Raw genomic sequence first — 144,179 nt, 5'->3', positions numbered from 1 at the left:
TAATGTCCTCTGGCAGAGTTCGCGCTATATAAAACCAAACTGCAGAGTCGGTCGAGCACCTCCACCTCTCGCCCTCTGGTCTTTGGTTTACTGTGCTATAGATTAACGAGTGGGGGGTTGCTTAATACAAAGTGCGACCGAAGAAGAGCGGGTCCTGCAGGGGTAGGGGAGCGGCCGAATAACTCAGAGCTGGGGGGTGGAAGGAGGGGAAGCTATGGGAGGAGAAACGGGGACCAGCTGGGACTGTGGAGATGGGCAGGGCCAGCAGTGGGGGGCGGGGCATGCCAGCCGGGTGGTTGAGGAGGGGCGGAGCCAGCAGCGTGGGGGGGCGGGGCTCCGTGGAGTTGTGTGTTGATCCAGGCGCTCTCCACGTGATACATTCAGTGAATGGGAGCTGAAATCCCGCTTAGCGCCGCTCGGCATGAGCCTCCAGCACAGCGCCACCCCAGCCCCCATCCGCGCCATGGCCAGAGCGGACTGGCACTACCAGTTCCGGGTGATCCTCCTGGGGGACGCCACGGCGGGCAAGACGTCGCTGGTGCGGCGGTACACCGAGGACTCCTTCCAGGAGCGGGCGGCCTGCACCCTGGGCGTGGAGTTTTACATCAAGATGCTGACGCTGGCCCCCGGCGTGCGGGTCAAACTGCAGATGTGGGACACTGCGGGGCAGGAGCGCTTCAGGTGAGTGCCACTCTCCCGGCCCGACCACTGTACACTGCAAGCTTTGCTCACACGCACGGCAGAAGCCTTTCAGGCGTCTGAGACTCCAATGCACATTTGCACGGCATTCGTACTGCACGCACGTTCTGGGAAATGCACGTTGCAGGGCAGGGCCATTTTAGGAGAGTGTAATCGTTTGCGCAGTCTCACTGCACTCCTGAGATTGTTTCTTCTGTGCGTGACCACAGTGCACACTTGCGGTGCCTGCAATGCACCCTTGTGGCAGGAGTGCTTTAGGTGTGTTGGCCTCTACTAGGAGCGCGTGGGACTCCAGTGCACCTATATAGTGCACCATTCTGGTGGGTCTGCGCCTTGCAAGAGGGCACGACTGCTTCTCGTCAGCATGTCACTCCTGTGCACGCATGCACCGATAGACGCTCAGAGAGACGTAGCAAACCTGAAAAACAATCATTTGTTGTTGCAACTGGTGGGAACCTCAGAATAAGGCATTTTACTGCCTCTGAGCAGCTGGGGGAGCAGAAATATAGGAGAGAGAATGGGGAGGACGGATGTAGTAACGGGAGGAAGAGCAGGAGGGTTCTTACGAGATAAAGGTGAGAGGTCAGGAGACAGACGGTGTGAGAGAGAGAGAGACATGGGTTAAACAGCCAGCAGAGAGAGGTAACGGGTCTGAAGAGTATATATAGAGTTGGAAAATAAATGGTTGGTAAGTGTGATAGGTGAAAACACACAGAGAGGTGACAGAGACAGCCCAGAGTTCGAGACGGGAAGAGCGGTGAGAGGTTGCAGTAAGGGACATGTGATCGCCAGACAGAGGAGGGAGAGAGCTAAGAGCGACACAAAGAGAGGGATAGGCGTGATGAAGAGACCGCTGGTGATATACATCTGAGTGGCAGAAGGAGGTAGGTGAGAACTTGTTAGAAAGACGCAGCTCAGAATGGACAGGTAAGACAAGTAATAAAGGGGCTGAGAAAGATGGCGCAGACAGGTATTATTGACAGTCTGTTCAGAGAGGAGAGTGGGGGAGACGGTTGAGGGAGGTGATAGATACTATGATGTGAGAGACGGCTCCGAGAGAAGGGAAGATAGGTGTGAGAGGCCCAACACAGAGGCAGATTAGAAAGAGATGTCGGAGAGATGAGTATGAATGCCGTTTTTACACTCATTATCGAAATCACTAGCTACACCCACGTTCGGGTGAGGCAGCTATATAACGTCGGGCACTCCGTTCCCAAAAACAGACTAAAAATGCCTCACTGGCCCTTGTGATGTCCTGCTTTACATACGTGATTCCCCATATAACGGGAGTACGTAAATCCTGCCTTACCCCATGCAAAGGCCACACCCTCCACTCTGCACCTAGAATGATCACTGAGATGGAGAAAATTGTTAGAATCACCCCATCATTAAATCGCTCAACGTGTATCCTCTGAACTCAATTAACCAATGAAACTGAGCGCCTGTTTCACAGGACGCTTGATTAATCTGCATCTCCATCGCTCGCTAAAAACCGACAGTGTCCAGGACAGACAGAACTGTGAGAAGCAGGTCTCTGCTCTCCGTTTTAAAAAGACACCCATCGCGAATTGACCCTTTGCTGAAAATTGACCCACAATATGGAATACCATTCCTGTTCATTTCAGATTAACCCTCACAGTCCATACCTTCAAAGTTAACTCCCCAAGAACGCTTATTTAATTTATAAATTAGACCCACACTTAGCAGCTTACAGTTCACCCCACACTGTTACACAGCTTCCTTCGTGTGGCACTTACACTGCTCACAACCAGAACCTCTGTACCTCATGGCTCACTCACGGCCTTGAGCGTCCCCCCTAAAAAAAAAAAAACATATATCCTTGTGGGCATCAGATAGCCACCTGGCACGTTTTGCTTTCTATTCTGATAGAAGCCTCTCTACTGCCCCCTCCAGGTCCTCTCACGGGGTATCCTGTATTTCCTTCAGCGGCCCTCCTCTCAAATGGAAGTGGCGCTCGCCTAGTTTGTTGATATCACGTGCCTAACTATTCCTTCATTTGTCTTGTCTTTTTTTTTTTTTTTGCAGTGTTGGCAATTCTGTTAGCATCTCTTGAACCATTAAGTCTTCACCTGTCTGCATGCTGGTGGGCCCACCTCCTCGTACGGGAGGGACATTCTCTGTATAACAACTCCTCAGTCGTACATGATGTGTGCCAAAATTTGACTTCACACAGGGGTGATTTTAAAGTTTTAACAAGAATTGTCCTTTCCCCCACATTTATGACCTTGAGGTTAGTGCTATTTTTAAGAGAAAGGAAGTTAGGACAAAATAAAATGTGAACAGTTTAGCCTAAATACATGCAATTGCCCATCTAAATGGACAGTGATGACCTGGGTGGTACCAACGCCCCCTGGAACTTTCCCTGTATCGCAGTCTCATCCCACTGTTGGGATGAGACTTTCTGAATGTGCACCCCAGCACTCTTACTGTTTGACTGGTTATTCCTGTGGGTGCCCACGCCCCTGCATTAAATTAATTTTGAGTCTTGCTGTGACTGATTTCCCTCTCCTGTTGTTTCCTTGGGTGATGAATCGCCAGTTAGCCAAGCCCCCGTCTTGATCCCACATCACAACAGTCCTGTGTATTCTGCCAGTAGTTTAGTCCTGCTAGGATTTGTAGTTTCTTTGGGAAAAGTGAAACGACTTATCTCTGTGCTTGGATCTCTTGGTTGATATAGTGTGCCAACCAGCAGTACATAAAATGCGTACACAGTCATCCATATGCGTAGGTCACAATGCCGCCAAAAGGGGTCAGTGCACTGGAGTCTTGTACCACAAGTGTTCTGGTGTGACTTGTGATGCCCCAGCACATTGACGATAAAGGGGCAACAGAAGCTGCTCCCTCAGGCCTGCCTACCGCACGGCCCGTCCGCGACTGACAATAGTGAAAGCGGAGACGCGGTAGCCTGCTAGCTCACCAGCAAGTCAAGTAAACGGAAAGCAAAGGTGAATTTGGAAGGTGCTGGCCACACCCCATCAAGGCTCTCGGAACCATGTTGCGTGAGCACGCAGTGATAGGTGCAAGCTGGTAGAAGAGGGGCTTTCTCTGTGAATGCGAGAAACTGACCGCGCGCTAAACGCAGCGTCGCACTAGTCCATGGGTACTCACAAACATTTTCTCAGGGGCCACAAAGTTTGGTTTGTGATGTGACCGAGGGCCGCATTGATGCTAGCAGGGTTGCGGCGTCGGCGCAGAGGGTGGTGGGGGGTTTGCAGTATGGTGGTGTAGGAGAAGCAAAGCATATACATCTAGTTGCTGAAATGCATAATGTGAAACCAGGAAACCTGCTATGAATCCTGGCTTCCCCCCTTTACCAAAATGTGTGATCCTAGACAATTCTTTTATTTCACTTTCCCTCCTTTTTCTTTATTAGTGCATATAAGGGAATCTCAAAATACATGACTTCAGGATGTGTGCTGTGCAAGACCTTCTCCTGTGTTTGATTTAATAAATTATCGTAATGTTCATGTGTAATAGGAACCCAGGCCACCCAAAGAGTCAATATTAAAACCAACTTGCCTCTTAGTTCAGCGTTGGCATTGTTTTCAATGGGGGGGAATGAATGTTTCTGGATTTATGTTTGAAAACCATCACTTAAAAAGAAAATGCTTCTCCATGCACTGATATAATCTGATGTACTATGTTGAAACTACTCTGCATGTTAATGATAAACAGTTTTTGATTTTTGAAGAGCCCTTATTATATTTTCACAATTTTAGTGTAGAATGTCTTTAAAAATAAAGGTGTTCCTTCAGGTGCTGGATAACGTAGTTTCTTACTTTCTTTGCCTCCGAATAACATTTAAATAAAGGCTTGCCTTTTATTTAACATATTTTAATCATTATGCAGAGCTGTGTAAACAGAAGTCCAGTCCTGCTGTTGAGCAGGGGGCCGCATGTAAAGGTCAGGAGGGCCGCATGCGGCCCTCGGGCCGTACTTTGAGTATCACTGCACTAGTCGCATCCAAATATGCAGGAACACAGATGCGCAAAAGCAGCAACCACATCAAGTTTGGGTAACGAAAAGGAAACATTTCTTATCTCTGGTGTTGATCAAAGGCCTGGGAACAAAAGAACACTTTTAACCCCCCCACTTTTAACAATTGTTCATTGTTTTTAAAAGGTCTCAGATGGTTTATACTGCTCCTCGGTTTCTAGATTCTTTGCATTATATCTTATGGAGAGCAATTTTGTCAACTTTTTACAGCCCTGACGAAGTCGCGGGGATCAGTTTCTCCTACGATGAAACACGTGTTGGCTGTTTTCTGTTCTGACCAAAGACTAACATTCTGTTCCAAGAATAAATTGGAGTTTTCTAACTTATACGATCTACTTTGATTTGGAAGTTATTTTGGAATTCAGTACACCTGGACTACTGATCTCGTAATTTTAATTCAAGGGTGCCTTGACTTCTGTTGGGTTTGCTGTTGTCTCTTTTGAGATTGTATTGGAGGAGGGGGAAGATTCTCTTGTCAGGAGCACCGTGTTTAAATTGTTGGAATCTATTTACTAGCTTGGTGAATTCTGTGAGCGACTTTTCCCTTGAATTTTCTTCCTATAACTCCAGCCATTATATTAGGAACCTTGCCATGTCACACTGCGCTGGCAGGCCTACCAAATTGACAACAGCAGGGGCTTGTCAACAGAAATATGAAATAGGTCATTTCTAAGGACCCCATAATGCACTACTTCCACATTCAAGCAAAAACAGAAATGGTTGTAAATGCCAGCCCCGCTGTGCTTGGAGCCGTTCTCTTGCAGGTACACAAGAAGGAATGAGGGAACCGCATTGTGTTTGCCTGTAGAGCGTAAACGGTCACAGAGGAAAGATATTCCCGAATTGACTGTGAGGCTCTGGCGATCCAAGAGGAGGTCTAGGCGGAGTTAGTGGAGTTCCGCAATGCGGAACTCCACAAAGTGACCAAAAAACTTTGCAGCGCTACATGGACATTCTGCGTGCTGTGGAGTGCATTAGGTCACGCCGTTTGCGCTGATTTTTAGCTCCAGGTGTTTGCCCTGCACTGAAAAATAAGCGCAGACAGCACCACACACGATGCAAGAAGCCGCTACTTCTTTTCTGCCACTTGAGTATATTTTCTACTTCAGCGGCACCTCTCTTCACGTGAACGGAAGGGTTTGTCAACTCAAGCAGTAGCAACCGTCTGGCTTGAGAAATCTTGCTGAGAGGTGGTCTTAGTAAGATTGTCCTTGCTTGAGATCTCCAACTTATTGTTGTCAAGTGCGAATGAGGGGAAAAAATCCGCTCTGTGGAGTTTTTCAGAACTTTACGCTCTAAGCAGAGTGGGAAAAAGTTTGCAAACTCAGTGAGCGGAGTTCACCGCCCAGCCCTATTCGGGAGGTAGGCGTACCATCGCATCCTCCTCTACCCCTTCAGAGACATTTCATGGTCAAAACTGACTACTAGCTGCTTGTCTTGCTATTCATGGGCAACTCGTAATTTCTCTCACTCTGTACTGAGACGTGGGCCTTCCAGGTACAACTTTGAGGTCGACTACAGACTGATAATTCCTCTGATTACCTCTTTAAACACCCTTCGGGAAGCACCTTAGACACCTTCACACACAAGCTGCAGAACATTTTGTGTGATTCCTCTCACAAGGAGACGGCCTCAGAGCAACCTCGGCAGAGAGGGACTTATGTTTACAGTTGGCAAATAAGGCATCGCTAGAAGTCAATGGGAGCCATTTCTTCAGGGTCACACAGCAAGAGATGGAGATACTTGTCAATCACTGGCAGAGTTATGCAAGGTCAGGAATGAATTGAGCTTGAGGGCAGTGCTGCCATCCAAAGGGGAAACATCATGGTGAGGAGTTTACAGAGCCGTACTTTCTTGTTCACCCAAATGGGACATTAGGGGATCCCACAGGAAACAGACCGGCTGCGGGAGGAAGTGTGGTTCCCTTTGGACAAACTCAGAGTCCATGATTACATCATCCTCTGCCAAGCTGCAGACACGCAGAATCCCACAGCACCGTCATCGTAGGAGGAGAGGGCTCAGGACCTTGAGTAAGGGCGAGTGCTGGCCTCTGCAGACAGCGCCTAGCCCTGATAGGCTGGTGTTCAGAATATCCCACAATCAAAATCGTCAACGAGATTTGAGAATGTCAAAACCAAGCTTAAAAATATCTTTGTAGTGTATAAGCTCCCAGTTTATCTTGAAACAAACAATGGGCAGGATTTCCTTGAATATATGCGTGAGCTGCAGATGCAACATTGTGAAATAGCATCGCACTGGCTACAGGCGATTGACGAGGTGCAGCAGTTCATGCACACCCTAACCAAAACTGCGCGTAGCCACAGAGAGGAGTCCTGTCGCTGAGCGGGCGGTCCACGAATTCGTGCACATGCAGAAACACCTCCTCGCACCACAAAGTGCTTAACGGCAAGTGTGAGGCCTCCCCAGCACTCATTACACACATTAGCGCAGCCGCTGGAATTACCTGGCAGGTGAGGTCCAAATTATGCTACAGGGTTGAGTAAATCATGCAAACACAAACGGCAGATTATGCAGCAAGTTTTGTGGCCGTATAACTTCATATTTTTGCCATTTTTAAACATGCCACTGTCTGGGCATTTAGTTGCACCTCAGTACCTGTTTAACTGCCAGTTATAGCAAGAAGCTACAGAAAGGTGAACAGTCAACATTTTTAAGGGCCTGACACTGTGTTGCAAAACGTCTATGTGTTTTTAGCAACTTTTAAAGCGTGTAAACTAGAAACACGTTTTTGTTCAAATCTGCGGATTATGTGGCAGAGGGTGGATTATGTGGCAAATCTACTAGAATGCGAAATTCGCCACAGCCGCATCAGTGGCCCTGCACATTAGTGATCAAATGTTAGTCAGAGACTGGCACCTGGGCTGAAAATTCAAATTGCCAAATGAATGGATTCCATGGTGGTCGCAGAAACTACGAAGATTATGGTTTCTGCAAAACAAGGCATTGGGATTGTCAGTCAAAATGTGGCCATGTTTAAAAAGTGAATACTCTTAGAAGACAAAGGTAGTAGCTCCATGGTGCCGCTAGGAGACGAGGTCAGTGAGCAATAGAAAGATGATGAGCTCCCGACCCCCGAAAAGTCGAGGGGCACTGCTGACGCAAGTGGGTCTATACCCCAGACATGAGTGGGATCCCACGATGGGGATCAAAATTAGAGGACCAAAATTTAATGAATCCAGAGGACCAGTTATGCGCTTCGGCAAAATCCGAGGCCCCCACTCCCAAGGATGAGCGACTTTGTGCAGCTCTAAGAGATTAATCACTCCTTCGGTATCTTTGTTTTTGTGTGCCTGTTAGGATTGGTGGTGGCTGTCCTGTGCCACCTGGCACTATGTAACGTGTACATGGACATTTGTAACTGCATATACATCACAATACCAATAAAAGGTAATGGTGCAGCAGTACGCCAGAGTCTGAGACCATCAGCGTGTCATGGCGTGAGGTTGTGCTCCTTCTGTATTACCCCGCTATAGTTGAAACCTCAGGACTTAGTGAAAATCGCCCTCGTGCCACAGAAACAGTTGCAGTATACGGCTTTCTTTTTAATACCTTAATACCTCGACAGAGAAACTCTAGAGCCTGTGCGAGCAGTGATCCGATTCAATAGAAACAAATACAGGTACTGCTAATATAAGAAAGTACAAATCCAAGACCACATTAAATGCGTTGTATTTGGTGTGTGTGTTTTTATATTAATTTTTTAAACTTTTTATTTTTAATTCTCCAGGACAAAACACAGCTCCCAGAAATGAAGGCACAATATTTTTCCCGGACGTGTGTCCATGGGTGCAAAGCTGCAGCCTAGTCTTGCGTGGAAAAATCTGTAGTTCTAAATTTGATACAAACTTGAAAGCCCTAAACTCAGAATTGCTCTTAGAATAAAGTGGCCCTGTTGGCACTTTTGAATAGAGACAGAAGACCACATTTGCTAAACATGTTGGGTTGCTCGCATTTGTGTTGTGCACATATCGTCACTGATATGATATTGCAGCACTTTCAGTTGTACAGGTGTGACTATTTCTCTTTCTACAATATTTATTTGGGAACTTGGCTGGCGCTCTTTAGACAGCTCTGACTTTTTAGTAATTTGTAGGTAGACTATGTTCAGCCTGGAAAGAGCTGGTTGTCAGCCGACATATGCTGGTCGGACAGACTTGGTTCAGCTCTGTTGTCCCATTCTCGAAGTGGTACTTGTTTCAGAGTAGAGTTCTCTGATTCCCCTTAACTTTAAATGCAGGTAATATTTCAGCAGATAAAACATTCTTTTCCAATTTTGTGTCCAGCTTTATGTATGTTTGAAGCGGAACTGATTCGCTGCAGTGATGCTGGATGGTAATGTTTCATAGCAAGAAACTTGGAGCGACTACCTTCTAACGCATACATGTAGTCACAGGCTTGCATTGACCAGTGCCAAGATAAACACTTTTTAACGGGCTTAAGCACTTTTGACTTGTTAGGACGCAGCCTGCTGTCTGGTTTGCTAGAGACATCTTGGGGCTAGTCCGAAATCTGACCTAAGAATGCATTCTGCCCATCACTTGCCATTGTCTTTGTAGTTTGTAACTCACTTTTTTTGCTTTCCATTTCCTAGCGTTATTTGTTTTCGGCCATCCAGCTTGAGTTCATACCTTCCCCTGCCCAAACCTTATTTACAATATCCTTCTGAGTGCTCCCTTTCAGCAAACAGGCCTTTAAAACTTGTTCTTATATCGTCACATTTGTGGTGGTGCATTAATAGCCCAAGCTCAAATGTGAGGTGCTGTCTTCCGAGGGCGCTTTTTTACTTTTCTTTCTCTGACTTCAAAGTGAGAGGATTTATGTGACAATATTGCTGGATACTGGGAGTAGGAAGGGGTTTTCTCTAGTACACAACAACATTTAAATTAATGGTACAAGTATTTCAGAATATATCAGAACTAGGAATGCAAATGAAGCACATTTGTTGTTTCTGAAGTGTTTTGGAAACAAATACTTAAATATGATCAGAATAAATCATTACACTAGGTGATGTAATTTCTACACCATTTTGTATTTTTTTTTGTACTGTATAGTTTTATTAGTAAAACTGTGTGCAAATGTAATGGTCATTTCAAAAGAAAATGTGTTGGCAGTGTGCTACCACACCATGAATACTCCAATCTGCGCCACTCCATTTTACTCTGCACCACTCCACATCACTGTACCCTGCTCTGCACCGCACCATTCCACTTTACACCACTGCTCTCAACACCACTTGAGGCTGTGCCTCTCTACTCAACCCTGTATCACTCTACTCTGTGCCAATGCACTCTTCGCTACTCTACAGCACTGCACTCTTTGCCACTACACTCTACGCCACTCCAGTCTAGGCCACACCAATCTACTCTGTACAACTGCACACTACGCCACTGCACTCTTAGCCACTGCATTCTACACCAATCTAATCTACTTTGCACCACTGCACATTACACCACTTTACACCATTATGCTCTATGCCACTCTACACAACTGCACTCTACTCTGCACCACTTCATGCCAATGCACTCTACTCTGAGACAGTCTACCTTCTGCCATTGCACTCTCTGCAACTGTACTCCACTCTATGCCACTGCACTCTGCGCCATTCTACTCTTAACCACTGCACTCTACTTCAATGCACTCAGCTCTGCATGACTGTACTCTACACCACTGCTATCTACTTCACACCACTGCACTGTGACACTCTACTCTGCAACAATGCTCTCTGCCAGTTAACGTTACACCACTCTACTGTGCACTATACCACTGCACTCTACAGCACTATACTCTGCACCACTCTATGCTACTCTACTCTGCACCACTGGGCTCTATGCCACACAACTCTACTCTGCACTCTACGACACTGCACTTAAAGCCACACGACTCTACCCTGCGCCACTGCCTTCTGCATCACTCAACTCAATGCCACTCGACTCTGCACCGCTCTATGCCACTGCACTCTACCGAGCACTGCTGTACTCTGCACTGCTGTACTCTGCGCACTCAGATCTACGCCACTTCATTGTACAGTGCTGCATAGTATGGATTTGTATTCAACGCCACTGTACTCAATGACACTATAATCTGCAACACTCTACACTAGTCCACTCTACCCGATCCAAAGAATGCCACTCTACATGACACCACACTATGCCACTCCAGTACACAACACTCCATGCTACAACACTTTACTCCACTCTTTGTCATTCCATTCTGTCACTCCATGTGACTCTCCTCTAATCCAGAAACTTTTAGCCATGTTGAACAGCAGCCACGCTGCTGTACAACATGGCTAAAACACATTATCAAAGCCAATAGCTATTGCATAGGCGAGACCTTTTGGCTTTGCCAGTGGTTGTTTTTGATTCTATTTAATTTCTGGCGAAGGAGACTAATACATCTATCTGTAACATTCCGATGTCATAGCACTGCCCCCTTTTCCCATGACCATAGACAGTTTATCTCTTAGCAGCGCTAACGGGATCAGTACAGTCATGGAACACCATCGATGGCTGCACTGTGATTGACTGCATTATGTCATTGGTGATGTGGATTAATTATTTTCTTCTTCAGTTTCACAGCAGTAGAATACCTGGGCCATCCTGTGAGAGTATCTTCTTTTCAGGAAGAGGCAGATCTTTGTTTCCTTCCTAAGCTCTAGTTCTAGCTCTAATTTACTTGTAGGGAGGCGTGATCAGCTGGGGCTCCGGTGGAGAGTGGAGGGTTCTGTGTACTTTCAGAACCATATCTGGATGAAGGATAGCCTCTTGCTGTAAATGGTCCGATGGGCAATGCAACCTCTTTATGGGGAATTCTTGCTGGTGTGTTTTTTGATCCTTTGAAGTTTTCAGAGTAGGAAGAGTGTGACCTCCGAGATAGAGACTATTTGTGTTGTCTAGACAAGAACGATATGTCGAGGACGCTAATGTCTTGTGGCTTCTTTCTGAAACCTAGATGACACACACAATGATTTAGAGAATACTCTTGTGAAATGGTTCACTTGAGGGACAAGGGAAAGGCTTGATGTCATGACTATTTTCAGGTGTCTTACTTAAAATATCATCTCTGGCCATGGGTCAAGTTGCATGGGGCCGCTCCATGTTGGGTGGTAATTTTTCCATTTTCTGCTAGTTAGAGTCTTTGACTTGGAGGAGCTAAATTTAAGGTGTTTATTCAGCATCCGTTTGTTGATGGACTAAAGGAAGTGGTCCCGAGTGTAGATCTTCTAGTTTTTCCATTGTTAAGAGATCGGGGTGTCATCGGTGGAGCTGTGGCATGCTGGGTTAAAGGATTTGACATTCTGGAGGGGAGTGGTGAGATGATCTTGTCTTGATGTTCGCCGGGGTCCGTGCTTAAAGGAGCTGACAAACGGGGAGTTAGAGAAAGCTGAGCCTGCCTTACAAGTAGGAGGGGGAAACAGTCCAAGAAGCTTCCTCATAAGCCAAGTTCCTCTCGTCCTATAGTGTTGCATTCCACTGTGCTGTTAGAAATGGGTGGATCCTACAGTTGTAGTGCAGACACCCCATTCCTGTCCACAGTTATTTTCAGGCCATCCCCAATGGATATTGGGAGAATTAATTGCCTCTGGCTTTCACGGATTCTAGCCATGGGGCACATCTCCTACAGCGGTGCAAATTACCCTTGGTTTGTCAATGTTAGTTACTTGTGGTGTTAATGTGTGTGGCTCTGTTTTCCTCAGTTAAAACCCCGTGATGTGCTGTTTTTTCCCCCCTTGCAGGTGCATTACACGGTCCTTCTATCGTAATGCGGTTGGTGTTCTCCTGGTCTTTGATCGGAGCAATCGGGCCACCTTCCTGTCTTTGGACGACTGGTATATGGAAGCCCTGAATGTCCTTTCCGAACGGGCAGTCTTTGTGCTGGTGGGACAGAAAAGCGATCAGGATTCTGGTTATCTGGTGCCTAGTGAGGAGGCTGCAGCCTGGGCTTCTTCTCTGGGCATGACCTACGTCGAAACATCAGCCAAGAGCAACTTTAATGTCGACCACCTATTCCACACCCTTGCCACCAAAATCTATGATGCAGTCACCCACGGGGCTGTAGACCGCGGTATGGTGGTCCCATCTGAAGGCTGGGATGGAGTGAAGGTGGTTTTTAGGGTGCATACCTTCACCCCCAAGAAAGAAAAGACTGCAAACAAATGCCAGTGCTGAGTGGGACAGTGCTGGGACACTTCTATTTAAGACTATTGGGAAAGAAGTGCAGCTCATTATATGCTGTCACCACCTGATGCTATATGAAGAAGTGTAGTGCCAAGAGAGAAAGTTGAAAAGAGTTGGCACTGAACTTTGGTAGCAATAACAGTAAGCAAGGTGTCTAGGAGGACCTCTAACTGTATAAAGGAGAGGGGTAAGCCTGCACAGTCGGGATGATGTTTACACTACAGCATTTTTAAAAACTTATTAATATTTATTTTCCAATTTTATGGATACACAATCCGTGTATTTTATTATAAGTGGGAGGGAGAATCGTTCACTGACGTGCCTGCTGGACCATCTCTAGGACTGGGGTTTCCTTTGAGTGCTACTAGGATGAGGGCCATGAAGGATTGTGGAAGCGCGGTCCCAGTGTGGCTCTTTGGCTCAAGGCGCTGCTGCTGGGATGGTTTGAGCGAAGGGCCTAGCAGTGTCCTATCTAGTGGTCTTGGGAACAGGACAGTGGTGGGGTGGTGCTAATGGAGCCCTCAGCTGGCATAGAATGGGGTTCCCGGGAGAGTGCTCAGTGCTGACACAAGAGGTTGTATGTGTGTCTGGGACATGACAGGGTTGTAGTACCAGGATAGTTGATGTAGATGTGGCAGGTGAGCTTTCTTTTGAAGCCTACACTTTCTATCTTGGGTCTAGTGTATGAATGAAAGTTGCATTGTTTTGAGAAAAAGGAACACAGGGTACAACCTATGTGTGTGGGTGTGCATGCACAAAAGCCTAATTTTCTGTGTGACATTGGTTCAAAGTAAAGCTTCATACCAGTGCGACTGAAGAGTTTGTTCAAACTGTTTGGAACTATGTTGCCCTAGACTTTCATTTTTTTACATCTATGCCTTCTTCAGCCTTACCTGGGACTTGAACCCGACTTTACAGGTCCCGGAGGATGCTCAAACCAATATACTGTGATCTTCTTTTGTTATGTGAACACACTTTTCAGCCTTTGGAGATATCCTGTTTAACAAAACTTGTATATTTGATAATGACTGTATTTTTTATGTGATCTGTGTTGCTCTATCTCATCTGTCCTAAAATGTGAAACAGAAGTACTACAGCAGTTTTTATATTTTAATGATATTATTTTGTATGGTGTGGCGGATCCACTATCTTTCCGAATAAACCTACAGTTTTCACAACTTGTTTGTATTGCGATCAAATCATTTTACTGTCTTTTGAACTGTCTTACTCACACCAGCCCTTTTTTGGGACCATTAACCCGTTTATCCTAAGTGGAGCAGGCGCAATAGTTATTTTGGCTGTAAGCGCACTCACTTTTTTCCTGCGTGCACCAGAGTCCAGGATACCCTTTTTGTAACGCTGACACGAAAATTGCAGTTCATATACACTATTCTAGGATACAAAGTTACGCCACTAGGCATTGTGCGGAAGGTGCAAAGTCCGCAGTGTGCCCACAACCGCTTGTGATCTTGCTTAGGGTACTAGTGAGACCAGTCTTCAGTAATTCCTTCATCCAAAAAAGCTAAGCAGTAACAACTCATCGTTAACTGCATCTTCTCTCTTTTTTAGAAGAAGAAACTGAAGTAAAGGTATTTAGAGAGCACTTTGGTGGAAGCGTTAGCTTCTTCACTGTGTGGGGGAGACTTTCTTTGGCTTGAAGCCAGAATGGGGGAACAACTCCTTTCCTACTAAGCAACCTCCAACTCATGTTGCTCTGTCATGAATCCCACTTACCAGCATACAGCTGCAGTGTTGGGTTATCGGGCTGTACCTGTAAATCTTTGGGTAAAATGTGATGGATGCAACAAATTGGGTAGCCCTTGAATCATCCGTATTTTGGGGAATGGGTGTATTGTGAATTTGACAAAATTGCCACGTTTTTTAGTTGGCGTTTAGGACTGGTGGATCTCTGCAACTCCCCTGGTAAGATTGCATGTTTATTTTTCTCTTTTTCTTTTATATGTGCAGTGTTCTAAAGATAACTTTAAATGTAGGCCAAACCACCTGCAAGTTACCACATCATTTAAGTTAAGGTAGTTCTAGCTTAAGTGACGTGGATTGGGAGCCTGTTAAATCTCTGGAATCATTGAGAGGTCCTGCTAACCAATAAAAATATGTATTTGCTGATTGAATTGAGATTACTAACATTAGGGCAATGATTGTTGTTAGATCTTGAATGCAGTACACCATCCTCAAGAGTCATGGGATGTTGCTTCCAGCATGGGGAGTGGCCCGGTACTGATTTAGTTACCTTTAAGAAGCAAATGCTTGAGTGAAAAGTGGAGGGTGTTTGCTGCATAGCAGCAGAAAGTGAGAATGAGATTGGTATAAGGGTTGAAATAGACATTGAACCGGTTGGGCATCAGAGCCAACCTGAGGATACTCATAAGGGAGTAGCCTGAAGGAGTAGCAGAGGTTTCCTTAGTACAGTGGTTCCCAACATGTGGGCCGGGGACCCCTGGGGGTCTGCGAAGCCTCGTCAGGGGGTCCGCGGCACCTTAAAAAATGTAATAATATTAGGTCCCAGCTATCAGTATTGACTCAGTGGGGGTTCCCCGATTCCAATAATGATTCAGTGGGGGTCCCCGGGCTCCAGTATTGATAAAATGGGGGTCCACAGAAGTGAAAAGGTTGGGAACCAATGCCTTAGTACATCCGAACACAAAGGAAGATAACCAAACATGGGCACAGTGTTATTCCCACCAGTCAAAGGCAGTGAAAAAGACTGAAGAGAGAGCCAGATGCTGCAGAGGACAGATGAAGAGCTATCCACTTTGTCCAAAGTGAGACAGACCATCTATTGATGCTGTCAGAATCTACTATGCAGCAGAAGAGAAAGGGACAAATGGATGATTGGGTTCGCCTTCCAGGTGAAGAGAACCTCTGCAGCAGAGAGTGTCACAGATTTTTAGAAAGTATTGGAGAATAGGTCTTGTCTGCAAGGTTGTTGCTGTCATTTCGAATGGCCACATTCAACAATGGTTGAATTGTTTGAATGGTGGGCAGTAGTGTGTGCACCACATGCATTTTTCAGATCTACTGGCTGTTTTTTAGGGAGAGAAGAGACTCCATGTGTCAATGGGTGCCTTGGTGGGAGTCTATTAACAGCTTTTAGATGGGCTGACTACTTCCAAAGCGTGTGTAATCTAACTGTTGATAGCAGATGCTTTAGTGTTGTTGACGACCCCGATGATACAGAGAGTGAGTAGGTTGCACAGTAGATAGATTGGCGCTAGTAATTTTAAGCCGATTTAGCCATTATCAGGGACCTGAGAAAGGAAAGAGCATTATGGAAGTTCAGTCTTCAAGTAAAAAAGTTGGTGACAATTGGTCCATAGCAAGGGAACGCCATTGGTGTTGGAAATACTGTTTAAGGAGGATAGAATGAGATTCAGTGCATGGGCCCGATCACCACCTGAGAAAGTTTTCATAAAGCATGCATCCAGCAATTTGGAAACATGCGGGCATGCTGTAACTTTTCCACTCTTACACAGAGAGTTTGCTTTGGGATATCTAGCACATGAACCACAAGCCCAACTTCCTAGTTCTGATGGAGACATCATCTGAAAATGCACATGCTACTCTAACTTCTATGTTCACTGTGGTCTGCTCCCTCCCCTTGAAAATATTACTCCAGACCTAGAGCGCATCCCTCTCCTATGTCCTCCTTCCAGAGTTGCAGTAGGTGCACCTTTCCCACCATCACTCTTTCTTCCTCCCATCATGGTTATGCCTATACCTTGATTATGAGTGGGCCAGAAAAGGGTGAGGTATTTATATTTAACACACCAGATTTGACCTGGCAAAGTTTATTGGGGAAAAATTACTGTTGTGTTGATCTCCACAAATCTTAGAATTTCGATCTTTGGGCAAACAGCAGTTAACTTTGGGATCAGAATTGAAACAAATCTGCAGCATGGACCTAACTGGCCACCTAATCTTCTTGTGCCCTCTGGAGACCAGGCAAGATTCCCCAAACTTTTAATCTTTTCCATCCACCACATCAGCCTAAGCCTCAATCAGATATTTTTGTTGTTGACTTGTTATGCAGCCACTCAACCTAAAGCTTAGAGCTTAAGCTCTGCAGTAGAGTCAGAGCTTGCACATCCATCATGGGTCTCAGTACAGGGACACTGACCAAATAGTCCTAATGGTTTCTTACTAAAGCATCAAACGAGGGGTAGACTCGGAAGAGACACTCAAGGCTGGCCTTTAAGGTTCTTGCCAACTGTAATATATGAATGCAAGAAGGCCCCCCTCCTGACCAGTCTCCTTACCTGATTCAGGTGCGCAACGTCAGTCTTCTCCACACAAACCTCAGAAAAGGCAGTGGGAGCTAAAAGCAGAGAGTCAAGGGAAAAATGATGGACAGGAACTACATAAAAGTCAAAACTAATGACAATTCTCAGCAGGGAAGGGGGAGCAGAACCAACAGACGTATAAAAGCTGGCCAATTGGACAGAAAGACAAGAAGGAAGTGACGAGGAGTAAGGAGAGAGGAACACTGACATTGAGGAACAGCAGAAGAAGGGAGAGAGGAATGCTGACACCGCGGAGCAGGAGAAGGAACAGAGGAACGCTGACACTAGCATTACAGCGCAGGAGGAGGAAGGAGAGAAGAACACTAACGTTGAGTAGGAGAAAGTAGGGAAGAGACAAGCAGACACCGTGGAGCAGTAGGAGGCAGCCAAGAAGTGGTTTGAGGCTGAATGGTGAACGTCGCCAGAGACACTGCTTCAACCCGCCACTGCTCAGCAGAGCTGTGGCTTGTGCTGTGAGTGAACGGAGCAGGGTGGGGAGGGGCCTCATCAACAAAGAAGGAAAATCTGTAGTAACAAGCATTTGCAATGCAATAGGTTGAGGCAGAGCTATTGGCAGTGTAAATTCGTCACTGGTCGTTTCCTGCCACATAAATTGGTCAACCCTGCCTCATAATTTCGTCTTCCCTGCCATATAATTCCAGTGTCACATCATTTAACTAAAGCACTTCCATTTACCTTCTTCCTCTCGCTTAAATCATATACAATTATCATATAAACCTTTATCAGAAATAAACTTTTGCCTTTAGAGTGTAAACACCATAACAAAGATATAATTTGGGACAGATTGGAGTGTGAAAGGAAAAAGGGAGTCGGGAGTAAAGATGAAGAAGGCAAGTGGCGGAGTAACAGTGTCATGGGCCCTAGAGTAAGAAAGGGCATGGTTCACTGCAATTTCAGTCGGAAAATACAGCAGTAATTAGAGGTGAGTGAGGTCCAAAGGTCTCTGGGCCCTGGTGCCACTGCACATGTTGCTTCATTGATAACTAGGCCTCAGGAGAGAAAGCGGATGGGGCAGAAAAAGAGAAGCAAAAGGAATACAACAAACAAAAGGAAGAAAGAGAAGGGGTCGCAAAGAAATGAAAGAAGGAAAAGAAAGAACGAGAAAATGAAAACACAACTAAGGGAAGAAATAGAGCAAACGTATGAGGCAGTAAAAAGGGAAGGAAGCTAGCGGATGAAAGATAGAGGAAAAAATAATGAAAAGCCTGAAAAGAAAGAGAAAAATGAACATTAGAGGAAAAAAAAGAGAGAGGTGATGAGAGAAACAAGCAATGAAAGAACCAGGGCATGTATGTACTGACATATTTCCCACAGACACAGAATGGGAAAACCACTTTGGGTCCTGGCAAGTAACTTGTGGCTTTCACATATAGAGGGGGAAAAAGAGGGATTTATAGTAAAACTTATCTTGACAGAGAAAGATAAGGAAAACAAAGAAAGGACGGAAGAAAGATTTTAAAAAGAGAGTGAAAGGACGCAAATTGAGTCAAAGGAAAGAGCAAATGAAAAACCTTCTGGTTAAGGTTGAGGTGCACTGACAGAGTTCTATGTGGGCTGCAGTACTGTAATAGTAACGGTTCAGAAGTGAGGTATACTAATAGAGCTTTCTGTGAAAACTAGTATTGGCGTGCCAGTGTTTCCGACTGTTAACCTGGAGATTCCCTGGTGAAGCTGTGAGTGGGGCCCAGTATAAGAGTGACATTGCCTCTGAACCACGGAAGCGAGGGGAGTGTGTGAGCTTTAGTACAGAGGAGAAATGTTCACTAAATGTTAGAATTGGTGGATTCTGGTGGAGCTGTGGTGGTTCCCATCAACAGTAGTGTTGGATGTTAGACTTGAGGTGCACTGGCTGAGCTGTGTTTTGCTCTTTTGGGTCCAGTATTGGCTTGGCAGTGGGACTGAATATTATAATTGAGCTGCTGTGATGGAACTGTATGTAAGTGGGGTCCCAGTATGGGAAAGGAAATGACCTCACTAGGGTAGAACTGAGGTGCACTGATGGAGCTGCGCCCGAGGTGCCAGTACTGGAGCAGCAGAGTGTACCAACTGCAAGAACTGAGGTGCTCTGGCAGATGCATGTGTTATGTTCCTGGCACTGGCATGGCTGAGGGCTTGGAGTGTGTGACCTGCGGTGCACTGATGGAGCTGCACCTGAGGCCCCAGTACTGGAGCAGCAGAGTGTACTGACTGTGAGAGCTGAGGTGCTCTGGCAGACAGTGTGTGTGGGGTTACTGGCACGGCTGAGGGCTTGACATGTGAACTGAGGTGCACTGATGGAGCTGCGAGTGTGCTCCTGGTATGGAGCCGAAGTGGGCACTGTCTATAAGGATTGTGGAGCCGTGGTAGAGGTGGGTGCCTAGGCTATAAGCAATTACAAGCGATCCTATGCCCTTGCTTTTGCACACAGGTAGGCACATTTGGTAAAGAAAATCCAAGCCAAGGAAGAGTGGGAGCCACGTAGCTGACAAAGGGTACAGAGTGCCAACAAAGACCACATGTGATGAAGATAACAGCCTGATTTATAGTCTTGATAACAGCTAAGCTCAGAGGAAGAATGCTCTGCAAATAAAAATGTAAGCTTCCCTGGACAGGAGCAGGAAAAAAAGATTAGAAAAAAAACGTCCCAACAGACCAGATAAACATGACAGAGTAATTATGCAGTGGTTGGTCCCCGCTCCCACACAGAAGAAGGCAGGACAAAGAGGTATGACTGACCCCTAGCAAACAAGTATTTTTTAATGACACTGAAACTAACAAATGAAATAGCTGGAAGCCCACAGAAGAAGTATAAAAGAGGTCATAAGCTTACACTCAACCTAAAAAGGGGGGGAACATTTTAGCCGCATGTATTGATGGGATAAGATTCCACCAAGGGAAATGCCTGTGAACAAAAGGGGAAACACTTGAGTGACATGTGGTGGTGAATACGGTGTTACAATGGGGAGCACACTGAGAACGCCTCTCAAAGTGTTGGAGCTGATGATGTATAGCCATGATTTTCAGTTTTCTTTTGGTTTAAATTGTACTCCTTTTACTTACCAGAAACTTCACTATATTAATATTAGGCACTTTTTCCCTGCTTTATCCCGACGGCCCTGTGCTGAAAAGAAAACATGGAGAGTTTATTTATATACTGTGATAGTGAACATTTGTAATACATTTTTGGTGCCCAATGACTGATGGTTTCCTTGTTCCGGAGTTGTCTTTCCTAGCATCACACACCACCTATTGGGTGGTTAGTGGTCCTCAATAGATAGGCTCTGTCTTAGTTGTTACGACTCCTAGTTGTTACGACTCCTGGCAAGATCAGTATATTGCCAAAAAGGCCAAAATGTTTATTCCAGAATGCATCACTCCACCTGAGACAGGCCAACCTCTGAATGTGCAAAGACAAAGAAAGGTTCAGAAGCTAATTACTTGGCCTTGTCCCAAGGAATCAATGGTGGTAGTAGTAGCAGCAGTAGTAGGTGTGTAAGTAGGTTTACAGATGTTTCAGCTGTGATGTTTAGGCTGAGTTGTAGCTGTGACCATGAAGAGGCTGCAGTTGGGCTTTAGCTCTAAGAGACTCATTTTATATGAAAAAGTATCCACACTTTTCCTATTTAAGTATTGAAGATAAAGAACAAGTTTGAAAACTGATCATTGATCTATCGAAAGGTACACATATGTCTATCTCTGGTTTCTCTACCACTCAGTACAGATCTCCGCAGCCTACCTCTGACTCACACAACCGGAGCATTTCACAGCAAAGCCTAAGTACAGCTTTAGCTATGGTTGTATTGGTGGCAAGAAATGTGATCAGACCAGACACACTATTAAATCTTTAGATTGGCATGGTATTGTCAAAGCCAATCTGGAATAAGTAGTTTATACAAGTTTGTTCAGGTACCTGGGTGATTTCTGTGTAAGCAGCAGTAAATCATTTTTAGGGTCGAGTGCGCAAGCCTGCTGTAATCTCTCTATGGGCTTGTTCCCATGCCCACCGCATGCCTTCAGTTTCTTTGGTTTGTGGACTTGCCTTTTAAAAATTGCTTGATTTCATTAGTTAAAGGCATGCATACATCATGCCTTTTCCAGTGTTTAGCCCTCCTCAAGCGCACCGGCCAACTACTGAAAACATACGAGGCTCCATGTTTTCAACATGGTTTCTGGACTACTTATGTCTGTTTTCAGTTTGTGTGCTCCTTCACACTTGTGACGTGGCACTTTAAACCAGCTTGCTTATGTAAAACTGTATTACTTTTCAGTTTCAGTTTATGTGGCAGTAAAAGTCCGGTAAGGACTTTACAATGCTAACAGCTTTAAGTCAAGCAAATGCGAGACCCATTGGATTGCAAATGCTTGTTGTTCTTGCGAGTCGTAGGCTTCAGATCCTGAAGATCCTAGTCTCTTCATCTGACAGTCTCTCATTAATTATATGCATTGATTGCCTTGTTTCTTTATGCATATAGTGGTGTAGTTCGCCTGTTATGGCAGTGGCTTCTTTACCCAGGCACAAGGTAGGTGTAAGGAAGCCAATTCGGTGAATATCAACCGTTTGGCTAAAATGAATACCCAGCATTTTTTACAGGCCCATCTCACATCTCCCGTCAAACAAATGATCTTTTAGTTTTTTTTCACACGTCTAAACATTACTCCAGCAGAAGGTAATGTGTTGCATTTATCATTACAGCATATGTTTCCACATTTTTCCATTTCAGTATTTAAAAATTATTATACCCACTTAGCCAATGAGTGTCAAGCTATTACATCGATATAGTTGGGCCCCAAGCTGCTACATCCATGTAGCCAACAAGTATTTCTCTCTTTTGGTTGGCAAATCAGTGAATTGGACGTTTTCAAGGCAATGGCGCTCATCATATTGTTTACAACGTGAAGAGCCTTGGAGAACAAGTAAATAATGTGTTTGAGGACACATTTGAATCAAGATTCAGTCAGTGTAGTTCATAAAGTCCGTAATGCAGCCCACATTTGAATCAACACAGACTGCATTTTTTCATGTCTGCTTTGGTTCTCTTTCACTGCCTCTCTTTTATATGGAGTATTCTGGACACGAGAAGGCCTGGGGTTCCCTCCTGTGAAGATGGTTCTCACCCTGCAAGTTACCATCCACTTCTGTTCGAGAAGAGTCTGGTGGGTTAAGGGCAGCATAGGTGTATGACCTTTTGTGTTGTTGGTTCTTTTGGCCAGACTCTGGATTATATGCAGGCAGTTACATCTGCCATACTACCTCTATCAGGAAAGTGCCCTCTATGAGCCACATACCCATAGTCCAGTCAGGCATCCAGCGGGTGTTGTATATTTTTTTATATCTGCTCTTTTAGTCTCATGTTCATTTACTACGCATTCACTGTATTTCTGTTACATAGAATGTTTGCCCTTGTTAAATGTTATGGGTTCAGGTGCACATTTATTGTTTGTGCTGGTGCAACCCTAACTGATAATTTTGTCCATTGAGTTACTGGGCTCATGCAGCATCATACACCGCTATGCCACATCCCTCTTTCTGTCCTTTATTTGCCTTCCCTCTTTCCTGTCTCCCTTGGTTGTGCCCATAGAACGTCATGAACATTCCAGTTGTCTTTATCTTAGTTCCCAGTAGCGTTTCCTGATAAGGCTTTGTGTGTATTATTTCAGATTTATCCATGTTAATAAATCCCAATTAATCGCTACGCCTTTTAGCCTCTAAAGAAACAGTTTAATTATGGAGATGAGGGAGGAATGCGTTGGCCTCCCAAGTGCTGCCATCTTCGTACAGAGCCTAGCACACACTGTGGCCATCAGTACCTTTGTCCTTTTTAGGTCAAGCCCAAACGTACAACCTCTTGTATACTTTTAAGTATACTTCTTCTGTCGGCTTCCAGCTATTTCATTTGTTAGTTTCTCTCATTTAAAAATCCTTGCTTGCTAGTGGTCACTCATGCCTCTTTGTCCCTCCTTCTGTGTGGGAGCAGAGACCAACTACTGTATAATTACGCTTGGCATGTTTATCTAGTCTGCAGGGGACTTGTTTTTTTTCTCTTTGTTTCCTGCTCTTGTCTAAAGAAGCCTCCCTTTTCATTTGCAGAGCATCTTTGCTCTGAGCTTAGCTCTAAACAAGGCTATAAATCAGGCTGTTATCTTGGTCACATTTGGTCCCTGTGGGCGCTCTGCACCCTCTCTCAGCTGCCTGGCTCCCGCCTTCCCTTGGCTTGGATTTTCTTCACCAGCTCTACCAGAGCTCCCTAATACTTAGAGACGGTGCCCACTTCTGCTCCATAGTGGGATCCCACTTGCATTAGTGCACCTCATTTCACACACTCCCAAGCCCTCAAATGTGCCAGTGCCAGAACCCTACACACGCTGTCTGCCAGAGCACCTCAGGTCTTGCAGTCCGTACTCTCTGCTGCTCCAGTACTGGGACCTCGGGCGCAGCTCCATCAGTGCACCTCAGTTCACACACACCAAGCCCTCAGCCGTGCCAGTGTCAGGAACCCCACACACGCTGTCTGCAAGAGCACCTCAGTTCTTCCAGTCAGTACACTCTGCTGCTCTAGTACTGGGACCTGGGGCGCAGCTCCATCAGTGCACCTCAGTTCACACACACCAAGCCCTCAGCCGTGCCAGTGTCAGGAACCCCACACACGCTGTCTGCAAGAGCACCTCAGTTCTTCCAGTCAGTACACTCTGCTGCTCTAGTACTGGGACCTGGGGCGCAGCTCCATCAGTGCACCTCAGTTCACACACTCCAAGCCCTCAGCCGTGCCAGCGCATGAACCCCACACACGGTGTCTGCCAGAGCACTTCATTTTTTACAGTCCCTACATTTTGCTGCTTCAGTACTGGGACCGCTCCATCAGTTCACCTCAGCTGTCAAAGTCACTTACTTTTTTATACAGGGACCCTGCTCACACACAGTTACATTACAGCAGCTTAATTCTAATATTCAGTCCCACTGCCGAGTCAATACTGGACCCAAAAGAGCAAAACACAGCTCAGCCAGTGCCCCTCAAGTTTAACATCCAATGCCACTCTTGATGGGAACCACCACGGCTCCGCCAGAATCCATCAATTCTAACATTTAGTGCACATATCCTTTCAGTACTAGGGCTCACACACACGGCCTTCAGGACTCCTCACTTCTGTGGTTCAGAGGCAATGCCACTCCTATGCTGGGCCCCACTCTCAGCTTCACCAGGGCACCTCCAGGCTAACACTCTGCAACATTAGCACACCAATACTAGTTTCCACGGATAGCTACATTAACATGCCTCACTTCTGACCTTGTGTGCCCGTTACTATTCCAGTACTTCAGCCCACAACCAACTCGTATTGGTGCCCCTCAACCCTAACCTGCAGCGCCCCATTATTCCAATACCAGGACTTACACAGCGCTCTATTCCTCATTCCTCACCCGCTGCCTTTCTGTTATTACAACACTGGGCAGGGACACAGCTCGGTCTATATCCCCAATCCTGATCTGAAGCGCACCAATATTGCTGTCTTGGGGTTCACATACAACTCTGATACTGCTCCTCCTGTTCTGCAGTGCTTCCTGCTGTTCCACACTGACTTCTGTTTGAGGACGTGGAGGAGCCAATGAAATGTATTCTTAGCTGCCACCTTCCTTTGGGAGGATCTGTTTCACCTATCACTCTGTTCTTTGCTCTACTGTGTTTACTCTCAATGTTTTCTTTCTCCCCACTTTTCTTTTTCCAGCTTTTAAAAAATACACATTGTTTCACTCTTTCTTTCAACTGATTCTTTCTACTCCTTTTCCTTTTTTTATTCTCCCTCTTGCTACCTCCTCTTTCAAACTAAGAAAAACGTGGTTATTTCTTTCCATGTTTCGTTTCTCATTTTCTTCATCACGTTCATTCTTTCACTATTTTTTCTCTCCTCTTCATTCTTTCTTTGTCTTTTATTTGCTCTTTCCTTTGACTCTGTATGCGTCCTGTCACTTTTTTTTTTTTTTACCTTTCTTCCATCCTTTTTCTGGTATTTTTCTTATCTTGATCTGTCAATTCACGTTTTGCTATAAATCCCTCTTTTTTCCCATCTGAATGTGGAAACCACAAATTACTTGTTGGGACTTGAAGTGTCAAAGTGGTTTTCCTATTCTGTGTCTGTGGGAAATGTCAGTACATACAGTCCCTGGCTCTTTCGCTGCATGTTTCTCTCACCATCTCACTTTTTCACTCTAATGTTCATTTTTCTCCTTCTTTTCACACTTCCTTCATTATTTCTCCTCCTTGTCTTTCGTTCACTAGTTTCCTTCCCTTTTTAGGTCTAGCATAGCAGCGCGCAAGCGCTGCTTCTCTGATGTCTTGGTATGTATCTGGGGTTTTAACCACACCCGCTACATGCCCATCACTATCACTCGTTCATGGGCTTGCCTTTCCAAAATCCTTTGTTTTCGTTGGTAACTGCTTTACGTTTGTCCCTCCTTAGGGCGATTTTGCTACCGCCGTGGCCATCGACCCTGTTACATGGATAATTGCACTTTTGCAGACAACTTTGACTGCGAGCAAACTTCTTTTTCCTTTAGTCTCTCTCTTCATTCCCACTGCGGCGCTTTGAATTGGCTCGCTTATGTCAACTGTTTTACTTCTTATTTTCAGTTTGTGTGGCCAGAGTGGAGTTACTCAAAGTCGCCTCCCTCGAAAACCTACCATCGTATGGATGGTGAGCCCTTCCTGCGCACTCCTTGGCCATGTTTCTGCTCGGCATGCATGGCTCACGAGGCTTTGCTTCTAATCCAGAAGGACCTTTTTAAATCAAGTGCACTCTCTGGGTTTGAGTGTTTCAGTGAACGCAGAAGTTATCTTCGTATGCACAGTATCATTGACTCTTAAGCCTTTGGGGTTTTAGTACGTTACAAATATTTTTCAACAGATCATTTGAAATTGTCCACACGTATGTTACCTCTTTTCAGGCGCCATTAATTTAATAACTCGCAGCATAGTGACACCCTGCCAACTCTTACTGCAATTCTTCTGCTCTTGTCCATTTTGGAACCTTGCTGTCATTGTGTATCTGGAAATCCTGGTCTTCTCTTCTCCATCTAAAATGCAGTCAAAGCCACAGCTAATAAGAACCTCTTATTCCATGGATGGCGTTCTCAATATACCTTGTTGCTAGTGGTGCTAATAAAATGCTTGTCTAGTTTGAAAGTGCATTTTACAGCATTGCCTAGGCTCTAAACAAAAGATTTTTAAGACCGTCCCTAAAATTGAGCATTCTTAGAATGAGGAAGCATGCAATGACTACTAGAAAGGCAATGTTAACACTAGAAAATAACTTTGGGTCTGCAGTGACCATGACTTTACAAAGATACCAAAGAAGGTGAGACTTTTCATAATTTTGTGACTGCTCTTAGAAGCCTGTCTACTACATGCTAGTTTGGAACGTTAAGTGATAAAATGCTAAAAGACCAACTCATAGTCAACACCACCAATAGAAGAATACTGGAAAGACTAGGGTTTCTAGTTGACCGCACACTAGAAGAGATCATGAAGACAACAAAAACTTTATAAGCAATCATAAGTCCAAGAGATAAATGAAGACAACACTGAAAAAAATAACAATGATGTCAGTAGTGGAAAAATGAGAAGCAAGAAGTATAAAAATAGAATTGCTTGCTACCGCTGTGGCAATAGCAACCACATAGCATTATTAAAAAATGTCCACCATTCAACCATGAGCATAGGAACTGTGGTAGAGTGGGATAGGCTGCTCCAGGGTGTGTTGTGGTAATAAAAAGTCCCAAAAATAAAGTAGTGATGATATTGGAAGAAGTCCCTGGTGCCAAGACAGTAAGTCCAGCGGCAAGGCTGACAATATGATGCTGGTGGTACAAAATGTGAGTAGCATAAAGAAAGAAAGTTCAGACAAGCCAACTACATGTGTATGTTGCGAGTCCTACAGGAAAACTTTACTGTGGGTCCCCATTCACAATTATTACTAAGGAATGTTTTGAAACTGTCTTGGTGAGCAAAGTGACCATCTGCTTGCAGCTAAAATCAAGGCTATCATCTTTGATGGTTGGCAAATAGACCTCCTACAATATTTGTCCTGCAACACAGTCTTCAATGACCGCACAGCTACAATTAAGATGTGTAAGGTTCCTAAAGGGCTATGTGTTCTTGGATGGAAAAATCTAAGTTGCTCCAAATTACTCTTGATGTCTCTGCTGCTGAACCAGTGTTAGTCATCCTACTGACCCAGGACTGCAGATCTTCCAAGCATTTCCACCAAAGTTCTACAGAAATGTTGGCAAGCTCAAAGGATATGTTCACTGAATAAAGCTCTAAGAAGGAACCCATCCAGTTCAGCAAGTTAAGAGGCATACCTCTTTCTCCGAGGGGTGATATATACATTCGCTAGATGAGCTAAAAAAGCTAAATAGAGGATCTGGATTTTTCCATTTTCATTTTGCATGTTACATATACCAATTTATATATGACCGGCAACAACATCAGTGTTCCCTCACATCCTCCAGCCTTATCTACGGATTATTTCAACTTTCTATGCCAGATATGGACAAAAATAAAAATGTCATGATTCCATTTTGGTTTTCATCAAAAATAAAGGACAGCATTGCATTGTTCTGCATGACGTTTCTTCAAGGTTAGCAACACAAGTTCCGACCTTGTCTCCTGAAAAAAATAAGTTATTCTAACTGCATTTGGAGTACTTGGGGCCCTTAATTTTAGCACACGATTTAGTACTGACATTTTCCCTGTTTAAGGCTATTGAAAGACGGTGCCCCATCTTGATGAATTCCAGCTTACAAAGCTTAGAAGCTGTCTCACCCCCAAAAATATAGAAGTGAAGAATGGATAGTAGCCCTTTTCTCCAGGATCCTTCATGTGACAGAGCAGAGACATGTTGTCTTCACGAGGGTACGTTTCTTGTGTTTGGACTGTCGACCATTTTTGCAATTTTATCTGGGGAAAGAAGTTCAAGTTGCAAATGGACCATAAACATGTCCACATTTTGCACAGATTGACAGACAGCTGTCGTCTACAAGAGTATTGTTTTGAAGCTCTGGAAGGAGAAATCAACCTGCAGTCTTTTTGATCTTGTGTGCCATCCCCGACTGGAAAAAGGCAAGGTGTATAAGGATCTGCATGTGGTGGCACATTAAAGGGATGTTGGCACCCTTCCAACTGGTTACGCAGATGAGCAACTGTGGTGAGTCAAGGATGATAAGCTGGATGTGGTAAATAAATATGTGCTGAGAGGTTGCCCTCCTCTTAAATTCGATAAGGGGTTCTGTACATTCCTTTGCCCAAGTGAGTGCAGAATTAAATGTAGTGAATGGATTTGTCTTTCATAACAATGACCCTTTCGAGTGTGTTTGCTTTTTTTCTTTTTTTTTTGCCACAAGGAACATATGGGAATGCCAGCCCTTAGTGGTTTGTGTAGGATGCATTTCAGATGGTCAAGAATGGATATGTATGATGGTCATTCCAGCCGAGAGAGTCAGGTTTGCTTGTTTAGGAATTACAAATCTGAAGGCTTTATATACACCTGTACAAACAGTTTGCTTGTTGTTGGTCTGAATTTGCCTAGTAAAATTTGGAGTTTAATACTGCCAGACCCTTTCACAAACTTCCCACTTATATGCACTATGCTTTGGTCCTCATTGATTATCATTCTCAATGGCCTGAGGTTATATTTGTTGAGAAAACAACCAATTCAGAATGTTTAGAATTCCTCAAGGAAGTCTCTAGTAAGGAAGATTTCCCTGACACGATTGTTAAGATAATTTAATGAAACTTACTTTAATGATGGGTTTCCTTTGTCTTCATGATATAACCTACTTAAGGGTTAACCTTTACAGCACACAGTGGAATGGGCAGGTTGAACAAAGTAATCATTATCTTAAAGACTGTGTACACCTAGCTTGCCAGGGTCACATTCCTTTTTCCATAGCCATCCATGAGAGGTTTTGGGCTTACAGTGTATCACGCAACAGTGCCCTGCGTACCAGGCCTTCTTCCTGAGAGGGAGACAACCCACTTCTGAAATATGTCTGTGGTGGCTCAAGTGTAAGTTGTGTCACTGCAAATGCCATATTTCAAAACACAACATCCTTGAGGTCAAGAGCCATGTAGAGTTTCAACAGGCTCACACTAAGGAATGCTTTATTAATGCGAAAAGAGTCAAAACGCCCAATTTTGCGGTGGGTAATTATGACAAGAGACGCTGACCAAGGCATATAGGAAAAAAAGGAGTTCAAAATTCTCCTGCCCTTACAGAATTATTCAACTTAGTAAGAAAAGTGTTGTCACTCAGGATGGGAATGTTAAAGTGATTTCCAAATGCATAGAACGTTGTGATAGTGAGCATAAATGTACAGGTGAATTTCATATTAGCCAAGACCCAGTGTTCACCCGCTGAGAAAAGGGTAGCCGACCACCAACAAGCGCCCGAAATTGGAGGTCACAAGTTTTCCGAGAATATTCCTGGAGGTCAGAATGATTTTGAGTTCAATTATTCTATTGCTGGAAGAGAGAACAGGTGTGCAGATATAAACACTCCAGCCTGGAGAATCACCTAGGAATAGGTTTCTTTTTTGTTCTGTTCAGGAGGAAGATATGTTATATCCTATTCCTCTCTCTTCCCTTTGTTCTTCTCCACCCACCTCTCATTTCCCTTCCTCCCTTGGTGGTGCCATATACACCTCACAAACGTTCTAGTTCTCCATTTGTTGATTCCCAATGGCATTTCATGATAGGGCTTCATGTGTGTTGGTTCCTATTTATTCACACTAATAAATCTTGAATGCCTTTAACCTTTAATTTAACATGCACCTTCATAGACTCTGCTGGTATATTGAACTTTCTTCAATATTCTCAGCATGTGTTCCATCATTCTACGAGGGCACTGAGCAGCAAGTTTGACAGAAACAAGAGTCTGACCTGCGAGTCTAACAATTGTCACATGATTGTAATGTTTAATGTTGTCATCAAATTGTGTGATAGGAAGTTTATCACTGTCGGGAAAGCCCGTCAGTTTTTAATTTATACCACTCTCCAGCGCTTTGGGGGAAGGTATTTTGTATATTGGCGATTGAAGACCTCTGTCCGCTGTCTAATTGCTTGCACAATCAATATATTGTAAAGTTTATGGTTTTTATTAACTGTTATAAAATGTTACTTACTTCTTCAGACATTGTTTCTGTTAGCCTACTCCCTACCTTTTTGGGAGTCCATATCCTTCCTAGGTTCCACACACTACCCTCTCTTTCCCATTACCTCAACCACCTTCACAAAGCCAAATACTTTGCTTTTACACAGCTTCTTCACACAAACCCACTGTCTAATCTGAACTTCCACTCCACATCCCCTCACATTCATAACCCACCTGTGATTCATATGCTTCACCATTTTCCTCTGTAATTCTCCCTAATTACGAGAAATAATCACAAATCTAGAACATCTGTTAGGAGAAGACCTTGCAAATCACTACCACGCACACAAATTTGTGTCTGATGTCCTCCCCCCATAATAACTCAAAAGATGTCTTTCCTGTCACTGATTGTGGGGTTGTTACATATTCCAACAATATGTTTTGAAATGCCTTCCTCCAACACAATTTAGCATTCACCGGCATATGAATAGCTTCCTTCGTTATACGATTTATGCATTCTACTGGTCTTTTCCCTTATGGATGATACAACAAGACCCACCTATGTACAGTTCTTGAATCACTTAGAAACATTTAGTTTGTCGCTGACAAATAATGAGCACCATTGTCAGGTATTAATTCCAGAGGAATCCCTTCCCTACAGAAAGCATCTTCCAAACATTTGATTGCAGCATCATTATCCACCTTCCTTATTAGTTACAGCTCAGGCCATTTTAAAAGAGACCGCACCAGAGCATATGACACGCTGTCTGACAAAGTAGCAATGGGACCCATTAAGTTAGTGGCCAATTTACACCATGATCCTAAAACAAATCAACTCTAACAGCTGGGACTTGAAAAGCTTTTGCGGACATGTCACTCCTTCAACAAACATCACAATTATGTACTATTCTCTATTCATTAAACATCTCCACTAAAAATATTGAGGAATTCTACTTCTCATGCATGACCTACCAAAAATGTCACAAACGTGCCTTCTTGATAATTATTTTCTGAAACTTAAAAGATGGGTCTACTTTATCCCAATATCCCACCACACCGTTCTCCAAGGCCAATTCACCTCAGTGTCCTTTCTGAGCTTAACTAGGCATTGATGATTATTGGATTCCTACCACCACCTCCTTTGAAAACACATTCTGTCCATTTGATTGCATATTCCCAATAATATTCCCAATAAATGCATTCTCCCTACTCTTCCTGTAAATCAACATCAATGGGCAGATGCAACGTACAGCCAGTCGCCACTTTGTTCTTAATCAAAATGTACTCAATATTAAATGAAAAAGCTTTCACTTTGCTGCCAGTCTCGCCATTTTGGCTTTACAGATCCTATTCCCACTGGGAGAAAGAACATTAACCAAGGTTTGTGCAAATGATAAGCCTCCCTCCACTTTGTTGTGGCCAGCCAGCTCCAAAATAGTAGTAGCTTCCATCAGCTGACAAAATTCATTTTCTCCCAGTACAAATGCCTTCAAACTTGGACCATTAATATATAGATTTATAGATGGATAACAAGTTTTATTATCAACTGTTGCTATGTCATAGCAGTGAATTACCAGATTTAGCGGCTTCCTATGGATGCCATGCATAACAAATAGAAGTATAGATGGGTAACAGTGAATTACGGAGAATGTTTTTCGTCAAGAGGGTCAGAATGACATGAAATAGACAACAAGAGTATTGTTTGATGTCACTAAAAGTTCCAAGGTGAAACTTATCCCCGTAATTCACTTTTTATGTTATGTATGCACCCTTTTGTTCTGCCCCCAAATCCTCTATCCCTGTTTTCAACTGCTACATTGTGGCAGAGGTGCAATGGGTGATCCATACATAATGTGACCTCTCCTCCCTTTCCCAAATCAAAAAAAGTACTGGACCGCATATCGCCATCCTCCATCACTCTCTGTGGCTTTCCTTTCCTCTCCTTCAGAAGCCTTCCTCCCTGCATTCCAGCGCTGCTCTGACAGGCTTTCGCAAAGCCAAGCCAGAGCAGCCTGGAATCCCTTTATGATGTGGCAACACTGAATAATAAGATCTGTAACCCACCATTGCTACTTCACAGTAGTGAATTATCACATTTAGAATATGACATTCACACTAATGATTCTCCGTTAGAGACATACATAATAGTATAATTACTGATAAGCGTGAAAGGATTTTGTTGACATTGTCCTCAAGAAAATTTTGCATTCTTCTTGAGCAAAGGTCTAAAATGTTCTGTTTTGCTTGCAAGGTCTCTCGCAAATTTTGACTAAAACGCAGCAATCCTAAGAAATTGTCCCTTTTTGTAAAAAAACAATCTCCCCCTGTGCTGCTTTACTCTTCAGAATATCAAAACTATGCACTTCAGGATATTTTAAGGCACAATGTAAAGCAATCACTCTCAAACACCTTCGTAAGTAGAATAATCAAGTTTATTTAAGGGGCAAGTTCTCAGCTAGCAAAACTAAACCACACTAATATATATATATATACATCAGGAGAATAACATGAGAATAATGATAAAGATATAAGCACTCTGTGAATAATTGCAAGAGTAAGTGCATATAATACGAGCACACACAATATACCTCAATGCTCAATAGCATGAAAATGACTGTAAGAGTAAGTGCATATTACGCGCGCACACACACAATATACTTCAATGCTCAATAGCATGAAAATGACTGCAAGAATAAGTACACATTACGCGCGCACACACAATACACTTAATAAATTGAAAAGCTTCACTGAAAAGAGCGTCTGCATCCCTCCGCCGTACACAAAGCTGGGGAACCCAAATCAGCTGACACAGGGAGCCTCTGTTCGGGACAATCAGTCCTCCTGGCGTTGCGTCCAACCCAGGAGAGAGTTCCTAAACCAGCCCATCCAGGCCCCCAACTTTTATAGTATTTACTAACGCCCAGGAGTCTTTTCTAGAAAAAGACCCCCTCCTTTACAAATTGTGCAATCGGCGGTACCTTGTTCACCCTTCGAGACGTCTCCTCAGAACGGGCCAAGTTCCCAGGAGAGGACTCCAAGGTGAAGCTTGCATTCCTCCTTGTGTACAGGCGCATCCCCCTGTTGTTCTAACTGATAGCTCGTGGAATGTAAATAGCGCCCTTCGTACCAGGCAGATGGAGCGAAGTTGAGCAGAAAAACACCCCACCCTTCAGCTTGCCGAAGCTTGTGGAAAAACACAGAACAGTGCCTTACGCACCGAACCAGACTCGACAAAATGGAGTCGTGAACCAAAATGGAAGCGAAGGCCAATGAAAGCAGAGGCCAATGGTCCACACTCTGCACCACTGTTTACCTTGCACGTAGTGCTGCCGCATGCACGTAGTGTATGTAGCAATACACCCCCGCAACACGGCCATCCTTGCACCATGGCACAATGGTGGCTGTGTTGGCGCTAGGCAGCTAATTTAGCACCAGCGCAGGGGGAAACATGAGTACATATTGAGTAATTATGGTGCAGCCCTGCGTTTTGGAAACTATGCAGCTCAGCTGAGCAATTTTCCTTGTAAATGAGTTCTGTCACAATTTTCTCTATTTATCTAATTTCAAGGTAAGGCCATTATTTTCTAAAATAATGAAGACCGCTCCCGGATTATAAACATTGCTCCCCCGATCTTTTCAAATAATAAAATGCTAATATTGGAAGGCAGATACACCCTTCTGATTTCCAAGCAATTTCGGCATCATCCTCTGGCATATGGGTGCCACACTAGCTAATTCATGGGGCATCCTTTTATATTGGAATGAGCCCTTCCAGTGTTATAAAGGCTGTAAGATTTTTTTACTATTCTAGTTCCACCTGCTAACATGTATTAATCAGATCCAAAGTTAAAAACACTGTAACACCAGCTAGACTTGAATTAATCTTGTCTGATTATCCACCCACATGCACGCTACTTTGATCAGTGCACAGCTTTCGTTCGTCATAGGATTTAGAGAAATTTCAACCTAGGACAACCAGTCCTATGATTAAAAGGGTTCAATTAAGCCCTTTGAATATAAGTCCTAAAAGTTTTTAATCTGGCGTTCTAAGTTAGTGGAACATTCCTAATGCGATGCCTGAAAATTATGCCATGTCTAAATCCTACGAAGGTGCCTAAAGTATCACTAAATACATTTTTAAGTCTAGCGTAAGCATTCAACCTTGTGTATACTTATTTAGGTCGAGCATAAGCGTTTGACCTTGTGTATACTTTTTTTTTTAATTAATTTTTTATTTTATTCAACTCTCAGTACATTCCAAACATTGTACCATTAACAGGCTTGCACATATAGGCCAGTCCCCCCTTCCTCCTACATAACAATCCATCACACAAGTAGTCCCCATAACAAACTCAGGAGTTACAGTACATTTGCATCATACCTAAAGACATTGCATTCCCTGTGGTGGTTTAAGTACTTTTCCTTATAACATAGCTTGCACACCATCTATCCCTGAAGGCCCATAGACACATCATGCTGAGTTCTTCAACTTCCTTAATTCGTGTAAGTATCTCCTGCCATGTTTGTATATCTTCCTCAAGATGTTCGTCACTTCTAACCAGTCGTAGGCGTATTTCTTCTGCCATTGCCCATTCCTTGACATCCTTGACCCATCCCTGAACACTGGGACTCTGCGTGTTCATCCAAACAATACCCACCCAATGCTTGGCCAACAATAGAGCTAGCTGCACAAATTTCCATCCCATTTTTTTACCTTTCTGTTTTGTAACATCCCCACTTAATGGGGGTCTGTTCCAGTTGCACCCCCCCCCCCCCCTACAGTTCTTAAAGTTTGGACCATGAAGTCCCAGAATGTTTGTACTATGGGTCAATTCTGACCTCATGTATACTTTTGGTATACTTATGGCTTAAAGCGATTTCATTTGTTGGTTGCAGTGTCCTTTAAAAATTCTTGCTCGCTAGTGGTCAGTTCTGCCTTTTTCTCCCTCAGTAGTGAGCAACTACTGTATTGTTCTACTTTGGTTTCTTAATCTGTTGCTGTGACGGACTACTTTGCCATTTCTTGGTACTCCATTTTCACTATGGGTATTGTAGGCTGGTAGCTGCCTACGTTTTATTGCAGTATTCCTTTCTTCCCACCTCCTCCCATGTCGCTGACATTTGTTTTTGCTTTATTCCAGTTCTGCCCTCACCTCTGGTTCCTAAAATAAGCTTATTTTACAAAAGAAACACCTGGTCGTTTAGCCCACTGCTCACGAAAGCCACAATATGCCCTTTCTGGTATAACCTAGCTAAACCTAGAAGCAATGATGTGAAACTTGCTTAGCCTCCCATTTGGAGCCTCTCCTCCAGGGCCCCTCCCTGCCAGCACTCAGGACATCGCACACAGGTCATTGCTCATCTCCTTTATTGGGGCCATAAATCTCAGTCTGCTCTGCTGTTAACTTCATTAGAGTTTTGTTAAAATGCAAGGCAAGAACACTTGCAAGAATTTATTCTATAAAAATAAAATACTTTTCCAGCCTTATTTTCCATTGTTGCTTCTCAAGGGCTTGTGATTTCAGATGCCAGTAGCACCAGTGACCACCAAAACATGGCAGGAAAAGACGAAATTACGAGACAGGGTTGACCAATTTATGTGGCAAGACAAGTCCAGTTATGAATTTACAATGCCACTAGCTCTTAACTCAAGAAAATGTGAGACCTATTGCATTGCAAATATGGACTTGATTCACATCATTTATCACATGCTCTTCTGCAAAACCTTTAACCAACTCATCATTCTCTAGTAGGCTTCAATTTAATTTCATCTGCTCTTGGTGTGGCCACCCAGATAATTATTCTCCTTTTTTCATTACTTAAACATTCCCATTGATAATTTTCCCTTTAAATGATAAACCTGCCCATAAGTACACTGCAAAATCTAATTCAAGCTCCGTTTACAAAATTACGTGTAGTTCAGCACACAAGTGTAATTTCAGTCAGGAGAATTTCCTTTGTGGTTCACAGTCAAATCCTTTTTGGGGGGAGGGGATGAGGAGGGGTTTGGGAGATCCAAAAGCAGTACTTTTATTTCCACTATAGTTTTTAGCAATAGAACGGCTAACCGATACGCTGAATGATGAACAATCACTCTATTGTAAGTCCTTCTTCTGTTTCCATGACATTCCTGGAACTGAAAAGAGGGACCGATGATCTGCTGTCTCTTGCTGTTCTCGCTCGTCCAGCTCCCTGGAATAAGTGGTGGTGCACCACCGGCACAGACTAGGTACTGGTGTTGTGCTTGGAGAACCTGGTTTACTATTACAACTCCATTACTAGATTATTTGGGAAAAGGGTTTGCAAATCGTGCTGTACTTCCAGCCAAGCACGAGAGTAAAGATACCAGCAGATCAGTGTACATATATTAAATTATTTCCATGTTCAGCAGACTGGGGGCATTAACTGATGTAACACTGGCAGCACTCACGTAGGCCTGATTTAACTCTTTCCCACTTGTTTCTTGTCTAGGTGGCACGACAGTCAGCCCTGCCAGGAGCACCTAAGGCAGCCAACCCAATAGCAGTGCAGGGAGCACCCACCAGTGCTGTGGCATCAATCTGGTGGTCAAACCTACAGCTACCACAACCAGACTCTGTATGCATTTCTCAGCACTCAACTGCTCATCTGTCTGGAAAACAAACCTGGGCAAGCGAAAGCAGGGCAGATCATAACGGCATAAGAAAGATCCTAGCCCCTATCAGTTGTTTACTGTGTCTGTAATCATAACCAACTGTCTGCAAGTGCAGGCAGACCAGTGAGCCTTTTTCTCATTTCAAACAGATGGAGTTAGCAAAACTATTCGTTTTCAGCATTCTTTTTTTTATGTATTTAGATGGAAACAGGAAAAGAAGGACACTTATCTACGATGCCCGGTTGTTGGCAATATTGTCGACTCTCTTACTGTGTGTGGCACATATAGAATGGTCTTATGCATAGTACACCACCAAAAGCAAAGTGAGGAATCTCAAGAAGTGGTAACTACAGACATGAGTCCAGAAGACTATCTCTCAAGGTCATCCAGAACCTTTGACTCGAGGCAAACTCTGCTTTAGAAATAAAAAGTAGCGTCCATTCTTTTATTTTTTTTATTATTATTTTTTTTTACTCTGCAGTCGCACAAGCAGTCCCCTACACTGCACCCCATTTACAAACTGGTGCAATGAGACCATTGCGCCAGTTTATAAAGCCTTGCGCCACATTATACCTGCGCGAGGTATATTGTATGCAATAGGCGTTCTCTTGTTAAAACCCATGCAGAACTGTAGCAGTGAAATTTACAAGATTTCACTGCACCATTCTGTGCCTTCACAGCGTCACTTTTGTAACGCAGCGTCCATTTTTTAATGCCTGCTCAGAGCAGACTTTAAAGTGATGCTGGGCTTTTTTACATTAGTCCCCCTCACACTGCTGGAGTAGCATCATTTTTCTGATGCTTGTCCAGCAATGCGTCGGTTTAGCACCACAGATGTGCCAGAATTTCTGACCCAATTGTGGAAATGTGCACCATGGAGCCATAAATACAAAACTACCATTGCGTTGTTAGGCGGTACAGGGCTGGTTCGAGAAAACGTATGCATCAATTCCTATGCACCAGTTTTGTGTAAATAAGACCCTAAGTGCTTTGTGGTTGGTTCACCACAACAAAAACACACTGGCCACCTGAGACATCTAACATCACTAGGAACAGAAGGAGAATGGCTAATTGCACCGAATGGCTCAAGATGCTTGACATTCTTTTCTCAAGACCATCCTCTCCCACATCTCAGCCATTATAGTGGAACCAGCTGGCACCCCTGTGTGCACTTCCCAATACTGTGAAGGTTGTAGGAAATAGTCTAGCATTGTACTAGGTGGTCCAGATGCAGTGGCTCCTTGCTGGTAAACTTCATCAGGATCCTTGCCACCTGCTCGACATCTACCTTGTCCATAAGAATCCGTTTATGCAATGTATGTTGGCTGTAATGGAGTGCGTGACACCGCTAGGAATCCCCAGGGCCTCACGCAGCACCTGCACCTAGGTGGTGCTTGGGGATGCATTTAGCAGCAGCCTCGACCACTGGCAGGGCTGGCGGGATTCTAAATGCTTTAACTAATCTCTTTATTGTGTTTTACAGCAAGTAGAAAGAAACTTGCAGTACAAAACCAACAAACGTCATCTAGAAGGAGAGAGGGACGGAGAAGGAAAGAAGAAGACCAGAAAGTGAAATAGGAAATTAGAAGTTGGGGGAATGCCAACACATATTCATTACACTTGTCGCACAATACATATTTGTTCTAATACAAGGAGTGCATACACAGCTGAAAATATAAACAGATCGCTATCACATCTGAGGGGGTACACTGATGCAGCACTTAGAGTGTGACTAAGCAGCATGTGGCCTACTACAGGAGCATGCGAAAGGTCTGCACAATGGGGAGGCATGTGATTATGTGTTGTTACTAAACAGTGGCCACTACTGGCTGACAGCCAGGACTATGCCTAGTGATGTACGCTCAAAGGTGAGCTGGTTTGTGAGTGTGTGGGTACTGGAGAATGAGCTGGGGATTTGTGATTATGGAAGTATGCCTGGAAGGGCCCCCATGTGTCCTGGGGCACAGGGGCATCAATTTTCAATAATGTGTGAGTTGTTCCTGGCAGAAAGCCACATTGCAGATCTACGGCCTAGAGGTGGGTACCGGATGGCAGCTTGAGAGCATTGCCACCCTCCTCTCACCTGGTCTCGCTCTGTATAGCAACATGAGGTTGGAAAGGTGGGAGATGGATCCAGTAGTGTAAATAGAGGGCCTGGGCATATAGCTGCATGTCGGGTGCGCCGAGTACCCCCTGGTTCAGCGGAAGAGTGAGTAATTCCCATTTCACCCTTGGTTGCTTGTCAGCCCATATCAGGGTTATCAGGACTGATCGCAGCCGTTGAAAGAATGAAGTGGTCAGAGGAATGGTGACATTGAGGAACAGGTAGAGGAATTTCAGCAAGACAATCATTTTAGCTATAGCTACGCAACCTGCCAGAGACAGGGAAAATCTAGTCCACAAGGCCAAGCTCCGCCTAGGGCCGGGGAAAAAACAGTAGAGGCAGAGCCGAGGAGTTGTGAAAGGAAAACAACCTTGGTCGCAGCAGGAAACAGAGCAGTAGTTGGAGGAAACAAAGGTAAATATTCGCGAGCAATTAGAGCGAAGGACTTGCCGGTATTTTGATTCTCCTCAACAGCCGGTTAAAATGGCGACCGCGCGTTGAGGGGAAAAAAGGTACAATTATGCAGAGCGTGCGGCGCAGAGCGTGAGGCAGCAGTATGGCTGCAAGCCGGCTGAAATGACAATGAACACGCGATATACGAAGCGTGTGAAAACCAAACATATAACCACAAAAGCGTATAAATAAAACTGTGTAAATGAAGGAGAAGGAAATAATACTTATCTTGACTGCAAGCAGCAAGAAAAGAGGGCTGTTCTCAGTCAAGATAGGTATTATTGGGACTGCTCGTTGGTAATTGGTGCATTGTGTTAAACTGCTCTTTGTTTCCCATTGGCTACTGTTGTTTCACCTTATGGGTTCTGTAGTTTTCTTCTTGACTGCAACTGCTGTTTAAAAATAAAGAAAAGAATTAGCATAATACTCGCCTCCGGAACTTTAATAAATTTAAGACTTTCCTTCATAAATTACTAGGAAAATCTACATTTCTGCTAAATATATTGAATTATAGATGGGTAAGAATGAATAACGGGGATGTTTTCATGCAGTTCTGAGTCACATCAACTAAACAACAAGAGTGAAACTCAAGTTGTCTATAATGTCGCTTAAAATCCTAAGGTGAAAGAGATCCCTGCTATTCACATTTTACTCTTCTATACTCTTCTTATCTATGGCCACCAGATTCACTTGCTCACTGCTATGAAGGGGCAGAACAGTAATGGGGGAGCCATATATAGAATGGCATGTCACAATGTCCCAAATGTGAAACAAGCAGTGATAAAGCCAATGGGTCTGGTGTTGGCTGCAAGACTTTTGCCTTTATCAGTTGTTTTTTAACACTTTAAATATGTTTTCAAATACACAAATAAAAAGAGGATAACCAGACTCCAGCATTCAGGGGGAAGAGGCTATTTGAAGAGAGGAGTGCAGAAAAGGAGATAGAAAGAAAAAAGTCAAGAACGCTTGAATTGCAGGAAGGGGAGACAACAGTTACATACTTTTCATTCAATTATGGAGTTGTTTCAAGGTTTCAATGTCTGGGGAAGGATGATAACTAATAGTCCAATCAGGCCCCTTCAGCTCCCTAAATCAGTTTAATTTCTGTTTTGTAATCTCTGGAAGATCCAGATGATTTGTGTAGCCACTCCTTCCTCACCCAGACTAGAGCATGCCTTGTCATTCTCCACCCCCCATCTATTTTTATTATGTGCCTTTCATTCTACTGAATGTGTGCGTTTTATCTGCTAACATTTCTACCAATTTCTCCCTTGAGAAAAAATGCTAAATATGTGTTCACTATTAGGCTAGGGTCACTCTGGCAGCTATCAGTAAATATTTGATTACTTTGAGTGGAAACTGAGCAAAGACGACTTAAAATAAAATAAAGTTCGCTTTAAAAAATAAAACATCCTGCTGGGCACGTTTTTTCAAGTCACAAGCCTTCTATTTGCAGGGCACTAGAAGTGATAACAAAATAATCCTCGATCACATCGGGAGCAGCGGAAGGGCACTAATTAAGTTGAAATCAATTAGTGCTTGATCCCTGTGCCACACTGAGGAACGGAAATTATGCCAGACACGCCTTGACGAATTACGAGGCTGTAAAGAGTGTCAAGCTAACCAACAAACAGTGAGTAGCAGGCGGGCTCCAAGCCCTTTACTGATCACTACAGCGTCTCGCATGAGACACATGCGCAAGCGCATGCACTCGCAGACTCGACCCTAAAAAGCATTCCGCTGCATACATTCCAAGGAGGAAACTGCTTTTCAGCATAGTTGTTAACGTACACCTTCCTGCACAAAAACTATGCTGACCACATCGCAGACACTTGCGTTATGGTGCAATGGTGTCTACGTTGGTAGCATAAATTGTGCCAGAGCAGGGAAAGAGCAGAATAGCACCACTTCTTTGTAGCGCTGCGCTGCTCTTTCCCTGCTCTTTCCGTTTCACACAGCTCAGTGCAGTAGCTTTACTTGCTGCGCTTCACTGCACTGCATGATCTATTTGTATATCTGGGCCCATGACTACAAGGGCAGCTGGAAGGTTGTACATAATGCTTTACAATGTAAATAAAAATGAATGTTCAAGTGTCAGAGGTCTCAGGGCATTTGATGACCAGAATGCACAAATATAGTGACATATGAGATTTTGAATAATTTGCGAGACGGCCTCGTTGGCTTCTGTGGATGCCATTGGTAATCCCTATTTGATGAGAGATAGCTAAAGCCTGGCTACCCTACTAGGCTAAACCACAACAAGCAATATACTTAGTTGGACTCTTGGTCTCTTGCTAGGCTGTTGGTTTTCTCCCCTATTTCATATAAGGATTGTGTTAAAGCTTCCAAATTTTATTACAAGGCATGGAGGCTCATATTAAGCTATCTTCTCTTGCTTTATTTTAAACAGCAGCCAAGATAAAACCACAACTCCCAGCAATCCTACCTGGAGACTACAAAAAAACATCATAAAGGCAAGAACCAATCAGCACACAATATAGGTATAAACGTCTTGACTGAGAGCAACAAGTCCTCTTTTCTTGCTGCTCGTAGTTAACGTAAGAATCACTTTTCTCCGTTTACATTATTATGCGTATGTACAGTGCTTTATGTTTACAGTTTATTTTACTATTATTATATTAGTGTATACCGTTATTATTTAACTTTTGATTAGGAATGTTGTTTTCTTAGAGCTCACTCGTTTTAATGCAACGTTCTAAACGAATGCCGTCTTCTGTCAGCGCGCACTAGTTCAACTGTTGTTCCAACGGCATCGTTATCACCGGCCCCACTGTGATACGACCTCTTCAAGCAGCTGCCAGCTCCCTCCCGACTCAGCTTCGCAATATTTTTCTCTCTCTAGTCAGGCGCTGCCTTGCCTCCATCTGACTCGGAGAGTCTGTACACACCCTGTTTCTTCTGAGGAATACTTCCTGATTCCACTCCACATTGAAGAAAAAATTAACCCTGTCAATTCCGGTAGTTTTTTCTTTCCTCTGAGACAAATTAACACTTTGGTGCTTACCTTCTTTTCAATATATATTTTCAATCAGTTTTTACTGTTTAAACATGGAAACATTTTCTGAAGATGAAGATGAAGAAGCCCAGTTATTTAAAGACAATTTGGATTCCTTTATTAAGGACTCAGTTCAAAAAGCTGTGTCAAATTCTGTGTCAGATTTTGCAAAATCTTTTGATGCTTCTGTAAAAAAATTATTAACCTTAGATACCACGGGTACTGCTTCTAAGAAAACCAAAAAAAGATTGCCTGATAATATTGATATAAATATCGTCTCTCCTTCAAATATTTCTGTCTCTGAGCCTGGTACGTCTGCCAGTTTTAATTTTCCTTTACATATAACTCAATTGGGAGACACTGATGATGATTTGGGTGATTCTGACAAGGATAAGGATGATCCAGACATAATGATCTTGTCAGGGCCTGTGGAGAAGAGGCGTAAAACTTCTCCTTCTGAATTGGGAGAGTCCTCGAAGACTGGCAATGCTAATGAGTCTATTTTAGACTTTTCAGGTCAACCGATGTTTGATCCTGCACTTATCCGCCACCCAAATTCCACTGAGTGGACGCCTTGTGAACATGTTGCCTCTTATGTCTCTAGTAAATTATGGCAACCCCTGGATAAATTGTCACGTAACAGACTCAGATCTCAATGTCCTCGACCGTCTCTAACTAATAACATTTCCTCAACTCCCGTCATTGATCCTAATATGCTGATGTTCTTCACCAAGTTTGGAAAAGACCCCCAAAAAAGGAGAGGTTAGAGCCTGGACTTGTCAGGACAGATTGTTGGATCTTTCGGGTCCTCTCACGAGGATTTTAGACTTGGCTGAGGCAGCCAGAATGGAGGGTACCAAAGTTGACCCTGTAATTTTATCAAATTGGGCTAAAAAAGCAATATGCCTTTTAGGTAATACCAATGCGTCTATGGCGTAGGAGAGACAATAGAGTCTTCTTTTGAAAATTGACCCCAAATTAAGCAATTTAGCTTCCAAGGAAATGAATCAGGATGCCAATGGATTGCTCTTTGGTGAGTCCTTCATTAAGTGGCTCAGTAAATATGTGGCCACTTTTGCATCCATTGACAAGGCACAAACTTCCTTACAGAAAATATTCCACTCACGTGTTTTTGGCAGGGCTGGCAAAGGTAGGAGCCGCTTTGCCAGCTGAGTTGGCCACAAAGGTGCGGTCAATCAGACCAGAGGCTTCTATGGATACCAGCAGGATTTCAAGCCACAATTCTACCACAGAGGAGTCGTTCGTTCAGAGGATTCCAAAATTCAGGTAAGAGATTTGTATTCTGGCCCGGTGTTAGTCGGGGGGTGAACAAGTATGTTTCTACTGTCGCGTGGGCTCTCATTATCCTAAATGAGACTACTGGATTTCTAGGCAGCAGAATCGATAACGGTGTGGAGGACTGAGCCTGACCCACTTGTAAAGAACTGTCACCCTAAATCCGGTTTTTGCTCCGGCTAACTAGCAGTGCCTCATTTCTCCCACGGGGAAGAAATGATTAGGCAGCCGAGCGCATGACCTCTTTGGAACTTCTCAGGGAAGTCTTGGTCACTCAGATCCAAACCAACTCTCTCATTTACAATATGATCTCATATACAAATGACAAAGACAGTATAAGTTTTATATAATGTTTTAATAAAACGACTGTATTTTAGATAATAAGGCATGAGCCGCAATAACCAGAACAATACAACACAGTAGGATTGAAATAGTCACCAGGAGAGTAAAACATAAGAACAAAGCTATCATAGTGCTTAACAGTTTCTACTCTCCCTCTGCTTGTTCTATTTAGAGCACAGCATGTTAAGCTTCTAGCTTGCCTTTCCGAATCACTGGGGAGACATCAGCCCTCATACCTGAGCAAAGGCCTGTGATCTGGTTCAGCATCTGCAACGAGGCAGTCAGCGTCTAGTTGTGGTTCCCTGGTCGGAATCTCCCTCTTGCGTGTATTGGGACAAGGAAGTGATTTTATAACTAACATGTCATCGTGATCACAAAATGTCCCTACGCAGGAATGCCAAATCTAAACTCCTACCACGTCTATCGGCAATGTACCAGACTGTATCCTTGACTGAAGCACAGAGTAAATATGTTATGGAGAACTCCAGTGCTGAAGTAGGCAAAACAGTGTGATATGAATAAAAAAACAACACAGTAGAACTGGCTATTTGAAAAATAACAGTACGAAGCCTAATAAAAAGCATTTGGAGCAAAGTGCACAGAGGCTCTAAGCTGCCAGCAAATGAATAAAACACATCCAGGGCAAAGTGCACAAAGGCCTAAAGCCTGAAGCTAATGCGCAAAGGATACGTAAAACTAACCACACTATACCCTCCCCTTGTCGGTAGCAAGTGGTTCCAATAATATAAAAGTATGCCCCAAATATAAACAATACATAAAACTATATATTTCGACAAGGTCAGAAGACAACAAAGTCATAAATTTAGGAAACATGTGACGATAAAGCCAAATTCAATATAGTGTCAATTTTGCAGGAGAGAAAAAAAAAATATCCAATTGTCAGACAGAAGCAATAGAACGTAGGAGCTCCTCCACTTCAATACAGGGAGTGCAGAATTATTAGGCAAGTTGTATTTTTGAGGATTAATTTTATTATTGAACAACAACCATGTTCTCAATGAACCCAAAAAACTCATTAATATCAAAGCTGAATATTTTTGGAAGTAGTTTTTAGTTTGTTTTTAGTTTTAGCTATGTTAGGGGGATATCTGTGTGTGCAGGTGACTATTACTGTGCATAATTATTAGGCAACTTAACAAAAAAAAATATATACCCATTTCAATTATTTATTATTACCAGTGAAACCAATATAACATCTCAACATTCACAAATATACATTTCTGACATTCAAAAACAAAACAAAAACAAATCAGTGACCAATATAGCCACCTTTCTTTGCAAGGACACTCAAAAGCCTGCCATCCATGGATTCTGTCAGTGTTTTGATCTGTTCACCATCAACATTGCGTGCAGCAGCAACCACAGCCTCCCAGACACTGTTCAGAGCGGTGTACTGTTTTCCCTCCTTGTAAATCTCACATTTGATGATGGACCACAGGTTCTCAATGGGGTTCAGATCAGGTGAACAAGGAGGCCATGTCATTAGATTTCCTTCTTTTATACCCTTTCTTGCCAGCCACGCTGTGGAGTACTTGGACGCGTGTGATGGAGCATTGTCCTGCATGAAAACCATGTTTTTCTTGAAGGATGCAGACTTCTTCCTGTACCACTGCTTGAAGAAGGTGTCTTCCAGGAACTGGCAGTAGGACTGGGAGTTGAGCTTGACTCCATCCTCAACCCGAAAAGGCCCCACAAGCTCATCTTTGATGATACCAGCCCAAACCAGTACTCCACCTCCACTTTGCTGGCGTCTGAGTCGGACTGGAGCTCTCTGCCCTTTACCAATCCAGCCACGGGCCCATCCATCTGGCCCATCAAGACTCACTCTCATTTCATCAGTCCATAAAACCTTAGAAAAATCAGTCTTGAGATATTTCTTTGCCCAGTCTTGACGTTTCAGCTTGTGTGTCTTGTTCAGTGGTGGTCGTCTTTCAGCCTTTCTTACCTTGGCCATGTCTCTGAGTATTGCACACCTTGTGCTTTTGGGCACTCCAGTGATTTTGCAGCTCTGAAATATGGCCAAACTGGTGGCAAGTGGCATCGTGGCAGCTGCACGCTTGACTTTTCTCAGTTCATGGGCAGTTATTTTGCGCCTTGGTTTTTCCACACGCTTCTTGCGACCCTGTTGACTATTTTGAATGAAACGCTTGATTGTTCGATGATCACGCTTCAGAAGCTTTGCAATTTTAAGAGTGCTGCATCCCTCTGCAAGATATCTCACTATTTTTGACTTTTCTGAGCCTGTCAAGTCCTTCTTTTGACCCATTTTGCCAAAGGAAAGGAAGTTGCCTAATAATTATGCACACCTGATATAGGGTGTTGATGTCATTAGACCACACCCCTTCTCATTACAGAGATGCACATCACCTAATATGCTTAATTGGTAGTAGGCTTTCGAGCCTATACAGCTTGGAGTAAGACAACATGCATAAAGAGGATGATGTGGTCAAAATACTCATTTGCCTAATAATTCTGCACTCCCTGTATATGTTAATATCGGAAGATCCACGCCACAAAGTACCATGGAGCAGGTGTGTTCCAAAGCCCCAAAACCATCCAGGGCGGCACCCTGTGCAGGGCCTAGGAAAGAGACAACACCATCTTCCTCCAGGAAGGGAATCTCATAAACCGCCTCACGAAGCAAACGCAACCGTAGTACACAAGTCTGGGAATGAGCCCTAATCAGGAACATCAACAGATCAGTTTCGACCACTGGAGAGCGCTGCAGTGAGAGACAGAAAGCCAGTGCATGTTCAAACGAGCACCAAAGGCACCGAAACACGGGTTGCACACAATCCAAAACTGGTCGGAATGACAGAGACCAGTCACACTCCAAATGTCCCAGGAGAGTTGCTCCAAAATGCTGCATCATGCGTTCACGACACAGCTGCGCTGACGGGAGCAGCAATACAGGATCTCGTCGTGGCGGGACAGCCATTGCGAAAAAATAGCAACAATAGCAAAACTCCAGCCAACAAAGCCAAAGTAATCGGGAAACCCTCCAAAATGCTTCCGAAAATAGAGTGTATAGCCGAAGGTATCAAACCGAATATGGAAGAGAAGATGTGAGCAAAACCAACACCAACGGCTTTGAAAAAATGTGCAATACCAGCAGTGCTGGTATACGTCCCACAAGTTCACCGAAGTGACTCGGAAAGTTAGTATTCAAAAGGGACTGTATCTCCGCTGATGACCTTGCCACCTGAAGTGCGTAGGTCTCGCTAGCAGATGTAAGGGCCACATGCTTTTGAAACAATAAAGCTTTTAGCCGACTCAACTTGTCGAAATTAACCTTGGAAGTAGCAATATGAGGCCAGATGTCCACTACCTCCCGAATTTGAGTGGGGGGAAACAACACATTCCCGCAGCACGTAACGGCCTTGTTGACAACGACAACGTAAACTATTCCGGCACGCATGCCACAGCAGCGTTCGCTGTTAAGAACAATGTAACTGCCATTAGAAAGCACCTGGAAAGTGTTTTTAATAACCGGGACTGGAACTCCCTTCAGATAACAAGCTAAGTTAGCAATCGAAGCGTTACACGCTCCGTGCAAGGACAGCTGTTTACAAACCATGGAATGGCTGACAGAAGCTTCGCATTCGCTACCGCTAAGAAAAACCTCCCTCAAACCATTAATACATCTGTATTGAAAGGGAAGCTCCCACACCTCGTGGATGTAACTGTCTCCCAATAGTTCATATCTACCCACCGGAATGTGCTTCAAACAAGAAGTAAATTGCAGAGTGGAGATAGGCAGATTAATAACCCCATGAATCAACCATTCAGCTGACGGAATCTCAGCAACCGTGAAAGGCAGTTTCTCCAATTTCTCAATATTCAACATGACATACGTCGCTTCCTTTTTAGCCATCAGCTGTTGTTGACGAGTCAAATTAAAGGAGATAAAGATCTCTCTGGCACGAATGTGCTGCCATGGAACGCGACCCGCCTTCAAGGTCTGAAGAGTCCAACCCAGCTGCATGATGGACCGCGTCTGACTCTGCCCATGATATAAAGAAGACATGTCCGATTTAATAATGTCAATAGCAGAGGAAACAAGGCTGTCAATCATGTAAACACGGTCAGAAAGGGTATGCATGCCATTATCAACAACAGACAAAGTCTGCAGCAGATTTTCCTGATCAATCTGCCTCAACCGGGCCGCAGCCTCCTGTTGTGAAAGCTTCCAAATCTCATTATAAACTTCGTATAAAAATCTTTTCTTCCGTGGTACTTTGGGACCTGACAAAAAATCTTGTAAATCAGTATCATTAGACAGTAACGTGAGATGTGACTTAACTGCATCCAGCGTGGATGACTTCAACCATTGCTGACAAAGCGTCCCCACGCTGTATGTAGTTATAATATCAGCATGTTCTGGTGAAATGTAACGAGGGTCTGCCCTACTAGTCCTGAATCCCCCTGAAGAGGTGACAAAACGTTGATGACACTCATTAGTGTCTACAGGCCATAATAACCACCCGCCCGGATGTAACGATGAAGTGTTAAGCGTACCATTCTGGACCCAATGTGTAAATTCACTAAAAGTAGCATTCACATAGTGCTGCCAGTTGTTTAATTTGGAAGGGACAGGTATACTAGGCAAATTCAACTCTCTAATCGTCGCCAAGCCCAAACAGCTAGTCTGTTGTACTGTGTCATTGAGGAAAATCATCTGCACAGGGATAATACATGCTCTAAATAATGTATCCCTGCCTTGCATCTGCCAATTTTTCGTACCCCAAACACTTTTCAAGTCAACAGTCTTAAACCAGTATTCATACCCCTCGACCGAAAGTTTAGATACAAACAAATTTAAATACAGTAATTTAGTATCGGTCAATAAAATTTGCTTATTAGAATACGGCGCAACTTTAAAATAGTAAGACTTAGCATTCCGCTGATCATGCCCAGAAAAATATGCAAATTTATCATAATACGTTTTCGAACTCCCTTGTGGAGGAGTCGAGCAATGTTCCCATTGCACATAATTAAATATGGACTTAGGGCTACTAGCGTTATGAATAAAGTGGTGTCCATAATAGTTGTAGCAAAACATGTCACCATGATTATCTCTAAATTGGTAAGCATCTTCATCGTCGTAGACAGTATAATATTGCAAATCTGTTAGCATAGAATCTACTGTCTTCACATCCCAATCATCAGAAACAATGCCTGGTATAACAATATCATTCATTGATAACTTGAGGACATACGGTATTTGAATCAATTCAGTGGGACCATATATATCAAACATTACTTTATCCCACACAATCCCATCCGGAATCGGTATTGCAGAAATGTTCACATTGGACAAGTCTCTTCGAACCATATGAGACGAAAAATGTGGTTTTAACAGTCTCCACGTGCTCAATGTCAGATCGATCAGGAAGAAAATGACCATGTATTACCAGAAAAAAAGTAACCACAAAAAAATAGTCATTGCAGCCATTAAAATCCACAAATAGTTCCAAGGAAAAACAAAATACGTGCGTTTAAGCCAACACAGCAGCTTACGTGGACCTCGGACCGAAGACATCGAAGATGAGGAGTTGGACACTGCATCATTAGTGTCGTTGAAGCAGCCAGAGGCAGTTCTTGCAAAAGGTGCAACTGTGAACAAAGAAGCAGATGGAGGCTCTCGCCTTGGCACACTATAAACAACATGTTCAGAAACCTCAGTAGAACGTACAGCAACTTGATCAAAAGATTCCAAATTAATCGTCGTCTGTGGAACAATCGCAAGATCATCATCCACCCTCCCCAAGCTCGGAGAGGAAACAGCGTCAGTGTAAATCACCTGCAGCAGGACTTCTTCCCCAGTAGTGAGAGGGATTCCGGAACTACTGGGTGTCCCTCTTGGTCTGCTGTGCAGAATCAGCCACATGTTGTAACTTGACATTATCAATAGAAACAAAGCGATTTCCTTTGGCCCCTTGCAGCGGCGGTAAAATCACAGTTCTTGTGCCGCTAACCCCTAACACAGGGACAGGTGCTCGATAAGAAGGACCAAATTCTTTCTTTACTGCGACCTTTTCACGCACTAGATCCCCAATCCTGGGTATCCAACCAGTAGGAGTTACTGGCTCATCCTTAATTCCTGAGGAGGCAGCACTTGCAGAAGAGTTATCTTCACGGAATTGTTGTAAATCCTGTAAAACAGTGACACGATCATTTATGTCAAAGGGCGTATCCGCCGCCTCCACACCAGGACCATCTAGATCAGGAACATACATTTGTGTTCCAAACAGGCACTCGTATGAAGTACGACCCCCCAGTGACCTTCTAGGCAAGTTATTAAGTGCTCTCGGTACTCCATACAGGTGGGCTAGCCAACCACGACCCGTACCTATAACTCTGGCCGTTAAGGATTGCTTTAAATCACGATTTAAACGCTCCACAACAGAATTTCCCTCGGGATGAAATGGAGACGAGAATTGGAGTTGGACCCCCAACAAAGCCATGGTGTCCCTGAATGCCTTGGAGGCAAAAGCAGGGCCCTGGTCCGATTGAAAAGCCGCAACTGCAAATGTATCGACAAAGATGCGCAAATCTTTAATAACAGTCCGAGCGTCAGCCGAGCTTTGTGGCCATACCCACACAAATCTGGAGCACGAATCTACAGCAACCAATATATATTTGTATACACTATCTGGTGTCAGCGGACCACAATGATCCAAGTACACACACTGTAAAGGTTTATTTGAAATCAGAAGGGGCGTCTGCTGCGGGCGTCTAGTCGACAAAGCTTTAATTTGTTGACAAACGTCACAACAAAGGACATACTGCTTTGTCTCTTTATAGAGACCAGGCCACCAGTAACGAGCCTGTAACAGTGAAATCGTGGCAGCCACACCAGCATGTGCAGATGCCACCCCCTCATGTGCTGCAGAAATTAATCGAGGTCTCTCAATCTTATTGGGTAGTTTACGTACACCAATGCCTGGAATATTAACAACAGCATTTAGCGCACTACTCAAGCAGTAACCATATTTAGAAGGAAATCCTTTAGGAAACGGCGTGCCATCAGCCGTAGCTTTTATGGCAGCCGAAATCTCTGTGTCTGGTTTGGAACTCGAACGAGTCATTACGGCCACAGTGGCGACAGCCACTGCCGACTTTGCGGCTTCATCAGCCAAAGTATTCCCAGCAACGTGTATTCCAACGCGCTGGTGTCCAAGTGTATGCACAACATGGACCTTAGGAAGCGTTTCTTTCAGATCCGCAACCTTACCCCACAACAATTTATGTTTAATGGTGTTGCCTTTAGAATCTCTGAACCCATTCAACTTCCAATAGTGCAGATATTCATTGAAAGACTGAACACAGTAGTAGGAGTTACAGACCAGCAAGGTCAAAGTCGCCGGATCCGTGGGTTCCAACGCTAACAATAGAGCTTTGAGCTCAGCCAGCTGTGCCATGCAATCTCCCAAGGTTTTAGTATAAGTATGTCGGGGGCAGAACACTTCCCCCTCCATATTGCCGCTCACTACCGCACATGCAGCAGAATACTGCTGTTTAGTCCCAACCGCTGGTTGCGCAGAGCCATCGGTATACATGACCACCTGATATTGGTCAATAGGCAATGTGCCAGCAGGGACTGGGTACTCCATTTCATATTGAAGAAATTTTTGAGTCTGCAGTTTAGGGTCAAATATGTAATCTACATCAGTGGCTGTCAAAGACGTAGCCCATTGTATCCATCGCGGGTGTAAAGCTTTCGAATTGGGAACACTCGCTTTTGTAACAGCCTCTAAGGCCGGAATCGGGGAAACGACAATGATGCGTTGGCCCTGGGCAAGCGGTCTTTCTTTAATCAAAGCCATCTGTACTGCAGTGAGTATTTTCTCAGTCTGTGCAAATCGTTGTTCTGCAGCAGAATACAAGTGGGACTTGTATGCAATCGGGACTGTCTCACCCTCATTAAAGGTGACATATGTAAACCCAACAGCCCCAGGTATCACCCTGATGACTAAATGTGTCTTATTGTCCCGTGTGTGTAAGTGTTTAACTGCTAAGAGATCAGTCTGCAACTCTCGCAGTATGTGTGTATGATCAATCGTCCAAAATCTACTCGAAAAATTCAGGCAAATCAGTTCGTATAAGGGTTTTATACGCGTAGCATAATCAGGAATGTAAGTTCTGCCAAAATTCAGAAACCCCAACAATGACTGGAGCTTCCGAACCGTATTAGGAGGCTGCAATAAAGCACATTTCTCCACAAAATGTGACGCTAAGCTCTTGCCCTCACTCGACAGCTCATATCCCAGGAAAATTACGCTGAGGAAGGCAATCTTTGATTTCTTAAAATTAAACTTATAGCCAATATCAGCAAACCCCACAACAATGCGCGATACGCGCCTTAGATGTTGCAGAATCTCATCGTCTGTCAAATATATGTCATCAACATATGATAACGCTTCAGGGTCCAACTCGTGCAGCATTTCAGTCACACGAGCCGAAAACAGTCCTGGGCTATTCTTATACCCCTGAGGCATACGACAAAAACATTTCTGAGAGCCAAAAGCACTGAAACTGGTATAGTCCCGACTTTCGGGCGCTATATTTTGGCAGAAAAATCCATTCAAGATATCTAACGTTGTTTTGTATTTCTTACGCACTATATTGTTCATAAGCGCTGCGCTATGTGAATTCTGTATTGCATATGTGCGTGAATGACTATTCAAATGTCTATAATCCACCACTATCCTATATGAATGGTCCGGTTTAGCAACCGGAAATAAGGGATTATTCATCGGCGAGACACAGGGCTCAATTACACCCTGGTACTCCAATTGTGTAAGAATTTTCCTAACCGATGCCCTTGCCTCAAATTTGATAGGATACTGCGGCTGCGGCTGAGGTTCGCCCTTTATTGGAATTACATGATAAGGTGATTGTCTATCCCACCCCACGTTATTTCTATATAGGGCGGGAGCATGTGCTAGAGCCCACGTTTTACTGTAGGACTCCGCTAGTTCTCTCGGAACAAGTGGTGAGAAGGAAGGTGCAATAATCTCCTCCCCAACAGGACAGTCGCAAACAAAGTCAGGTGGCCAATCCTGTTCGGCCAGCAAAACATCATATGATTTTACCCAAAAGATGGAGTGTACAATGCGGTCAATGTCCCCTTCTAATCGCAGAGTCACTTGATATACTCTATCAGGATCAGAGACTCGCATATCCGCCGTTTCGACTTGTATGAAGTCATCAGTTGCTTTCACCTCCAGATGCTCTAGAAGACTCTGGCGAACTATTGTGACCTCTGCCGCGCTGTCTAACACTGCTAACGCCCATGTCTTGTTCGTCAAGAGAACTCTCCTCTTGAGCGGCATGTCGAACTGAGACTGCTGCCACTTTCTTCTTTTTAAATTGCTGTTTTTGTTGCAGCGGTTTCTCATCTTGTTTAACAGAAACCTCCGCCGAGCGTTGTGAATCCTGTCTTGGTTTCACGTACTCCGTCCTCCGCTCTGACCGCCCACCTCTCTCACTTCTCTTCTCTGAGGAGTCCTGAAAGGAACGAGATTGGCGTGTATCAGTATACTGATATCTATCAGGCGTCTTCAAATTATCCCTATTCCTGAGATTATACCTATTCTGTGGGGTCTCCGGTTGCGGAGACTGTCCCCCATCTTTCTTAGGTGTTTGCTATTTATTTTCCCAGCGCTTTTTAGTACCCTCAGGTTGCTGCTGTTTAGCATTATCTTTATTATTTTTACCCTGTAATTGGGGTTTTTGTGGTCTAGCCCCTAGGCTATCGCGACCAATACTGGAATATGTTTCTGCTATTATTCTCGGAAGTTCCCGCTCCTGATTAATCTGCGGAACGTCCCGAAGACGCATTCGCACTGCTAGTGCTACTGCCTCTCCCTTGAGATTACTCAAAATAATAGAAGAAACCGCGGCAAAATTGCCCATTAACTGCATGCCCAAATCTAAGGCAGGGGCAGCCCCATATTCATCTTGAATTTGTTTAAGCACTTCCGGTAAATTAGCTAATGTCAGTGTACCGTGTGCCGTAGTGTAGAGCGCGGCAAACACCGTGCCCCAGGTATTACAAAGGTCCACCGGAGGAACCATCCCATACGGCAAACACATCATCAATATTCTATGTTTATCCTGAGGTCCCGTATGGGGAAATACTGCTTCCAGCGTATTAATTTTTTGCGCCAGCCAAAATGGAGTCCCCTCACGTTTAGCCGGTACCTTACCCATAACTGAGTGTACAGTGGCCGGATTGTTAACCGGAACCACTGCTTGTGGGTGCGCCGGAGCAGCACGCGCTGCATTAGTATTTAATGCTTGCATTACAAACTGAACCAATCTTCTGTATGTAGTTGCTAAGTCTATATATAAACGACGCCACTGCCAAATTTGCAACCGCAGGATATGGTGTGTAAGTAGCCAATAAGGGCCAGGTCGGAACATCATTACTCAGTGGACCTAACCTCACTTGTGCTACTGTGTGTGGGAGGGCGCCATCAAGCCAATTATGGTGTTCTTGATAAGATAAAGGTATCTCTAAGTATGTGTAAGCCCTGTACTGTCCAGGGACATTCGCAACAGTGTATTCGTGAAAAGTATTTGTACCCCCATCAACTGCTGGAAATACGACCCAAGAATAAAAGAGTTCTGTTCTATAGGCTGCATGGGCGTCCACCACAAAAGTGACCGGACCTCCCTGGACCGTCAGTCCATGTGCTATCAGATGTCCTGTGAGCGGGTGACGCATATTTTTGCTATATTCACTACATTAGGATTCGCCATTCGTTAAAAAAAAATAGCTCTAGGTCAGAGAAGGCACACCAATATTGGGGTTTTTCCTTTCAAAGTTCAAGCTTGAACAACCAACCACTAAGCAATAGGACGTACCTATCCCGTGGTGGTGGATATCCTCAGCCCCACGGACGTCTCCGCGTACGGAACCGAGGAGTCAAAATATATATGAGACCGAGAGAGTCAGTCGGACCTAAATATTAGAGCCAGACCAAACGTTGGCGGCGCCATGTCGCGTGGGCTCTCATTATCCTAAATGAGACTACTGGATTTCTAGGCAGCAGAATCGATAACGGTGTGGGGGACTGATTCTGACCCACTTGTAAAGAACTCTGTCACCCTAAATCCGGTTTTTGCTCCGGCTAACTAGCAGTGCCGCATTTCTCCCACGGGGAAGAAATGATTAGGCAGCCGAGCGCATGACCTCTTTGGAACTTCTCAGGGAAGTCGTGGTCACTCAGATCCAAACCAACTCTCTCATTTACAATATAATCTCATATACAAATGACAAAGACAGTATAAGTTTTATATAATGTTTTAATAAAACGACTGTATTTTAGATAATAAGGCGTGAGCCGCAATAACCAGAACAATACAACACAGTAGGATTGAAATAGTCACCAGGAGAGTAAAACATAAGAACAAAGCTATCATAGTTCCTAACAGTTTCTACTCTCCCTCTGCTTGTTCTATTTAGAGCACAGCATGTTAAGCTTCTAGCTTGCCTTTCCGAATCACTGGGGAGACATCAGCCCTCATACCTGAGCAAAGGCCTGTGATCTGGTTCAGCATCTGCAACGAGGCAGTCAGCGTCTAGTTGTGGTTCCCTGGTCGGAATCTCCCTCTTGCGTGTATTGGGACAAGGAAGTGATTTTATAACTAACATGTCATCGTGATCACAAAATGTCCCTACGCAGGAATGCCAAATCTAAACTCCTACCACGTCTATCGGCAATGTACCAGACTGTATCCTTGACTGAAGCACAGAGTAAATATGTTATGGAGAACTCCAGTGCTGAAGTAGGCAAAACAGTGTGATATGAATAAAAAAACAACACAGTAGAACTGGCTATTTGAAAAATAACAGTACGAAGCCTAATAAAAAGCATTTGGAGCAAAGTGCACAGAGGCTCTAAGCTGCCAGCAAATGAATAAAACACATCCAGGGCAAAGTGCACAAAGGCCTAAAGCCTGAAGCTAATGCGCAAAGGATACGTAAAACTAACCACACTACACTACCAAATTGGCAGATGATAACGTCAGATCCGTGGGTACTACAAACCATTTCAGGCTATTGCATAGAACTTTATTCCAGTCCCATGCAGGAGTATCTTCCAAAACCATTGGTGTTTTCCAAAGTACAGGAAAAGCTTCTCTCTCAAGAGATTCAGCCCCTAATTCAAAAACAGGTGATGGAAATGTGTTCCCCTCATCCTTTAGGGTTTATAAATACTTTGTTTCTAGTTAAAAAAAAAAAAGAACAAAAAATATCGTCCAGTGATAAATCTGAAATTATTCAACAATTTTGTAGTCTACCACCGTTTCAAGATGGAAACCATCTTACATCTCAGGGACTTGTTGTTAGAAAAAGATTGTATGGTTCGTCTAGACCTACAAGACGCGTATCTTTCTATTCCAGTTCATCAGTCTGTCCGAAAGTTCCTTCAGTTCCAATGGAAGGACCAATTTTATCGATTCAAAAGCCTTCCGTTCGGTCTCTCTTCGGCTCCTTGGTGTTTTACCAATGTTCTCAGGCCAGTTGTAACTCATATGAGAGCTCAGGGAGTCAGACTTCTGGCTTATCTATACGATGTCTTAATCCTGCATCAAGACAAAGCTATTCTGATAGAATATCCCTCTTGCAGAGCCTGGGGTTCCTCATAAACAATGAAAAATCGGATCTCAACCCTTCTCGTCAGATTTCTAGGTTTCCTCATCGATTCAGACAAATCCATTCTTCAGCTTCCGCCAAAGAAAATCTCCTATATACAAAAAGAGATTCTTCATGTTTTAAACGAATCAGTAATTACGCTCAAGCTATTAGCGCGCATCATAGGTCTTCTAGCCTCTTCCATTCAAGCTATTTTTCCTGGTCCTCTTCATTACCGGGCTCTTCAGCTTCTCAAAAACCACTACCTTCCCAAGGGTTGAGGTTACAAACACCTAGGGCCATATTTATACTTTTTGACGCAAAACTGCGCTATCGCAGTTTTGCGCCAAAAAGATTAGCGCCGGCTAACGCCATTCTGAAGCGCCATGCGGGCGCCGTATTTATTCAATGGCGTTAGCCGGCGCTAGCAGACCGGCGCTGCCTGGTGTGCGTGGAAAAAAACCACGTACACCAGGCAGCGCCGGCGTTGGGGAAAATGGCGTTAGGGCGTCTTAAAATGGGGCAAGTCAGGTTGACGCAAAAAAATCGCCTCCACCCGATTTGCGCCATTTTTAACGACGCCCAGACGCCATTTACATGACTCCTGTCTTAGTAAAGACAGGAGTCATGCCCCCTTGCCCAATGGCCATGCCCAGGGGACTTATGTCCCCTGGGCATGGTCATTGGGCATTGTGGCATGTAGGGGGGCACAAATCAGGCCCCCCTATGCCAAAAAAAAATATACAAAAAAAAAATAACTATACTTACCTGAACTTACCTGAATGTCCCTGGGATGGGTCCCTCCATCCTTGGGTGTCCTCCTGGGGTGGGCAAGGGTGGCAGGGGGGGTCCCTGGGGGCATGGGAGGGCAGCTGTGGGCTCATTTTGCAGTCATTTTTTTAGACGGGAACGCCTACCTTGCATCTCATTAACGCAAGGAAGGCGTTCACGCAAAAAAATGACGCTCATTCCTCATACTTTGGCGCTAGACGCGTCTAACGCCAAAGTATAAATATGGCGTTAGTTTTGCGCCGAATTTGCGTCGAAAAAAACGTCGCAAATTCGGCGCAAACGGAGTATAAATATGCCCCCTAGTCTCCTTAAATCAGGAATCACTCGTCGAACTCCAGTGGTGGTTAGACCATCTGGAAGCCTGGACCGGAAGGGTGATTTTCCCTACAGCACCAGATCTTGTATTAGAATCCGATGCAAGACAGACTGGCTGGGGCGCAAGATATGGCCAATTCTCAACTGGAGGAGAATGGTCAAAAGAGGAGTTGGCGTTGCACAAAAACTGTTTAGAGATTCTTGAAGGTTCTTTTGCGATCCAAACGTTTGCCAAAGACAAGGTAAGTTGTACTATACTCCTCTGAATGGACAACCTGTCAGAGGTTTGGTACATAAATCATCTCGGATCCAAACCATTAGCCAAATTGGCAAAGAGTCTTTGGGAGTTCTGCCTCCATAATCAGATATCCCTTCAAGCAGAATATCTTCCAGGAAACATGAACATGATAGCAGACTGGTGTTCCAGGTTCCTGCGGGATTCAAGCGACTGGCATCTTCATCCTTCAGTCCTCAAAAATCTTTCTTCCAAATTCAGTCCCTTCTCTATCGATCTTTTTGCCTCTCGCTTGAACACCCAACTCCCACTTTTTTACAGTTGGAGACCAGATCCGCATGCCTTAGCTACCAATGCATTTCTATGAGATTGGTCCTACCAGGCAAATTATGCCTTTCCTCCTTTTATCATGATATCCAGAGTTTTAGCTCCAGTCAAACGCCAAGCTACGAAGGTCTTGTTAATCACCCCATTCCGGCAAGGTCAACTATGTTTCCCGTCAGCTCTAGAATTGTCAACAGACTTCCCAGTTCTACTTCATCAATTTCCTTCCCTTCTTCTGAACCCTGGAGGTGTGCCTCACAACCTAATCCTCGACCAATCGCTATGGCTAGTTGCATGGATGATTTCGGGTCTTCCTGGAGAACCCCAGGAATTTCGCAGGAAGCTGCAAGCTTCATACGACAAGCTTGGGCACCTGGAACGGCCACGTCTTTCAAGTCAGCCTGGGGAGTGTGAAATAGTTGGTGTATGGACAGGGGTGCTGATTCCTTTTCAGCAGATGTAATTTTTTGGCCTCATTAGCCTCTCAAGGCAGAACGTATAGAACAGTTAATATGTATAGGTTAGCAATCTCTGCCGAACATACCAGAATCAACGATAAACTGGTTGGAAAGCATCCTCTGATATGCCGTCTTTTGAAGGGAGTAAGATTTTCTAAACCTCCTCTATCTGGGATGTTAATGTTATTTTACAGTTTTTTTCTAAAAGAACCAGCTAATTCCCTATTGTCGCTCAAATTTCTTTCTACCAAGTTTACTATGCTTCTGTGCCTAGTATCTTTAAAACGCATTTCTGATGTTAAAGCTCTAGACGTCTCCTCTGTACAGTATACTGCTGCAGGTGTTTTCTTTCAGGTTCAAAGAAGAACCAAAACAAATTTAATGTCTGTATTTTACCCATATTTCCCGGACCATTCAAATTTATGTGTGGGAACCTGTTTGAGAGAATACATCTCTAGATCAAAAGATTTGAGAAAGTCAACAGAACCTCAATTCCTGATCTCTTTCAAAAACCCTGTCTAACCCGGTTTCTTCCATCACTCTAGCATGTTGGGTGAAATGGATTATGAATTTGGCGGGTATTGACATTTCTGTGTTTGGGGCACATTCTACTAGAGGTGCTATGGCATCCAAAGGCTTTTGGGCAGGATTGAGTTTAACTGACATTCTCAAATCGGCTGATTGGTCAAACGTTACAACTTTTAGAACTTTTTATTGTAAACCAGTGTCTCATTTAGCCAGTTTGTTAGTTTCTATGCTTTGAGCTAGCATAATATGAGGCTCCGTGTCTTGTAATAAAATGGAGATTTTCTTAGCTTTCAGTGAAAGAAAGTCTTGATTTTATTAAAGACACGAAGGCGAGTATTATCCCTCCACTGTTCATTAATCCTCCCTTTGTTTTATCAGATACAACAGTTACTCCTAACCAGATGTCTTAACAAGGATCTCCTTCCGTGTTTCTCTCCTTCTCCTGGTTCGGCTTCAACTACTCACAAGTTCTCGTTCATGGATGAGCACGAAGACATGGCCATGTTCCCAGATTTCAACGAACAGACATTCAAGATCATCAATTGTTTGAAAAGCTTTTTTGTGTTTTTATTAGCTTTTTCCATTTTGCTGATTATTTTTCCTTTATTTAGAGTTTACTAACTGCTCTAGCAAGAAAAGAGGACTTGTTGCTCTCAGTCAAGACGTTTATACCTATAGTGTGTGCTGATTGGTTCTTGCCTTTATAATGTATTTTTGTAGTCTCCAGCTAGGATTGCTGGGAGTTGTGGTTATATCTTGGCTGCTGTTTAAAATAAAGCAAGAGAAGATAGCTTAATACTTGCCTCTGTGTCTTTAATAAAATCAAGACTTTCTTTCACTGAAACTAAGGCCCGTATTTATACTTTTTTTGCGCCGCATTTGCGTCGTTTTTTGACGCAAAAACGGCGCAAACTTGCAAAATACCATTGTATTTTGTAGGTTTGCGCCGTTTTGCATCAAAAAGCGGCGCAAATGCGGCGCTAAAAAAAGTATAAATACGGGCCTAAGAATCTCCATTGTCTACATGAATGACGACGAGATGCACCAATAAGTAAAATCAATTTAATCTAGTGACTTGGCAACCCTGCCCTCAGCATGTGAACTTGCCTGAACTTTAAAAAGGGGCAGTGACGAGCAAGTAACTGCAGCTCTGGTGCAAGGATTTTCTGGCCTCCCCAGCAAATGTATATTTTTCCTTTGGAGCACTCCTTTTTCTCTAGGAAGCTCAATTCGTAGGACACTTGCTGAAATCTGATACCATCTTATAAGTATTTCTTGGGATGTATCAAGGCTGCTATGTACCATGATGCCTAATGTAGCAGCAACCCTATCTAGTCTGTCTATTTGGGGGTGATGGCTGCACTTCGAATGGTCCTAAGAAGGGTAACACCATGCATTTGCTGAGACTGAAAATATTACAATTTCCATACTAGATTTCCACCATTTTAGCAGGAAGAAAGGCTGAGGACTATTAATATATTGTCACATCAGCAAGGGTGTAGGCAAGATGGCTCAGTTAGTAAATCAGTTACTGCGCATGTCTTTATGACCAGAAAGTAACAAGCTAGAATCTCCACAAGGCCAACAAAATTGTTCATCCATATGTGGTTGACAAATTGAGTACAAAACAATTGAGTAATCAACACATCTGTGCCCGAAACCACTGGGGTTGGGGGGGGGGGGGCATTAGGGCACACAGGAATACTGGGCTCCACCTGTGGTGGTTGAGGACTTGAAAAACTGATATCCTGGGGCCAATCTTTCTATGGCATGGCAACCTGTGCCAAGTACACCCCTGCCGCCTTTGACTCTAGGGGTAGCGAGGGCGAGCAGTCCAAGACATCTTATGGTGGTAGTGTGGGGGTGAGACTAGAGACCTTTTTCTCAAAAATCACACAAGACCCAATAAGCAAATATCCTGCCCACAACGTTTTGAAAAGAGAAGTACTTTAATCATATGAAAACATAATATATAACATAAAGTTGAGGATAGGACTGGTAGAATGGTCACTAAGGAATCTGTAGGACCTACCATACAGTAAAAAAAATTAAACACAGGTTGGGCCCCGTTATGGCTACAATTGGGGAGTTTCACGCAGTCTGTGACTCAGATGTTGCTAAAAGTAGAGTCAGTAGAGGTCCTTCAGCTTCCTTTCTGGTGGCCGCAGGAGTGCGCACCAAGGTGAATCTCCTTGATGACGAATGTGGTCTTTGTGCTCTAGTACCTTCCCTCGGACAGACTGGCCCTTCTGGGCTGCTCCTCTTCTGGCCTTTGTAGCAGGGCTTTTTCTCCTTTGGCAGGTGGCTCTTGCAGGACAAGCCTCTTCCCTTTCTCTTCTCAGTCGGCAGGCAGGTCTCTGGCACACCCACAGCTTCTCCGTTATGATGCACAGATTCAGGCAATGTCCTCTTGCCTCTGGGAGACTGGCTGTCAGTGTTACCAACCCTGGATCACAGCAACTCTTTAATTTCTTTCCGGAGTACCACTGACCCCAGTCAGTGATGCAGTTAGGACCGGAACCAAGTGGGAAGATTCGGGCCCCACCTTTATAGACACTTTTCAGGCAGGGAATTTGGATCCATAGTCTATAGAGTTCTGGAACTGGGTTGGGGTGGTTCCTTTTCAGACGTTTGTCTTCCTTCTGCAGTACAGGCAATTTTGTGTAAAACGATGGCTGACACAGCAGGTAACGATGATGCTGGCTCCAAGCAAAAGTACATATAACATGAGTACAGTGAGTGTAGACCCTACATGTGGCGGTCATCAGCCTTCCTTGCTAGGCCACACTGAAGAAGCCAAAATGCCCAGACACTACCTAGAAGCTTCTCTCGCACTAACGTCTGATGATACACACACATTCCTTGACCAATACTCAAATGGTAGTGCTCAGGAAGGACTAATCAGTAGCTCCTTGGTAAATAGGTCACATTGACTATCTAAAGGTAGCCCCATTGCCATTCCTCCTCACTTCTGTGTCTAGGGCTAAACCCTACAGCTCAGAAATGCAGATAGTACACTTCCACTGTCTGGAAAGGCTCTATCAACGCCCCCATCATGTGCCAGGTCAGAGTCGAAGGCAATCTAAAATGGACCCCACTGGCCTACAGCATACATACACTCAAAATTAACATATAGTACTGCTAGTAGTCGTCATACATACAACACTCAGTCAACACTCAGGCACAGATGTCAGGACAGTGTCTGTTGCTACCACTACTTCTCACTACATGTCCCAGGGACACAGACTCCAGTCCTGTGTGGTCCAAGGGTATTCTTTTGATGTCCCCACCAAAACTCAGATCCAGGCTCTAGGTGTCTGGGTCCTTTCCGTGTCTAGGCTTTAGTGGGCACGCAAGATTTTGTGGGTGCTGGGTACAAAATAAAGTCAGGTTACCAGATTCACTCTCACTTAGGTAAATTGTGGTAAAGATGCATTTCCAACTACCATGTAGGGGACATTACCATCCATAACTTTCTATTTATAGAGTTAGAAATAGATTAAAAACACTTAAATTAAAGTTTTATTTGGATTTGTTTTTTTTCCTCAATAAAAGAGTGTGATGCAGCCTGGCGTTGTTTGCATATGGTGGTGGTGTGTATGACTTCGTTTTTCTCTGAAGCAGGTGTTCAGATGTCACCAGTAACATGGGTTCACCGTTTTGCTTTCCTCCTCCTGACACGTGTTTCACTGCCATCACACTCGCCAGCAATCGTTGCTGCAGTATGTGAAAACATTTTTGGTCTTTTAGGTAAATTATTATTTTGCTGCTCCCTTAACCCGCCACAGCCCATGGAGCCTGAGGCCACATTTAATTCTTGAAGAGGCAATCTGGTCCCGCCTTGCTGGTGGGAACGTAGGTAGATGCTTACTGTTGCCTTAATAAACAATGCTCCAAACCCTTCCTAGCAATGGGTCACTTGCAGGGAACACATTCAGCAGCATCCAGTGTCACAATCCTCTCAAAGACAACACATGATAAATTAAATTAACAACTACAGCTAGACTGGCTTGAAGGGAATCTGTGGACTCCAAAGACACTATAATCATTTTCCTCACATAGATTTCTCAAACAGAGCAATGCTTACACCAAACTCTCAGATGACGCGTTCTCGATTTGATAAAGATATCCAGCTGCGCATCACACCCAACCCAACAACCACCATACACATTACATGAAACATCAACCGCACCACACTACTGATAATCCTACTCCAAAAGAAAACAAACTCAAGCCGGTGACAGAATGCTAGCAACAAGGGCATGAGTGTACCCAACAGTGCTAAGAAGCCCTACTAAAGGACAATACATCTCTGTTCATACCGAGGAGCATTAAGAGAGGGAAGCAAGCCTCAGTCACTAATTCCTGCTCAGTCAGATGTCTCATGGTAGAAGGTGCCCTCTGGGGGAAACATCCTAAACAACACGTCACAAACAACACAGTCGTTTCCCATGCAAGCGGAACAACCCTTGCTGGAACAACGACTGCCTTTTCCTCTGCCTTAACCATGCATGTGCCAAACTGCGCATATGTGTGGTTAAGCCAAAGAAAGAGACAAAGAGCAGTCTAGTGGATCGGGAGAGGACGCGGTGAGGTAAGTGGGGATGGGGCAGAGGGTAGTTTTTAGGGGTGGAGGTGGATTAAGGACGTAGGATGGGTGGTGAGGTTTGGGCTATTTTCTTTTGTTTAGGAGTGGGGAGGTTTGGGGAAGTTTACTTTTAAGGGCTTTGGATGGGTAGGAAGACTGGGTAGTTTATTTTTTAGGGGCGGGTTGGGGTGATTTCTTTTTTAGAGCTTAGGGTGGGGGGACAGGTAGTTTATTTTTTAGGGGCAAGGAAGGGCAGGAGGAGAGGAGGAAGAATCAGGAGAAGATGTAGTGGGGTAAGTGGGGTTGCATTTAGTGCTTAGGGAGGGTGGGATGCGGGGTAGTTTATTTTTTAGGTGTGGGGCAGAGGGGTTGGGGTACTTTTTTTTTTAGGGCTTGATGTGGGTAGGGTTAGTTTATTTTTTAGGTGTGGGGGAAGGTTTTAGGGCTAATGGGTGGAGGGGTGTCAGGTCGTTTAGTTTTATGGGCAGGGGTGGGGTGTCAGGGTAGTTTTTTTAGGGCTTAGGGTGGGTAGGGGTCTGGGTAGTTTCCTTATTAGGGGTGGGGAATGTTTTAGGGCTCAGGGCGGGTGAGGGGCATGGGGCTGTAGTTTCATTTTTAGGGGCGAGGTAGTTTTTTTTTTAGAGGGTAGGGTGGGTGGGAGGGTCGGGTAGTTTAGTTATTAGGGGTGTGGGAAGGTTTTAGAGCTCAGGGCGGGTGGGCGTATTGGGGTAGTTTTGTTTTTAGGGGCAGGGGTGATGGGTTTTTTTTATTTTGTTTTAGTGCTTAGGGAGAGTGGGGGCGGTAGTTTAGTTATTAGGGGTGGGGGATGGTTTTAGGATGGGTGGGGATGTCGGGGTAATTTAGTTTTTAGGAGCAGGGTTGGGGGGTCTGGGTAGTTTTTTTTTTAGGGTTTAGGGTGGGCGGGGGGGGTCAGAGTAGTTTAGTAATCAGGGGTGGGAGAAGGGTTTAGGGCTCAGGGCGGGTGAAAGAACGCATGCTGTTTCCCAATATATCTTTACTAAGCATGCTTTTTACAGCAAAATTTGTTGTAAAGGCATGTGTGCAAAAAAGATGCAGTCGTAGTTCCAACCGCGTTGTTAAGGCATGGTTTTGTCATACAACCACCTCAGGAGCCCAGAGACATTCCTTACATTCAGCCTTTGCAGCTCAGGGTGTGGGCCCTCAACCTTACATCCTAGGGCTTGCCACGTGAACTGAACCGCATTCCATCCTCCCAAGAAAGGCAGGAAGGGTGACCTCAGGCTGTTTGTATATATTGGTCTGGCTCTTTCTGGGAGTAGTGTAGACTCAAAAATAAGAAGTATCCAAAAAAAACACATCTTCAGTGACTTCCACCCAATCTGCTCTTCCCTGCTACCCTTCTTTTGATCTGTATCTTCGATTTCTGGTGAACACGGAATTCATTAATGCTGTCGACTGCGATGGCATGATTGATGTTCAAGAATATGGCATTGAGTGAAGACTGATAAACCGTTTGATGTTTACATTTGCCTCACTCTCCCACTTCCTCCTTTCAGCATCACTGATGTCTCATGGTATGTCTTGTTTTATGCTTTCATCAAGGGCAGGCAAAATGTATGTTATTTTGTGTGTGTGTGTGGTTTTTTTTTTAACTTGAAGAACATCATAAAGTTGCCACTAAAGTAGGTTTTGCAGGAGAAAAACACACAAATCTACCTTTTGGAAGAGGTATCAAACAAGAACATGTTTTGTTAGCAAAATCATCCAAAAAAACAATTTATTTGCAGGAAATTTTGCCTGCAGCTGAAGTGTGAAATTAACAAAACTTCATGAAGTTGATGAGATTTTAATTTTGCTCAGTTCAGTTAGAAGAATTTGACTTTATGACACTCCTGGTCTTTATCCACTCACCTCCATAGCTGCTGCCTAATAACTACTTTTAGGTATTGTGTTTGGTCAGTCCACCACAGGACACAAGTCAGGGGTACACATAGGTAGACGACATCCACCCACTATTTTCACAGGGTGGATACCCCACCCTGCCATGGAGTTGGGCCCACTAAAATATGCTGAATTAGTCATGGTGTAATTTTTAGACACCGGTACAAATTCATAGCCGCCTGCACATTGCCTGCTTTCGTTTTGAGTCGCACTGTGCAGTCGGCGAGGGGGGCTTTGTTATTTCAGATTCCTGCTTTGCCCAAAGCTAAGGCCAAATTTAAGGGGCCATCAGGCCTCCTTTTGTTTGAGGATCCTGGTTGGGAGCTATCTGAACCTCTCATCTAGATGCAAATACAGTGGAGGGGAAACGAGGGCACACAGCTTGTTCAAATCTACTTAAGAGAAGCATGCTTTTGACTTTTGTAAGAAACATGCACACACTGTAAGAATGTCAGATGTGTTCGACTGTCCTAGTGTTTACACAAATAACAATTTATATACCACTATTTTGTTTTATTTCTTTTATAGGCCTACTTATCCCAATGCAGGGTGTCAGAGTCTTTTATATCACATGTACAGAGTATATGTTGACAATAAATCATATAATTTGTAAATCAATGTACAGGATGTATAAAATCATACAGTTAGGAGTTACGTCCTTGATAGCTCACTGTGCTATATTAGAAGTATTACAATTTATGAACTGCAAGTAACAGTAGTATCTCTTTGTTACAAACAGTGACCCACTTACCTATCTGCAACACATAATCTGTCTTCTGCATGTTACGTGATGTGCTTTGCAGGAGACCCATTAATTCTCTATGCTACTTTGGTTCAAAACTGGGACTAGATAAAACACACATCTCTCCAGCAAGTGCATTAACCAGCAGAGTTAACTTAACATTATTAATATTTCCCGAGATGTCCTGGGCACCTGGGCACATAAAGATCTCTGCAAAAGGTGCATTACTTCTAAAATATTTTAAAATGCGGATTTTGCAATCAATTAAGCAAAACAGATTTATTTCCACGTTTCTCCTTGTTACCAGTTTGTGGCAGATTTCTTAACAAATAACTGTATAAATGGAGGCCCAGATTTTGGGTTGAGTTTGCATCGCTTTTTGTTGGCACAACTCTGATGCAAAATCTAATTTTGTTCAAGACTTGTGCCCTGATCAACCACAATGCGTACAGTAACACAGAGTACCAAATCATTATGCATTTGTAGTCGTAAATTGCATTTATACCATGTACTCACAGTAACATGGACACACACACAGCATGTTAACCCACCGATCATTGCTATCATCTCGGTTTACCTTAATGAACTCACAGCGGAGTGCATAAACCTCTATAACAACAACAAAGTGCAAATGACCGAAACCAAAAAAGAAGCTGATACTTTGTGGTGAAAACACATAGTTCCAGGCTTCCTCTGTAACCCGAGGCCTGCCAAGATGGGGAAGCAGCAGTGCGTGGGTAGGGCGTGCTCGCATTGACCTTATTTTCAGTCAGAAGCTCGAGGCCTACCGTCCGCCCTGACCCAGTTGAGGCAGCGAGGCGTTCACGAAATGAGGAAACGTTGTACATTAACTCGGCTATAAATTCTTCCTGCCGGTGCTTTCCGGGCTGGGCCGCGGTTTTGAAAATCTTGGTGTCTTTTTTTTGCTTCTATAAAAAATATAGAGCGTGTTTTTCTTTTGGGGAAGCGGGGGAGAGGGAATGGGTACGGCCTGCTTGACGTCAGGTTGCCGATAAACAATGGTCTGGGTTTCTTCCACACCTCCTGTGGTTTCCATAAACATCTTTAGGTGGGTGCAGACGGCTGGGGCAGGCGCGGAGTTCGCTGCTGGGCTGCGCGGGGGAGGCCTGCCCAGACTTGGGCCCAGCGCCTCGACTCCTTGGGCCATTCGGATGCAGGCTCTTGCAGGCCCCAACTAGCTTCCTAGGATCGCTCCAATTTGGATCCAAAATTCCTGTCGAGGAGACGCCACACTGTTGCTCGGGTGTCGTCTACGTTTCATGCCGTTTACTCGACCTGGCGCCGCCGGAAATTAAGATTTTGTTATTTTATCACTGAGTTTCGAATCTTGAGGCCTTCGCTGCCAAGAGGAGCTTCCTCCAGACCGGTCTCACGCTGCCCTCCATGGATTCCTTATGGCACTATCAGTTCCGGATCGTTCTGTTGGGGGACTCCACAGTGGGCAAGTCCTCGCTCCTCAAGCGCTATACCGAGGGGGTCTTCCTGGACATCATCAACCAGACGGTGGGAGTGGACTTTTATGTCCAGTTTGTGGAGGTGGAGCCGGGCCGCCGGGTCAAGCTGCAGTTCTGGGACACGGCTGGGCAGGAGAGGTTCAGGTGTGTACGTTGGTAACGCAACCGATGTGTAGCGCCCAACTTTGATTTCACGCTATTTTATATAATGCAAAGTGCAGACAGCTGTGTTTCACTGCTTACTGTCTTGGTATTGCCCCACTCAGTGGCAATCATTTTGTCAAACTAGCAAGGTCTGTCGGTTCTGTTTGCCCCAACAGGCTACACACAGATATTTGCAGCATACACTTAACCTACTGAGTTATTTTGCCAGGCTAATGCTTAACTGTAAAGTGACATTGGAAGAGGCAAATCGCCTTACTTGGAAACCGGGAGGTTTTCGAACGTTTGACAGATATGCAAACTATTTGCGTCAGGTTTACTTTACTTTTTTTAACACAAACCCGGCGCAGGGTTTTGTGGGATTTCACAAAACAACGTAAATTGCAAGTTGGCCTCAGGTAACCCAAAGTAGCGCAGAAATGCACAATTCTCTGCCTTGCATTACTTTGTATCAAGGGGTGTTCCATGTGTTCCTGTGCAACCGCCCATGGCTTTTGTAGCAAATCCCTGTCTAGGAAGAATTGAGGACAGGGATTTGTAGCCAAATCCTGCTCCTTCTTAATGCAGGCATAATGAGAATAAATGTTTCAGTTTCTCCTCGTTTTTCCCACTTTTCATGTGTGCAGCATTGTACATAGTGATGTAACAAAGGCCCCTGTGGTGTGGGGGGTCCCGAGCTCCAGGGAGACCCCTCAGCACAGTAAACTGTGCAGGGGCGGCAGACACCTGGCCTGACAGCTCCCTACTGGGTAGGGTAGGGGCCCTCTCCCTGTGCTTTGCAGAGGGCCCCCCTCATGTTTTGTTACACCACTGATTGTACGGCACACCTATAAAGCGAGAAACACCTTAAAGCATAGTTTTTGCACTGGAAGGGACCCCTTCCAGCATAAAACCTACGCTTCTCACAACACAGACACGCTTGCACTATGGTGCAAGGGTGACTGCGTTGGTGCATGGCAGTCAAAAGTGCACCAGCACAGAGAGAGAGAAGAAAAGCACCAAATCTTACTAAATATGTATGGCTCTGTTCTGCTGTGTCCCTTCAATGCAACGCAGGGCACCAACTTTACTCGCTGCGCTGCTATGCTTTAGTTCTCTGTAGGTGTTTATAAGGCCGCTCCGGCGCTGTGAGCGTCAGAAAAGCAGCAGCTGTGTCTGACATGTAACTGATTTTTCCCCCAACACTACGGAGCTTTCAGAGGCAATTACTTATTCCATTATCTTTTAGCGTAATAAGCCAACTGAAAGCCACGTCAGAGGACTCGGGCTAAGATTGGAAAAGGGGAACAGAGGGGACAAGCTAGCACCATTGACTGCTGCCGCTGGACCAGCCTTCACCGATCTATTGGCGACATGTGACTGACTGACTCTTCCCCTCTCCAACAAGCTCGCCCACTCGGGTGAGCCCTGTTAAGACACTTGTCTGTCCCTGACGTGACTAACTGTCGAATCTATGGATGTGGCCAGCTCTTTCCCACTCCTGTGGGCCTTTGGGAACCATTAGCCTAGTGGGAAACTATCAATAGCCCCAGCAGTCTCCTTTTTGACAGCACCCACCAGTTTCAGAGATTTTACCCCATTGGTTATATACAAGTCACTTCATTTTTGTGACTAGCGCCTTTGATGATATGGCGCTAGTACTTCCCAGAACGCCACCAGACCCTGGCGGGAGTAGCAGGGGTATGGTGCAAGGGAGTAGCCGGAAAATTAAAATACCCCCACTTCAAAGCTCTCCTGGTACCAAGCAAACAAAGCAACTCATCAAACCCCCCCCAGAAGAGCTTGCTTGTCTCTTCCTTCCCAGAATCTGTCCATTCATCCTTTTATCCTTCCATCCACCTGCTGATATCCACAATTTCATCTTTAAATTCTGTCAGCCATTCATTCTTTCATTTATCATTCAGTTTTTCACCATGCCATCCATCTGCTTGTCCATATCCAAACCTATCTATTCATCTCCAAACCTAGCCATTCTTTCACTAATCCATTCTTTCATCCACCCTTTCATCCATTTATCCTCTTTTCATTCAGCCATCCATTAATTCATTCACCCATCCATCCTTTCAATTATTCACCCACCCTTTCACTCCATCTATCCACTCATTCACTCATCCATCCACCCATCCTACCTCTCACTCATCCACCTTCCCTTTCACTCAGCCATCTCTCCTTTCACTCACTCATTCACTCAGCCATCCATCCTTTCACTCATCTATCTATCTATCTATCTATCTATCTATCTATCTATCTATCTATCTATCTATCCTTTCACTCAGCCATCCATTCTTTTACTCATCTGACCTTACATCCATCTTTTCACTCATTTACCCATCCATCCAGTCACTCACCCACCCTTTCACTCATCCACCCATCCATCTTTATCTGTCCAGTTGCAGACAGAAGAGGTCCACCAAGAACTCCACCCCACTGTATCTTCTAAAATCAGGGTTCATAATGCTCCAGCATCCACCCTTTCACTCATACATCCATTCGCTTATCCCCCTAGCCACGCTTTCAGTTCATCAATCTATTCAACCTTTCATTCAACCCATCCACCCTTTCTCATCTTCAATCACCCTTTCACTCATCCATTTATTCACCCTTTCATCCATCCACCCTCCCTTTCATTCATCCACCCATTCTTTCACTTATCCATCCATGTACCCTTTCACTCATTCGTTCAGTCTTTCATCCATCCTTTCACTCACTCATTCATCCATCCATCCATCTACCCACCTATTCACTCACTTAACCAACCAACTATCCTCCGTTTCATGTTATTTATGAGCCTTTGTCTGCCGAGTTGCAGACAGAAGTGGCCCATTTAGAACTCCACTCCTGCTATAGTTGCTAAAGTGGGTGGTTCCTCATGCTGCTGGTATGGTGTACATTGGCAGACAGGGCCTCAGTCATGGTGCTGTCCTGGGGCCCTCCCTACTATGCCTCAGTCTGCTGGGCCAAGTACACCTGCTCACATTTGACTCTCTGTGTAGCAAGGGAGAGCAGTCAAGGGCTTCTCAGGAAGGTAGTGTGGGGAACTTGAATTCAGAACTCAACAGTCAACCAATGGACACAATGACATATTGACCAGCCTAGTGCTTAGATATTAGGTAAAAACACCCTCACAGCAAAACATAATACTAATACACTCAATACGGTTTTCATGTACAGGGTTGGAGTCTTATTTCCGACCTTCAGGGAGACGCTACACATTTTTGGTGCCCTCTCCCTGCTATTGGTGTTTCCCAATGTCTACAGCTTTCGCTCTATAGCTTGTGCATATGCATTGATTAGACACAGGTGCAGTTCACTTACAATACCACAATGTCAAAATACACAAATTAGTTAAAATAGCATTCATCAATTCAAGTACACCAGGAAGTCCTAAGTTTGTATGGCAGAGTGCTCCAAGTCTCTCATTCCAAATACAGTTAGGCCTCAAGTGTACCTGTTTTACTGTATATGCAGTTCAAATAGTGTGGGTGGGTACACTCAATGTATCTGCTCCTGAAGCGGCAGCTCTTCCAGCTACAGGGGGCTGTGTTGGTGACCTCACTTGGAACTCAGCTGCTGGGCAGATTGAGCACAGCAGGCCTACCAGTACTTGTCTTCAGCAGTTGTGGTCTCCCAGGCTGCATTCAGATGGCTGGTTGAACAGAGTGAGCAGCTTCCAGGCTGGCCATAGGTGGGCGTGTCCCTTTGACAGTTATGGCATCTGTGCCGATCATTGGTCCCACATTGGCGGTGACAATGGGACTCTGATGTCTGCAGCAATGGAACAACTCTCTTGGACACAAGGCCAAATGGCAAATTATATGATGATGCATGACATTTTAAAGTCTCAACGTACTTCACAGCATGAACCACTCTAGCTAACCAGGCAGCCCCTTCACAAAATATGTCACCTCTGGGAGACTGGTTGTCATGCAGACACCAGCCCCGGCCACACATGTATACTGCAGAGCTCTAACTTTTCAAGTCAAGAATTTGGAACTGGTAAAAGTATTGTGTTTGTGATTTTGATCCCACTTTTGAACTTATGTACCAGACAGGGGACATAGATCCACCGTCTAAGGTTTCAGAACCAGCTTAAGTTGCTCCTCAGACTTTGTGCAAGGTGTTGGCTCTGACAACAAGTAAAAGTGATTCTTGCTCCAAGCAGGGGTATTCCACAACAAGGGCACACTTAAGTGTGTGCGATCTCTGCACCTGGTTGTCATCAGCCTTTCTGAAGCAGTAATCAGGTATAGACAGAAGGGCAGTTCTTTCAAGGACCTCATTGGATCTGCAAGTGTAGCCCTCTCTCCATCTTCCCTAACTCCAGTGTCCGGATCTCACTCTGCTAAATACAGGAAAGTAGTCAGTACACTTTCACTGCCTGGGGGAGCAGTATCCACCTTCTAACTCGGTCTAGGCTAAACCAGGGGTTGGCCAAAGTGGATCTCACTGGCTCCAGTAGTTACACTCTCACCACAATGTAGGTACTACCATACATGTGCTGCACACTCACTGCACATACACATGCTCAACACACACAGAATTTTAGTGCAATGTCTGGGCTTCACATCGAAGTAAAACTTTACACAAGAGGGTTCAATGGACTGCACTCTTTTCTGACAAGGGACACTCCAGTCCTAACAAAAACACACTTTGTATAAAAGCAGGTATGTAGAACCTCTCATTGCAGACAGCCAAAAACATTTGCAGGGTTGACACTGTACCACCCTTATGCCCTTTACATGCTGCTGGGTCTAGTGGAAGGAGGAGTGACAACTAGAAAAGTGAAACAGTTTTTAGTGTCGAGCCTGCGTATCGCTTGCAAGACGCTGTAGTAATTAGAAAAGGGCTCGGAGCCCCGCCCATGTCACGCCAGTGTCTTTCATTTGTTCATGGGCTTGCCTTTTAAAATCTGCTTGCTTTCATTAGTGGAAGGCATGCATACGTCATGGCTTTTCCTGTGGTTAGCCCTCTTCTAGTGCAGCGACCAAGTACTGAAAACATACAAGACTCGCTGTTTTCCGTCCAGTTTGTGGACTACTTTTTTGCTTTTTTCGCAGCGCGATCTCGCTTGTTTAGCAGCGCGATCGCGCTCTGTTTTTTTTTCCATTTAATGAGGCATGAAAGTCCGGTTGGGAATTTACAACTGCTAATAGCTCTAACTCGGAGAAATGCGAGACTCGTTGCATTGCAAATGCTTGTTTCTTTCTGTGCTTGGTGAGGCCTTCATGACCTCTAAGACCAGTAGCCAATATAGTTCCGGAGGTATGATACCAAAGGGCAGTAGACGTCTATGGAGGACAAGAGGCTGCTTTCAGCTGGGAACGGACCGAGGGCTCCTTCGTCCACCCTGAGCTTGCATTACACGATTTTCTTACAGATACACACGTGATTTACTACAGCAGAGAATTAATGTTGCTGGTTATTTTGCTAGACTCTGAAATATTTAAATATATCAAGAGTTATCAGCATAAGATACGGCTTTCTAGCCACTTTATCCAGAAAACAGTTCTGTACAGAAAAGCATTTGGACGCATTTTAAAACATTCTAGATATCTTCGGGGTGGGTATTCTCACCCCGCCCCTTCTTGTGCCACATGTAGAGGGGTCAACTAGCTGCCTTGGTGCAACGGGGTCAGCTGTTTAGCTTGCGGGTGAGATGAACCAACCCACCCCCACTCCTACGGGACTGGACCGCCGATGCTCATGACCTGTAGCTCATTTGTCCTTCACTAGGCTGTTGAGCAACGCCATGTCATGGGTTTATGCTGTGACTTTGTTCACATGTTTTAACTTTATCTGTGAACTTTCCGTCTCCCTTTTTCATTTGCTTTTACATCTAGTAAAACGCGTTTGAACTTGAACTTTGCTTCAAAAACGTGTGCGCTTCCCATCCCCCTCCTATAAGTAAATAAAAATAAATGCAATCACATTTTCCACCTACATTGCACGGTGTGTAGAGCTGCACCTTGATGGTGGCATGTGCCGCTCTCCGTGCGCCGTATACATTATGCGAATCCACACATATAGCTGACTCCTGATTTTATAGAATGTATTCCCTCCCCATACTTTTTCGTTAAATGAGACTCTGGGAATCTGGACTCTTATTGTATCGAATACACCGTGACCACTAGGGGGTAGGTTTACTACAATATACGGCAATGAAGCCTATCAGCCAAAGGGAGAGGATCTACTGTGTTCCACTGCTTCACAAACACACACGCCATGTACGCCCCGCCCCTTGACGCAAAGGTATGTGCCTGGTGTCTAGCATAGGTTTTGTACTAGAAGAATATCCTTGCATTACAAAACTTATACCTAGACTATTTTTTTTATATATTTCACACACAGGTGAATGCTGTACAGCGTAGCATAAACATATTTCTGCAACTCTGTGACTGCCAGAAGGAGGCAATTTTAGTAAGAGGACATTGAGTCAAAAAAATGGGTACTTGCGCCGGAAAATTCAAGTGCCACCCATGTAACACCCCGTGACGCAAGGTTGTGCATTGCAGCGCAAAGCACTATTTGCTCTAAGGAGACTTTTCCAGCGCAAAAAAAGTTTTGCTCTGGAAAGAAAATACTCCTTAAAGACTTTGGGGCACATTTGGGTCCCGATGCTCCACTTTTCTTGCGTCCCACTTGCCCCCCCCTTAACGACACTATGGTTGCACCTTATTATGCGCACCATGGAGGTTGTTAACAAAACAGTGTCAACATTTTTGACTGTTGTGGCGCTTTGCTGCAATAGCACCAAAAATGTTGGCGCTAGTGTAGCAAAGCACAGGGAGGCCCATGGATTAATATGGGTGCGTTACTTTAACGCCTGTCATGAGCACCATTTTTTCAGACCTCCATGCGTGGGAGCCCCCCCCTTGCATACATTATACCTGGCGCAGGCATAATGTGCTACAAGGGATTGCAAAGTGGCACAATGCATGCATTGCATCCCTTTGTAAATATGGCTCAGGGGAATGGCCACCTTAACGCCGCCTTAGCGTCATAGAAATGACGCAAAGGCAGCTTCATGGCAGGGCTTGTAAATATGCCACTTCGTGATACATTGTGGCAGTGTGCAGCCTTGATAAGTCTACCCCTATAAAAGTAATAAGAGTGTGAAACATCAGAGATGCGGTGCTGCTCATCACATGACTTAGTGATAACCAATGTCACAAACCTGTTATTACAAATTTAATGTGGCCACATCTTAAATGGAAAAAGTGCACTCTATCTCTTGTCACTTCGTGAAGAAATTTGTCAATATGTTGGATTTCTCACTACCCTAAATTTAGGTCCCGTATTATAAGGGGGGATCCTGAAAGTGAAGAGAACACCCATAAACCCAGTAGCCTCCAGGTAGTCACAAACATTTTCAGGTAGTTTTTCAACCTGAAAATGGTTGTAAAACAACTGCTATTAAGTGGCTTCTAGTAGGAAATCGAGGGGACATTCCCATATTCCATTATGGGACAGAGGAGGATAATGACTCCTACAAAGGTAAACAAGCATTGGCAAGGCCAGTAGGTTTCGCCTTTGAGACTACTGGCTCTGTCATTGCCTTTTGTTCATGCTGTACAGACAGAATGGGTATGGCAGACTTTGGCAGTGATTTGTAGCCATGCTGGATAGCAGCATGGCTGCTGTTCAGCATGCCTTAAAATAATGATAGAAAGCATCTTAATGCTTTTTAAAATTAGTTTTAGCCACACTACAAAGCATCTGCACTCCTGTACAGTATGGCTACAAAACGTTACCAAAGCCAATAGGCCTCATAGGCTAGACTTAATTGGTTTTGCCAATGTGTGTGGTATATGTCTGTGCTGCTTGGGAGACTAGGGTGTTGGAGTGAAACCTGGTATGGATAACATGTTGTGGCTTAAGAGGAGGGTGGGCATGTGCGGTTGGAACATATTGTATTTCCCACATCCCGTTGTAATGGGAAATTTACAGACAAATGGAATGTCGGGCACAATACTTGATCTGGAGAAGTTAAACGTTTACTGGACATGCTGGATGAAAAAATAAGGGAGGTTCAAACTCATACTTATGACATGGATTTGGTTGGCAACTGTACCTGTTCTCTACAAGCTCCCCAGTTTTCCATTCAAAACATTATGCACTACTTAATTAAGAAAATGCACTCCCTATGGCCTTGTTACGTGCTCAGGTGCTAAAACTTTTAAATGGCTGTGCTAGTCAACTACCAGTCTAAAACAAATAACTGTGGTAGAACATTGTAATACTTTTAACCAGGCTGTGTTCGCAGAGCTCGCTATCCGTCTTATGAGTCAATATACAAAACAACACGTTCTGTTCTCTGGGAGTCGAGCATTTGGAGGGAAGAGGCGGGGGCATGTGGAGCAAAAACACTTGTACATCTGCACTTTATGACGAGTCTGAGGAACCATACGATTGGGTAGGGTGGGACAAGAAGTATGCCTGGGCACCAGAATAAAAGTGGCCACTACAGTCAAATCAGATGGCTAAAAAGTGGTGCACATGTGTAAATCACAGCGGCTTTGAATTTTTAAAGACAAACAATATATGTGTTTTGCAAGGCGTGAGAGGCTGCATGCGTGTGTGCCCCTTGCAGACAATGTTGTTTGAAATATAAGGCAAACAAATAGTAAAACAAAAAAAACAGCAGACCAAAAAACAGACCAAAGATGTTGCAGAGCATTTCCTGCATGTGGCATATGTGGAAAGGCAGGAGGCAGAGAGCAAACAATGGAGGCTGCCCTCCAATATTTGTCTCTCTGCCTCCTGGGGTAGGGGATATGCGGTCTGGTCATTAGATGGTGCACTTTGGCCTGGAGGTCATAGATAACCTAGCCACAGAAAGAGCACCTGAGAAACGTACGTGGTCTGGTTAAAGGATGTTGTTAGAGTGCTTCCACACTGAGTCATGTGTGACCTTGTGCTTTTTCAGTGATAACAAAAAAGGTCTCCCCCATTCACACATAATGTATAGCCTGTGGGAATAGTAGCGCCCTGACCCAAGTAAAACTAAACATGCAGAGCTGGCATGTCAGCCTGCACGAGCAGCTTGCCTGCTCGAGTTCGACTGCCAACACCATGTGCAGGCAGAGTCCACTCACTGCCAGAGCACAGGTCACTCAGCCCTAAGGCAGGTCCTCCTATAGCCCAGGAGGCAGGGTGCACTGTGTTATGGGTGTGGCCATATATGCACAAGCATATATGGCCCTGTGGCAGCATTTTAAACTTAATGCTACTGGAAGTGACTGGCAGTCCATAGGATGACATGGGTTGGCACATGGGCAGTCCCTAGATGTCCAGCTCCATAATGGCCCGGCTGATTCCCCCCATGTTTGGTATCAAACACTGGTCCTTTTAACTCTGAGCACAATTCCAGTACCCAGGATTAACTATCAGGTATCCTGGTGGTATCCTAATAAAAATCCCACCAAGATACCAGCTTTCCCCTGCCTTGGCGTGCTCTCCTGAGCCATTTGCTGCCAAGACAAGAGTCTGCCCTCCTGCTGGACGTACTAACACTTCCCCCAGGACAGAGACAAAGGACCTGGGCAGGAAGGAGGTCACACCTCCTCCCTCCCAGGAAGGCTAGTGTTTACAGTAATCAAGGTGGTGAGCCTCAAAGGCTTCACTGCCTTTGATGTGTAATCTCTTGTCCTCCACTCAAGGACAAAGCCCTTCCCACCCTGACCACACCAGCAGGCTGGAAAATTAGCTGTGCATGAGGCATACACCCACCACAAAGGCTAGCCACACCTTTAAGGCGGGCTAAAGGGTCTGTACAGCTGAAGAAGGCCACTGTCCCCCACCCCTTTAACACCCCTAAACCAGGATGCAAGTGGCTCCCCTGGCACCAGATCCTCAGTTCTGACTTTGAAATGAAGAAGAGGCACAAAGAAGATGACATCACTGACAACAGGACTTTGGACTCCTCTGCAGCACATAGAGAGGACTGTGTGATTGATGAGTGCCTATGGTGAAAACTCGTTGCTCCCAGCAAGAGGGACTCCAGTGGACACCATAAACCTAAAGCGGATTCCCCTGACTGTTGGTACCTTTCACCTGCAACCTGCAGAAGAAAGGTTGTGCTGCATCCCCAGAAGTGCAACTCGTTGGGCCCCTCATGAGTGAACACAAAGGAAATTGGTGACCTGCACCCTAAGAGTGGTAGTGAGGATCTCGCTGAGTTTTGAGCCACTACCACCTTCCTGACGACCTCCAGCCGTCAAAGTAACCGTGGACTACGTTTGCCACTGTTAAGGTTTGTTTGTCACCAGCCCGGTAATCGACTGCTTCTTGGACAACACCGACTCCAGCGCAGTTCCCTAACATAGTGACCGATGTCAGCAATGACCCCACTCCTGTGAATCTGTATCTTGATGAAGGCGACTTTGAGAGGAGCAACAAAGCATCTTTGGCAACACCAGCCCCCGTGATTGACAGCTGCAAGGCCACCTCTGCTCCCGGAGCTGCTGGGTTCCAGCTGTGGAATCGAGGTCCTGGGACCCCAAAGGCCTCTACTTTCCAAGGGTTGAGTGTGGGTCCACCTCAAAGTTGGCTTTTGCAAGTGTTGCATTTAGACAGCACCCGCAGATCCTGTCAGTAACAAGGACAGCCAGAGCACCTCTGCACCCAGAATCCCTGGGTAAAGTAACTAGGAACTGACTGTTGAGTCTTGGTCTAGGGACCTGCAAGACCGTAACGCCAATTGGTTTCCCCAGAGCTCACCCTACAAGTGACCGGTTGCCCAGTAAGGGGCAGATTTATGAAAAGTGGTGCTGCACTGAGTGCAGTGGCACTTTCCCTGCTCCCCTTAGCACCCCCCTACCACCACCATGTGTGTGCCATATTTAAAATACAGTGCACCATGGCTCAGGGTAGGGGGGGCAATAGTGTTATTTTTCATGACTCTATTGATGTACTCTGCTGGAGTAGCACCAAAATATTGGCGCTACTCCTGCTGAGTACATAGGGGCCCATTCTAAAGAATGGAATCCCCTTTTTAACGCCTGCTCTTGAGCAGGCATTAAAAGTGATTTTCTTGCGCCATTTTTCCTGCTCCCCTAACAGGGAATGCCCCCTTTGCATACATTATGCCTGGCGCAGGCATAATGTAGTGCAAAGAGTTACACAGTGACGCAATGTATCGATTGCGCCACTCTGTAAATATGGCGCAGGGATTTTGGCCTTGTTGGGCTACATTAACGTCAAAATAAATTATGTTAATTGTGGCGCCAGGGGCCTATAAATATGCCCCTAAGATTTTTCCCTTGACTTGAATAGGAGTTGGTTGACCATTAAAAGTACTCAATTTTTCAATGCTTTAAAAATTCATAGCTCAGATTTTGTGTAAGATAAAAAGTTCATTTTGGTGTATAAATTGAGATAAAAATCGACTTTATTTTTCTAACTTGGTGTCAGATTTCTTTCGAGTTATGCCATTTACTTATCATGCATATGGTTGTTGTGAAATGCTTTACACGTGTTCCTCTACGTAGCCGGACTGCTCTTTGCCACTCTACCAGGACTGATCTACGGTTTGCTAGTGTGAACCTGAGGTCCACTTCTGGGTATTGTGCTAGCATTACATGGTAAGACTCTCCAGTCATACCACATAATACTGCCACTTTGCTACAGTATTTATGTTAGAATAGGGGCACTGCCAGGCATTTCAAAGGAGGAGCCTTGATGATGTGTAAAGATGTGCTCAGCATGCACGTCTTCAGCATGATGAACTGAGAGACTGCCTTATAATGCTTTTAAACTGAGGCAAATACTGAAATAAAAACTCATTTTTAGCAAGAAGGAAAGGGATCTGAAATATAGCATTTCTATGTTTCACAGCGCTGTAACGGGGGTGCTGTTATCATAGAAGTAACGCAAACTATTCTATATTGTTTTAATAATAGCGTTGATTCATGTTAAGGCGGCTGGTTAAATGCTGCATGCTAGCTTTACGTTGCTAATCCAGTGACAGAACTTGTTGAGGTGGGCAGCATACCTTTCGTCATTTTATGCTGATCAATCACACCATAAAGTTAAAGAGTGAGACTCCAGGACCGGAACGTCACTATCAGACCCTATAACGGGATCATACAGTCATTCCATGGTCTCAATTGACAGTGCACAGCCATCTTTGAGATGTCTGATCACCTCTTAAAGCCAAAGGCAGACGCTGCTATGAACAAGAGAGTAAAAACAAAATCAATTTGATGGACATGGGTAGGGAGGTAGTCTCATTTTCATCAGCATCTAATATTGCCACCACATTGAAAATGTGTGCTGATTTCAAACTATGTGGAGTGCATATTGAAAGTGGTAAACTCAAAGTATTTAGTAGCATGCCCTCCCCATGGCTAACCAACCACACGTTCATGAGCAGTTCTTCTGAGCTGGGCAAAATAGGCTTCGACAACCATCCCTCCCAGACTTTCAGCTGCAGTATCACGTCTCATTGCTTTTTATTTTTGGCAGACAAAAAATCATCCTAATTCCTGGTGGTTCTCTAGCAATCAGAAATCACGTAGCGTCACTAACGCAGACGCTTATAAACATACGTGTGCTCCACTAACCAGGGAACAAACAGTCAAAAAAAGATGTGGCTCAGCAGCGCGGCTGCTGTGTAACACCATTTAAAGTAAATAAAAACAGAGTACTATAACGCGGCCAAAACTTACCATGTTATAGCCTTGGTAATAGGCGAGCGCACAGCGCTCTGTCCCATTCTGTAATCTTTCTTTGGGCTTCCAACCACGCCCATGTCACGTCAGTCACTTACATTGGTTCTTGGGCTTGCCTTTTAAAATCCACTTGTTTTCATTTGTGAAAGGCCTGCATACCTCATGCCTTTTCCAGTGTTTAGCCCACCTACACAGCATCAGTGTACTACTAAAAACATACAAGGCTTGATGTTTTTAGCATGGTGTCTGGACTACTTTATCTGTTTATTTTCCATGCAGCGCAATCGCGCTGCATTTTACATGGTGCAATCGCGATGCGTTTTTTTTTCTTTATTCTTTACAACGCTAATAGCTCTAAGTCGAGCAAATGCTTAGACCCGCTGCATTGAAAATGCTTGTTTTTTATTAACAAAAGAGAGTGGAGAAGAGGGCGATGGCGATATCAAAACAAGGGGTAGCAGGGAGAGGCAACAGTGAAGTGCAAGTGGGTGTAAGGGACAGGGAGAAGAGGAAGCAATGAGGAAGTGGGAATGGGTGGAATGGACCAGGGTTGGAAGGGACAGAGAGGCCTGAAAACACACGAACTCTTATGTAGCGCTAGTGTGAAAACAGAAAAAAAAAGTACCTGTGGAAGTGGATGGCCAGTGGAAGAACACTGGCCACAGACAGGAAACTGTACTTTGTCCAAGCTACAAGGAACACCAGAAGAACATAAGTGGAAGACCGGAAGAACTGAAGAGAAAGGGAAAGAAGAAGGAGCTGTCCAACTAGAAGCAAGGAAAAGAGAGTGACATCGGAGCCAACCAATGGTGAGTATAGGTAAGTAATGGGTGGGCTTTAAGTCCGTTTTTAGTCTTTTTTTTTTTTTCCAAAGAGATTTCGTAAGCACAGCGCAAGTGCTGTGCAGGTGAAGCCTAAAAATAAAGCACTGGTATGCACATACTAAAAGAGAGCATAAATTAGGAGCAAAAAAAGACAAGGCCAAATGCTAGAGTGTAGCATATTACTTTGTCTTTTAGAAATAATGCCACATTTTAAAAAGCTACCTCTTTGCATGGAAATTTCAGTTTTTCCATTTTTGTGTGTGTGTGAATTAAAATATTTCATAATTTCTGTATCTGTTTGATGTGAACTTGTTTCTTTATTTTGGTGTATTGTATTAAGGTTAAAATCATAGAAATAGTTCAGGCAAGGGATGCAGGTTCCAGTAGTGATTCAGAGGGGAGTGTAGGGGCGGGGTTTACAGTAGCCAAACTTTTTAAAACCGCTGGCATAGAGTTCTGGCGATGGCCTTCGCTGGCCCTAAGCCTGGTGGTGCCCACGGCTGTCGCTAAGCCTATGGATGTCATTTAGGGTCGTCAGGGGTTGCAGCTGCGACCTCTGGCATGCCCCTTGGGAACCCTGGCACTGCATGTGCGACCCCTGGCCTCAGAGGTGGTAAAATCAGTGCCAGGAATAATGGGGCCCTAATCTCCTTGTTTTGTTCAATGCTTTTATTACAGTAATAGCGAATAATAATATTCACTATTAGTATAATAAAAATGTAGTCTAATTAGCGGGAATGCAAACTTTCCTGGTAGCTGAAGAAACATATGTTTTTAGATGTATGTTGTGTGCATGTGTGCGCGCGTGAGAGCGCATTTATGTGAAAAAGAGTGTTTGTATGTGTGATCATGTATGTATGAGTACGCAGGTGTGAGTGACTGAACGTGAAAGTCAAATGGTGTGTGATGTCACTTCCGCTACCCATGGCCTTTTTGTGAATTGACATTCATGGTTAAGTCTGGAGGAGACCATGGCTGGTCCTAACCCTGGTAGTCCCTGTGTTTTGTTCTAAACCTGGTGGTGCCCATGGCTGGTGCTAAGCTTGCATTGTTTACATTTCAGAAGGCAGTTCAGTTGAAGGCCCTGGCGTTGTGGACAAGATGACACAGTTGGACTGTGATATTAATACCTGTACATGTACAGAGAATGATCTTAAGAGAATATGGGATTCCTATCTGTGTGCCGATTACATGGTCTTAGACATCCGCACCTCACATTTCCCTCACTGATGACATGTTGTAATCACCATTCTTACCTGTTTTCCTAAAAGACACTGCCCTACAAACCAGGTGACATCGGCATGCCATTACCAGTGCATAGAGAAAGACTCCAAATAAGTGGAGTAGTCATTCAGATAACTTGGTTGGTTCGTGCACAAGCCACATACATGTGTATTTCAGTGACGGCTGGCAACTCTGAGGGAGGTGGGGTGGGCAAATGGATGGGGGGGGTGGGAGCATTCACAAGCGATAGATGCATGGGGCCTATGAAATAAAATAAAAAATAACATACCTTACTCGCTGCAGCCTCCACAACGACACGTCCTCCTGCTCCGGTCCTCTTCTGCACTCCTCGAGGCTCCAGTCAACTCCCTTAACCAATCCTGGTGCTACCCTCATGCTGTTAGCCAGCATGAGAGCAGTGCCGGGATTGGATAGAGCAGGCTCTCTCAGTGCTGAGGCCTGTGCTTTCTCTAACCCAGCTGTCTAAGACATCTGGGTTAGATAGATTTAAAATGCGCATGTCTGGCTGGCCATCACAAGATGGCCAGCCAAAGAGTCATGCGCGGTTTAAACTTAAAGTGCCCTGCCCATCACTGCTCTCTGCTGCTGCCAGTCAGCAGCGGCCTCTCCCTTTCCCGACACTGCTCGGGACAGGGTTATTGAAAAATAAAATGATAAAAAATGAACTTTATTACCATTTTATTTTTCATCTCTGTGGGCAATTTAGTTAGTAGTGCGACGCTCAGTCGTCTAACCAGAGCGCCCATGCTGTATTTCACCTGAAGGCCACAGGCTGGCATCATGGGAGGGCCAATTAAACCGTTTTCCTTCCAAGAGCAATAATTTAGTGTCTTTAAGTTTGGTAATAAAAAAAAACTTTTATCGAAGTAAAAATAAAAAATAAATAAAAAACACAATTTAGTTCTTTATTTTGGACTTGTAAACTCTGTAGAAATTATGTTTTGTCAGAATGATGTTTTGTTAGAAAGATATTTGTAACTACATTGCAACATCATGTGAATTTTCTTTCTATAAAGACATCATTTTATGATCATCGTGAAAAATGTCTTAATGAGGAAAACATTTAAAATAATATAACTTTTTTCACCTGGAATGGCTAAATGATTTTGTAGAATTAAATAAAACTTTTAGTTCAACGGAGCACACCTACCAAAGTTGCTGTGCTGCGTTGCATCAAAGATTTAGTGAAAACATAAGCTATGGTGCTGTGGTTCTCTTCCCCCAGTGCTGGCACACTTTGGGATTGCCATGTGCCAAACCACACATCCTTGAACAATAGCGTAGTGTGTGTGTGTGTGCACCCTATCAAGCATACGTTTTGTACTGGGTGCGACCATTCTAGGGAAAAATAGACTATGCTTTTATTTAATTATTTTTCCCGCTTTGAGTGTGCTGTAGATTGTAGCACACATTGCAAGCTGGAAAAATTTGAAAAGTTTGAAAACATTCTCCACTGTTACGTTCTAGAGCTTGGAGGTACTTTGCTATACTTTAGACAACTTTCCAATGCAAATCATGATTTGTGCAGGAATATAAATGGCACAACACTTTGCGCTTACCCGGTGCAAAATGTTATTAAATCTGGGATGAAGATTTGGGCTCACAACAATTATTTGTTGGCTGAAGCCCACCAGATGGTTCAAGGTATCTGGTTGTGAAAGACCTATTGGTGGCTTACCAAGAACTTACATTGCTTACTCTGTTTGAGTTTGTTTCTTATTTGATGGATTTCGTTGTTTATCTTGTGTTTGTCCGTCCTCTGGAGCGTAGCCTCATTACAGCTCTCTTGACTGGCTGACTTGTATCGTTCCACCGCTCACTTTAAAGTGACTATTTTTTTCTATTTGGTAAAGCGCTCTATCAGAGTGCACGCGTTTTCCAGCTGTTTCCTCCCACCGCCACAAATATCTGCCCCTGTGCTCTGTGTTTACTCTCTCTTGCTCCTTCTCTGGCTGCTTGCTCTCCAATCTACTTCTCCCCTCCACGCTGCCGTCTCCCTCAAGTGCTTCTCCCCCGCACCGTGTTGCCCTGTGCTTCGTGCCCCCATCCATTCCACATTGCTTTGCCCATCACGCTTCATCCACCAGCTTCTCTATCACTCCCTACCTCTGCCGCTCTTTTATTTTTCTAATATATATATTTTAAATATATTTTGTATTCGAGGGCCAGACAGCAAACTGTGCTGGCCCTCCACAATAGCGCTTTTGTGTACTAACAATTTCGTTTATTTTTTATTGACTGGTGTAAGTGGTGCTTGCCATCATGGATCGGTAAGTAAAAAGTAAAATGTGACTTCAGCGTCATTTTGTAGGCGTGCCCACACTCGATGGTGCATGTGCACCCGCAGAATGACGAGGCTGCCAGTTGCCACGTCCTCATGCCTTTTTTCCAATACTAAACGGCAGTGAGAAGAAACATTGCTTTGGCCGATTCAGCATCACCAAAAAACATTGGCAAAGTCAGATCAGTAGGCCCTAAAAGCGATACCTGTTGGCTTTGGTAATGATTATATTGTACACAGACAGTGCTGCTTCCTAGTGTTTTGAGTGACAGAGGTTACTATCTAATTTGATGATTTTGAAAGGCTGTGTGGTCTCCTCCGAGATATCAACTTGTGACTTGCGAGATGCTAACATATTTGCACAGCAGTCACATTAACCCACTGTGCTCGTCCGCTAATTTTATTTGCAAATGAAGCAACAGCTGTCAGCAGGGTCATCTTCTTTATATAGACCAGTGTCAGTATGTACAATATCTGATGTTTCCTTCTCTGTTCTTTCTGTTTGCACCAGGTCTGTGACTCGTTCATACTACCGGAATTCCGCAGGCGGCCTATTGATGTTTGACCTCACCAATCGAAAGTCCCTGGAGAGCACCCGGGAGTGGCATCGGGAGGTCAGTGAGCGAGTTCAACCCTTCAGCCCCATCTTCATCCTCGTGGGGCATAAAAGTGACCTTGTGGCCGAGCGACAGGTGCAGCGTGAGGAGGCTGAAAAGATGGCGAGTTCGCTGGGCCTCAAGTACCTGGAAACCTCAGCCAAGACCAACAGCAATGTGGAGGCAGCCTTCGAACTTCTGACTCGTGAGATATACCAGGCTGTGCAAAATGGGCAGATGGTACCCCAAGAGGACTGGGATGGTGTGAAGAGCAGGGTGGCCATAGCAACGGTCGCACCAAATTCCCTATCCTTGGCAAAGGAGGAGGAGAAGAAGCGCAAATGCCAATGTTGGTGAAAAAGCAAAGAGGGACAACCAAGAACCACTGTGCATATAGTGCCCGGACTACTGGTATACTGCGACTCAAAGGGAAGCCCTAGCGACAGGCGTCACCAAATGCTCTTTCCATGCCAAAGAAAAAGAAAATGGAAGGGCCAATGCTGGTGAAAACACAAGGGTGGCCACTCCCAATGAGCATGTTCTGACCCCAGGCACTGAGATGGTGCGAACAGCAGGTCTGTTCTTGTGGCAACAACGAATATCCTCTTCTGAGAATAAAGGCAGAGAAATCGAAGAACCAGTGTAGCTGAAAAACCGTCAGCACTGGCCAACGCTCAGTAGGCAGAGCGGATGTGTACAGCTCAGCTTTGCTGCCATGTCCGCAGCGAGTGGTAGATTGAAGAAAGTACCCAGACATTCATATTCTTAAGCTAGGAGGGCAGGATGGTAACGATGGGATGAAATTGGTAAACCAGTATTACAGTGGATTTATTGATTGATCTGTCCCAACACTGCAGGGGGCACCAATAAGAAAGTACTAAATGGAGCAAGGGAGGGGTCACCACAGCATTACAATGGGAGGCTTAAGGAGGCCCCCCAAACACTGCAGTGGTGGGATTGGGTGGGTATCCCGACAAAAAATAAGTGGTTCTTCCAACACCGCTACAAAGAGCTACCAGCCAAACATCATGGTAGCAGGAACTAGAAGAGACAGAAGAGAACATATTAATGTTATAGTGATAGGGCTGCCTTGGGAGGCAGGAGCTTATGGAAGAACGACACAGTTGGTGGGGCTACACCACGTACAAGAGGATGCACGGTTGGGCTAGCACTCCGAAACGCCGCCAAGGTGAAACTCTGCTCAAAGTCTACTTCTTAGCTTGCGGGCATGGCCAGTGTGTTAGGACTGAAGAGTTACACATGGTGGACTCCGCTTTATGCTCAAATTTGTTTACGAACCGATGTTCTTCCTCCTGCTTCCTACAGTAAACTGACCCCTCAAGAACAATAAACGTTAAATGGCTACATGAGCTAAAAACTTTTCTATGTGCCCAGCAGATTCCCATGTCCTCTCGAGGCTCTCCATATGGCTGGCGGGGGGGGGGGGGGGTGTGTGTGTGTGTGTGTGTGTGTGTGTGTGTGTGTGTGTGTGTTTTGATGGGGGTTTAGCTCGGCTTACATTCTTCCTCATCTAGTTTGGTATTTGTCTCTCCTTTGACTCAAATCCAGGACATCCTTTGAAGAAACTGAATATGCCACTAATGCTGTACTCAGTCACATAGAGCGATCAGCGTTCTGGGTGTGTGTGCAAGAGAGTGTAGGGTGTGTACCTATGGTACTGAAATGCTGTGAGAATGACAATGTTTTCAGGTATTCTTTAAGGAAAGTTAGCCATGTTAAAGTACTGAAATGCCACTGAAGTGTGTGGTTTGATCCAAAACAATTTACATGTTGGTGTGTATTCTGAATTTGGTGTAACACTGTTACAGCTTGTGAGCTCTTACGTGGTCACCGCGTGAGAGCGAGGAGAGGGGGGCGACTATGTCCAGCGAGACAAAATCTCACTGCACACCGAGCAGATTAGGCTAGGACCTATACGGTCGAGGAACAGCATGTCAGCAGCACACAATAAGTATAACGTGCCCGCTAACATATGTTGCAACGTAACTGCAAACCACAGTAGAGTTCAGTGACCATGTAGAAGAAAGAAGCAGAAAGTATTGTGTCGATGTACTTGCTATTATAGACGCCTTAAAAAAATAACACTTTTTATGAAAGAACTCTTCGGCCGGCTGATATATAGAACAAATATGGACTCCGCACTGTGAAAATAAATACACCAACGTGCAGTTTGGGACTCGTTCCAGATGCATTTCTAGTTTACTGTAAGGCACTTTCTAAACCAGCTGTGGTTTTTAACGTGTGGTAACCCGCAAATAGATTATTGTGTTCTTTTAGTGAACTCCAGCACTATACTAGATAAATGTCCCATAAATACCGTACGGGCCAATGAAAAGGAGTTCTCGTGGGGAAAAAAGTTACATTAAAAACAACTGAAAAGCTGACAACCCCTTTCTTCGTTTAACCCGCACTTGTAATTTTGATCAGTGGTCTCCCTTTCACACTATCTGCGGTCTCGGACACTGGCACTGTGGTGTTACAAGGTGCAACACAACTGTAATAACATTACACATTCTGGATTTCTTTCCTCCTCCACCCCTCCATTACTCCAGTCAATCTAACTAACAAACTCTCATATCCGCAACTCAAATTAACTCATAATAATACTAAAACTGTACTCCTTATTTAAATTATACTAATCCATCACTAATTCTTGTTGGGTACCGGCGTAGCGTGCTACTCATCGAAAAGCGCTTCGACGCCTCGTCAGGGGTAGTAAGCGCTATATAAATACAATTACAATTACACTGGAGTAAATATGTACCTTTCTTACTACATGGATTGTTATTTTACTGAGTATTTATATATCAAAGGGTTTCTAATTTACCTGTCTTCTTGATACTTTGGTGAACACAGAAAAAGAAAATGAATAGAGATTTTACGCATTCATTACAGACTCATATTTACTATATTACTACACCACCACCGACCGCTGCTCAGCGTAAGCATTTATGGCAGCAAGCCATACTTGCAGGTCAATATGGTACATGGAGCTCAAAAGATTTTTAACAGCGTGTAAATTGATAGAACCTACTGCATCGTAGGAATACAAACTATGTTAATTTATGGGATTTATAATACCCCTGCACTGAAGTTCGAATAGTGAAAGTACTGGAGTGAAACTGATGGTTTTGTTAACTTACGCTTTTGTGGTGTAAGCATGGCACTTGGGTGGTTTCAAACTCACATGAGCTGTCAGATATGTTGGGAGCTTGGGGGGTTCAAGAAGTGCTAGTGCTTATAACCAGGACGTGTGTGGTTACATTTGTGGACTACCTACGTTGAATACAGCCCTTTTGCCAACTGGTGGCGTCACCATCCTCTCCATTGAGAAGTTACAGCTAACATTCGACTGGTTGTCATAATTTCTCTCTCTCTTACTGCACTCAGGCAGTATAACTTCCCACCTTTTCACTCTCTGCTGTGTGGCCTGAAGTGTAGCGCTTCTCCTCCCCACCATTTTTTAAAAATCTTTGATTCACTTCTTGCGAGTCTCATCTGCTCTTTTTGTGTTAAACATATGTCCACCGCGCAGACAACACTCGATTGTCATGTAATTTAGTAATGATTTCTATATATCTACAGACAAGTACCCTGGATGTAGCTCCTTGGGTAGCTCCATCTCCCTCAACTCAAATGGAGACAAAAATCAAGGTCCTTATTTCTGATGTACCTTCCTCCATTTGGTCTTCCAGCTGGCAGCCCTTTAAACTAGACCAAGTTCCTACTTCAGCTAAGTCAATAGTTACCTCCTCCTGTTTCTTCTTTATTAGCATGTTTGGCAAAGTCCTATCAATGTTTCCTCTGGAGTATAGCAGATGTGTAACTTCAACAATCATGATATCTTGCATAGACTACTACAGAGCTACTGGAATCATGACATTTTGTGGTATTGGTATCTTTTGCATTAATTATGGATTTGACACAATCCATCAACCTTTGCATAATTAACAGAATTTTAACAAAAATGAAATGTTTCTACCCCAAACATATCAAAAGTTACAAAAAATGCCCTAACGTGTTACTGCTCATTGGCATGGCAAAAGCAACCTTAACACATTGAGGCCCAGATTTATACTGTGTTTGCGCCAAAATTGCGTCAATTGTTTTCCGCAAATTCGGCGCAAACCTAACTCCATATTTATACTTTGGCACTAGACCCGTCTAGCGCCAAAGTTATCAGGGTTAAAGTCATTTTTTGCTTGTGGGAAACTATCTTGCGTAAATGAGATGCAACTTAGGCGTTCCCGTGCAAAAAAATAAGAATATGGCATTAACGCCATATTTATCCCCCCGAGCTAAAATCAGGCATGAGGGGAAGGAGGCATTAAATAATTGTGCTCCACAGGTGCCCTTCCCTAGCCCCACGGACACCCACACCAGAGGGATGCCGGTGGATATGGGAGGGGTGGGGTGGGGGGGGGGGGGGGAGAGGGGTGACCCCCATCCCAGGTCAGACAGGTAAGTTCAGGTGAGTATTTCAACATTTATTTTCAAGTGCAATGGGGGGCCTAACTTGGGCCTCCTCCTACATGTCCCTGGGCCATGCAACCATGCCCAGGGGAAATATGTCCCCTGGACATGGCCATTGGGGTGGTGGGCATGACTCCTGTCTTTACTAAGGCAGGAGTCATGTCCATGGGGGTTGTGCGTCAAAGGATGACGCTAGTCTTGTTAGAGGCATTTTATGTCTCTTACCAGACTAGTGTCATCCTTTGATGCACCAACCTCCTGTTCCCCTTCGCCTCCCCCACCCGGCTAGCTTCCTTTTTCACAACGCTAGCCGGGCCTTACCCCCAGCTACTGTCATACCATACACATGACACCTGGCTGGCGTCTTGGGATGGTGCTAGCCGGCGAGATACCTTTTCACGCAAAACTGCATTAGCACAGTTTTGCATGAAAAAGTATAAATCAGGGCCTGATTGTGAGTAGCACAGAGAAGTTCAGTGGCTGAAAGTAGGACTAATTCAGTACTATGATGTGGTCTACATCTGGCTTGACAGGCATCTAAACGATCCGCTGATTTGGTAAAGGCCGAGATTTGTTAATTCACCTCGTTCTCAAGGATTTTAGGAGGGAGAGTAAGAAGTGGAACAGATCTATAGTTGGTAAGTATACAGGAATCAGTTGTGGAATTTTTAAAGAAATGGCACAGTAAGTGCTTACTTCCAAGTCATTGGAACCAAAGCTGAAGAGAAAGAGACTTTTCGAACACACACGTTTAACACCCTTTCAGAATGTGCTTGACACTAGGGGCCTGATTTATGAAAAGTTTGTGCCACCTTAGTGTCATTTTTTGACGTAAAATTGGCGCAAATGTACAAAATATAATTGTATTTTGTAAGTTTGCACTACTTTTGCGTCAAAAAATGACACAAAGTTGGCGCAAAATTTTCATAAATCAGGTCCTAGGAGATTTGAGCAGTGACAGCTAATCTAGCCCAAAAAAGGCTGAAAGGCAGACAGAGAACCTTTAATTGATCCCACAACAAAGCCTTCTGAGGCCAAGGAAAGTGCCAATTGCAACACATCAGATAAATGTGCTTTAGGTGATCAACTTTCTCCTCGGAGCACCAAGAACAAAACAGGGCCAACATCTAGAGTAAACAGTTTTATTAGAGAGGTGATAAGCTAACTGCCGCCTGCAGAGGTGGAAAGCATAAATCTAAGGAACTGAGGGCCAGATGTACAAAGCTTTTTTTCTGTGTGCAAATGGCCCCATTGAGCAAAGAAAAAAGCATTTTAGGATCTACAAAAGGTATTTTGCGATTCAGTGATCTATTTACCGAATCGCAAAATAGGTTTGCGAGTCACAATTAAGAAGGGGTGTGCCAAGGGTATCCCTTCCTAATTGCGAGTCACAGTGGTATGTATGATTGTTTTGTGACTGTGAACCCGGTCGCAAAACAATTGCAGCTAACACCAATTTCAAATTGGTGCTAACCCATTCGCATACTGGAAGGGGTCCCCAGGGGACCCGTTCCCCTTTGCGAATAGGGGTCCAAACATTTTTTCAGAGCAGGCAGCAGTTCCCATGGACCACTGCCTACTCACAAAAAATGAGTCTGAAACGTTTAATTTTTACTTTTGAAATGCAGCCCGTTTTCTTTGAGGAAAATGGGCTGTATTAAAAAAAACAAAAACAGCTTTATTTAAAAAGCAGTCACAGACATGGCAGTCTGCCGACCCCAGCAGGCCACCATCCCTTTGAGTGCGGCCATTCCCAGTGGGTCGCATATTGCGATCTGCCTCATGAATATTGATGAGGTAGACCCCTTGTGACCCATTTGGGAATCGCTGACAGTGTCTGAAACACTGTTGTGCAGCATGCCCAAAAGATGGATGACTATCAGGGACAGACGCAGAGCTCCCTCCTAAAATATCAGGATCATATCCTGAGTGCGCCATATCCACTGGGGAGGTAGAAGGCCTTGAGAGAGGCAGTTTCCATGTATGCCCAATGAAGAGGAGATATGGGAGGAAAGGAAGTGTGAGTTGGGAAAGATGATTAAAAAAAAAAAACAAGTTGAAGAGCTGGAAGATTTTGGTCTAACACAAGCTGGAACAATCCCACTCTCAGAAAACAGTTGTTGAGATATGAGAATACCGAGATTCCTGGCCTGCATAGATGTGAGAAATTGTCTGTCCCATTCGTACGTGATGATTAATTGCTGGCATAGCAAATGAAAGGACACTATCCATCCTACAAGCTGCACGTGCTCCCTCAAGACTGAGGTATCGCCTTTGTGCGGGGGAGGGGAAAAAAAGAGGACTGCTGCAGTCAAAGATTTTTGGAGCAGCACACCCTCTGTATCTGTGAAAACACTTGTTAGGTTGCTGCACTGGCTGCGAGGGACGATGCCACCAAAAGGGGAGCCTTGAGAATATCTCCTGAACTTGCAGTACTGTGTATGAAACTAGCAAGCAGAGGAAGTCACCCTCAAGGATAGAGACATAGGCCAACCCTGTTTGTGTCAGACTTCCTGCCAAAGTAGCAAGTACCAGTAAAAGGCATGTCCTTAAGGTTGGGTTGGACGCAACTTGAAAACCGAGGAAACACACCCACACATTGCTTCACATTGCTGAATAGGAACCCTTGGATCGTGCCACGAAATCCACCATATCCAGGCTTGAGTGGAGGATCCATTTGCCCGTGTCTTGCCCATTGCACAGAGTCTGCAAAATGGCCACATAAGAAGTCTGGGAGGTTCAGAACAATCATTTGTGCTACTTCCCACAGAGCACGCGAGTAACAGTCGAAAAGGTAAACGGTATCCATGGGGCAAGGGGGCAGGCTCCATTAAAAGACTACCTTGTTACCCTCTGCCTCAGTCCTTTTGGACTCCCTGTCTATAGTAGGCAGAAACAGAGAGCATCCCAGTTGTATTCCGAGGAAAAGGAAGCTTGAACCAAGAGACTCTAAGGAAAGGCGTGAGCTTTCAAAACACGTCGGGTTCCCAGGAGCCAGTGGCAACAGGTGACATGGTGGTTCAATGCAGGAGCAGAAGCTGGTTTTCTTCAGGTGACCAAAATCTGACCCATCAGCGCTATATAGAAGGAAAGCTATGGCTCCACTGCAAAGGATGCCTCTTGCAGGATTTCTGTGAGCAAAAGGTAATTCCCAGCCTTGCATAGGTCAGCCGTGAATGAGACAACTTCCTCTGTGGCAGGGGTATTTATGAACACTCCAAGGCCACTTAAGGATAGGTATCCTAGCCACTGGCACTCTGCAGGACTAAAAAATCTCCTTTGTCTATGCCCATAGTGGGAAGAACGTTACTTGTCTAGCTGCTGTGAACACCAAACAATACTGAGTATATGAATACGATCTAAATCACAGCCAAAGAGTCTGTGACATCTTAAGCAATTCTTACCTGGATGCAAAGGCATGTAGGAGGATTATCCCTCCAGCAAATCCTGTGTCTTACGTCTGGTTCGGACTCAAATGGCTTTCGTCTTCTGAAAGTCTGTCCCATTCTGTAAAAGTCAGCACAAGTGCACCTAGCAAAGTCTATGGCCCAGGACGAGGTTCACATGGCGCTGCAAAGGCATAATGAGGAGCCTGAGACGAGAAATCTGGTGTCTGGAATAAGTCCACCAGAAGAAACCTAGTCAGAGGCTCTGACAGCTTCTTGGTGCCTTTAGGAGCAGCACATGAGCCGGGGTGGATTGGAAGAGGGCAGCAAAGCCTGGGTGAAGGTTGTCAGCGCCTGGAGCCGCAAACTCCACAGTAGAGGTATCTGGGACCCGGAATCAGGGTCAAATCAGATTCTAGTGCTTCCTTCATAATTTCTGACTGGAACTAAAAAAGGCATGACCTAATATTTAGCATTAGCATATCATATGTTGAATCAGTGCATTTGTTTTTATTACAGAAAAGTTAACTTTGGCATTTCAACATGTACTCGCATCGAGATGTTTTCCTACTAATCACAGAATTCAACATAATCAAGAAATAAGTGTGCGAAGAGATTCTACTGTATATGGATATAAGTGAGAATCGTGTGACGGAGGAGGACTGAGTAGAACTTGTGAACCTGTTTCTAAAAACTGGTGGAGTGATGTAGCTGGATTACATTAAGTGTCAAACAAACATTCTATGACGGCTGTAGCCCTACGGGAAATCAACAGCGGATGGAATAGTGAGTGGGTCACTAATTCCCCAACACTGCATTCACCTTCTCCCACTATTAAAGGACTGGAGTCCCCTCAAAGTAAGGGCCAATGGTATACATGTGCAGGCTTCCCAGGGAGGCAGCTGCGGCTGAGGGCAGGAATTTAGTTTGAGACCCAGAACTTCAAAGTCAGTAGATGGGCTAGCATGTAGCACTAGCAGCAGTGAAAGTAATGCCTACTTGTAGGAAGCTGGCCTGGTGTGTGGTGGGTATGTATGGTGCTTACACCTTATACCAGGAACAGGGTTCCCCGATTAGTGAAGTGTAGGCAGTGTCTAGAAGCCAGGCCCTCTAGAGGTAGCTGTGGATGAGCAGCCAAGGCTTATCTAGGAGACCTGCAAAGCTCATGCAATACCACTGTAGTCACACAGACACATGAAAGAAAGCACTCAGTGTTCCAAAAAATAAAGGTACTTTATTTTAGTGACCCAGTTACCAGAAATACTAGATAGGCAATACCCCAACAGGAGGTAAGTAAACACACTAAATGTGTACACTAGTAATCAGAAATAAACAACTAGCAATAGAAAACAGTGCAATAGCAATAGTGACCCTAGGGAGAGCCCAAACCATATACTAAAAAAATGGAATGCGAATGCAGGACCCCCACTTAGGCAAGTGGGATGCATAGAGGGGAGCTGGAGGAACTAGGGAACCCCAAAGGTAAGTACCACAGTGTCCCCCAGCGACCATGAAGAAAGGAGGAAGTTACTGGATTTGCCCCAAACTACCCAAAAGGACGAAAAGGAAGCTAATGCAACACCCGGACATGACTGCAATAAACCAGCAGTGGAAAAGAGGAAGACCTGTGGAAGAAGGGGACCAAGTCCAGAAGTCGCAGGAGTGTCCGGGGGTGGCAGAAGCCTTCCCCCACCGTCTGTGGTTGCAGGAGTTGGTCGATGGTAGGACGAACACAGTCTGCAATGCAGCCGTGGAGCCGGAGAACAGTTCCTGGAGGATGCAGTCGACGTACCACGCCAGAGAGGTGATTGCAGTCAGTGGTGTGGAAAAGCCACCAACCAGCCTTGGCAAAGGCAGAAGTCACGGTGAAGCAAAGTGGAGCTGCAGGGGACCAGCAGGGTGAGTCCTAAAGGGGCTTTCAGCAAGGAGAGAGTCAACAGAAGAAAAGGCAGCCCCCACAGGAGACCCACTAGAAGAGGAACCAGGAATCGCAGAGGAGCCCACGCAGCACAACTGGAGAAGGGTCCCACGCTGTAGAAGCAAGCAAGCAGAGGGCATCCGTCGCAGGAAGGAGTGCTGAGGGCAGGGGCTGCACAGAGCCTGAAGATCCCTTGGAGGAGGTGCCGACAAGCCTTGGTAGCTGCAAGAGACGGGATGCACAGGGGTACTGTCCTGCGTGGGAAGGCAAGGGCTTACCTCCACCAAAGGTGGACAGCTGGCAGAGAGGACCAAGAGGACTACTCCATATTACCACCCGTGATGCGGGCTCCCCCAGCTCAGGATGAGAAGAGATCAACGTAGGCGGTCATCATTGCAGTTGGTGCCTGCGGATGCAGCGGAGTGTCTCCTTCACTTCAAGGGAGATTCCTTCTTCCTCGTGCAGGCTGAAGACTTGCCATCCTCAGAGGGTACACAGCTGGGAAATGTTGCAGAAGCTGGAAGGAGCTCTGGAAACAATGTTGAAGCAAAGTCTTTGTCATGGATGCAGATTGTCGGTTGCTGGAGGGTCCAGTTCCAGTGGCAAGGAGTCAAAGTAGAACTTGCAGAGGAGTCCTGCTGGAATCTTGCAAGCCGAATCTGAGGACCCAACCCAGAGGAAGATCCTAAATAGTCCTGAAAGGGGGATTGGTCACCTAACTAGGTGACCACTTATAAGGAGGGGGCTCTGACGTCACCTGCCTGACCTGGCCACTCAGATGCTCCCAGAGGCCTCTGCCCAACTTGAGTTCAAGATGGCATAATCAAGGGACCTTCTGGAGGAGCTCTGGGCACCACTGCTGGGGTGATGATGGACAGGGAGTGGTCACTCCCCTTTCCATTGGCCAGTTTCGCACCAGAGCAGGGACTGGGGAGTCTGAACCAGTGTAGACTGGTTTATGCACAGAGGGCACCAAATGTCCCCTTCAAAGCATACCAGTGGCTTGGGAAGGCTACCCCTCCCAAGCCTTGTAACACCTATTTCCAAAGGGAGAGGGTGTTACCCCATTTCCCAAAGGAAATCCTTTGTTCTGCCTTACTTGGCTTGAGCTAATCAAGCAGCAGGAGGGCAGAAACCTGTCTGAGGGGTGGGCAGCAGCTTGGACTACCCGGAAAACCCCAGAAGGCTGGGAAGAGCCATTCTGGGGTCCTCTAAGGAGTCCCCAGAGTGCATAGAATCATACTTCCAATGCTGGCAGCTCTATTGGGGTATGATTCTGACATGTTTGATACCAAACATGCCTAGGTTTGGAGTTACCACTATGTAGCTGGAGATAGGTAGTGACCTATGTCCTATACACATGTAAAATGGGGTTCCCGCACTCACAAAGTCCAGGAAAATGGAACTGGAGTTCGTGTGGGCACCTCTGCAAGTGCAGGGGTGCCCTCATATACAGGTACTCGTACCCTGCCCTCTGGGCTAGGCGGGCCGACCACAGGGGTAACTTACAGTGACTTGGTGCAGTGACCTGTAGTGAAAAGGTGCATGCACCTTTTCATGCAGGCTGCAATGGCATGCCTGCAGACACATTTCACATGGGCTCTCCATGGGTGCCATGATACATGCAGCAGCCCATGGGAATCCCCTGGTAACCCAATGCACTGGGTACCATATACTAGGGACTTACATGGGGGCACCAGTATGCCAAATGTGGGGTGTATTAAAAGAGAGAGAGCATAATCACTGGGGTCCTGGTTAGCAGGATCCCAGTGAACATAGTCAAGCACACTGACAACAGGCAGAAACTGGGTGTAACCATGCCAAGAAAGAGTGTACTTTCCTATACTACTCATTTGTGAATGTTCACTATGTTTAACATTGGTGCACATCTCATATGCAACCAACTGTAACTGCACTGATTCAGTTAGACAGAGCCCCCATAGTGAGGGATTGGTCCACTTACTCAATCCTCAAGGTACATTAAGTCAGAACTTCCCCTCAGAACAACCTCTTAGATCAGTGACCCATTCAATCCCCTCTCCCACTACAAGTTGGAGAAATCCACTAAAGAAACAAAGCCACCAGGTGGAACGCACAGTTTTGGGTTTGCATTTCTACTCATTCTTAATCAATGACTCATTTTCCAGAGCATAGACCAATTGTGTAAGAATGTAATTTTCCTTTTGAACAAGAAACATTCTACAATGCTGAAACAAAATAAACTGGACTATCTATTCTAGAAGACCTACAATGAGTCTGAACTATGCGTTCTGGACTTCTGTGTCCCAAATGGACATATATTGTTAGAGAAGGAATAGTTTCTTACCTGTAGCTCCAATTCTCTTGTAGGTGAATTTCCATTGAAGTGTTAAACACTGAATAGTCGTGCCCATGTGCAGGGTTCCGTGAGCACTTTTTCACAATATATCTCCTTTGGGAAGGCCAGCAGAGTCACTTAAGAAAGAAGCAATATCATGCAGCCTATATGAATAGGCTAGAGTGGCCCTATTCTTCATCGTGTAGTTAAAAAAGGGACCAGGAGAACTGTATATGCAAATACATTCATGATGTTTCCTTAAAACACAAACGGATGATTGACGGAATGCTGAAACCTTTCAAACACCTCAGTCACAGATCTGGGTTAAACCCATTGTTCTTTTGTTCATCGTACATCAAACATCCTAGGACTGGTTTCGGTGTAGCACCCCCTCATCAGCCAGACTAACTTGAATGCAGTGGCCCAGTGCACAAGGGACCCAGGTCTGGGCATACCCTGGCCACTTAGGGCGACTTTAGCAATTCAAAGAATGATGGACGGGGTGCTGAAACTTGTCAAACAATCACCCCCTGTCTGTTCTTTTTGCATTTGTTGTCTTAGGTAGGAAGGGCACCCCCAGACGTGGGATCTGTGCTCACTATGCCAACAGATTCAAGCTAGCCAGCTGATGAAGGGCGATACCCCAAACCCAGTCCCAGGGTGCTTGTTTCTGGTCGATGAAGGGCATGGCCTGGCAGCTCAGGCTGGATTGTTCCCATGGGGAGCAGGGTCAAGATTGATTTACATATGGCTGAGTCCAAACCGGAACAGTGTGGCGAGAAAAAAAAAATGATGGATTAAACTCAGATCTCTGACTGGGGGTGAATGTTTGATTTGTTCTACATTCCATCCATCATCTGTGCTTTATGCGTTTGTCACCTTAAGTGGGAAGGGTATGCCCAGGCGTGGATCCCGTGCTCAATTTGCCACCAGATTCAAGCTAGCCTGGCTGATCAGGGATGATATCCAGAAACTAGTCCCAGGAAGCTTATTTCTTGTCCAGGAAGGACCTGGCCTGGCAGTTCGGGCTGGACTGTTCACATGAGGGATAGGGTCAAGACTGATTTGCAAATGGCTGGGTCCAAACTTGGGTGGCATTGTGAGCAAAACGATGGATTACACCCAGATCTGTGACTGGGTGAGTGTTTGCATTGTTCAGCACTCCATCTATCATCCTTTTGTGTTGCTAGACTTCGGACTGCAGCACCTTCAGATGGTGATTGGATGGTTTTAGTGGTACAATCGGAGGAGGACGTTTGAACCTGAGACAGTATCCATGCCAGACAAACTGTACCCAGACGTCTTTTGCTATTTCTTGCCACTCTGACAGAAAGTGTGTAATACTTCCCCCCTACCGGAGTGAGTAACGGAAGAGGGGGAAGGAAATATTCAGGGGTTTGCACCTGCTGTAGGCTTTCCTGCTTCATCTGGCTATTGCGAGGCTCTTCCTCTAGGCCGCCTTTGTTTCTGCATATGGGGTCTTTGCTGTTGTTGCTGTCGCCCTCAATACCAGAGAGGGCTTTGAACCCTCAGAGCAGTATCGCCTCTGGTAAGGCTTAAATGATTTTCGCTGTTCCTTGGGCTTTTCTAGGCCAACCAGCTCAACGGTGTCCATTTTGGATTTCATCCGAGCCATTTTGTCATCTTTTTGGCTGCCAAAGAGGGTAGAACCTGAAACTGGCAGATTGATAATCTGTTGTTGTGACTCTAGTTTCAGAGATGTGAGAAGGAGTCAAGCATGTATACACAGGGCCCTTCCCTGGCAATATTCACCTATCGCTAGTAGAGGAACCGGCAGCTGGACTTATTATCTGGTTTGAGACCATCAAACCCTTCCAGTAAATCCTCTTGTTTGTCCCTGAGCAGATCTTCAGCAAACCAAAGGACAGATTTCCACAATGCCCTATTGTTTCCGCTGAGAAGGGCAGCTGCACTTGCTGCTTTCGTGGAAGTTGCAGCAGTGCCACATGCTTTGGGGCCCACAGAATGCAACTTCTTGCTCTATTTATCTGGTCGCACCGAAGAGGCAGGAATAGTTGCATGGTGTTTCTTTGCTGCCAGTATGCTACGGAGTCTGGTGGAGGGTCTGAATAGAGGAATAGCGGATCCTGCTCAGGAGGTCTGTACTTCCTTTGCAGCCTCAACAGAGCAGACTTGGTTGAGGCCGGCACCAAAAAGACTTCCATTGTCAGTCCAGGAGACCTGGTACAAAAGGAAGGAGTGGTGTGGATGCTGTGTGTTGGTGAATCGTCTAAAATATCAATGATGTTCAAGGTGTAGGTACTAACATTTGGATATTTAATTTTGACGCTCCTTTTATTAAGACCTCTTGAAAGGCGGTAATATCCTCCACTGGGGACACTATAAGTGGTGGAGAGTCTGTAAAGGTAGGCAAATAGCACCCTGTAGAAGTGGAGGACATGTACCTGGAATGATGTTAAGATCGTGATCATGACCTTGTCCTGTGTGACGGACGACGATAGTGAGATCGCCTTGACGATGAATGCTGTGATCTATGGCGCGTCCTGTAATGTGATCTTGGTCTTGGACAAGGTGGTTCCGTAGAAGATGTTGGCACCGGTGGAACTGGTGGTGAAGGGAGCAGAGGATGTGGTGATGGTGGTGGAGGCAGCAGATGTGGAGGAGCTGGTGGTGAAGGAGAGTCTGTGAAGCCTATAGGTGAAGATTGAGAGTATATCCTAGAATACTCAGATCCTGAAGAAGAAATGTGTTTCCTCTTCCTTTGATGTCAGTAAGCTCCTTGACGTCGACCTCCTGTGACATCGCTACACTGATCTGCTCCTTGATGTTGAACTTTGTTGCCTCCTCGATGTCAAGCCTTTGTGTCTCGACGTCGACCTACTCCTGGACGTTGATCTCTGCCTATGTGTCGACTGCGTGTGAGACTTCGACGCCAACTTACCCTGCCTCTACATTGATCTCCTTCTATTTCTTGACACCGGTCCAGCCCTTGACGGCGAGCAAGCCAGTGCCGTAAACCTTGTCTCGAAGTCAATGCCCTCGACGTCCACGGTGAATGACGTAGTATTTGGGCTCAACTTCTTTTTCGATCTTCTACAGGTAGATGATACAGCCCTAGTAAAGGACTGTCCCCACTCTGAAGTCCCACCTTCAGACTGTGTCTGCTGCCTGCGCTATTCTTCTGCACCATGAAGGCGTATCTTCTACCTTTCCCTCAGGGTTTGTCTGGAAAACGTCCTGCAGTAATGACTATCTTCAGGAACATGACTTGCTGAAAGACCAATAATCCATACCTCATTGGGGGGTGGGGGTCAGTTTTGGCTCTCTTTCTTCCACAGGCAGGGGATTTGTCAAATAAAAATGGCATTTTTAATGACAAAATACCACTAATTCCTATCAGAAAATTGCAGTAAATGCACAGGAGAGATGAAAAACATCAAATAAAGTGGTTGTCACAAAAATTCACAGGTGAATTTTGAAGAGAAAAAATCTGAAAAGGCGGAGTTCAGGGCTCCAAGATCCTGTCAGGAGCCAAAAAAAAAAAACTGAAGCAACTGTTACCTGCTAAGCAGGACTGGATGCTGGTGGTCCCTAGGTTCTTAGAGGAACAGCCTCTATTTTTAACTCTTATAATGGCAGCCTATGGGGCTACACTATCCTGCTCTCCTTCATCTCTATACTCTATTAAAAAGGGGTTTGCGAAAGTGATTTATGCTGTTTTACAGAAACTTCATGAGTTTAAATACATATACAGTTCTCCTGGCCTTTTTTTTAAACTACAAGAAGAATACGGCCACTGTAGCCTATTCCTATAGGCTGCATAATATTTTTCTTAAGTGGCTCTGCAGGCCTTCCCAAAGAAAGGCAAACATCTAGACTCAAGGAGATATATTGTGAAAAAGTGCTCCAGGTCATCTAGACTTCAGAAGATATAATGTGAAAAAGTTCTCTGGGGTTCCCCACACGTGGGCGTGACTATTCAGTGCTCATGACTTTCAATGGAGATTCCCTAGGAGAGAACAATACTACTGCTCTTTTGTCACTGGAAAGGATTATCTGTAACATATAATGCATTTTAACATAATACAAGTGTCACCACAGTCAATGAATAAATTAAGGGTGTGAAAACAGAGATACCAATAATCATTTACACTAAATTCAGATGTAAGAGAAAAGTTGCCATTATTAGGTTACTTACCCATGCCTTTAGTAATCGGAAAAGTGCAAACATGTATAAAATTCCTAGAGACTGTTGGTAGAGGATTTTTAGCAGTACATTCTCTTTATTTCTTGTACATTTTGGAGTAATTATGCAATATTTACTTACGATGCAGGTAGTCTAATGAAAACATGTAATGTTATCAGAACATATGTAAATCTCTGAATATAGAGGGGGTAAAAAGGTTGGACGTGTTTTAGGATGATCTGGTCGAAATAAGTATACTCCTTCCTGCTCAACACTACCAGTTCTGAGTTGCCTCCTTTAGACCTGAGAGAACCACTGGTTATTTACAAATAATATGGCAAAATTATTCAACCATCTATTCAGAAGGTAATGTGCTTCCACCCACACCTAGAAGACAAGCTTCCTCCCAGCATCCCCCAACCCTTGTCCACATAGTAGAACCCTTCACACTTACTCTGCAATGTAGGCAGTTCCGTTTAGTGGGCACAGACTTATAATACTCGGTCACTTGCAAGAATAGTCTGTGTTATTCCAACACAGAATTAAATGGTCTCAAAGTACTTTCTGAACCCTGGTGAAGTAGAGTTATTTCCTACTTGAACCAGATTGCCTTATTAGGTTGATGAATGTAAAGGAATGGACAATGAAAGACTTCGTCTTTTTAAGGAAATGGACTGGATCAGTGAGTAATGCACTTTTCTAATACAAGGGCTATCCATTTGTTAAGCGCTCCCAGTTTTTAACAACTGAGAGAACAGAGGTCGAAAGAGTATGTGGTTTGTCATGTATCTCACAACTTAGGGAAAGGTTTCATAACAAAATGTACTGCTACTGCACAACAAATAGGCAGTACGTTTGATCCACCAGGCAGAAAAGGATTACACAAAGTAAATGCTGTCTTTCTTGCCGTGTGAGAATAAGGTCGGATGAGAGTTTATATATGCTCACCTGCCTACTTCCACGAGATGCCCCACAGAAGAGCCAGGCGGACATTTCTCAGATGGAAGGTGTTGGGCCCCCACGATGTGAATTAATCTCCCACAGAGTGGAGGCCTTTGCAGCCCCTCCATGGACTGTTCACTGCAGCGCATGTCGGGAAATTTCAGTCTCATTTTACCACAGGAGGCGCCTCACTTGTTGTCCATAATGAAACCCCCAAGTTAAAGTAATAGGTTCTTTATCTAAATTTAGAAGTTATAGTGTAAAAATAATTGAAAAATTCAAAATTCTGTAACGCTCAATGCTCTGAATTACCCAGGAGCATCCATAAGTACATATATAAATCACTAAAGCAGTACACTGAACACAGCTACAGTTCCTTTGGTAACAGGGAGTCAACATTTACGGGGATACATTAGTCTTAAAAAAGGCAGCCAGCCTCTGGCTTAATAACTTTTTTTTTTTTAATCATGAAAAACAAATCCAAGTCGTATTTATATAAACACCGACAATACAAAGTCTGAGGGAGGAGGTGGAAGGGGAGAAGTGGTGGGGGGAGGAGTGGGGACCAAAAAAAACCCTCTAACTGTCACATCAAATACTCTCACCACACAAGACCACGCGCCGTGGTCCCCAATGGGCAATCGCCTAAAGAGAATAATCCAGTTGCAGTGTCTCGCATAAGAGTCTTCATCTCTGAATTGCATTTCCTCATTTCCGGAACGGAGGAGGCATACAGTGTTCTTTTGGCAGATCTGCTCCGAGTATCATGAAGTGTATTGCTGTTGCGGCTGTCAAAACTGTATGCTTTTCTGCAAAGCATCAATCAAAAAAAGAAGATCCTTTTGATGCCGCCAAGGTTTTTGCGCCGGAGTCAGATATCGCAAACTGCACTGTGAATGTCTCTCCCAGTCATTCCTATGCCTCATTTCTTTGTCGTTTTGCGAATCAAAGCCATTCTCTGAAATTAAAAGGAGAAAGGAATGGTTAGGTACAGTGCAGATTCTTCTAGAGCAGACTCACTCGGTGAAGTGAAATTTCGGCGTCAACCCAACAAGCAACAGGGCACAGAGAGGTACAGCTGGGAAGGCTTATGGATACAGGAAGTCTGAACAAACCGGTTTCAGATGGAGAACAGTTTTATGGACACCACGGGGGCCCCTCTCTACGCTCCTGTAATGTCACTCAGCAAAATATCACTATTATATAGTCACCGACAAGAACTATTGCTAGTGGATATTCCTAGCTCCATACACTGATTAGTAATACAATACTGAGGATGCCCTTAAAATGGAATGGATACAAGTGCATCTGATGAACAGTGTTCCAAAAAGTTATATTAATATATTCGTTCTGGCGCCATGTTGTCTTAAAGCTACATCTGAATGCTGATGCAGTTGCTTAGACATTGTCTTTATTTCATGCAGTGATGCACTGGATAGAGAATACCAATGCCTTGGGATGCACTTTACTCCACGGTGATAGAATGAAATAACAGATAGGATTTTTTTAAATCTAACCATTAATATAGGATTTTAAAAAATCTAACCACTAATAAAGGATGTGCAGCTCGCTATATATGAAACGGGTGGCCTGTTGCCCCAGCCACTTCTTTCATAAAGGGCTTGACCTCGCACATCATTCAACTAGGAGCGGCTCCTTTGCAATGGCGAAGGAGCGTTGCCATCCTGGCTAAGCCAGGAGCTGAAAGATAAAACAATATTTCTTTATCATTTTATCTTTCAGTTGCTGGTTCAGCCAGCAGCATGTGCATGGAGGGGGCAGGGCTGGGCCACGGGAGGGGACACAAAGGAGGGGGAGGAGAGAGTGCACCTAAGTGCGCATGTGTGTTTGGCCTGCCGTCTCAGGCCGGCCAAACACACATGCGCACTTAGGTTTCTCCAACCTGCCGTGTTGAACAGTCGGCTGGAGAAACTGCAAAGACCCCAGGGCACAGACTGCCACTCAGACCAGCCCTGATGCTGCTTTTATGCTAGGTTTAGCATGAGAGCAGCACCAGGATTGCTTGGGAGCCTGTGCTGGTGTCCTAGGGAATGCTGGAGACATCAGAAGAAGAGGATTGAGGCGGCAGGTGGCAACAGAGACGGGAATAAGTTAAAAAAAATATATAATTATGCCCCTCTTCTAGCAATGAAGGGCTGGGCCTTTCTGCATAATGTATACACTTACGTCCATGAACAGCTGAGCCCTACCCACGTTGTTCTTTATCTAGGGTCTAGACAACCATGATTCTTCAACGGGTTGGTCACTAGGTACCCCGCAGATTGTCTTTCAGAAGCTCTCTGTTGGTCGCTCGAGTTCAGGAGTTTTTCAGCTTACTTTAAATCTGATGTCGGTTAATAGAACAGGAGCAACATGCAACCCCCATTTTAGTTAAATAAAAATCGCCCTACATTTTAAGAAGCTGGTCAAGTACCTTGGATTAAACAAGCTGTTTAAAAAAATCTCTGAAAAAGATCGCAAATAAAATATATCTTCCATAAATTTATAATCTTCTAACCATGAGTCTAAATCAGAGATTTATTTCATTAAAGTAAAACGCTGTAAAATATTTGAAAGCCAAACAACAACAGCCAAAGATGCATTACTGAGAATACCGCTGCATTAAAATTTATTTCAGTAAAAAAACACTTTTCTGTATACTATTTTTTATTTCTTTCACTTGTGTTTTCATTTTCTTTTAGTTTTCTATTTCTTGCTATCCTTTCTGTATCTGTACTCTCTTGTTCTTTTCTTTCTTTCCCTCCTTTATGTCTGTTCATTGTGCGCCTAGTCCTTTATCACTTTATTTCCTTCTTCTCTCATGCATTCCTTTCCCCTTCTTTGCGTCTCTCCTCACCTTTTTTATTCTCTCATTTCTTTGTCTCCATCTCACCTTAATTTCTTCTTCCATTTTCTCCTTTATTCTTTGTTGCCTTTCCTACTTCTTAACTTTATGTCTCCTTTCCTTCATTCCTTATTTACTTTCCTTACCTTCTTCCCTTTCTTCTATCTTTCTCACTTTTGTTCAGTCCTATCATTCCTTTTTTTCCAATCATTTTTTTCCTTCTTTCCTTTATTCATATTTTCCTTCTTTCCTTTACATGTCTACTTCATTTCTTTGTTCCTTTCCCTTTGTTGCCTTCGTTATTTCTATTTTCCGCACCTTTCTCTACTTTAATTTTTTCATTCTTACCTTTTCTATCCTTCCTTCCACCCTCTCATTCAGTCCTTTGTCCCCGTGCCTTCCTTTCTTCTGTCCTCGCTTCTTCCTTTTCTTGCTTCCATTCTAACACTTTTTCCTTCTTTCTCTCCTTTTTCCATCCTCTCCTTTCGGTAAAAGTACTTTATTTGCTACAGAAATCTCTCCATTTGTTAATGTGCGTGTCCATCCCAGTCTCACTGGTACTCATGGGCAAGGGACGGCTGCAGAGATGTGTTTGCTTGCTGAGTGCTAGCTAGCCTGAATTTCCCTACTGCTAAAGGTCCTAGTTAAGGGTGCAAGGTATACGCTTATATCTAACTGATATAATTGAATGAATTTCTGCACGTTGAGAAGTACAAAGTCATTTTCTCCCACAGAAACCTTTTGGACTAGCCTTGACAATACCACAAGACACCAGTTTCTGGACATCAACTAACGGACTTTAGGGGAGTTCGTTAGATTAGGAAAGTCTTTCGGGAACTAGTTCTTCTAATGAGAGCAATGTGATTTGCTGTAGTGCCTAACCACGAAACCACAAATACCAGAGAGACGGTCACCTCTCAGAGGCGATTCATGAGCAAGAGTAAAGGGACAAAAACTGTACTCGGGGGCCGCACAGACAAGCCTGTCTTGATACAGCTTATGTAGCATTAAAGCGGAACGGGGGCTCAGCATTGAAGTCTCCTCGGCTTTATGTATCCTTAATTAATCTATCAATTAGACAGTAGCTCTGGGTAGTTTTCACTGATCAGAAGTAACGCTCACTTTTGTTAATGTTGGAGACCTCTTATCTAGACAGAAAAGTAAATGACTTGTGACCCCCACCACACTCCTTATGTAAAAAGGTGCGCTTTATGATAATCACACATAACGTGAAAGTCAAAGGCCGTTCTAGACTAATACTAAGCATCCTTATCTCTACAAAGAACTGAGTACCCGACATCAGCCACCCAACTGTCCATTGAGCCTTCCACGTCATGCAGACGTGTCCAGGAAGAAATGTGCCTCACCACGTCATGCACCCCTCTGTCCACAAAAAGCTGGCCCCCCTACATCACAGTCTCCTCTCCTGAAGAGAACATGGGCATCACACGTCATGCACCTTTATATATGACAAAGCGGTCATCACACGGCATGCACCTCTCTATCCATGAAGAGCTATGCTTCATGATGCACACCTCCATTAATGAGAGCAGGGATTCACTCACATGGCGCTCCATGAACAGCATGGCCTCACACATCATGCACCCACTGGTGCATGAAGAGTTAGGCACTGCATGTCATGTACTGCAGGCCTACGAAGAATGAAGCATTGAGCTTAGCCCTGGTTCCCACTTTACTTCAGCAAGGCACAGCCTTTGACACACTGAAAAACCAGTTGACTTTAACCAGGTAAGCCATCAAAGCCTTTGGTGGAAAGGGGACCGACCTGTTATGAACACTTTTTCTGAACAGCATCATCTTTCCTACATGAAGATCTGAATCACTAGAGCTAGTAGACGCCCCCTTCCTAAAAGAGCAAATCACTACTCTAAAGGGCAGCAGCAGCCAAGGCTATTGACACTGCTCTGGGGCCCCTGCAAATTCCAGAAAAGAGCAATTTAGCAAGCCTTTGGATTAGGATAACCAACCTACATCCCTCCGCTGGTACCCACTTGATGGCAATTTAGGTGTGCTTTACACCATTCCAAATACTAAAAGGTGTCCACTGCAGAGACTAGCTAGTCTCCACAACAACCATGATTTATCCCTTGGATAAACGGAACACGTTTTTGTTGCACAGCTCTGAGATGGACTGACACAGTAACACATTGAGGTTGCTAGAGTAAAATGAGTACAACGGCATTAATCTTTTTATGTCGCTGGTTTTGCTGTATTTAAGACAGGGTGTCTGGTTACCAGTGGCATAACAACAACTAGTTTGTGTGCAGTTGTTCATACCACACTTATGTCGTTTCCAATTGTGCAAACACCAGATGTTACTATTATCCTCTTATGGTACTCAAATCAACTAGCTAAGGGAGGATGGATGGTGTAGTCTGTCTTGCTGATATTCAACTTTGTGACTTGCTGATCACCGCGTTGTTCGAGCAGTAAACGCTTGGCTCAGGGAGCCATCTTTCTTGATAGAATCAGAGAAAAGCAGCTAGGAATGGGCAAGCATGGGCACACAGAGTTTGCTTGACAAGAGGATTGACTTTTTCATACTTTTCAGAGATCAGTCTCTGTAATCTCTGGAAAGCAACACCAGAGGACAAGTATGCAGAGTCCAGAGCTTTGTAGTGTAGTATGCAAAGTAATTGCCAAGTACCAGCTCTTTTGGCATAGACAACCATAGTAGCATTTTGCATCGGGATCTCCACTAACGTCATCGGGAATGTAGCTCAGCATATATTAAGTAGGCAGATGAACTATCTTCTGGTCATCAGGATATGCAGCTTGAATTTGTTTTGACTCCTAAATAACAGTTGATGCAGTTACACAAAACTGGTGTTATGGCATCTTTCTGGCACTACTAGTGGCTGTTCTAGCCATGGTGGTTTGACTCATCTGCCAATACTTAGCTCGAAAGACCAGAGTACACCGAATTGCAGGATTGCTTGTGGAAAAGTTCCAGCATCTTTGTGCGAGTTTGAATGTACATTCATGTTAGGAAATACGCAAAGATTCCGGCGACTTCAATAATTTGCTGTTCCACTGACAATGTTAATGCATTTGGCATTTACACATCATACTTCCACAAATGGGTTCTTGCAGCATTCTGTAACCTTGTCAAAAACCGATTGTAGCGCTCAAGTTCATAGTATGACAATGCAAGTTTGATGTGTGATGTAAAGAGGCTCAAATTCTAGCATCACCTGGCATTGAAATCATATCTAACTTACTACTGGAGTGGCCCTAACCAAAGATGAGGATTTGTTTAGACGCAACCAAATTAAATTGTATGTGTGTGATTGCACATTACCTTCCAGTTACTCCAAATCCAGCTTCAAGCTGCCTGGTGGGTTGCTACATCAAAATTGTAACCCTAACAAAGGGCTGTCACTTATCTGACAAGAAGGAGAAACGTGGGACCCTGTAGTAGGCAAGAGTTGGTTGGATTCAGAATTAGGTCACTTTACCCATCTTAGATCCAAGAGTGCTGAAGGTAAGTCGCAAATTCTCTCAGTTTCACCCACCAGTTCTGTTAAGCAACAGATTGATTATAAATGGTTTAATACTCTAAAGAGATGGTATTATGTAAATGGACCAAATATCAAACAAAATCCTCTACATGTCCTTCACGGGGGATCTGTCACCTCAGCACCAAAACCCTGAAGTGTTCTCACTGGATATTAGACTGACAAGCATCTAGTGTAAGATGCTCACCCAATGGGCTGTGATAAGGTTTTTTTTTTTTTTCGTAAACAGTTTGAGGAGGATACTGGATGTTCAATATTGGCTAATAGATAGCGGTGTAAATCATCAACAACGGCATTCCAAAAATGTGACAGACATGATACAAGCCAGATTTACTAAGTTCGGAAAAGAAACAGATGAAAACTAGTCAATGATGAATTTTGTAATCGGAGGAGGCATAATAATTATAATTGCTACAGCACAATCTACCACGTGTCTGTCTCTATGTGTAAACTATTACACAAATCAATGGTACTCATTTTAATCAAACTCAGAAAGTAGACAGGTGGAGTGGACCCACTAGAATTTGAACTTGAGATCTTCAGGTTCAAACAGATTTCTACATTTAGCACATTAGAACACAATCTGTCTTACTGACTGACTGCAAATAATGCCACGAATGTGGAACTAAAAGGCAGGGATCTGGCAGGCAGGCGGTGAGGCTCAGGTTCCGAAATAGTTCCTCTGCTTCTCTTGGGGATGACTGGACCAAAGTTGGAAATGCATCTTTCAGTCTCTGCCAAAAAAGGATTGGGTGCAGCCCACTAACAAGTATTCTACCACAGTGCTTGTTCCTGCTTTGCTGGGCCAAAATAACACGTACTATTGCAATACGGTGTGGCGGGGCATGGGAAAGGCACCAAGTTATATAAGAGCTTTGACAGAGTAATCGGAGTCAGTAATAATTGATAGCTCTTTGGTCTTAACATTTTTCCTGTTTGTACTGTAGCCTTAGGTGAGATCTCCCACAGAATCTCCGATGATTTTTGTTTAAGGTATATTTTCTTGGGCTTTGAAAGAACATAGCCACAGCTTTTAGCTCCTGCGCATTTTTCTTGAGCGTTGTCTTAATGAAGCAAGCTGATCAGTTGTTTTGAGCAGGAATTCATGGAAAGGGGCTACACGAACATGTCTTTCTCATGTGGCTAGATGTAGCGATGTCTGGACTGGTACTTTTAACACTCTAAACAAATGTCTTGTCTATTGGTTGTTGCGATTCTCCTACCCACAACATTATTAGAAGAATGTGGAATGAGATGTAGTTGTAGTCTGGCTAAGCAAAAGCTGGGACGCACCAGATAAGCAACACACTTGCCTGCTGGGTCATTCAATAAGTGACCAGGAGGCCTCATCACTGTGTCCATCTAGCCTTCCTAAAATATTCCAACCAGACATACTTTAAAATGTATGTGCCCCATCAGAGGTTCCTTATGAGCTCATGCTCCCATATAGAGGACTATGTAAAGTAATTCTGTGGGATGGGTGTCTTCCCTGTAGAAGCCAGCAGTTTTATGTTAACCTCTACAAACCTCTCTCTTCATCACAACTAGCACTGACCAATTTTCACACAACTTTTGTTAAGGGTCTCAGCTTCTTCCCAGTTAACCTGAGGACATGATTTCAAAAACTGAATTAAGTTAAAAACCAGGCCCTTCGCCTCCAACCTTGTTTTATAATTTGGCGTTTAATGGTATGGTCGGATGTACTGCCAGGATAACGTTGTGATCACAGTGTGCTCTACAAAGTAATACATCAAATCAAGGCTTTAATGAAGAGCTGCAACTCACATGCCACTGACTTCTGTCAACTTTACCGTTCCCATTATAATCTTTTAATAATCCACCATGGTGAAAAACGGTTGTTCAATTGTAATAGGCACAGAATTATGCATGCACCCCTCACCCCCTCTGCCTCGTTATTATCAACGTATGCTGCTGGGTTATTGGGTGCAAGCCAACACTATGAAGAGTAAAGGACACTGACAAATGATGCAACTTATGTAAATGGCACTTTGTTTGAATACATTAGGGTACCTCCTTAAAATGTCTACACTTTTAATTGACTGAATAGGTCTTTTATAGGGGAACAATATGGACGAGATCGATCTTGTGGCAATTTCTGATGACTAAGAGTTCAAGTAAAAGCTCATTTGTTTTATTCTCTCCTGTTGAAAGTGTCTTTTCCCACCCCCACAATATGACCCTGTTCTCAGTTTAGTATATCACACCTATATTATAACACAAAGACTTCGAGGGTTTGGGAGGATGTAGGTTTATTACTTTTCACCTCTTATTTGAAAACCTCTTTAGTACCAAATCCTCGCACCGTCCTTTGATTAAGCATTGTCAGTGACCAGTACCAACTTCTTCTTTTTTACATATGCAAACAGATTACAACCGCAATGTCCAATGCTCTCTGCAAGCACTGGTCCATTTGTTTCCTGAGAGCCACTGACTGCAGTGAGAGAAGATGATTAGAGCTCAAAGAACTGGGACTCTCTGGCCCTGTCAAGTTAATATGGGTTTTTGAATTCTATCCAGTGTTTCTCAGGATGGTCAGAAAGCACTGTCAATAGTGTAAATACTTGCAAACTAACCTCAGAAAAAAACAACACATAGAAGGACCAAAAATATAAATACATAAACAAACAAAATAAGATGCACTTCAATGTTGCTTTGCTCATCCACCTGTCATTGGGCTCAAACAAACCCTGTCTCCTTAGTGCCACAACCTTTTCAGACAAGGCCTCACCTGCTTGTGAGCTTCTGTTGTGCAAGCTTTCTTGTAAGGTCTGATTTCTTCTGTTCCGAAGCCTGGGATCCACATGTTCCACTGTCGCTCTACCATGTACAACAAAAGATTTAAAAAAAACAAACAAAAAAAAAAAACAATATGAAGTCATGCCCCACTAATGTGATAAATAAAACAGATGCACAAGCAAAGGAGATTACAAGATTTAGGGAAGGAGAGAAAAAAAGACAGAAAGAAAACAACTGACAATAACGCAATAAGTGTGAGAATAGGTCGCATGCAGAAAAATATTATTTGGCAAGAAAAATCACTAAAATCTACAATTTCTACAGGGAAAAAGTCCACAGATTTTTTTGCGCATTCATCCCCATTAATGGATATTCTTACAATAATGTACGCTACACAGTGGCATAGCAGGAGTGCTAAAAGCCCTAATGCAGTCAAGAAATCCTATGGAGGTCATAGATTACTTCTTCTTCCTCCTCCACTTCTTTCCCTTCTTCTGTTCTTTATTTATCGCTTGGTCCTTCTACCACTCTTTCGAGTCCTCTTTGTCCCCTTCCCATCTTTTTTTCTTGACCTTTTTTGTCATTGTCGTGCTTAATTTCTTTACACCCATTCTTATTCTATATTTTCCTTCTTTCTTTTCAACCACTCTTATTTCATTTCTTTGGTCACTCCTTTTAATCCATTCCTCATTCTTCCTTTATGTCCGTTTTTTAATGTCTTTCTAACAAAGAAACTTGGTTTTACACCCCCTTCCTTCTCATGTTCTTACAGTTTAGAAGCCCTTCATCCTTCCCGCCAGTCCTTATTTGTTTCAGATTTCTTTCTTACGCAGACACTAGGTTTTATAACCATGTTACAGCAATTACTGAAACTAAGAGCTCCTGATTCACACCCAAATTCCAAACATATCAAAATCCAACACAAACCTTTCAGGAAATGTTCATTTGAACAAGTGGGATTAACATGGGTTTCAAAAGCCTATTCTTTGGTGGGAGTGTTTGTATAAATCTGAAAAGCTGTATTCCAAGGTGAGCATTGACAACGGGTGCGAGCTCTGATACCCTTTACAGAAATGGATTAGATGAAAAAAGGCAACATTTACTTAAACATTGCCCCACCGTCCTGTATACCTCACGCCACATCAGAAATATGAAACACAGCAGCACAATTTATAATTGAACAGAAAGTTGACATTAACACTTCACACTCAGCAGGGTGCAAGAACACAAAAGTAGGCACAGCCAAAGATTCAGCCACTGGGGGAAGCTCAGGGGAGGGTGGGCCCCGCTGATCCGCTACGACCCCACCACCCTCCACGCCCTCAACCCAGGACGCTCCAACACCTGCTTCCAAGCTCACCCCAAAAGCACCCATGGACCCTTCGCCTGCAACTCCTGCAAACACATCTTCCACCACGCTACTACCACGACCACAAGCCCACGCGCCATCAACCACCTCAAGTGCATCCTAGTCAACCCTCGCTCCGTCCACAAACACGCCGTCGAACTCTGGGACCTCCTGGATTCCACAGCACCGGACGTCGCCTTCATCACGGAGACCTGGATGAACGCCTCCTCTGCGCCAGACATCGCCACCGCCATCCCCGAAGGCTACAAGATCTCCAGGAAAGACCGCACCAACCAAGCAGGAGGAGGTATCGCCATCGTCTTCAAAGACTCCATCAGCGTCACCACCTCCACCAAAGACACCCCTCTCGCCGCTGAACACCTGCATTTTCAGATTCGCACCGACCCGAGGACCACCCTCAGAGGATCCCTCGTCTACCGTCCTCCCGGACCACGCGCCCCTTTCAGCGACGCCATCGCCGACTTCATCTCCCCGCACGCCCTCGCCTCACCGGACTACATCCTCCTAGGCGACCTCAACTTCCATCTGGAACAAAACAACGACCCCAACACCACCACCCTGCTCGACAACCTCACACAACCTCGGCCTCAAACAACTGGTGAACACCGCCACCCACATCGCCGGACACACGCTCGACCCTATCTTCTCCGCCAGCAAACACGTCTTCTTCAGCCACACCTCCGCCCTACACTGGACCGACCACAGCTGCGTCCACTTCACATTCCGACGCGAGACCCGCCACCTCCGCACTCAACCCATCCCTCATCGACAGTGGAACAAGATCCCTGAAGAGCAACTCTTCTCCGCACTAGCCGCCAACCAACCCACCCTCACCATCGACCCCAACGACGCAGCCCTCAAACTCACAAACTGGATCTCCAACTGCGCAGACAACCTTGCTCCCCTCAAACGTACACATCGACAGACCAACACCAAAAAACCTCTCTGGTTCTCTGACACCCTCAAAGAATCAAAGAAAACTTGTCGCGCCCTTGAGAAAGCCTGGCGCAAGGACCACACCGCTGACAACATGAACGCCCTCAAGAACGCTACCCGCGAACACCACCACCTGATCCGCGCTGCCAAAAGGAACTTCTTCACCGACAGACTGGACAAAAACAGCCACAACAGCAGAGAACTCTTCAGCATCGTCAAGGAGTTCTCCAACCCCAGCGCCAACGCCGTCACGCCCTCACAGGATCTGTGCGAATCCCTCGCCACTTTCTTCCATCGCAAGATCAGCGACCTCCACGACAGCTTCGGACACCAGACCCAACCAAACACCACCGAACCCGCACCCCCGGCCATCACCCTCAACAACTGGACCCACATCAACACGGAAGAAACCAAATCCATCATGAACTCTATCCACTTCGGCGCCCCTTCGGACCCTTGCCCGCACTTCATCTTTAACAAAGCCGACGACATCATCGCCCCGCACCTCCAGACCGTCATCAACTCTTCTTTTTCTTCTGCTACCTTCCCCGAATGCTGGAAACACGCCGAAGTCAACGCCCTACTAAAGAAACCTACGGCTGACCCGAGCGACCTGAAAAACTTCCGCCCCATCTCTCTTCTGCCTTTCCCAGCCAAAGTAATAGAGAAGACCGTCAACAAACAGCTGACCACCTTCCTGGAAGACAACAACCTGCTCGACCCCTCACAAACCGGATTCCGAACCAACCACAGCACTGAAACCGCCCTCATCTCAGTCACAGACGACATCAGAACCCTGATGGACAACGGTGAAACAGTCGCCCTCATTCTCCTCGACTACTCGGCTGCCTTTGACACCGTCTGTCACCGCACCCTAATCACCCGCCTCCGCTCCACCGGGATCCAAGGCCAGGCCCTGGACTGGATCGCCTCCTTCCTCGCAAACCGTTCACAAAGAGTTTACCTCCCTCCGTTTCGCTCAGAACCCACCTAGACCATCTGCGGCGTACCTCAAGGCTCATCACTCAGCCCGACACTCTTCAATGTCTACATGAGCCCCCTCGCCAACATCGTACGCAAGCACGACATCATTATCACCTCCTACGCCGACGACACCCAACTTATACTCTCCCTCACCAAGGACCCCGCCAGCGCCAAGACCAACCTACAAGAGGATATGAAGGACGTCGCAGATTGGATGAGGCTCAGCCGCCTAAAGCTGAACTCTGAAAAAACGGAAGTCCTCATCCTCGGCAACACCCCGTCCGCCTGGGACGACTCCTGGTGGCCCACGGCCTTCGGCACCGCACCGACCCCCACAGACCACGCCCGCAACCTCGGCTTCATCTTGGACCCTCTTCTCACCATGACTAAGCAAGTCAACGCCGTGTCCTCCGCCTGCTTCCTCACCCTCCGCATGCTCTGTAAGATCTTCCGCTGGATCCCCGCCGACACCAGAAAAACCGTGACCCACGCCCTCGTCACGAGCCGCCTGGACTACGGCAACACCCTCTACGCCGGGACCACAGCCAAACTCCAAAATCGCCTGCAACGCATTCAAAACGAATCGGCCCGCCTCATCCTAGACGTACCCCGCAGCAGTCACATCTCCGCACACCTGAGACACCTGCATTGGCTCCCAGTCAGCAAAAGGATCACCTTCCGACTTCTCACCCACGCACACAAAGCCCTCCACAACAAGGGACCGGAATACCTCAGACGCCTCAGCTTCTACGTCCCCACCCACCACCTGCGCTCCTCTGGCCTCGCACTTGCTGCTGTCCCTCGCATCCGCCGCTCCACGGCGGGTGGGAGATCTTTCTCCTTCCTGGCGGCCAAGACCTGGAACTCCCTCCCCACCAGCCTCAGGACCACCCAGGACCACTCCGCTTTCCAGAGACTCCTAAAGACCTGGCTGTTCGAGCAGCGTTAACCCCCCCTTTTTTCCCCTAGCGCCTTGAGACCCGCATGGGTGAGTAGCGCGCTTTATAAATGTTAATGATTTGATTTGATTTGATTTGAGATAGGGGACCAAAGCAAGTGTGTGGCCCACAGAATGAAGTGGGTTTGGGAAACAGGTTTTATTGAGCCACTTGCCTACTGAGGACACCTTTGCACGTTGGTGCCCAAGTACCAACTCACTGTCTCGACGAGCTCGGTGCTCTGCTTGCATACACAAAGCAAGCTCCTCTCGTACACAATTAACTTGGAAGGAAGCAAAGTTGTTATATTGCTCCCTTTAGTGCACTTCTGCATAACAGTATTGTCTGCCTACAGAAGCAGCAACAAACGGGCTGACCAGGAGTGCCCCCTCTTCATGAGAAATCACTGGGAGCTAAAGTATAAAGAAAAGCTATAAAAGGGAGGGAGGGGTTAGTCACATGGACCAGATGCTGAGGGGGGGGATATGCTGAAAAGATTGTTTTCCAACTACAGGCCCACCACTGAAGTAAGGTATGTGGGAAATACTAACATGACTTGGCATACTGGAAATAGGTGGTACAGACAACTAATTATATCACTGAAGATAATTCTAAATTAATTTGGATAAGCCTTACTCTTCTTAGAGAAGAGTGAGCAACACCTATCCATTCTCTTTTTCTCAAAAGGCAGTGCAACACATTAATCTTTTGGGACCAAGGCTATCTAGCCAGGTGTTGTTGTGTCCCCCTACAACGCCACTCTTCCCAAATTGGGAGGTACACAACTCTACAACAACACAACAAATAAACAGACGGTGCACCCCACCTCTGCTGCCACAATGGCTTAAGTGGCAACCAGAGTAATGTCAAGATCACTGACTTGCGCAATCCATCACATTCTGCCCACCTATGTCCCTCGGACTCAAACAACTGGTCAACTCTCCAACCCACCCAGCAGGACACACCCTTGACCCCATCTTGTCTGCCAGAAACTACATCTCCATCTCACACACCTCCGTACTACACTGGACCGACAACCACATTGTCCACTTCTTCATCACCAGTACCACCGAACGACATCACGGCCACCACTACCCCCACAGAAACTGGAGCAGGGCCTTTAAAGTCCAACTCACGGAGGACCTCTGTCACGCCCCACTACCGGACAGCACGGACGCCAGTGCCTCAGCCCGCAACCTCCACCAATGGCTCTCTGACTGCGCTTACACTCTGCCTGCCCCCCCCCCCCCCTCTTCAGGAAACCCTCCAACAATCAACACCACAAGAAAACCAGCTGGTTCTCCCCGAATCTCCAAGAATCCAAGCACACATGCAGATGACTAAAGAGAAGGTGGAGAACCAGCAAGAACACAGCAGACCACAAAGCCTTCAACACCGCTGTTACCGCGCAACACCACCTCATCAGAACAGCAAGAAAATCGGCCATTTAGGAACGCATCAACGCTCACAACAGCAAGGAACTCTTCACCATGGTCAAAGAATTCACCAAACCAAGCACAGGCACCACAGACATCCCACCATCCTAAGACCTCTGTAACAACCTTGCCACTTTCTTCCACTGCAAGATACAGGACATCCTTGACAGATTCACAACCCAAGACTTAGCCACCCTGCCCACAGCCCGGCACCCAAAGACTCCACCTCTCTGCCAACCCTCCACCACTGGACCCCCACCTCACCTCGGAAGACACCCTCAAGATCATGAAATCAATCCACTCTGGGGCGCCCTTGGACCCTTGCCCCCACCACATGTTGAACCGAGCCGGTGCCACCATCGCCCACGAACTGTGCCACACCACTGAGTCCGCCACCTTCCCGGAAGACTGGAAACATGCAGAGATCAAGTCTCTAGAGAAGAAGCCCTCTGCCAACCCGACGGACCTAAAAAACTACACAGCCTACCCAGCCAAAGTCACTGAGAACGCCGTCAACGCCCAGCTCAATGACTTCATCGAGACCAACCACATCCTGGACCCCTTCCAATCCGGATTCAGGAGTAACCAAAGTACTGGACCGCACTTCTCACAGCCATAGATGACATCTACACCCTCCTCGACCACGGCGGAACAGCAGCTCATATCCTTCTGGACTTCTCCACTGCCTTCGACACCGTCCTCTACACCACCCTTTGCACCAGACTCACGACGCCGGCACCCACAGCAAAGCCCTTGAGTGGATCCGCTCCTTCCTCACCGGCCAAACCAAGAGGGTCAGACTCCCACCATTCACCTCAAAACTGACAGAGACCAACAGAAGAGTCCCCCAGGGCTCCTGCCTGAGCCCCAGCCTGGACTCAACCCCCTCCCCCTGGGATGACTATTGGTGGCCTGCAGCTCTCAGGCTGCCCCTCACCCACCGATCATGCATGCAACCTTGGCATCATCCTTGACTCCTCGCTCTCAATGGCCTGCCAAGTCAATGCAGTCTCATCATCGGCAACACAATCCATGCCTGCATCACCATGAAACTCCAAACAAGTCTGCAGAGAATCCAAAATGCCACAGCTAGACTTATCCTGGACCCCCCCCGGACACAACCACATCACTGTACACCTATGAGACCTCCACCAGCTAACGGTCAACAAAAGAATCACCTTCAAGCTCCTCACATGCATACAAGGCCCTACACAACATTGGACCCCCCTACCTCAACCACCGCCTCTCCTTCTACACTCCCACCAGACAGCTCCGCTCTGCCCATCTGGCTATAGCCTCCACCTCAAGAATCCGTAAGAACTTGGCTGGAGAAAGATCATTCTCCTACCTCGCTGCCCAGACCTGGAACACGCTGCCTCTCCACCTCACACCTATATCCTCCTCGCTGATCCAGTTCAGGAAGGACCTCAAGACCTGGCTCTTCGACTGATCCTCATCCTTCCCTTCAGCGCCTTGAGACCCTCCGGGTGATAAGCTGTGCTTTATAAAAACCTGATTGATTGATTGATTGAAAAGTGAAACACCTGCCCCAGTTCGACACAATAGAGTTGACCAATGTCAAGTTCAACTGCAACACCGACCGACAACCCCTACAAAATCATCTAAAAGTACTGCTTCAAATAATTCAACAATTAGGCACCCAATAATACCTTTCTCACTAATTAGACCAGGAGGAAATGGCAGTAGAACTCATTACTGAAACCGCAGACTGTAATCTAATCTCAAATCACTTCGATTGCAAAACTAATTTGTCAACATCTATCACTAAGTAAAAAAAAAAAAAATCTATGACCTCTCACTGACCTCAAACAAGACCTTTTCGTTAATGAAATGTTGCCAGGAGAGAACTTGACACCCATTCTACAGGGTGCAATCATTGACAGACACCAAAATTTCCTCAAAAAAGGGCAAAGTGGTTGAAGCGGTGGAGGTCTTGCAGTAGCCCAGAAAAAGAAAAAGAACCATATCTTCTTTACTAGGTCAACATCACAGACTCCGAAAACATGCTTGTTCAATGCTATCCATCTGCAACCTCCTCAGTCTCCTTGGTCTTAATTTACCATCTCCTGCCATGTAAAACTGCACTTGCAGGTGCTCTCTTGGAAATAGCGGACATTTGTTTGGGACACAAGAACTGGTGTATCCTCATTGACCTAGACATTTGGTTTAATAGACCAGCACCAAGCCAGAAACCCAACTTTCTCACTAATTCTGAAGCATTTGACCACCAACAGGTGAGTGAACCTTCCTATATGGCAGGCCATAGCTATGATGCTATAGTTGCACCAAGAAGCCTGCTACAGATCTCAGGAACGACCCCCACTATATGGAGCAAAAACCACAGCATGCGTTTTAAACTTAACATCACTTCTGCATTTTAAACTCCCTCTGAATCCAAATAATCATAACTCAGAGTGTGGGATAATTGATAAAGAAATACCCTGTCACCATAGGCAAGAAAATTAAAAAGAAACAGTTGCATCAATGGCTAACTGGGAAATTCTATATGACTTCATGGGACGAAGCTGTATGACTGAACTCGGACGCACAATTCCGAAAGATAGAAACCAGATCCTTTGAACAAAGATGGATGGAGGAAAAAACCTACAACCACAGCAACAAAAAATTACTCCATAGGCAGTAAGGAATGGCCATCAAATAAACGAAGAGATCCCACTACATACAAAGTATCGCTGACACTGTGCACAACCAAAGAACTCTTCAAAATAGCCAATAAATTATGGAAATCTGGTCAGTACCTCATAGTAAAGCACTCATGGGAACTCTAACTCTCTACAACATTAAAAAAGCTATTTTACGCTTTGTTCCACTCAAAGAAAGCTAGGATTACCACACACCTACTTCAAAGCTAAAGCGACTACCCTGACCACAGAAACTATATTCCTTCAACCTATTGGCTAAAACAGAAACCAAATTAATCAATGGCGTAAATGTGTCAGGCTCCTCCAGAAGACCCAGTGTACTCCAAACATACTGAAAACAATTCTCCTTGAAGCTTATACTTTCGCTCCAGCAAAAGAGGTCATAAACTCCTCCCTATGAACCGGTTAATTCTCAAGTGACTTGAAAACATATTTCACTAAACCAAACCAGGACTTGACCCAACCAACTCAGTAAACTACAGACCAGTATCAAGCCAATCTTTTCCTAGATACACTTAATGAAAAGGCAACATCTTCCCAGATCTCACCCTTCACTGAACAATGCAGTCTGCCATCAGATGGTCAGACCACTTTCAAACTTACAGTAAGCACAGATTTTGCACTAATCTCCACCTAGGGTAACATTAAAAATACAGTCGACACAAATGGTGTTAGCGCTGTACTCTGTCAGTATTTTATACGGATAACCACCAACTAATAGGCAGCTAACCACTCCATTGTTTTAAAATTAAAAAAATCCTATCTGAAGAACAGTCACAACTAAGCTGGGTGAAATCTACATAATTTCCAGAAAGGATGTTAATCAAAATGCCCAGAAAATTGGAGTGAGGCATTTAATGCTATTTGTAGTGTAGAATGCATCCGTGTGGTGATTTTGGATGCCAAAACACATTTTGACTCCCCTGTGTCCCAAAAATGAAAGAAATAATAAAAAAAAATAGCACAAAATCTCTTATGAAAGGAACAACAGTTACTCGTGTTCGGCTCATCGCACCTGTGCCTCTGTGATAAGATTTTTACCTTAACAAATCCCATTTAAGTGACTTTGCGCAGTTTCGGGGAAATACAGTAACACTCAAAGTAAAATGCCAGAAAGCATGCACAATTACCTGCACGAACGAAGTTTACTCATTACCTCCTTTTAACTACTCACCCTACACCTTTTATGTAGCCGTCCCTCAGGACTCAATTATACACCTTCATTTTAATATTGAGGTAGTTCCATAATCTTACCAAGAAAACGTATTTAATCTCCCATGAAACAACTACGCTGATGATAATCAGAAAAACTTAAAACTGGAACAACCTTCTGAAGTCAAAATCTCCAGACTTAGCAAAGGTCAAACTGCTTTTAAACAACCGATACTAGCAAATCACCTTAAAATCTGAAAAACAAAGATTCATCTATGGATCTTGGCAAAAACTTAAACCCATACTGTGTTGGCCTCTTGAAATGAGACAGTTGTCAACAATGCAAGTGTAGTGGAAAAACCCTTGAAGTCATTAAGGACTCAAAACTCACACTTCAAACCAAATCAACTGTGACTAAAGTATCGGTTTATGCACGATGAAAATACTTGAACATACCTTCCCAAGGATACAGACACCACTCAACCAACTCGGGCACACTAGAAAACTGACAGGCTACAAAAACAATGAACGCAACAGCCAGATATATTGTTAAGTTAGGCTGAAAAGACAAGTCTCACTCCTAAAGCTCCTCACCGCTTACCAATGTCAATAATATCCTTTTAAGCCCTTTGCTACATTCTACACAGGGCAACAAGGGAATGGCAAACTTAAATACAAACTCCGGTTTTACAACCAAAGATGGAACTTAAGACAGAAAAAAGCCCTAAGCCTAATAATCATGTCTAAAAAAAAACTGCCATCTCGGTGGAAGTTACTTATAACTACAGATATGTAAACCGTGCAATATTTTCCTGAGGAGGACAAGGACCACCAATATTTGCCAAGAATTAGGCAGATGAAGACCCGGCTTTCTCCAAATGCAGGCATGAAGTAACTCATATGCCTCAATCATTACTTATTTGTATGTAGCACCAATTTAATGCACACAATAGCTTTGCATAAAATACAGGCACATGCTGCTGTGCTAAGTCTGGAACACACTCTGCGAGCCTCACACAGCACTAAAAAACAACACAAACACCATTTCAACCAACACCTATGTAGTACATAAGCATCAATTATTCATCTGACCATCAGGTAAGTGCTTTAGGGGCTCAATAAAAGGTAGGCAAGCACTTTGGAAATGCTTTAACACACGATGCAGAGTTTACTAACACTCAGCACATTCATGTGATAAGAAGAGATTTGCCAATCTTTCCTCTAGGAAGTCACTAAGATCAAACTCCTCATGTTCCTAGCATTAACGGGGTATCTATGGGGGGTGGTGACCTAAGTACTTAAGCCTAAAACTGTGGAATGGCCTCCACCTTGAACTAAATCAAATTTAGAACCTCTCCTGTTTCAGAACAACTTGAAAACTCATATTTTACTAACTTGCCCTCCCTTCTTTCTTTTCTTGTTTGAAGCATTCTGGCAGGGCCAAGCCTGCTAGCGCAAACTTTGGTAGGAACTATTTGCTTTCTAGAAATATTCAAATGTAACAGGCCTAACAAGAAAAAAAATGCGCACTCCCACACACAACCTCCACGTAAGACCATGAAGAGTGGGCCGGTCTCTAGTAGCAGAAACACAAGCCGAGTCTACTGGTGTGCCTTAAAAGCACTCTCTCGCTGCTTGCTCCACACCAGCATCACATTCGAAATTCTGTGCACAATGCATAAGATACTTTTGCAAAAGGGCCCATCTTGCACGCAGGCTCTGGATCCTTATTGCTTAAGTCCTCAGCGTTTGTAATCTCGTACTTTTGCATAACTACTCTCCTGCACCAAGCGGAACAAAATACACTTGGCAAACTAAAATCGCTGTCTAGTTCATCCAGCACAGTGAAAGAAAACAGAGATGGCAAACTGTCACTACCAGGCATTATGCCTTAAACACACACCACAATCCAAAGGATATGACTCAAGAGTACACCCGCATCACAGCAGCTGGAACTGCAAGGACTACATCACAATCCTATTTACTACAAAAGCAAACAAACAATAGCAACTCTTGTTTCAATCAAGCCTTCTAATACAACCGAGCACACTTCACATTTGCAGGTATATTCCCAACACAACCAAACCAAATTCTACGGAGCACAAGTATAATAATCCACATGCAACAGCTCATCCTACCAGAGGACATGATTTTTTTTATTTTATTTTTTAATATTTTTTATTGATTTTATGTTTCAAAATGTAATACAAATTGTTCAATTTGCAACCACAGGATACACCATTACAATAACTAATATCTAGGTCATTTAACAATCACAAACCCCCACAATGAGCACATCACGGAACACTTCTAGTTTTACAGTATCATTTCTGGTTGCACCCTCCATGGGTTTATCCTTTATTATTTATTTTATCTAGGCATTCGCTCGTGACCAGTGTGGGCCTTGTTTTGCGTGCGTGGGTTCCTTGACTGCCTAACTAGGGCGCCATCCGGATTAGTATATGCAGATAGCAACCCTGGTTTTCTGCTCCTCAATACCAGAGGACATGATAATGCCCCCACAAGAGCAGAACGGGAATACATCAGATGCAACACAATCCAACTTGTGCCTCAACACACAACATCCAGTGTTATATACACTCCCCACTCCACCAACCATATGCCCAATAGCTTCCAATCTTAACTCACCAGAACACACCAACTCACAGTTTCATTTACACAATGCAGCACAAAAAGTCATAAGTGACAACGAGATGTTCTGCAACATCACTTACCATAAAGGGAACACATGAATCAACTGCAACAATCAAACCTACGGCTAGGTTCCCAGGCATGATTTAATAATGGCGGGCCATATTATGAATTTGAGATGACAAAAGGTTGACTTGAGAAGGCAAATTATGCAGCGAGTCCACCACTGTGCATTATTAAGAGTATTTTTTTGCGTTTTGAGCCAGAAACTATTTCTGGTGATATCTGCAATTTATGCAGCAGGTGGTAGATTTTGTGCTAAATGCGGTTGATCCATAAATACACAGAAAACACTGTAGTTACAATTCCACTGGCCTTGTCTGCACTTCTAAATCAGTGGCAGCCTGTGTTGGGCAGCATGGGTGGTGCACACGCACACACACTCAGCACATATACAAGCACACACCCATTCAAAGCATGCATGCATAAACATTCATACAAACACATGCACCAAACATTGCAACAAAAAAACAAAAAAAAACGTTACTGGGCTGCTTCACGAGTGATAGAAGGGAAGCCTTGATGGTTCCTGTAGGATTGGGACTGCCGCCTCCTCTCACCGGCTGACCTTCAGTGAGGGGAGGCAGCAGTCTCTTACTCCAATGAGAGAAGGCGCAGGGTAAGGTGAGTAGCAAAACAGGCTACAGCTCAGAGAGGCTGGAAACCAATGCTGCTCCTTTAACGAAGCGCACACCACGGATATCCCATCACGCCAACAGTGGCAGCTGCTCCAGTTCTCTCCTCCGGAGACTTAGGAACCTGCCCCAGTGACCATCAATGTCTCTTGTGTTGAAAAGAAGTGAGGGTTTCTTAGGATTTTCATGAAGACTTCCCTAAAGAAGAAGTAAGATTACCAGTAATTTCACCCCTTCTATCAGGGGATCTCCACAGAACAGAGTACAACAGAAAAGGAGAGACAAAAAAAGAACCTTGATCTTTATCCCAAAAAAAATTCTAAGAAAGGCTTGATCATCTTAGGTGCCAGCAAAAGAGTCCGATTCGAAATAGTGTATGGATTGACCTTAAGATAGCTTGCATGCACATTTCTGCTATGTGCACGTTTCTTAACAATGCAGCATTAACAGTTTGATCTCCCATGGAGTAACTGTTATGTTTATTTGGCAAATATTGTTTGGCCTTCTGGTTACATAGTAAAACACAGAATACAATCCATCTGAAAATGGACTGTTTGGAAGTGGATAAACCTGTACAATGAGGCCACTGTCTCAAACAACTGCTTACATTTACAAATGTTCTTTGCCCCATTTAGATAAAACACACATCCTCAATTAACACTGAATGTGTGCTGAGACCTTTTTGATCGAGTGGAAGAACTGTGAAAGAAAGCTGAAAAAGCTGTGGACTGATTAACAAAGTTTCAAACCACTTTACATAGGAAGCTTGCATGTGTCCTAACAGCTACTTTATTCTCCTGGTAAACAGCGTAGGGAATCACAGGAGCATGAACTGGAAAGCACAACAGCTGCATGCAGATGTTAGCATAACCAAGAAAGCTGCTTTACATGAAGCATGCACTAGAGAGGCTTTATAAATTGGTTCAAATGGAGAAACCATTAGTTTGGAGAGGCCATGCCCAGGAGGAGAGGGTCTCATGATCAGTGGAGAGATTTTTTAAGGTGAGCATATTGGATGAATTCAGGAGCCAAGCTTGACGATGGTAAACTGAGGAGCAGAATCTTGCTCTTGAACATATAAAGTATACCAGGTCTGCACAGCAGCACCCTATGTGCATGTTTTGACAGGTAAAAAAGAGGAGCTATCACTATACTGCCCGCTCCAGGGAAATAAGGATTATTCTGGTCTTGGAATAAGTGTGTCTGGATAGGACCATGGGAATCACAGGAATATACAGGAATATGTAAAGAAATGTCCATCACCATTATGTCAGTAGAGCATTTCCCTTCCACCCCGGTTGGTTGTATTTAAATGCAAAGTCAACGCTTTTCTTGTTTTCGATATTTGCAAAAAGATCTAACTGAGGATTCTCCTGAAAAATTCAGCAGTGTGTCTCAGCCGTTACATTTTGCTTGCTTGGGAGATAAACATCGGTGATTTAGAGATTCCTGGCAAATAGTCACTTTCAAATGCCTGGGTCTCCAGTGCAGTCACTAGTGCCTTTTTGCTTTTTCAAGTTACGTAGCTTTGTTAGGTTGTCTGTCTGAACAAGGAGGGAGTTTATCTTGAAGGTCAGAAAAAAATAGACTTGAGGGCGAGAGGGATCGCTCAGAACTCTAGTTGATTTATGAGGTAGGACATTTCTCTCTGGGACTATATGCCTCCAATTTTTAAATTATCCATTATGTGCATCCCATTCTGACAGAAAAATATACACAACCATAATTTCAGTGGGAACATTCTGGTGAAAAGGCGATTGCCCAATTTGATTGTATTCAGAGAAAGCAGAAGAAGCCTCTTGCTTGAGAACTGGGACCACTGATCTTCTACACACAGCTTAAGAAATATCATGTGGAGATGAGCATCGTGAACCAGAAAGCTACATGACTCTATCCAACCTATGAGATAGGAGACTTGTCTGTCTGTTGGGTGCTTTAGCTTCTGAAGGTTAAGGCATTTCAGACAGAAAGAAAACAGTCTCCACTCTGGTTACTTGTGTACTGGACAAAAAACAAACTCTGTAAAACCGGTTCTGACAAATACTTTTCGTCAATCTGGTTTACACAAATTGTTCATCTAGAATACTATTCACCAGGTTGAGAAAATCATCCTGGCGAGGAGCTCCTTCTCTACGCCCCCTGGATCTTCCCAACAGCAACTCGTCGAGTCTTCAGATTTCCTCTTTGTCGTGAAGTCTTATATTCTATCACTTCATCAGAGGTCTTCTTAATAGCTTTTGACAAAATTCCCACTTGCTTGAAAGATGGATGTCAGGAAGGTAAAGGATAACAAGATAGTGGGGACCAGTTTTAGTATTTTTACTGCAGCAAGATGCACACTTCCCAGAAGCAAGGGCATTTCTGAGGTGGAGAACACAATGTTTTCAGGCAGAAATCGTTAAGAAAACAATCTCTGCATCTAAAGACGTTGAATGAAGACAAACTTTTAAAGGGGTGAAGGATTTTTCCAAAGAATAAAAAACCCAACAAGGTTGAGTTTTGTCTCCTGGCTTTCTGTTGATGGAGCAGGAAAAATAACTATAGCCATGACCAGGACTAAGCGTCGTGGGATACTGGTGGAGTGGGCTTTTTTAAAGACATTAGTTTTCCAGCTTCTTTGTGCAGCAGCAGCCTATTTAGAGACACTGCCTAGCTTTCTTAACCTCATTTTTCCGTAAAAATGTTTATGAAAGAGATTTTCTTATCAGTTTTACTAAAGGAGTGGCTAATATTTTGTAAACGGTGCTCCAATGCACCAGTCTTGGTGAGACAGTTAATCATAAGCACTTAACACGGGAAACCCCTGAAGGATAACTTAATTTTTAAGGGCAGTGATCTGAAGCACAGAAGGACAGGTAGCCACCGGTGTGCGAGGTTTTTTTCGGTGTAAAGAAACCATCGATTCACGTTTTGGAGCATGAAATGTGTCATTTCCTTGCAACACATTAGCTACAAATTCTGATCACCAAAACCATCAGGTGCCTCAATAAATGCATTCATACAGCTGCGATCATCTCATCAAGCAAAACTGCCTGTTCATTAAAAAAAAAAAAAAAAAAAAAAAAAAGAAAGAAAGAAATGAAAAAAGAAATTCCCTGTGCCCACCCTAGTGGTACCGAGGCATATCTGGAAAACGTCTGGCTTAGATGCACCTTACACTCCAGGAACCTTTGACCCTTAAATTGCGAAAAGCACCATAAGCATGCTTAAGGAACACATGAGACCAGAAGTTTGAATGGAACATTCAGAAGACATCCTACCAAGGTGAAGCTGCACATCTTTCACCTCCAGAGTGTTCGACTTTCGATGCCGGGCGAGTTGGCAGGCAGCCGTCACCACACTCTCTATGAAATCATCAGCGATCTGCAGAAGCATCTGTAAAGGACAGAAGCAAAAACTAAAACTTCCCACTGACAAAAACAGCAGCAAGTTAGGGTGTATATAGAACAGCATGTTTGCCTCACTGAAGCTTCTCTCAAACTTAATAGATACAGCATGGCGGAGGTCATGCAAGCGTTTTTTACATATAGGCACAAGAAAAAAACAAAAAACAGCCCGAGTAGTACCCTCACAACAAACCTTTCTAACATACACAGGAAAAAGTTCGAGACGGGCAGCACTAGAGCAGCCTTCGGCAAAAAAAACAGTAACGGTCTGAGAAAAATCAAGCAGTAATGCAAGTTTCACTCAAATGAAAAGCACATATATTACAGGTCATAGCAATTCAGTCTTCTTTCACACCTATTGATACAGTAAATGCTGAAATAGTGCCTATGTCTCAGAACACATGGCACAGAAACGCACACACTCAACACAATCGTATATAGCAGCAATATACACATCCTTCTATTACAGGTAAAGCGCAATACAAACTTAACTCAAACGCAAGGCCAAAATACTGCAGATGTCTCTGCACTTACACCAACTGTTGTGGGTTCCTAAATAATGTTGAATACGCTCATAGCAATGTTTGCAGCTTGCTGATGCACTTATGCCCAATCAGATTCAGTTCTAAAACACCCATGTCAGGTTAGAAATTAACGGTTTGCAAAGGACTGCACAAATGCAGCCTTTAAATAATGCTGTGTGCTTCATAAATGTACGCCGCAATCCAAAGAGGCTCGTAAACAGGGCCAGAACTCCAACCTGAATTCCAGAATAAATACACTGTTGGAGGGAAATCACGATTCACAGCTTGTAGGTCAGACAAAGTTGGCAATACAGTAAAATGGCATTCGTGATCAAGCCCCGCCTCCTGAATCTCCAACCTCTCAGATCATTGCTGGTCGCTGCCTACCTCCTCAACGTCCTCATCCAGCTGTTCATTCGGATCCACTTCTCGTACAAGATCCTGTAACTTCTTCTTAGTGAGAACCTAATGTCCAGAGAAAAACAGTAAAGTTAACTCTAAAAAGAGACTTATACAAGAATATTGTCAGGGTGATGAGGGACTGGGCTTTATGTTCATGAAAACTACACTGACCTCTTAGAAGAGGAGGCAACAAGATACCCATTTGCCACCTTAGTACAGTTTGAACTGAGTAACCATTAGAAGTCACTGCTGTATTACTTTGCCTTGGGTCTCCCAGGCTACTGTAAGTGCTGTTGAGACTTAACTCACTAAGCCACTAAACCTAATTGGAAAGGAAAATATAATAAGGTACCCCGAATAGACATGGCAAGCACTTCCTTTGCTACAAGAAAAGACTGATGAAATTAAGGTGGTCATGTCATAAGGATTACAACCTTAGGGTCACAGGGGTCTTTACCTCAGTATGTTTAGAATAGAGCTTTGGTCGACAACAGGCTTTTGCACGCCACTCCTTAGATGCTGAGCCTTGGTCAGTGACATCACAGACAACCCAAATTGCACAGGAAAGCCACTAATGGGTATTGCAGAGCAAATATTTGTAATACTGGCAGATTCACAGACCCAAAAACAAATTTAATGAGCACGTATGAAGACACGCAGTGGTTTGGAGGGGCCGTCCTATGAATGGTAGAGGTAAGATAATGCAAAAAGGTGTTAAGGTGCCAGATAATGCTCACTCCTACACCCTTTCTACACACGTAATTACGTGCAGAGAAGAAAGTGCTACGAAATACACAGAGGAGGCTGTTGGCAATGACACTTTCTTTTACTTAAAGGGTTTTCGACAAATACTTTTAAACCAGAGAGTGACATTGGTTGACGAATATGACCTACAATCAGGAGTGGCAAGCTAAGGTGAGCAATATTTAGCGGGCCTGCCATCTGTTTCCACCTCCAACCTTGCATTTGTTGCCGAATAAAGAGCCCGGAGCAAAATCCCTATGAATGACTGCCTGTTTTTGAGTACTGGCATGAATTTTGGAGAAAAAAAAGCCTGCTCAAGTACAAACAGTCACTACATGCAACTGTACCTGGTTGGTTTCAGGACTGATGCGGCCACCGCCTCCACTTGTGGCACTGGGCATCTTGGCCACAGCAGGAGAACTGGCCATGGAGTTCAGTGGTGGAGTGCTGACAGGCTCCGGCTTCACTGAAGAGAAGTTTGACAGGTTGATCAAAGCTGAAGGCCCAAACTGGTTCATAATCTGCTGGGCCTTGGCCTTGATGTCGAAGAGCTTCTCTCGGTCCTGTTTCTGCTTTGGGGTGTGTGGGCCAAGACCTATCAGCTAAAAAAAAAAACATGGAAGGGAAAGAAAGTGAGGGATAAAACAAGGGTTCTCAAACAGTAACACTGAAAAAAAAAACAGAGCCTTTGAAGGCCATCGATCTGTGGATGAGGTGCAACAGAGGCATAGCATCCTCAGTCCTTGCACAACACCCTATGAAAAGCAGGCAAGGAACACAACAAGATCCTAATTTGAACAATGCAAAAACCTCACCCCAAACACATCGCACCACAACCAGCAGGCAAAATTGCAAAGTATTTGTTAGTAATAAATAACAAAGGAAAGATTAACAAAAAGAATCCCAACGAAGAAAGTCACAATTAGAAGGCCCAGTAAGTGACTTACATAAAGAAACAATAGAACCACCACCTTCCTTAGTACACCTAGGGTGGGACAAACCGTATAGAGCAGGGAAGGTCATCTGTGCACTAGCTTCTCAAACTCTGCTATATAATGTTTGTACAAGTAGGAAAAAAGACAAAGGGGCAGGCCAACTTTCCGAACTGCATGGGGTGCTGCTTGCCCCACTGAATTAGTTTCCTCAGCACTGATGACCCTGAGCCAAGGGTGCCATCTTACATTAGCAGTATCAATTCTTTTGGATTTTGTGGCACAGCAAATGTTTCTATTCAGTGCCGCTGCCACCCAGGGGCCACTAACCGGAAATTGTTTGACAAGATCAAGAGGGCCTAGACCAGAAGTGAGGGACTGCTCAAACGAACGGCTGGCACTAATCCAGCTTTATCATCAGAATTTAGGTCTTCATTTTACTAAATCACTCAAAAGGACAATAGAATAAATCACATTTGTTAATGTGCAATTTAGGTACGTTAGACCACACACCATATTAGTTTTTAAGAGTTAGGCCTACCTGTGCTTAGAAATGTTCTCATCAATGAAGCAGTTTGACACATAGCTGCAGGTCTGAGATTTCAAAGCAAAACACGGGCCTCTTTACAAAAAAAAATTAGGCTCAGCACCTGGGAAATATTAGGAATAGGATATTGGATTGGTGCCACAGTGCTCCTCGCAGCCTCAATACCAACTAGCTGACTGGAGGTAGGTAGGTATATATGTATAGCACCCGAGGCACATGGAAGAACCTAGCACCTTTATGATCCAAGTCAGAAGATTAAACAAGCATTTGTAATGCAATGGGTCTCGCGTTTGCTCCAGTTAAATATATTACTGTTGTAAATTACTAACTGCACTTTTCTTACCACATAAATTGAAAATGAAAAGTAAAGCAGATGCAGTAAAGCGAGCAAATTCAAAGAGCCACTGCGGCCATGAGCGCGAAGGAGAGACACAAAAGGAAAAAGAAGTTTGCTCACAGTCAAACGTATCAGCAAAAGTGCAATAATCCATGTATCAGAGTCGGGCTCCAAGGCGGTAACAAAACCGCCCCAAGGAGGGACAAACGTAAAGCATTTACCAATGATAACAAATGATTTTTGAAAGGCAAGCCCATGAACAAGTGATAGGCGTGGTTAAAAGCCCACAGATAGATTACAACAGGTCAAAGCGCTTGTGCGCTCGACCTAAAAAATGGATTACCAGATTTTCTACTGCTGTGACACCATTGTTTAAAAAACGAAGGATGGATCTAATTAAGTTCCTGGAGGCCAGGAAACACCATGTTGCACTTGACACATTGGATATTACAAATTTAGGACTATCAAAGAAAGAATGTTTAAATCAAGGATGGGGAAGGAGGGTAAAATAAATTTCAGGGCAAGAGGTAAACTCAATTTCACAGTAAACACTTTGGGTGACAACCTCAAGCAGAATAAGGGTGAGGGTTCAATTATAAGATCCCAGCACAGATTAGATTAAACAAGTGTATTAACTGATGAGCCCAGCCAGAGGAAGAGGAACATTGAAAGCAAATAGGACCATAGCACTGGGCAGATCACAAAATGACTCAAGAGCAGAAGTGGATGCTAGCAGCAACAGTGGTAAAACATATTTCACAGGAGGGATTGCAGAAAAATACACAAGGACTGTGGATGGGCCTTCCAATAGATTGTGGAAAGTGGGAGCAACCTGGATTCAACACAGCAGTACTGCGGGACCCGCATGTTTGGGGACGCACCCTAAGTCACAAGCTGTACAGAATTGCCTATCCTCACTATTTTTGGTACCTAGAATGGCTAGACAAAGAACTGGAACACAGGGAAGAATAGAAATGTGATATACAGAGATTTTAAAATGGGCTACTATATAAGCATGACTCTCAGACTGCCAGGCGAGGACTCAAGGAAATATAGAAGGTCAGAAGCTGGTTGGGTAAAAGAAAACACCTGGTTGTGGACAGAATACACTAAAGCTATTGTAATGCGTCCTAACAATGCGTGAAAAGCAACAGAACTTACACATTTGAAACAGGTGTGAGGCACAAGACAGATGCAGGGGCGCTGGGTTTCAGACCAGCAAGAGCCTTAACTCTGTGCTAAAATGCAGAAGCAGCTGAAAAGAGAGGGCCCGAAAGAGACTGCTGGGGTGGGGGTGTGATTGGCATTGGAGGCAGTGAAAAGGAAGATGGGTGTTCTATGCAGACACTGGGAAGGCGGTCATGAGAAGGAGAGTTTGCATAAGTCTCCCTATGATAAGTTAAACTAGCAACGGTGTTGACCTTAAAACACCAAAATGGATGAGGTGAGGTTACAACCATGTAACTCATTTTCTATGAGAAGAGTTCCTAGAAGAAACAAAACAGGAATAGAGCTACAAATTGTATTTTCAAGTTAGATAGACATGAAGTTCAGAACACTGTAAAGACAATAGGGCCTAGAACTAATCTTGTGATGCAATGGATGAAAACCTAGTGATAATGTCCAACCTTATAATATCCCTAAAGGGGACATGTTTTCTGTACCTATGGCTTATTGCTGGGAACGCTCTCGTAGGCTAAATTACATCAGTTCTCTTTGTATACAGAAATGCTCTGAAGATGTATCAAATCCGGGATGGTAGATGCTTCATAATGTACATCTTTAGTTCAGTGACTCAAGGAAGTATGTAGTGCAGGATTTTCTTTAGCACAATCAACTAAGGCACTGACAAGATGCAAGATGAAGTAAATTCAATTAAAAAACGAACATCGCACAATAATTTACTAGTCATCAAATCTCATTAGAAGCTGAAAAGATGCAAAAAAAAAAGTGTAAATATGTAAGCCTTGTTATTATCTTTGTTTTTTCCTCAAAGAAAAGGCAGACATAAGCAGTTGGGGTTGCATTACGTAGCTCATAAACTCTAAGCCAAGAACTTGGAAACCTTCACCAAAATGTATCCAATTACTGAGGCACAAGTGAAAAGATCAAGACGGACACCTCCATGCAAAAGAATCATTGGCTGTGATTTTTAAACACAAAAAGGAAGGAATGAAGCATAGCAGAGTGGAGGAAGAAAATAAGGGAATATCTTTAAAGGAAATCTCTTAAGTGCGAAGAAGATAGCACAGTCACAGCAGGCCATTTGAAAAGCTAATAAGCCATAGTTGTGGGCTAGAGCACAAGGAGGCTAATATTTGGAGAAGACACCATAAGAATTAAGTGATTTAGCAAGAACAAGAAATCAGAGCTAGTTACTATAGTGCAATACAGCAATTGGTGTCAAACCGATGCAGTCAGAAAACCTCTAGCAAGTACCTTTGTTTAGTTGCAACAAATATCGAAGCTGCAGCAAATCCACCGAAGAAAGAGACACCAAGTAACTGTCAAAAGATGAATACTTCAGGAGATGAAATAAGATTTTGCCTATGGTAACGGCTAATATCTATGGAGCTCAACAAGACCAAATATGCCTGAGCATTAGACAGAAAGAGACTAACAAACCGAAATTTGCATATTACGTATAGCTTCTCGAGGTCTACGTTAGTCCGCTATCGATGAACATCTTTTTTGGGGGAAAAGGGGAGCGGAGGTAATGGTGCAGTTGTTAATACATAGATAGATCAAATAGATAAATGTGCGATCTGATTGTTTGAAAAAAATGCAGCTGGGAGACCCAGGCTACCAATGTCCACACTGTGCATACCACACACCTCGTCCATGCCCACTGCAGGCTAGCGCAGGCTACTTACTTACAGCTATCTGAGTGTCTAGGTCTTTAATTACATCAGCTACCGCAGTCGGCCCGGTGAACGGAGAGGCCATTTTTCATGAACAGCCTAGAAATAAACAGTAATTAAGGAGGCTGCTCGCCATCCCCTTATAAACATCTGCCTGGAGATCACACTAAAATGTCATAGCCACCTAATGCACCGTAAATCATGTATTTAAACAAGGAACAATATAAAAACAGAAAAAGACTGAAATCGATACATCACAAAGTAACAATATTTAAAAAATGCAGAGCACATTTTAAACAAATACATTACACATCTTTAACCGCAAGATTCATTTTTACGAGACTACGACAGCAATGATTTTCCAATCATTTTAGGGTAGGCTGTGGAAGGAAAGAGAACTTACTTCATTTAAATAAATTACTGCAAAATATTAAATATATCTTGAAAATGCAATCAGAAAAGACACGTATGGAAGGATTTGGAAAATGTTTCTGCTTCTCAAGCAATATGTTTAGCCTACTCAATGGCCTCCCCACACACCATACGGGCACCGCATAGAGTCCCCGACACGCCGCAGCATGCCTCATCCACGGCCCTATCTTGATGGAAGTCCACTGGCTCCCCTTACCATCTTTAGAACCAGCTTCATCATTTACAAGGTTATCTATCTCGATCAGCACCCCTCTTACCTTGCAGACAAGCTCACCGTCTCTGGTGGCTCTCTGCACACTGGACACCACATCCCTGTATCCATCGGGACTGCCCCAACGCTGCTCCAATTTAGGACAGAGTTGACGACTCACCCCTTTGAAGAACACCAAATGACAATGCATTACTTGTTCACAACTCAGCTTCCTCTCCTGGTACTCATTGATTGTATCGTTGTATTTGACCATGTACAGTGCTTTGCTGCTTTTTGGCTATGGTTGCACTATCGAAATACCATGTATCTATATGCATACATGTAGAACTAAACATGGCTTAAAGTGCAAATACTTCACATGCATATAAAAATTAAATCCGATTAAAATAGAAGCCAGAATCTTGCTAAATATTACTGTTAGACAGCAACTAAATTTTATTTGTCATAGTTAAACCGTTTTCTGTGAAGTTCTGAAAAGATTAGCTGTATTTATAATAATAATTCTAGTCAAATATGCATATTTCAATGGATTTTTTTTAATGATCTGTAGTCCAGTGGTTCCCAACCTTTTGACTTCTGTGGACCCCCACTTCATGATTACTGGGACCCGGGGACCCCCACTGACTCATTATTGGAGTCCGGGAACCCCCCACTAAGTCATTACTATTAACTGGGGACCTAATCTGTTAATATTGTTTAATTTTCTAAGTTGTCGCGGACCCCCAGAGGAGGCTTCGCGGACCCCCAGGGGTCCCCGGACCACAGGTTGGGAACCACTGATCTTTACAAATTAAAAAGATTCCTTAAAGAAAAATATCAGGTACCAATGTGATATGGGTGCCTATTTCTATAAATTATAAACACTATTGTTCTAATTAAGCATTCGGCATTAAATTTGGTGATAAATCACCGCACAGTTACTGACGTCCTCCAAATTGTACAATGTACTAGCAAACCTTCACTGTTTTGCATAAAAATTGAGAAAAATGTGGCAAGCAATGTCTGTGCTCGATTTGTACTAACGGCTAACGACAAATGGAAAGCAAAACTCCAAAGAGTGCTGTTTGCACTCTGCTCACAAGAGGCAAAAGTGTCAAAACTAGGGGATAAAAAAATCATCCAAGCCAAGTTTAATACCTGGGTGGGCTGTAAATGAGGATGCATGGATATCAAGTCATATAATACAGAATTGTCAGATGCAGTGGGCAGGGTAGCGCACAGGGCTTCAAAATGTGGGGCAAGCCCCCCGGGGGCTTGGGGGAGCACTCCACCCTGCCATTTCACTTTCCAGTGTTGCTGCAAATTTTCCTTCGTGGTTGGCGAGTTTCGTATCTGGTTGCTGTCCTTTGCCATGCTGTTGAAGCCATCCCCTCTGAGGTTATTGTGGTCTGTAACCTCAGTGCTACTGCCTTTCACTGCAAGGATTTTAAACGGGCTGAATTCCTGGAGATTTCATTCACTAGCAGGCAAGCGTCAAGAGCGCTTTTTTTTTTTTTTTTTAAATAAGTCTTTGTCCTTTGCTTTTCGTTCCACTACTAGTGGAAACGTAGAACCTTTTGATCAGGAGAGGATGTGGCGTTACTGCTAGCGTGGCTGACTCTCCTTCAACATCCTGTGATCCTTGGGCAAAGCACTTGATTCACTTGTGACTTGGGGACGATGACTTTTTAAGTCTTGGGCAAAATGGGCTCTAGCCCAGGGCACCAGCCTTTCAGGGGCCCCTGATAGACCCAACTCTGTTCTGGAGAGAGTCTCGTCCTGATGACTTTGAATATTTCGTAAATGTGATGTGTGAGTCTATTACAGGCATTTTGCAGACAAATGCTGTGTTTATGTGTCATGCAATATACATAAAAAGGTTTCTATTAGATCAAAACAGGACCTCAGATGAGAAATGGGAGGGTGTCACAGAGATTATTTGCAGTAATATTAGTGAGCTGTTGCTGTACTGCAATACTGAAAACACACATCACATTCCTGGATATGAGATGTAAACACACTTAGAATTTAGACCAGTGCGCCTGTGCACTGTCAGTGACCTGGCCAAAGACGGCATGAAAGAGCTGAAACTGGATCAGAAAATAAAATATGTTCCGAGCAGGAGCCCCCAAACTACGTTTGGCATAGGGCCCCCAAAATCCTTACGATTTCCCTGCTTAGGGAGAATGAATTTGATCTTGATTAAAGTCATTGCCTGATATAACAAAATTATGAAATATGCACCTGTCATCACTTCTTCTGTAGGGTAGATATAAATGCTTTCATATGCAGCTGCTTTTTAATCTATGGAAGGCGATCTCCTTTATGGGCCAATTATGTTTACAATGGAATGACTTGATATTGGAGAAGTAGGGTAAATATCCGCTTGAATCGCTTCTATCACATATTTGTCTGTTGTAGGAGTCCGGTAGGCCTTCTTGGCAAATTGTGGATAGCCTCCTGCTGGTGACACCTGGCCATACTCCACATAATCACTGATTTTTCACTGGTGTCAAAAAGCATGTTTTGTGGGACTTCTTTTCCTGATAGCTTGTCTGGGGCGAGGTTGTGGCATAACAGCTAGAGCTGCCGACTTTGGAGCTGGAGAACCAGGTTCAGTTCTTAGCGTCAGCTTAACATCCTGTGATTCTGAGCAAATCACTTAATATCCTTGTGCTCACAAAAAATTAATGTGTCCTTGTGTAATGTAAAAGGAGCTCCTGTAAAGCGCTCCAGTACCTTTGGGTTGTGTTGGCACTATATAAAACTGCAAAAAAAAATTGTGAGCATTCAGGTTTCTTTACTGTTGTCTCTAAGAAACAGACAAATTACTAACTGGTTTATTAAAAACCTGCTGTGAGTCTTGCTCTTTTACTCATCATCCTCTCATGTTCCTTTTGTTCAATATCTTCCTGATCCAGTTGCCTAAGTAGAATTTATGAGTCTGCTACTATCTGTGACAAGTCTGTCTGCCAGATATAGTTAGTGCTTTTATTAATTTATACCAAATGTGTGTTTTATGTCAATAATAAAGCATGTTTGTAATTTTTTGTGCAAACTTTTCTTGGCAACTTTTCATTTGAACTTTGTTATAAACATTTGTCACCTAACCACAGACACTACAAAGACTTCAGTTTACTAAGCAGTCTTACTTTATTTAATATTATTTTCCATATATACGACCTGGACTGTGTGGATTGAAATGGCTGTTGTTGATGAAGGGTAACAGCTTCCAGCATTTTTTGCTGTGGTGGCAGTTGCGGGTTATGTGGGGGGGCTCAAAGTCTAAAAAAGTTTACATGGGGGGGCTCAGCCTAAAAAATCTGAAGACCGCTGGCATAGTTCCTCATATATTTTTGACTGGGATTCCTCAAGATGAATAAACATACATTTTAAAAAAACTGTTTGAATGCAACGAACACAAAATGAAAAAGTTGAGAAGGGTGACAGCAGCACACCAGGCACAGTTTTTAGGACCACTGCATCCACAACCCACTTCGATCAACCTGATTTCAGCAAGTGGTTCAAAATGAGCTCTTTAGACCCCTGTGTACAGCTAATGCATTTCACATCTAGCCTACACTCGAATAAAAAATAGTTTTATTCAGCTGGTGCCTTTCATATGTTAGGAAAAGCTATGGATGTATGGTACTCATGAAAGCATCATGAATAGGGCACCCTAGTCCCTGAGGGATCTGATGTTCAGAGAAATCTTGGCTTGTTTTTTGTAGAAAGTTGTGGCACCAACACAAACTCCTAATATATGTCTTTTTCATTAATTATATGGGTTGAACAGCCAGTCTGTACAAGCCATGCCCACATACCAAACCTTATCGCAAAACGCCCCACATATGGGAGGAGTAAAGAATTAGCTCTGGCGGTTCATATGCACAATTAGGTAGCCTTTATACGTGGCTACAACATAAGAAGTAAGATTCAAATATTAAAACATTTGCATCCAATGCCCCAATCTTATTGCAGATTTGCTTAAAATGAAAAGCTCAAAAGACACACACGGTAATAACACTGAAGTGTAAAAAACGTCAGTAGGCATCATCATATCTATGCAACATGCTGAACTGACCTTGGAAGAGGGGCACAAGCAGACAATACATAGACAAAAATGTATAAGACTTTAACTACAGAATCTTAATCTACTACTTGGAAGGGAGAACGGGACTGTGTCGAGCAATGAAAGAATGAGTGACCTCACTAGTTTGCCTGGCAGGCTTGAGAATACTATCCTCCGATAATCCACCCGTTTATATGAGGAATCTCAAACATATACTGACATTTTCTGCAGATTATTTAACATGTGTTTCAAGCATATGGACAATGTGCCACAAGTAACTTTATGGATAATTCTCAATGCCTTGAATGCGATTTAGGCGTGAAGAGGGGCCAAGTCAATTCTACACAACAAGCAGTTACATATTCTCACCTTAGGATAGAAGTAACCACTCCTGGACCTGAATTTTGAGAGTTCTATAGTTTCCTTATGTTCTTTTTAGACGACTTGACAGAAGTATACTGCAGTGATCAATCTTCCAGCCAAGGATGGCTCTTACAATAATGGCCCTGGGAACCTAAGACAAAATATGATCCATCCGTTTCAGCAACTTAAGGTAGTAGTTAGATGACGCAGAAATTGCATTCACTTGCATTAACAGTATCCAGGTAAAGGTCTCATGCCATCAATTGTTTTTGTATTGTCAGCAACATAATGCTGGAACTGACCAAAAAATATTCTGTGTTGTAGGTTTGCCAATAAGTAACTGCAAAAACGTGTTCTTTTTTTGGACTGGGTCGTTTTTTAATTCATCTACACACTTAATTTGTTTTTGACTGCCTGACTGGACGGAAGCTCCAGACCCTGCCACTTAAGAGTGTCGAAACAATATTTGGGTGTCACCTTTTTACTTACTGAGCTGCATTCCCCTTAGGCAGAAGCTGCTGGTTTAACAGTGATGAACATGAACCCTTGCCAGACCCTGCTCCAGCAGACTTCTGATGGACTCGTTTAGGAAAGAGACAAACCACTACTTTGCCAATTTGAACACATCTGCTTAGTCCTCAAACCTAGAGCACTAGTTGCTGTGGTTGAAAAAGCATTTGACAAATTAAGTGGTTATAAGAGGCATGTGTCTGAATAAGCCTGAAAGCAAACATAAAACTTCACAGTCGATATCTAACACAGGTGCTAGACAGATGCGAAGAAGTATGAAAATAAAAGCAATTGACGAGGCGCATTTAGGCCAGGTTGCCGTTTTCAAAGGAGAACATGGAACTATTACTATACAACTGGCTAAATGGGCTAGGTGTGCAGAGCAGTACAAGGCCTTTGGGGACGGTGGGTTGGAGTCTGGAGTGTTCACGAAGATTGCAAGCATTGGTAAAGCTAGTGTCTCTGGCATTGGCAAGCCTGCAATGTTTTTATATTATTATTTTAAAAACATACAATATAAATCAAGCGTTTACAAGACAGAAAGTAAATAGCATAAGAAAGTACAGGACAGATTGGGCTACCAGGCATATTACTGAAGAACACTACTTTTGAGCAGTTGTGTACAAGTGATCAGGTAAAATACTACCACTCAGTGCAAGAGAGCCAATGGCTGTAGTCCTGCTGACCACTGCCCCACGCTTGGGTAGAGGGATAAGGTAAAATAAGAATTTTAAGTTAATAAACCACTGGATGAAGAGGGCTGCCACAAAGCCCCTCTATGTGCCTATAGATATGAACTCTCCAATAGTATATCTTGTCAAGAAGACAGTTCATCACAAACAACAACAAAAATACATTTTAAGCTGTACAGTCGTTTTGTTTTTAAACAATTGATCGTGGTGAGGTCGAACATATTGGACCGATACTCCACAGATAAATATACATATACTCCGTTAGATGGGTAACTGGGTAGAGCTACAGAGGAAAGTTATTCCTCTATTAACGCTTAACTCCCGATTTCACATGAATGGGTTTGGGTCGTGCCCATTACTTCATATTGGGTGCGTTAGTCCTATAAAATATGTGTTATATGAGTTTATGTCAGTCTCGACAGCCTTTGACCCACAAAAACATATACTGAAACATATCTAGACCTGTTATTGTCCTATACTTTCTGTCACGTATGTATTTATTAAGCACAACTTGATTATAAAAGCTACTTGTATGGCATAGGCTGCTTGCAATATATTTTTACTGCTCTGAGTTTTTATATTAGCTAGATCAAATTAACATTCAGTCAGACCACCCTGAAAACTACATTTCTAGAGAACGGGTTAAAGAGTTAATGAGTGCAACCAATGTTAAGGTATAAGAAGAAAAATACAAGAGAGTCTTTGTAATCTATTTAGTGGGACCCTGGGACGTTTTGGAAATGTGATACTTTGATTTACCTTCACTGTAACTACTATTTACTTGGCACATGTTCACCAAGGCATCTTGGGCTAAGAACAAAAACAAACAGTGACAGACTTCTGAAGAGCAGCAAAATATAAACACCAAAACAGTACCAGAGACAGCATGATGTTTAATAAATCCGGGGCAGAAGTGGGTCACGTATTTTTTGCTGGTCAAGTACCCCCATTTACACACAAAACACGAGGAGATCATCATGTATGAAAGAAAATCACTCCAGAGGCATGTCCTGTTAATTGGTGCTCATTCCCTGCATCAAGCCAGTGTTGATGTTCTTGCATTGAGGGAAACATCGGGGATAAAGTAATAGGAAGAACAAGACTGGTCCAAGTTCAAACTATTTGGTCACTTAGGAGAACCAAGATTACAATGATTGTTTACGGCCATACCACCTTTTTAGCGAGCAGACCCTGACATTTGGTAGTCTCCCGACGGAAATATTCTTGGTCTCGGGCATTCCGGTCCAATCCTATAGACTTGCTGTCACCATTTAGTCTTATTTAATTATTTTCATCTATGCAAAACGCAAGAACAGGCGAATATATTTTAAAACGTTGGTTGCTTTAGTTGGTGGGATTAAAATCCATATATTTGGTTTTCAGAATGTCCAACATGCCCGCTACATCATAACTGGAGACAGGGTTGGAACCAGGACTGCCAATACCACTGTGTTGGGAAACCTAGGTTTTTAAAGCAGTGTTAATTACCATCTTATTTGGGTAAACTATGGATTACATGACCAGTGCCATGTTTTCATGGATAAAACGTACTACCCACTAGATCACATATGAAGGTGTTGGCTACCTTCCCTAGTGATTTGCCCACCTTGCTGTGGGTCCTAACAATGTTTTCAATAACATTCAATTTCATAAATTAACCAGTTTCCAAGTAGTCCTAGTGCCAGCAGATAAGAGAGTAAGGGCAGAAGGGTTACGTTTTAACTCTGGTTCCTTGGGAAGTATGCGATTAATGCCCAATATCCTTACACCTAGGTCACTGAGAGTAGCAGTACCACGCAATTTAGGCTAACTCAAAAAAAAAATCTCAACATCTCATACTGCACTCCCCAAAATAAACATATTTCAGTGCACCGCATATGTGAAGCGCATCGCTGTTTACAAGGGGTCTTCGCGCATGCAAGGTTTCCTGAAATGTGTGCACGAATCCTTCCTCTATATCAGCGAAAGCTGGCACCGTACTTCCCCTGTGTCCGCGATAAGTGCCAACAGAGTCCTACGTCTGTGTTGCAGAGTTGTGGTCGAGATCTGTGAGGTGAGCTTTGGTACTGTCCCCCCGCAGGAGTAGGGCACAACCCAGGGGAATATGGCAGCTGAGTTCAAAGAATCGCGTAAAAGGAAGATGCATTCGACTGGTATCTCTGCAGTACTTTCCCGAGGGAGCCACAGGCTACGTCTGCAGCTGAGGTCTTGGAGGAAGGGTTATGATCTCGGTCTCCCGGGGAGTTGCGGCAAGAGAAGTTCCTGGGGGCAGTCTCCAAGACACGAGCAATCTGCTGTACAAACACTGCACACTCACCAGTTCAGCATCCTATCTCGAAGCCATTCCAAGAGGAATCGCACTAGTCTCCTCAGTGATCCTTGGCGTCAGCTCTCCCTCTTCCCTCCGACCTCCAGCACTTCCCCTGTACAACACACCGTGACCCGGAAGCATTCCTCGGACCCCGGTGCGCATGCCCCACGAAATGTGCAAGCCTCTCGCACGCCAGTGCGCATGCGCCAGCTGGTCCCAACCCTGTGAAAGCGGACCGAAAAGAAAACACCGAGCGCTAGGGTTCCTAGGCACTCATGTCGATCTGGAGATGCACGAGAAACATGGCTTGATTATTCCAGATAATAAACAAAAAGTTTAGTTAGTAGTAGAAAAAAAATCCATCGTTTCATCTGAATAACAGTATTGTGGTTTAATTCTGCAGGAAACCCATTTTACGAATCGGAAAGTCTTTCCGATTCCATACATACCAACCTTTTAGAGCATACAAGTGGGAGATTTTAAGAAAGTAGTCGAGAGAATGTATTTTCTTGCCTTGTATTGAAGCAGACGCAATCCGCATGAGGGTCTATTGGTTTGTTTGGTGAAGGACAATCACCATTTTATTTTTGGTAGTTTAATAACATACTACAAACAAAAAAGAGAGTTCTAAACTC

At 44.3% G+C, this 144,179-nt stretch overlaps 3 protein-coding genes and 1 long non-coding RNA gene across 8 annotated transcripts; 3 read left to right on the top strand and 1 right to left on the bottom strand.

Annotated features, from left to right (window-relative positions):
* The first annotated feature begins 320 nt into the window (after positions 1–320).
* LOC138284893 (ras-related protein Rab-39B-like) lies at positions 321–14,092 on the top strand. Its single transcript, XM_069224145.1, has 2 exons — positions 321–681; positions 12,473–14,092. The coding sequence occupies exons 1-2, from the start codon at positions 422–424 to the stop codon at positions 12,903–12,905; spliced, it is 693 nt and encodes a 230-aa protein (XP_069080246.1). The 5' UTR covers positions 321–421; the 3' UTR covers positions 12,906–14,092.
* A 27,945-nt stretch (positions 14,093–42,037) lies between these two features.
* On the top strand, positions 42,038–60,318 carry LOC138284894 (uncharacterized). Its single transcript, XR_011201469.1, has 2 exons — positions 42,038–42,104; positions 59,901–60,318. It is a non-coding gene; the product is annotated as an uncharacterized lncRNA (long non-coding RNA).
* Positions 60,319–67,615: 7,297 nt separating this feature from the next.
* LOC138284892 (ras-related protein Rab-39B-like) lies at positions 67,616–88,218 on the top strand. Its single transcript, XM_069224143.1, has 2 exons — positions 67,616–68,394; positions 85,945–88,218. Exons 1-2 carry the CDS (start codon positions 68,180–68,182, stop codon positions 86,384–86,386), a joined length of 657 nt encoding a protein of 218 aa, XP_069080244.1. The 5' UTR covers positions 67,616–68,179; the 3' UTR covers positions 86,387–88,218.
* Positions 88,219–103,697: 15,479 nt separating this feature from the next.
* TAF12 (TATA-box binding protein associated factor 12) lies at positions 103,698–143,688 on the bottom strand. 5 transcript variants are annotated; one of them, XM_069224137.1, is made up of 8 exons: positions 143,551–143,679; positions 140,038–140,182; positions 134,991–135,073; positions 130,645–130,899; positions 129,539–129,616; positions 128,502–128,616; positions 112,388–112,476; positions 103,698–104,212 (listed from the first exon to the last, which is right to left on the bottom strand). In XM_069224137.1, the coding sequence occupies exons 3-8, from the start codon at positions 135,057–135,059 to the stop codon at positions 104,177–104,179; spliced, it is 642 nt and encodes a 213-aa protein (XP_069080238.1). In that variant the 5' UTR covers positions 135,060–135,073; positions 140,038–140,182; positions 143,551–143,679; the 3' UTR covers positions 103,698–104,176. The 5 variants fall into 5 exon arrangements, with proteins under 5 accessions (XP_069080238.1, XP_069080241.1, XP_069080242.1 ...); XM_069224140.1 differs by lacking the exon at positions 134,991–135,073; XM_069224139.1 differs by lacking the exon at positions 140,038–140,182 and having other exon boundaries at positions 104,043–104,212; positions 143,551–143,670.
* Between the last annotated feature and the right edge of the window lie 491 nt (positions 143,689–144,179).

This window comes from Pleurodeles waltl, chromosome 3_1, assembly GCF_031143425.1.
Source record: "Pleurodeles waltl isolate 20211129_DDA chromosome 3_1, aPleWal1.hap1.20221129, whole genome shotgun sequence".
In the NCBI taxonomy this organism is placed as follows: Eukaryota; Metazoa; Chordata; class Amphibia; order Caudata; family Salamandridae; genus Pleurodeles; species Pleurodeles waltl.
Note: the sequence above shows the minus strand (reverse complement) of the source record. Positions and strands in the feature narration are given on the sequence as shown.

Bases quoted from the DNA above. Each gene is read 5' to 3' on its own strand.
- LOC138284893 (XM_069224145.1), top strand. From the start codon at position 422: ATGAGCCTCCAGCACAGCGCCACCCCAGCCCCCATCCGCGCCATGGCC. The intron at 682-12,472 runs GTGAGTGCCACT...CCCCCCTTGCAG, and splicing joins GCGGGGCAGGAGCGCTTCAG to GTGCATTACACGGTCCTTCT.
- LOC138284892 (XM_069224143.1), top strand. From the start codon at position 68,180: ATGGATTCCTTATGGCACTATCAGTTCCGGATCGTTCTGTTGGGGGAC. The intron at 68,395-85,944 runs GTGTGTACGTTG...TGTTTGCACCAG, and splicing joins GCTGGGCAGGAGAGGTTCAG to GTCTGTGACTCGTTCATACT.
- TAF12 (XM_069224137.1), bottom strand. From the start codon at position 135,059: ATGGCCTCTCCGTTCACCGGGCCGACTGCGGTAGCTGATGTAATTAAA. The intron at 128,617-129,538 runs GTAGGCAGCGAC...TGTCCTTTACAG, and splicing joins TGGATGAGGACGTTGAGGAG to ATGCTTCTGCAGATCGCTGA. The intron at 104,213-112,387 runs GTGAGGCCTTGT...TTTTAATTTCAG, and splicing joins CAACAGAAGCTCACAAGCAG to AGAATGGCTTTGATTCGCAA.